This window comes from Silurus meridionalis, chromosome 14 (assembly GCF_014805685.1).
Source record: "Silurus meridionalis isolate SWU-2019-XX chromosome 14, ASM1480568v1, whole genome shotgun sequence".
Taxonomy (NCBI): Eukaryota; Metazoa; Chordata; class Actinopteri; order Siluriformes; family Siluridae; genus Silurus; species Silurus meridionalis.
This window is the reverse complement of record NC_060897.1, coordinates 14,443,513-14,567,351: the sequence shown is the minus strand read 5'-3', so window position 1 is coordinate 14,567,351 and position 123,839 is coordinate 14,443,513. Positions and strand designations below refer to the sequence as shown.

The window sequence follows — 123,839 nt, the reverse complement described above, 5'->3', positions numbered from 1 at the left end:
TTTATGAATTTTATTCATAGATTTTAAATTTGCATAAAAACCGATGAAAACCGATCAAAAAAACATTAGGAACATGAGGAACTTGACTATAACCTCATGTGCATTTTGCTCAGTTTTGTTAAGGTCATTCTCTGATGAAGAAGGAAGTGGCACAATGCGTCAATTCGGCCTTGTGATATTTGTATGTGTGACTGATGATCTCTTAAGGGGAGTTTAAACTAAAATAAGACATCGTTTTTACAGAGAGAGATGTCAGGCGAGGCACTGGCTGTGAATGATTCACCCTTAAAAAAAAAACAAGTAACCTGATCATTTTATTACCAGGACCCGATTGCTGTAATTACTGTAAGGAAGTAAATTTAACAGAATTGACTTGTGCAATAACTGTTCTGCAAAAACATTTCAGCACTGCATTTCTTCACTTTTTTGGATGGGGTTTTGATGGGGAATCTCAGAACACTGAGGATTTCCCCAGTTCTACATTTTGTATCCATGAAACAACCCATATCGTATGCATATTGTAATATGCACTTTAAAAGCCATACTTCTTTTATTTCATCATTCATTTCCTTGCTGTTTAAATCTATTGTGGTGCAGAGGTGTGGTTTTATAGGAATCTAACTAACACCGTATGAAATATTTAGATAAAACAGAGAAAACATTTTTAAATGATATCTGTGTGATGCCTGTGCTACATTTTGTAATCACATTATATACTGTATCATATATATAATCACATACTGAAAGGAAAAATCCAGGCACCTGATAAATGTTTCCATACTGCCACTCTGTGAAATAGATGGTCAACAGAGAATAAATGCTGACAGTAATCAGTATAATAATGGTTTGTCCTTTTAATTCACATCTCCAATTATAATATCACTTCTTAATCTCCCCCCATCCCCTTTCCTCCTCCCGCCCCCCCACCCACATGTGGCACTATATGGAAAAAATATGTCTTCTGTCCACATGTGGTTCTTCATTTAACTGTTACCAAGAAGCTGGAATAACACAGATGTATAGAAAGTCTTTGAATGCGGTGCCATTTTCCCCTCACTTATACTAGGAGACCCAAACCTGTTCTAGCATGGCAATGTGCACAAAGTAGGCTCTATGAAGATATGTTTGCAGTGAAGGAGTGGAATTTAAATGCTAACTGCACCCTAGACCTCCTCACCATACATCAGTTCCTCACTGTACTAATGCCCTTTTGGCTGAATGAGCACTTCACAAACATCTTCCACTACATTTCCTTTAAAAGACAATGTGTAATAGGATGTTCAGAGAGCACATACAAATCTAATAATATCCACAAACCTTTGTCCATATAGGGTTATCAGTATCAAACCTCATGACATCATTATCCAAAGCATCCTGAGTTTTTACACACTCTGTGTGTGTTCCCAGGCATTGCTTACACTGTCATGCTTAGGTGTCAATTTCTTTGGGTCACACCATCCCTGGGAGCACATGATTAGAGTTTGGTGTTCTTCACGTCCCACCGAAAAAGTTTTTTATGTTATGATTGTTATGATACACCACGTCTTCAGAGCATGCTAATCTTTCAGTGTCCCACTGGTCAAGTGAACATTGAGTTCTGTTACCTTGTTTGTTTTCTTCCTCAAAGCAACCATTTACCCTCTGGAAATGCTTGGAAGGCCTCCAAGTCTCCGGCCGATAACTCAGTGGAACAGAACAATATGTCCCAATGTTATTCTTCTCAAAACAGCTTAACCCCTGCAGGGCCCTTTATAAGAAAATTCTTTACTGTATTAACAACACTTCAGCAGTACTCTGGGTTCCAGCATTACTAAAGATTTATTTTTTTGGATAAAAAAAAATAAATACAACCGTTATTGTCTCCCCATATTGCTAACCAGACTCAGTCATACAGGTTCACCTTCGCATCAGGATGAGGATTTCTATCCCTTACAGTCATACTCACAGTATATTCATTCAGTGTCATTTCAAGACTGGACATTGCTTCCGTGCTCAAATATACTCTTGCAAGATATTGGTAATAAAGCTTCTTCGCTTCTTCTACATCATCCAATCGCTCTGTCGCCTCTACAGGCTTTTTTTATAGCTCTTCAGAACAGATTTACATCGCAATACTTTCCTGCGAATCCAAAAGCAAATGTAAATTCAGAAAGATAAAACCCCCTGTGGAAGTTTCGTATTGTAGGGCTATTTCTATTTTTTGTTTAGATTAAAATATTTCTAATAATACATTTTGATGTGTTAAAGCATGTTAGAACATAGCACCTTTTGTTTTTATTCAGCCAGTCAAAACTATTGGAACATGTAACTGACAAATGTTTCTTGTTGCCCAAGTTTGCTGTATTAAAATGGTTGTTTAAACAATTGATCATTCGAAATGTCCAGTCTTGGTATGAGCCTTGGGTTTCAAGTCTGAATTTGTTGTATAAAAAAAAAAAAAACCACACACATGAACACCAGAGAGCCTTTATGTTGGTTTTTAGTGTAGTTTATAGCAAAAACTAAAGAATTGGATTTGATATTAGAAATACCATTATTACACATTCTGATCTAAAATAGTTACTATTGATCAAAACTACAGAAAGAGCCATTAAGAAAAAATAAATATTTTTTATAAACCTAAGCCACTTATTGTTTCAATTCCATTTGCATTTTGTGCAAAAAAACAAAACTGCAAATACCAAATAACTGTATAGAGAATGTCAAATAATGTAGATATTGTATATGCACAGATAACATTTCTTTTAAAAATTCTTAAATTGATTGTCCAAAAATGTAGACAATATGGGCCAAAAAAAGGGCTATTAATAGGGACAATAAGACAAAAAAGAACCACAATTTCTTCTATTCTACACTCTGTTTAAACATTTTTTTAATAATCTGTTATTGGGGACATGAAGAAAAAAAAAAGAAAACAAAAAAGAAAATCTATATTAGTCAGAATATTAATGCTAGCAAATTAACACTCGGATTATATTGCATTACTTCAAAAGCTTTCTAAAAGAAGGAAACCTCCTGCGCAGATCTGAACTACTCATTAAGGCTGTATAATATAATAAACTTCATATGTGGTATTAAAGTTTATGGGCCTGCGACTGTTTTATTTCGCTTCCTGGAAAAATTGTATTCCTGAGCAGGACAATATTATTCCTGATAATGCTCTATGTATCTAGTACAGTATTATACAGCACTATGAACAATAGCTTGTGCTTTATGACATAATAAACAATTACTCTCTAAACAGATGCTTACTGCTTATATATATATATATATATATATATATATATATATATATATATATATATATATATATATATATATATATACACACAGGGAGTGCAGAATTATTAGGCAAGTTGTATTTTTGAGGATTAATTTTATTTGAGGATTTAATTTGAACAACAACCATGTTCTCAATGAACACAAAAAACTCATTAATATCAAAGCTGAATATTTTTGGAAGTAGTTTTTAGTTTTAGCTATTTTAGGGGGATATCTGTGTGTGCAGGTGACTATTACTGTGCATAATTATTAGGCAACAACAAAAACAAATTTATACCCATTTCAATTATTTATTTTTACCAGTGAAACCAATATAACATCTCAACATTCACAAATATACATTTCTGACATTCAAAACCAAACAAAAACAAATCAGTGACCAATATAGCCACCTTTCTTTGCAAGGACACTCAAAAGCCTGCCATCCATGGATTCTGTCAGTGTTTTGATCTGTTCACCATCAACATTGCGTGCAGCAGCAACCACAGCCTCCCAGACACTGTTCAGAGAGGTGTACTGTTTTCCTCCTTGTAAATCGCACATTTGATGATGGACCACAGGTTCTCAATGGGGTTCAGATCAGGTGAACAAGGAGGCCATATCATTAGATTTTCTTCTTTTATACCCTTTCTTGCCAGCCACGCTGTGGAGTACTTGGACGTGTGTGATGGAGCATTGTCCTGCATGAAAATCATGTTTTTCTTGAAGGATGCAGACTTCTTCCTGTACCACTGCTTGAAGAAGGTGTCTTCCAGAAACTGGCAGTAGGACTGGGAGTTCAGCTTGACTCCATCCTCAACCCGAAAAGGCCCCACAAGCTCATCTTTGATGATACCAGCCCAAACCAGTACTCCACCTCCACCTTGCTGGCGTCTGAGTCGGACTGGAGCTCTCTGCCCTTTACCAATCCAGCCACGGGCCCATCCATCTGGCCCATCAAGACTTCATCAGTCCATAAAACCTTAGAAAAATCAGTCTTGAGATATTTCTTGGCCCAGCCTTGACGTTTCAGCTTGTGTGTCTTGTTCAGTGGTGGTCGACTTTCTGCCTTTCTTACCTTGGCCATGTCTCTGAGTATTGCACACCTTGTGCTTTTGGGCACTCCAGTGATGTTGCAGCTCTGAAATATGGCCAAACTGGTGGCAAGTGGCATCTTGGCAGCTGCACGCTTGACTTTTCTCAGTTCACGGGCAGTTATTTTGCGCCTTGGTTTTTCCACACGCTTCTTGCGACCCTGTCGACTATTTTGAATGAAACGCTTGATTGTTCGATGATCACGCTTCAGAAGCTTGGCTATTTTAAGACTGCTGCATCCCTCTGCAATATATCTCACTATTTTTGACTTTTCTGAGCCTGTCAAGTCCTTCTTTTGACCCATTTTGCCAAAGGAAAGGAAGTTGCCTAATAATTATGCACACCTGATATAGGGTGTTGATGTCATTAGACCACACCCTTCTCATTACAGAGATGCACATCACCTAATATGCTTAATTGGTAGTAGGCTTTCCAGCCTATACAGCTTGGAGTAAGACAACATGCATAACGAGGATGATGTGGTCAAAATACTCATTGCCTAATAATTCTGCACTCCTGTATATATATATATATATATATATATATATATATATATATATATATATATATATATATACACACATACACACACACACTGTATATGGGGTAATGTGTATTTCCTAATTTGTTAGTGGAAGCCCAAAATAAATGTCCTCTTCTGTAACAACTATCCATTGAGTAAAATAAATGTACTACTGGTTACCAGTAATGTTTTACTGGTTCAACTCAGATGAGATTAAAGCTACATTATTGGAAAAGGAGTGTGGGTTTGTGTAATGTGTTTAGGTATTTCTTGTAAACTAAGAACATGTGCTCATGCCTCCAAAGGTGTTTCACCCTGCATTGTTTTAATGACTTTATTTTCGAAGCACATCCATCTAGAAGTGTTTTTTTATGTTAAAAAAAGGGTTTATTGTACTACTGCTTGCTGCATTTCTTGTAACCTAGAGAGCATATTAAAGTTCCACACGCTCCCCGTGTTTACATAGGTTTCCTCCCATGCCAGTAAATGGCTTGGCCTAAAGTAAATTACTCCTAGGTGGGAATGTGGATGTGGATGTGTGTGTGTGTGTGTGTGCGCACGCACGATGCCCTACTATGGAGTGTATACCCACCTCGCATCCAATGTTTCCACAGGATAGCATGCTGATCCAATATAACCAGGATATAACAGGATAAAACAGTAACTATGAGCGAGTAAAGAATGGTTTTTGTTTACGCTGGTGGCTCATGGCGCGAGAATCTTCACGTTGGCCCTGTGCTCCACAAGCCTAATATGAAACAGTTGTTTTGCTTATTTTTCTCTGAACTGCATCCGTTTGTGTGCGGCAATATTGCCTCCATTACAAAAATTTTACACAAGAATTGTGTAAACCTACCAGATCAGTTCCAGTGTAATTAAGCTACATTATAAGCGGGAAAAAAGGTGTTTGCTTTGCTTGTGCATGTTTATAGGAACTAAAAGTTGTCACGCCCTTCGTTTGTTCTCATCGTGATGACTCAGGGATGGGAGTATTTATTATTAATTTGATTGAATCATTATTGCTTTTTTTTTATTATTTTAATTGAAATATTACGTTTTTACACCGTTGCTAGCGTTTACTTTTGGAAAAGCTTAATATTTATATTTAAAAAGTGACATGTACTAATAGACTAAATGTTAAAAAAGTTTCCAGAGGTTTGCATACTATAGTAGAATAGAATAATATAATGGCCGTCATTTGTCACATATACATTACAGCACACTGAAATTCGTGTGAAACCCTTACAAAGGGTTAAGGGCCTTTCTCAAGGGCCCAAGAGTGGCAGCTTGGCGATACCAGGGTAAACATTTCACACACATTCCCACACTACGATGTAGTAGTGTGGGAATGTGTGTGCTGGTTTGCTAATGATCTTCATTTTCACAATTTGATTGTGTGGTAACAGTAGGCACATGATAGGCTTCACACACACACACACACACACACACACACACACACACACACACACACACACACATATATATACTTACACACTCATTCACACCTTAGGGCAATTCAGAGTAACCAATTTGAATCCTGAGATCGAATCAGGATCAGTGGGTACTATAACGATCAAAGTTGGAGTAGAAAAACAAACAGCTCTTGTGTGCAGTAGAACTGATCCACAGGTAAACATCAGGAAGACTAATCATATTCAAAAATCACTTCTTTTTTTTTTCTTTTCTCCCCCCAACCCCCTCCCCCAGTGTGGTTGACCAGAATGGAAATCAAGTCACTGTTTGCGCTACACTACATCGACCAAAAGTATTGGGACCCCCGACTTTTCCAACCATATGTGCACTTCCTTGTTGGAGGTACACAATTTCTATAGGGTGTCTTTCATGCAGGAGCATTAAAACCTGTTCTAGCATGACAATGGTTATGCAAAAACTGAGCTACGTGATGATATGCTGTACGAGTTGGAGTGGAAGATCTTGAGTTGCCTGCTATAGAGCTCTGACCTCAACTCTTTTGACCATCTTTGGGATGAACTGGAATGCTGCCTGCACTCCAGATTCTTGTGGAAGCTCCAGTGGAGGTTATTACAAGCGTAGATTAGATCTGAATGCGGAATGGGAATTGTAAAAAAAAAAAAAAAAACAGGCAGATCATAAGGTCGGGTGTCCACAAACCTTTGTCCATATAGGATTTGTGGGGGAATTGGTGTAATAGACGTTACAGTACAGTTGTAATAGACGTTCACCGACATCCTCTCTCTCATAGACATTAAAACAAACAGCACTGGATTAATAAGCGTGGGAGAGAACACTGGGGAAGATACTCTAATTTTAAAGCTGTACTTTAGCCGTGAGGTCGTCACATCTGTTAGAGTTCACTGGAAGCTGCATGTGTTCGTGCGGTCCTGATGTTCTGAGTAACAGAATGGATTACAATTAATGTAATACTGTAATAAAATGACCATCATATTCTGAAGTGTTAAAACTTTTTTTTTTTTTTTTGGTTCCCAAAAATCTTTGAACATACAGTACAGACCAAAAGTTTGGACACACCTTCTCATTCAAAGAGTTTTCTTTATTTTCATGACTATGAAAATTGTAGATTCACACTGAAGGCATCAAAACTATGAATTAACACATGTGGAATTATATATGGAATTATATACATAACAAAAAAGTGTGAAACAACTGAAAAATGTCATATTCTAGGTTCTTCAAAGTAGCCACCGTTTGCTTTGATTACTGCTTTGCACACTCTTGGCATTCTCTTGATGAGCTTCAAGAGGTAGTCACCTGAAATGGTCTTCCAACAGTCTTGAAGGAGTTCCCAGAGAGATGCTTGGCACTTGTTGGCCCTTTGCCTTCACTCTGCGGTCCAGCTCACCCCTAAACCATCTCGATTGGGTTCAGGTCCGGTGACTGTGGAGGCCAGGTCATCTGGCGCAGCACCCCATCACTCTCCTTCTTGGTCAAATAGCCCTTGATGCCTTCAGTGTGACTCTACAATTTTCATAGTCATGAAAATAAAGAAAACTCTTTGAATGAGAAGGTGTGTCCAAACTTTTGGTCTGTACTGTATATGCTAACACTAGCATGCAGTTTGTTAAAAACATCTCGGCAACGTGTATTCGGATACATGTCGTGAGCATATGAAGTTAAATATTCGAATATAATATAATGAATATTTCTGTGTCATTGACATTTTTGTCCACTTTTATGCACACTACACATCAAAAGGTTGTAACTACTACATCAACATCAAAAGTATTGGGACACAACTATTATTAATTAAATTTTGGAATTTTCCAGCATGACAGTGCAACTGCGCACAAAGCAAACTCCATGAACATATGGTTCGAATGGAAGATCTCGAGTGCTGACCTCATCCCTACTGAACACCTTTGGAATGAACTAGAACGCTGACTGCACCTCAGAGATCCTTACACTACATTAGTTCCTGAGTTTACTAACAACCTTGTGGCTAAATGAGCATAAATTTCCACAAGCACACTCTGAAATGTAAGATCAAAGGTTATTATAACAGCAAATGGGGTCTAAATGTGAAATGGGATGTTTAAAAAGTACATACAAATCTCATGGTGTCCAAAAACTGTGTGTATGTATTAAAGATATTTTAGGCTGGAATTTTATTGAATTTTTTATAAAAATGGTACATGGTGAGGTTTACACCCATGTCAAAACATCTATCTGAATAAAAAAACTGTAGTGATTATATATTAAAAAAGAAAGAAAGAAAAAAAAAAAAAAGCAGCTTGTAAAAGCTCCTAGTTGAAAACTGAGATGATGATTGGGGAAAAAATTGCTTTGTCTTATTTGAGTTTCTTTATTATAATAATAATAATAATAATAATAATAATTACTATTTTATAAATAGTAAAAATGAACAAAGCCCTTCACTGAGCATGTTTGAACAGACTTTTGACTTTGTGTACATGGGGACAAATTGTTCCTGATGTCCTGGACACACCCGTTGCAATTTTTCTTTTTGTACTTAAATCCCCTGAGAACAGTGGAAACAGCTGGCCCTGATGCAGTCAAATTACAAAAGCAACACAAAGTCATGCTTCCAGGCATTCGCCCTATGAAGCCAGTGAATTGAAACCCAAGCTTTGGTTTCTGGAAAACCATCCTATTGCCTGTATCATGCATAAACAAAGCAGCGGAAAGGCCCTAACCACCCCAGCTCTCTCCTTTATAACATAATGCTGAAAGCAAGGATTTCTGCAACTAAAAGCATCAGAACTAAACAGATAACAGAGATCAAATTAAAGGTTTCTTCAATGTCACCTTCCTCCTTATCAGATGGATAAAAGGAAATATGGCATGGGTTTTTTTTTTTACCTTTTGTAGTGCATGAGCATTTTTTCCCCCTCCAATTTGATTTCTTAGCAAATTGTCATTTTCTCTGGAAGAGGGACAAAGTTGACTGCAGGAGCAGTGTCAAATTAGTAGTAATTGAGTTTTGATCGTTTCGTTTTTGTGACCTGTGGTCAGTGTAATCAAGATCATGATAGGGAGATGATAAAAAAATAAAAAATAAAAAGAAATTAGCAGACAGGCAACAAAAGATGCTGAATTACAACATCTGCTAGATAACGAAAACTCCGTATCATGACCGTTTATTGGTGTGAAGGCGGTGAGACAGTGAGGCAATAAAATCAAGATCAGAGCTTGAATAAGAGCCAAATGATTTTACTAGGGAAAATTAAAGTGGCTTGTTTTTTTTTTTTATGAGTAAAGGGAATTGCCTTTCGAAACAGTTTTTTCTTTGTGCAGTGCCACTCTGTGCTCTAGGCTGAAACCGGATAGAGATTATTACAACACTGCCATCTACTGATCACCTTTTAACACTATATAATGCTTAGGAAATGTTTCTCGAACAGTCCAGAGAAATGTTGTACATTTCATCTCCTGAAATCATGAGAGTTTGAATGTTTGCAAGGCACAGTGTTTGGTGTTTAGATTTTATTTAGATTTTTGTTGTTTTTTTTTTTGTTTGTTTTTTTTTTTACAAAAAATGGCTGATCTCACACACACCTGGGAGGCCTAAGATACACTTTGAACATGAAAAAAATACAAATAAAAAATGGCACCCAGCTAATAATGTATTTGCTACACACACATTTATATAAAATGCAGAAAGATATTTACTATACACTGAAGTATATACATCCTTGATAAATAACCCAATACTCAATGCTCAGATGTATGACTTTGCTCAGAGATTGGAAACTGCTAGCTTAGAAAAACTTGTAAAAGAAGGAAACAGAAAGGAAAGAAAAATGAAGTTAAAGCATGCGCTCTGAATGTATTCCTGTCAATGAGCTTTTTAGAGCACACATTACTTCAGACATGAGAATTCAATAAAGGTGCAGCAAGTCCTACTGTATATCTGTGAGGACGTCAGATTGACTTGGGTTTCAACTCTGAACGTGACATCTATTCATAAATTTAAATATTAGACAGTCTGGGACTCTAAAACCTGCACTTTTTTGCAACGCGACACAGACACATTTATTCATCAGCAGCCCAAACGAGTAGAAGTGCCATTCCTAGAACAGTTTGGCCATTTAGCATACAGGAAGCTGGAGTAGCGCTCACACACACACGCACACACACACGCACACGCACACACGCACACAACCAACACCAGCGTTCCTAGCTTCAAGTACACCATGCGTCCAAAAGTATGTGGACACATTCTCACATTCTTCTGCTGAACATCCCAATCCAAATCCAAGGCCATTGAGGATTTATGCCCATTCAAATACAAGAGCAAGGGCACTAATGGTTCAGTCGACAAGCCCAGAGATTCTTTGTTCCAGTGAAGGGAAAATTTTACAGCAGACAGACATTCTAGACATTGGTGTGCTTACAAATGTGTGGTAACAGCTAGGGGAAAAACAATACTCATGTGGGTGTGATGGTCATGTTTCCACATACTTTTGTCCAGATAGTGTATCTGTAAATTAATCTCCCCCCCACATCATAAAATGCATACACTGAACACCTCCTCGTTCGTTTCTAATGAAAGCCATTTGGCGCCTTCCAATGATATTTATCAAATCGACAAAAGAAGAAAGAGAATATACAGAGGATATAGAAATGTAAAAAATACACTTATTGCCCTGTACATAACAAAGACAAGCGTACAAGGAAGGTCTTTCCTGCTTTTTGAAATCAAGGAGAGGCCTTTTTTGGTAACCCACATTCTGTCAGACCTGCTGATTAAACAAGTGTGTGTGTGTGTGTGTGTGTGTTTAAGACATGTTTTATGTGATATAAAGAGAGAAAGTGATATAAAGATTCAGGATAGAATGTAAATACAAACAGGGTAGAGAAAGTGTGCATTTTGGTTTAGCATTAGGACTGAGATTGATTCTTTGGGGATTTTCAAAAGAACAAACTGAAACAGAATGTCCTTCTCACACACACACACACACACACACACACACACACACACACACGGAGAGGTGAGGGAAGAGGAGTGGAGGCACAGTTCCTGCTGGGCACTACAGAACCTAGTCTTGGCTTTTTAGCCCTCATTCCCCATTCTGCCCAACATACAAAAAAAAAAGAAAAAAAGAAAAAAAAAAAAAAAAAAACACAAAGAGGAAGGGGGGTCAGACAATGGGAAGGAGACCAGTCTCATCCTCCCAATACAGGTGTCAGTTCTCTCCTAATAAGGGATCATTCACACAGCCCTAAATCACCCTGAGCAGATTTAGTGCCTTTTCATAGAGGAGACTTTCTTTTTCCTGGCAGCCAGCATTTCGTAGAACGGGTCTCGGCTGATCGCCGCTCTGAGGGAAAGAAACAAAACAAAACAAAAAGATCACAATGGGATCTAATTCTCTACAAAGAAGTAAAAATGGATTGTACATAAGAACAATATAAGGCTTATTAAAAATTTATTGCATTTACCAAGACCTGTGACTTATTGCACAATATACCAAAGGTAAATTCTTGATTCTGATTGGTTAGAAGGTGTGGTTGGTTAGAAAATGTTACAGTAACAGTGACTACTGTAAAGACTAATTTACAAAAGACTTGCGAGACTAATAAGTAATCAGTGGTGGATGAAGTACACAAACCATGTACTTGAGTTAAAGTAGAGATACACTCGGTAAAATATGACTTTTACTGGAGTCATATTTTACCGAGTGTATCTCTACTTTTAAACTTTCACTTGAGTAAAAGTACAAAAGTATTTGCCTTCAAATGTCCTTAAGTATCGATCATTTGTGTCAAAGACTTTTTGCTTAATCAACTGAGTTTATGTGAAAAGACTCTAATGTTACTCTTAGAAGACCATTATATTAACAGAATGATATTAATTAGAAGTCGACCAACTGATTTTTGCCATTTTTCAATTAATCCGCTTTGGCTGATTTGGGCTGCAAATAAAAAAAAAAAAACGATAATTTCTAACAGATTCGTGTTGCTTTTTTTTTTCCAAGAATAACAATGAGTGTTACGATTTATTTATTTTTTACGTGTGCTCATTTGCTAAGCCGAATTGCAAATCGGACTTTTTCTCGCCGTTCTTTATCTCCCGCCGCCGAATCGACATACAGAATTGCCTGAAAAACAGCTGACGCAGTGAACAGTGTGGAAAAGAAACGACGCTCAACACCCTCAGCATTTGCGGTGAGAATGAGAGCAAAATAGAACAGTATTGTTAGCGAGTCTTTAACCAGCTGTGGTTTAGGCTACAGGTGGGCACAAGGACCAAAACCTGCTAACAAGTGTTTCATTTAAGTGAGTTTCTGTATCAAATTTTATTAACTGTTGGATTTTATAAAATTAAAAGGAGAAAAAAAGAAAATCAGCATCGTATATCAGCCATCGGCTGCCCTGAATTATAAATATCGGCATTGGTCTATTAAAATGATCATGAGCCCAAAACCTTCTTTTCAACTACTACATAAAAAATTGCACAAGCCCATGGGTGTTGTGAAAAGTTAAATTCAGGACTCTCTTTTATCACTTATTCCCCTCAAACTGTTCTGCTTGCTGTTGAACCGATGCTGAACTGTATGTTCAGCGTACGTAGATGCCACCAAACCGGAATTAAAACGAGTTTAAAACAGAGCGCGTGCTCGACCCTGATTAGTGGCTTGCTGCGCGCTTGACGAGTTAAGTTTTTATCCACTCAAAAATAACAAACGAATTCTAGCGCAAAAATGTAGTTGAGGAAGAAGTACAATATTTGACCTTAAAATGTAATGACGATCTTCTGTCTTTCCTTTTTGTGACACCCTGTTCAAGAAAAATGTAGGCGAGTTTGGACAATGATCGAATTTAGTGTGAAGTTGGGGGTAAATGTGCATCAGAAACGTTGGAAATGGTGAGGAACGCTTAGGGAAAACGCTTATCATCTGCACAAGTGTGCCATGGCACGTCAAAGAAGGACGAGAAAATATTGAAGTTGAACAGGACGCTCTTCTTCGTTTGCCTTGTTGGCCCGTTTGGAAAAAGAGTCTAACATCACAACACTGAGTCACAGTATTTTGGCTGTCAGAGAGTTTTTGGCTAGAAATCACATCGAGTTGCTTCACCATCCTCCCTACAGCCCCGACTTGGCTCCTTGTGACTATTTTTATATAAGCAAAAATGAAGAATGGTTCAAAAGGACACCATTTTGGTAGTGTGGATAAGGTCCAAAGACTCACTACACAGGTTTTGAATGCCATCCCACTTGAAGACTTCCAGGGATGGTATGAAGAATAGAAAAATCGCTGGGAGCGTTGTGTACACTCAAGGGTTTTTTTTTGTTTGTTTTTTTTTTTGAAGGAGACAATATTTAATTGTGAAATTCTACAATAAAATAATTGGTTATATATCATCCTCATTACTTTCACACACCTCGTATGCTTCTATAGGAGAATCTTTAAAACTTAGTATACTTTTGGAAATACTTTGTGGGCTGAGAATGCAACACTGACACTCCTACCTTCCACAGAACTACAACACAGTACATTAAGTAAAAATAAAGTCCACAATGAAACACTGGGATGCTTTGACTAACCAGACCTGTATTCCACGGAAAACGTGGGATTATTTGGAACTGTAGATGAGAAACGTAACATAAGCTGTTTTTTTTTTTTTTTTAACTACTAAAGACATCGAAACACAGATGTCAGACGTGAGTGTGTAAATTGTTAAATTTCTTTTTCCTGTATGATTCATTGGGACACTCCCTTACTCACGCCAGCAATCTACAGAGTTATGTGGTCTCCGTGTTGGAGCGCATATAGTTTAGCTCCTGTCTCTCTTGACTTTTTGTCGGCGTCCCTGGACGCTGAAATAGAGTGTGTCTGGCTCCGCCCTCCAATCACGTAAACCGGCGCTTGTGCATTATGTACTAATCTTTTGTTTAATTATTAACAAATTATTATAATTACAGTACACTACTCCATACTGATCACATAATGATCACAGGTAGGCTGGGTCATGTCCCGACGAAATTTTCATGCAACGATGGTCTCATAACGCATCTCCATTCGTAAGTCGGTCAATTCTGGGGGTGGGGCACATCTGGAAAAGCAGTAGTGACCCCTAGCTCTTCACATCACTACATACATATTTTTTTTTTTTTTTTCCTGGACATGGAAAGATTTATTTTTCTCAAATCCAGGCCATCAGAAATCCACTCACTTGATGCTGTTCATCCACTCGTCCTTCTCCTCAGTGGTGGGAGCAGAGATGCGGTAAAATGTGTGGTTGCCCTCCACCACACGTCCATCTGCCTCTGTCTTACACGCCTTAATCACCTGATCCTTATTGTCTGGGATGAAGAGCTCAAAGCAGTTCTGAGGAACACAAATGGATATAATAGCCACACTTTTACAAACTGGACTGCCGTGTCTCTGTGTTTGTAAGAATGTGAGAATGACACATTTGTACATAAAATAAACATGTTCAATCAAGGACAGAAAATAGAAATGGATAAAAAGTCTTGTGTTTTATTGTAGAAAAAGTACGAGATGAAAGTATTGAATAGGTTACATTAACAAGCACAGATATCAAGCAGTTGGGTGCTACAGGAAACGGTTATCTATCATGGAACGGTTTGCCCAGTCACCAAACCTAAATCCAATTGAACTGCCCTGGATCAGGAAAAAATATCCAACTTCTGGAGAACACATTTCGGCAAGTTGTGAAAGAGGCATAAATTATTTTAGCGGCATGCTTGGAGAAACAAACTGTCCAGATGTTAAGAGCGTGTACAGCTGTTATTCATGATAAGTAAGGCTTTTCCAATGTAAATAGTGCAACATCTGCACTTTTATTTATTTGTTCGGTCAAAGTAAATCTTTATACCAATAAATTACCTAAATTGTTGCATATAAATATGATTTAAGACAAAAAAAAATTGATGTTTCCAAAGATTTGACAGGAACTGTATACTTCAGCTCTTTGTGACCGTAACCATTCATGAAATGACTTGAGAAGTGGTGTGAGGGCTCCCTCTAGTGGCGAACACTAAAACTACATGCATCTACTGTAGATGTGCAAATGTTTTCAAGCAGATTCGTACTGCACGGATGGATTAAGCATTCAACATCCTACCTATGCTCTTTTACTTGTATATAAATGCTGAGCAGACCCATTTGACCCATTTTGGTTCAATGTGGCAGAGGGGGAAGCAGATCTCTGTGTCAAAGGTTGTGGTTGAACGCACACATTCAGTGACCATAAAGCACTAGAGGGATATTATAGCTGGCATGAGTTCAGTGAAGCAAAAAACCACATGCGCTAGAGATACAGATATATATATATATATATATATATATATATATATATATATATATATATATATATATATATATATATATCTCAGCTATAAGTAAGCAGAGCTTGTAGGGTTAAGCACATTTCAAGCGCTTTGTGCTCATTATAGTGCTAGGTTTGATCTCGGATTGTCTTAGAGACCAAGCACAAGCACGGAATTTGTACATGGTATGACTTCTGCTCTTTGTTAATAGAAACAGAAAATAACCGTTTATCTATACCTGCCTAAGTTCGGACGACTTGAGTATAAATGCCGGACAGCTATACTTAGAAACCAAACCCAACTAAAAGACAATGAATAAACCTCACCGGTTTCTTGTCCTCCACTTCTCGGATACTCAGGTTTTCCAAAGGAATGATTCCTCTGGGTTCTTTGTCCTGTAAAGAAAAGAACATTGAACATTTATAAGGTTTGTGTGATTATACATATATTGTAAGCATATTAGTGATAATTATGATATAATAACATGGCAAAAAATAAAATGCACCAGCTGTAGGATTTTTGTCATCTATTTAATGCAAATTTGTATTTGTACACAGAGAAGCAAACAAACAAATGCCAAAGCTTAAAGAAGCTTGAATATAAAAAAAAAAAAAAACATGCCGTTGCATACATGTACCAGAATTTCCGGACTATTAAGCGCACCCAAATATAAGCCGCACACACTGAATTTGACAAAGATTTTTATTTTGAACATAAATAAGCCGGTGTCTACACTGAAACTAATGAACTTTACACAGGCTTTAATGAAAGACAGTGACTGTAACACTGCGTGTATCTAAACAGTAGCCTACCAAGAAAGTCATTGTTCACTGTCTTCCTCCTTTCTTTCACGACAATTTCTCTCGTGGGTTTTTCTTTTGGCATCGTCGTGCGTTTAAAAATCACCATCGGTGAAGCTTTTCTCCCGATGCCGTGCAGCTCAGAACACAGGTGAAGTGCGGTTTTTCATGCCCGGTTGTTTTCAGCGCATTTCGTGTTGACAGTCCGAGTGAGCGGCAGGTCAAACGTCAGAGGAACCTCATCCATATTTATGATGTGGTTCGGCCCGATTCAGTGGGAGCGCACCTGATTTACTATAAAGAATTTCATTGGTTCACCTGAACCCGTTCGGAAATTTCATTGGTCTAATGTTATGGGGCTCAGTTTTTTGTCTTGAAGTTTGTGAAACCGGGAAAAACCCAGAAAAAATCCATAAATTAGCCGCTTCGTTGTTTAAGCCGCAGGGTTCAAAGCATGGGAAAAAAGTAGCGGCTTATAGTCTGGAAAATACGGTATATAGATAAGATATGACACATTATGGTTTATATACTTTGATATAATTAGGCATTTGTTTTATAGCGCCATCCTAAGGATGATTGTAGAACATTCATTATTAAAACTTTTTGGAAAACTGTATAGAATGCAAACCAGCTGAAAACAGAGCTGGGGATGAAAAACACTAACACTGAAAGCCTTTTTCTTTATTAAATTACATTTTATTTGCTTAGTAATTTAATAAACATTTTTCAAAAAGACTGGCACATTCAAAATTCTGAGGTCCACGAGGTGTCGAAGGTGAAATATATTAAAACCAATCAGAAACAGTGTGATTTATGCACACAATGGTGTTTTAAAGAGATAATTAATATACCCTTCCCATTACAACACTAACTCACATAACCTTTAAGCTGTATAAAGACACGCTGGTCAGCTGGATGGAGTTTTCATAAATAAATGATAGCACAGATAAAGGAGCATTGAACAATGTATATCCTTTTAAAATGCACTTACTGTAGTGTACTCAAAGTAGTAAAGGCAATTGTCTGTGAGAATGAACCATCGTCTTTTCCAGGTTTTGACGCGTCCACCTACAGAATAGAAAGAGTTAGGGTAATTTTAATCACAGCACACAATTACAAAGGAACCTCAGATCACCCAGCAGTTTGAAGAGTGGAGCAGCCGGCAAGCAAGACAGACAAATGAGCAGGCAGACAATAAGAGCATTTCTATAAATATCCTCTATGCATTTCCCATTATCCCTCCTAAGGTACTGCATTCCTTCAAATCCATGTATTATGGGCCAAAATACTCTGTAGATATGTAGTTTTTTTTATTATTATATAAAAATGTCTGATTCAACCGATGAATGCAATTGGAAGACCAGATTCACGATTGAGCAGGACCTCATTAAACTGTCTCAGATTTTAAAATGCAGACATTCAGCTGTCCAGTGGACTAACGATCAATACTGGGTTAAGAAGTGGACCAGCCTTAACCTGAGAACATTTACATCACTATAATCTTAGATACTATGATCATCACTGGGCAGAATATACTGCTAATGAAGACATTTTTAGATTTCTTAACCAGCTGAATGCAAGAGACTCAAGGTTCAGGGATTATTAACACAGGAGTTCTAATCTCTCGGCTACTAAAAGGATTCAAAGGATCCGAAATCTTTTCTATCCATATCTACATAATACATTTATAATTATTTTTGCAAAAAAAAAAAAATACAAAAATAGAAACCCAAGTGCTGTACTTTCTTATAAAAAAAAAAAAAAAAGAAAAAAATCAAAGAAAAAAAGGAATAATCTTCTCCAGATTTTTCAGTTTTAAATGAAAATGTCTAAATCCAGCTACAAACAAAAACACAAAGACACACTAAAGCACCAGGGAGCACAGGTCCCAAAGCAAGCTGACTGGTTGATTGGCTGGTTGATTAGGATTAATAATCAATACAAAGCACTAATGAGAATAGTCATTTGGGAGGGAGGAATCTGTTTAAGGGTTAGGGGGCGTGTCCTGGACTGACTAGATGCTTGAGCCTGGATAAACAGGGATACAAGGAAGAGGATTGTAGCAGTGCACACAAGCATTGGTAGAATGTATGGACTGCTAAAATATGAAAAATACTCTTAACTAACCTGCCTCTCTCAGACACAATCGTGCCAAAGATGCCTTTATTTTTATCTGGTTTTGGAAAAGATTTTTTTTGTAGCTTTATTTTAAAATCAGTGTTTTAATGTATACATATAAAAATAAATCAGATATTGTAATAATTGTATTAGATGTCAAACTGCTGTGGTGGAGGAATAAAACACTTTGACGTGCTTGGAAAAATAATCCGCTTTGTGGCTCCACTTCACATGGAGCCTCAACCGGTCAATTTTCCCATTAAAGCACCTCTAGTTATGTGGTCTAGCAACAGATTGACCATGAATTCTGGAAAATAGACATTTATTTTAGTGATGCAGGAATAAATCAAAATTCATCGTGTATTTTGCTCAGAAATCCTTTTTGCAGTGCAGTTATTTGTTGATATATTACATCCCTTATGCACATTAATAAATGTTACAGTAATAAAGTTGATAAAACTGTAAGTAATGACACATGCCCGCTCTAAAACTCAAACAATATACACCCACACACACACACACTTTCTCTCACACATACACACTCGTACACTCCTGCATGCACACCCTCATCAACTGCAACAGGGCAGGCCACGCACGAACACACGCAGACACACACAGACGCACATCTGCTTCATTGACAGCATGGAGAACAGCAGCCCAAGCACTTTGATCCAGGTGCAGTATTTCCACTTAGTCTAGATAAAGCATGATCAACACAAGCTAACGATTGTTGTTCTTGTTAGAGTGCTAATAATAGTCATTCTGTATTGTGTAGTGTTTAGTTTTGAAAGTGCTTACTGCTAACCATGCAGACTGTTGATGCGTGGAAAATACTGCAGCTCTCAAAGTGTAAATAAAAATATTGAACACCACAGGAAACAGTGAGAACTCTTTACGACGGTGGTCACATGGAACCCAAACCGCAAGCACCCTGCTATCAACTGACATAGAGAGAGAAAGAGAGAAATGTAGAGTAGGCCACAGGGACAATCCACCAGCTTGATGGAAAAATAACAGACAGCAAAAAAAAATAATAATAATAATTTGACCAAAGAGATGAGGCTTAAATAAATAGGAGTCCTACACCAAATAGAGGAGAGAAAAAGAAAAGCATGGCAAACCACCAGAAGCACCTGAGAGCGAGGAGATGGACTAGTTTTTTTAAAAGGTAGGAGTAGGGGGGGAACAGGTGTACATACCTCCTGAGGGAAAAGACAACAGCCAAAATCATGGGAACAAACGAACACACGAGGAAGAAAAGAAAACAAACAAATCAAATTAAATCAAATTAAATGGTAATAAATTATATCCACCACATGCTGCTGATCAAAGGAAGTGCTTCTTTTTTTGTTTTTTGTTTTTTTACTCAAACAGCAAGCATGAGGGAAAAATAAAGCATAACAAATAAACCAGGCTAAATAGACAGCAAATTTGAATTGAGAAGAACTGTCCTGGGTGCGTGACCTATTCTGGCCACAAGGGGGCTCTGTAATTTTTACAACAAATGCTTCACTGGTGACGCTTGATATATTAGAAAGAGGACAGAAAGCCCAATTGCTTTGTCTTTTTTTTTTTTTTTTTTTTTTTTTTTATGTCTGCACTCCTCATCACAGCGGCAGCATATTCTGATCAACACCACGGGAGATTGACGGGATCTGTTTCTCTGGTCTGAGACCCTGACAAATCAGCACAACACTGAATCAATTGGTGAGGGATATGGTATCAACCTGACTTGAATCATTGGGGTTAACCAGAGGAACAGGACAGAGAGGACCAGTGAGATGTGCTTTGCTGTATGTCAGCGTAAAGACGCTCGCATATAGCAAAACACAGCCCTGAAGTTTAACAGGGGTCACCAAAGAGTATATGTGTGTATTTATGTTTGTGCGTGTATGTGTTTGTGTGTGCAAACAGCAAGAAAGACAGCACATGTCTGTATCGGTATATACAATATACAAATGCATACAAGTCAACAGTTTAGCTGGCGGGGTTCCAATATCACAGTTCATCAGATCTTCAACTCAGGGCTGCAAATAAAATCTTCTGCTCAGACACCCGCCACTGAGCACCTGCTGATCTAAAACTCTTCGAATTATAATGCAGATATACAGTGTGAATTATTAATGACTCTCTGGATGACCTCAAGGTCACATTAATAATGAATGTAAGGGAAGATTTTAGCGCCATGACTGTACACACTTCGTAAGAATACACACTTGTAAAAAAGGTTACACTACACATTATTATCCAGTCAGGTTTTTCATTCCAATACTGTTAACTATAGTGTGTTTGCAAAATTGTAGTCATTGCTAATATTGTTAGCATTGGTAGATTTTTTTATTTATTTATTTTTTTTAAGATAAGTATAAGAGCACAGTAATTCTTCTAAAACCTCTTGCGTTTCACTCACCCAGTTTCAGGAGCCAGCCTTCCCGATCAGGGTTGAAGAATGTGTGTGTGAGGTCATTGCCGTCATCCTCTGGGATTTTAAAAGGCTCGTTCTTGATGCTTTCATACAGGTTCTGAAGAGGGGCCGAAAAAAAAAAGCAAAACAAAGAAGACGGAAACAACGGTTTAAGCAAACCAATAAGAAGTTAACAAGCCATTTGGTGGAAAAAGTTTTTTTTTCCCCAACAAAACATTTGCATAGACATAAAAGAAAAATAGTGCTTCTGGAGAGGAACAGCATCTACATTAAATGGGAATTGATATGCTCATACCTGGAGCAAAATAAAATCGAAATCAGCTTCAACACACACGTTAAACCTCCGGCCCTCAGCAGAACATTTACTCTTGCGGCTTACGAATAATGCTGAGAATTATAACAGCAGCAGCCATAAGGTGAATAAAATCACTGAATGGCCTGTACTATTCATTTAAGAAATGCAACATGTTCATGCTCTTTGGTTCGACGCCAGACAGTAGTAGAGCGATGATGTCACGAATGTATTATTTCATCTCTTAATGCATGATCTACAGTCAAACAATCGATCCATATTAAAAACATGGCCATAAAATATCTTTGTGTGTTCTGTATTCAGAGCTAGCCTTTTTTTCCTCCTCTTATAGTACATATATTTTGCTTTGTTAGTATTCATCTCTATATTCAATGAGTAAAAAAAAGGGATCAAAAAGTAATTGAAAAAATGGGCTAAATCCTTTTTCTCACTATAGCGCCTCAATAATCTGTAACTGAGAACAAACTGTACTGATATTGAACGAAATATGCGTACTTACTGTTTAAAACAATGCTATTTGACATGTTGCGTTGTACACGCATCTTATAATAACCACCCAAAAATAAGCATTTGGATGGAGACAGATGACCACCTTGGCAGTGTCATTAAAAAAAAAAAAAAAAAGACTTTAATATTATATTATTAATATCATGCTATTTTTATTAAAGATGCCCCATGCTGAGCCCTGTGATATAATTATGCGATGTTGAAAAGAGTTTTATAATGAAAGCTTCAGACACTGAGGGAGGAGGGAAAAAAAGAAGAAGAAAAAACTGACTCGTAGCAGCTCCTCTGGTAGGTCACCACCGTCATTGATGCCTCTGTTCATGGAGATGAAGCGCTCCACGGTGGGCTTGTCTTTGACATTGGGGTTGTGAAGGCTGGTGTTCAGCATGATGATGGCGAAGGAGAGGATGTAGCACGTGTCTGAAAGTACAAACGTGAAACGTCTTTTCATCAAAGTCTAAAGTGCAGTATTGAAATGCAGTTAGTTCTAATAGACTACACGAATAAAGGGTTCAATAAAGAAAATCTACTTAATACTCGTTCAAGAATGTATTAATACAAATTATTTATTTATAACGTATTAGCTTTTCAGAAAACTAATGGATTTTTAATAGATTCCCAGTTCACTCAAAAATGCAAACGTCAATGCTAGCGGCAATATTAAGCTCACGTAAAATCATCGTTGTTCAATTTACAGCTAATCTGTAATTTATTAGTGCATTTCAGGCATTTGGCAGACGTTACTATCCAGAGTGTCTATCCAATTTTTGAAAACTGAGCAGTCAAGACTTTGCTCAAGGGCCCAGCAGTAAAGCTTGGTGGTGTTTATCCTCATGACCTTCAGATTTATTCACACCCATTTATCAGAATTCAGTGTTAGCCTTTATGTTTTAATTAGAACATTCATTAGAGAGCACATAAAAATCGAATAAGAAATAATTGCCATTTTTATGTGCGAGCAGAAAATAATTCGTCTTTTTCCCGTCTACTTGAAAAAAAGCAGTGATTTCCACATATAATTGACACGTTCATGCTGCATGGAGTATATTTCATCCTATTTTTGCGTTGACTTGATGTGCAGTTTATTATGCCTGTTAATTAAGATAAATGAACAGACTGAACACCAAAAAATCATAGAGAAATCTTGTCTATGTGAAAAGTAGGAAATGTCATGTTATATAATATTCAGGTTGACCAGTCTCTCCCTGTGTGTGTGTGTGTGTGTGTGTGTGTGTGTGTGTGTGTGTGTCAAGCTGACACAGCAGCACTTTATTTCATCTGTGCATCTCAGCAGAAAATGAGCACATGAATAATGTAGTTCAATCCGTCCCATAGTGAGACTGTCAGCCATGAACGCACTGCCACAATTAAACACACACACGAATGTAATACCACCTAACCACACACAAGAATCAGAATTGCACAGGAAAAGCTCTGCAGCAGAGGTGTGCTTCGAAACTGAGATCCTGTAAGACCCAACAAAAAACATCACAGGAAGCAATGTGGTTTTTCTTTTCAGTGAAGACGGGGACTTGCACGTTCACATTCACATTCGTTAACATGCGAGCAGACGACTGGTTCGCTTGAGTACAACTAGTTAAATGCGTTTAAGTCATTCTTCATAAAAAATAAGGACGCATTTGGGACGCCTCTGTAGGCATACAGCCAGACCCCAGCGCACACACACACACACACACACACACACACACACACACACACACACACACACACACACACACACCGGTGGACTGGAAGACTCCCGGGTTGCATTGGCAGTAGCGCTGGGCAAAAGCCTCCATCATCCGATCAATCTTCTGTGCCTCGCCTGGCAGTCTAAAGCTCCAAAGAAATTGCCTGCACACATCACATCATTCCCAGCAGTCAGTCACAGCAACGTGCTTCTAAAATAGTCATGCTGATAATATATCATCAGGAGAGTTGCTACTGAGCTAAAAAAAAATAATTATTATATATATACAGGGAGTGCAGAATTATTAGGCAAGTTGTATTTTTGAGGATTAATTTTATTTGAGGATTTAATTTGAACAACAACCATGTTCTCAATGAACACAAAAAACTCATTAATATCAAAGCTGAATATTTTTGGAAGTAGTTTTTAGTTTTAGCTATTTTAGGGGGATATCTGTGTGTGCAGGTGACTATTACTGTGCATAATTATTAGGCAACTTAACAAAAAACAAATTCATACCCATTTCAATTATTTATTTTTACCAGTGAAACCAATATAACATCTCAACATTCACAAATATACATTTCTGACATTCAAAACCAAACAAAACAAATCAGTGACCAATATAGCCACCTTTCTTTGCAAGGACACTCAAAAGCCTGCCATCCATGGATTCTGTCAGTGTTTTGATCTGTTCACCATCAACATTGCGTGCAGCAGCAACCACAGCCTCCCAGACACTGTTCAGAGAGGTGTACTGTTTTCCTCCTTGTAAATCGCACATTTGATGATGGACCACAGGTTCTCAATGGGGTTCAGATCAGGTGAACAAGGAGGCCATATCATTAGATTTTCTTCTTTTATACCCTTTCTTGCCAGCCACGCTGTGGAGTACTTGGACGTGTGTGATGGAGCATTGTCCTGCATGAAAATCATGTTTTTCTTGAAGGATGCAGACTTCTTCCTGTACCACTGCTTGAAGAAGGTGTCTTCCAGAAACTGGCAGTAGGACTGGGAGTTCAGCTTGACTCCATCCTCAACCCGAAAAGGCCCCACAAGCTCATCTTTGATGATACCAGCCCAAACCAGTACTCCACCTCCACCTTGCTGGCGCCTGAGTCGGACTGGAGCTCTCTGCCCTTTACCAATCCAGCCACGGGCCCATCCATCTGGCCCATCAAGACTCACTCTCATTTCATCAGTCCATAAAACCTTAGAAAATCAGTCTTGAGATATTTCTTGGCCCAGTCTTGACGCTTTCAGCTTGTGTGTCTTGTTCAGTGGTGGTCGACTTTCTGCCTTTCTTACCTTGGCCATGTCTCTGAGTATTGCACACCTTGTGCTTTTGGGCACTCCAGTGATGTTGCAGCTCTGAAATATGGCCAAACTGGTGGCAAGTGGCATCTTGGCAGCTGCACGCTTGACTTTTCTCAGTTCACGGGCAGTTATTTTGCGCCTTGGTTTTTCCACACGCTTCTTGCGACCCTGTCGACTATTTTGAATGAAACGCTTGATTGTTCGATGATCACGCTCAGAAGCTTGGCTATTTTAAGACTGCTGCATCCCTCTGCAATATATCTCACTATTTTTGACTTTTCTGAGCCTGTCAAGTCCTTCTTTTGACCCATTTTGCCAAAGGAAAGGAAGTTGCCTAATAATTATGCACACCTGATATAGGGTGTTGATGTCATTAGACCACACCCCTTCTCATTACAGAGATGCACATCACCTAATATGCTTAATTGGTAGTAGGCTTTCCAGCCTATACAGCTTGGAGTAAGACAACATGCATAACGAGGATGATGTGGTCAAAATACTCATTTGCCTAATAATTCTGCACTCCCTGTATATATATATATATATATATATATATATATATATATATATATATATATATATATATATATATATATATATTTAAGGGCAGGGTGTTTGCTTTACCTGAGAGCTTGAACAAGGTTCAGATCTGTGAACTCGTGCAACTCCACAAACGCATGCAGCACCTTGAGGTTCAACTCATCCCTGCAGATAAAAAAAAAAAAAAGTAGACACAAATTAGCACAACCTAAATACCAAGCTATATATACCAACCTATATTACCAAGCTACAGTATCAGAATTAAACACCAAAATTTATATTACCTACATTACCAATTATTCTTCAGCATGTCACATGACCATGCCACATTTCCTGCTTATCATTTACATCTGTTTTGTTTTGCCCCCAACCTTAAGGTCTAGAAGCTGAAAGCTGCTTTTTTCATCCTTGCTCATAGTCTGCTTTACCTTATATATCCATTGTGTATGCCTTAAGGTTTATAAACACAGCCATACCAAATTAAAGCAAAGCTATTAAAGAACAAATGGCATTCAATTAAATCTTTCCTTTTATTCTGGACTCGTTCCCAGGCACACAAGCTGACACGACCAGTCGCACAACAAAAGTAAATAAAACCGCTCCAGGCCTATGAATGTTTGTATATCAATAACACTAATAACCCTTTCCCTAGATTAATATGACAAATAAACCTAGATGGTTCAAGTTGGAGACGCTGAGGCAACTTAACTAGCTACTACAATCCTTCTTGTGTTATGACCTCAGAAGTGACATTCACTTGGGCCTCCAATTAGTCTTCAGTCTGGTAAAACCTCCACAAGCTTAAAGTCAATTCTCACCTTAACAGTGCTCCCGTAAAAAAACACTGCTATTCAAAATGCAACCAGGCAATTGCATGCACATGTTCCTTTTATCAAAAGCATGACATCACATTTGACCTGTGCTAATACTCAGGCAGTGATATCCCCCAAGGGATTTGTGGGAAGCCACAATAGAGCTTTCTCTGACCCTTCTGCCTTTCTTTTCACTAGAACCAATCTCAAATATTAAGTAATGCCACCCTCCCATCTCACCACCCATCCGTCCCTGATAGATTAGCTATGAAATGGAGATATCAGTGTGCTCTTTTACATACATCTCATTTAGACACACCCACACACTGTGGTCAGTAAAAGCAGCAGAGTCAGGCAAAAGAGAGAGATTAAAATGGAGGCGAGGAAGTGATAAACACACAGAGAGAGGAAGAGAGAACATGATAGAGTCTATAGTCAATACAGAATACTGCGTGTTGGCTTAAAGGAGATGGCTGGAAACTATGCGCCTACGCAGCATTCTGAGGTCATTTTTTTAAAACAAAGCAAAGTAAGAAAATAAAATCCAAATGTAGATGGGATTAATAGAGCAATCCACACCATCCGGTTCCCTCATTCTAAAATAAAGTATGAGAAATATACAGAAACACTCATTTGATCATGTGGAACTGAAACAACATTACACTTTAGCCAATTGCGGCCGGACCGAATGTTCAGGAACGTTAGGAATAGCATTTTAAACCATGTTTTTACTAACAAATTTGATAAAAATTTTTAAACATATTATTGTATTATTTATTTTAAGTGATAAATAAATGTCCATTATTTCACATTCTCTGTTGAGTGTGCATCAAAAAGGAACCAACTTACTGGCTGAGTTTTCCAACCAATCAGGAAGTGAGAAAGGCTGTTGACTCAAATACTGGTTAAATACTGTACACTATTACGTTTATAAAGTGACAATGTCTAGATAAGTTCGCTGAAGTAACATTCTAAGTATATAACAAAGAAATGAGAGAAAAAAGTTTTTTAATAATACATTTAAAAAAAAATTCAAGTTTCCAACATCTGATCAGTTTGGCATAATGTGAAAGCCAAGTTCTAAAAGCACCACTCAGGAAGTTTATCATAACGTAGTTCTATCATAATATTGAACTCATATCATTGCATTAGCCATTTAAAACTAAAAATATGTATAATAAATACAAGCATACACACCTCTCTCCGAGGTAGTCCCCAATTGCTGTCTTGTTCAGGCCCTCGCCCTTGTAGAGGAACTGAGCAATGTCATCGCTGGTGTTCTTCAAAAGATCATTTTCAATCAGGAACTGAATCCCCTAAAAACCGAAAATTTCTTCATCAATAAACTGCATGCCCTTCACATGCCAATAAATCCTTTAATGATTCTAATTCATCACCTTCTTAGGGTCCATGTTGAACTTCTTGCGGCCCATTGCCACCTGCTTGTTCCTCTGCATGTTTTTCCTAATGAATAAATTAAAACAAAAGCAGAAAAAAGCAGGTTTACTATCAAAACATGGTTTCAATGGTGTCAAAAACATATTCAAAATTTTAAAGATGAAGCAAAGTTTTTTTTTAATCGTCTTGTACAAAGCTCAATGTTTTCTGTATATAAACATGCTAATTAAGTGCACTGTAGAATGTTACCCTTACTATCCCAAAGATGATGATATATTCAGCGGTTAATGATTAGATTCAATGCTGTGGATTGTCCACAAAAGCAGATTTTCTGAAAAGCAGTCTATCCGGTGTAATTTCTTATCAAGAATCATTACCTGAAAACAGCTATACCTCGAAATGTTGCAAAGCCCTGACACTGGAGACTCCTTCCAAAATATGCAAAGTTAAATCCTCCACACACAAAACTTCACATCAATGATCACACTTGTTTACATTTTGAATTGAAGCAGAGTCCCTGACACACAAGTTCCTGTGTAAGTTGTTCATATAAAATGATTCCATATAAAGCACCATTTTGTACAAACATTCAGGCGGAGACAAAATCCACTTGTAGAGCATTAGATCTAAAAAGTAAAAAAGACTTCCCATTAGCTAAAATGGCCAACTAATGGATTCTGAATGTGCTCAAAATCCACTACAGTGCATGTAGAGCTTTTAAAAAAAACCATCAGAGCTTTGCAAATGGTTGTTTTGTGAAGTTAGAATCGCCCTGCACTCATGCTGTCCTCTGGAGATTCCCTATTGTCTGTTTGGTGTAAATTATTCAAGGGGTTCCCATCAAAAGAGTGAGCTGATAAAAGATTTACAGTGCCGTAGACTGTACGGGAATTTGCCAACTCTGGAACATGTATAGAGGGCCACGCACACAGATTATTATTTTGATATTTAATTTAGTGGACAAGAAGGACTAAAAGTTTTACCTCTCCTCAGTGGAGCCCAGGTTCTCAATCTCGCTGGTCACCTCGGCTATCTCATCCTTTAAACGCTGTGAGGAAGACAAAAAAAAAAAGAGGTAAGTAAACAAGAAAAGATTATTTTAATGCTGTGGGACATCCTCTTATCACTAATGTAGATACACACACATTATCTTTTTACCAAAAAAAAAAAAAAAAAAACTGCTGAAGGGAAAAAAAGAAAAAAAAATTACATTTAAATATCATCTAATTACACCTTTTAACGTGCAAGTGCCTATGAATTAGTAGTAGTTACTGTAGAAACAATGCATTAGAGCAAGTGCATTAAACTAAACTTGGGATATCCTAGAGTAGTTTCTGTCTACTGTGATATTACATTTATTAGCAAACTTTAATAATTTTGTAATAAAATATATAGAAATATTGATGGCAGAAGCCCAAACATCAGCTCATCAGCATTAATGAAGATTATAATGAAGAATGTGTGGAGTCCATGATCCCAAAAACAAGCCAGTGTTGATATTTCTGTTTTTTTGAGTTCCACTAAACACTCTTTATGTCATGACACTGTCCAATGAAATCACAGAATAGATTACAAAATCAGCCACAAACAAGATGTCTCTCTTGTGGGAGAAATAAAAAAAACCCAACTGTATTATGATTCTCATTGTTATTGTCCAATGGTGTGACACAACTCAACACATTGTTGATTTGATTTAGATGCAGATGATTTGATTCGATCAAATACACAAATCAGCAGTTTAATTCAGTGATGGTTTAAGGAACATAATAATGTGTTTAAAGGATCGGCGCACAGTAGTGACTCCAAGATTCCCTAAGCTACTTTAAGTTTTATATGTTTTCATCCTGTCTGAATTCCTCCTATGGTCTCCAACACCAGGTTCCAGGTTCATCAACAATCATTACACTCTTCCTCTTCTGCTCCTGTGCTCTCCATCCCAGCCAAACCAGATCTGACCCAAATCAATTATGAACAACTGAAGCCCTTTCTCTCTGTCCTGGGTCATCTCCTTCAGATATAAATTACATTAATGTAAGGACAAATGACCAAGGGCTCCAGTCTGATGGGGGAATTAGATTACTCTTTCTAAGAGCTTCTTCTCTGAGCTTTATCTCATGCCACATGTCCTGTGTTAGTCTTTTTGCATTTCACAAAAAGACCTCCCCACTGACTGTGACAACACATAGATGTCCACTTAGATTTAAACACAATAGGTTTCTTCATTTTTTTTTTTACTTTTCGTCCTGATATTCGAAGCTTCTCTCCTCCTTGAACTGAAATTCACGAGTCGGAAAGGAAATCGCTGTTTGATTCGGCTTCATGTTTCCCAGACGTTAGAAATCACAACAAATTCCTCGGATGCTTGTGTCTGCAAACAAAAGCGAAGTGTTTGTAATGCCAGACCTTGACCTGCAGCCGCGGGGAGGAGGAGGAGTAGGAGTAGGAGAAGAGGATGGTGCACAGAGAGAGGGTGACTGAAAGAAACAACCATATAACCTTCTCCAACAGATTAAAAATAGGCTGGTCGGGGTGGACAATTTAAACTTATTCATCACTGGAATTACATTAACTGTAGAACTGTGGGATGCACCTTCACTTAATTGTGTCTGATCAGAGCAACTTTGTGTAATCAGTCTCCTGGATTCTTGTTCCTGTTACACCGACTCACTTCCTTGACATTTTGAAAGCTGCATCTCTGCACTTTACTGTCATTACTGGCAAAACCGGTGTTAAGTAGCTGTTAGTAACTGGCAAGGCAGCTGGTTAAATCTAGTATGTTTGACAGCCTTCAAATGAATGTCTGACGTTTACATTACTAGCACAGTTACTAGTGACATTACTAACAAAACTACCAGCAAAAAAAAGGACGGGTTTTGCCATTTTCGCCTAACAACAGAGATTCTTTGCCCGGCTCACGATTTTTAAGGCGATCATCAATGTAATTTGAATAAAAAAAATCCAACATTTTAGACTCGAATGGCAAGCTATGGATTTCAAGCACGCCGCTGTGGCATTTTAAGGAAAATATAAGCTTTGTTTAAAATGTAAAAAAAAAATCTGGACAGATTAAAGGAATCATAGCGAAGAATTCCCAATGGTGATCAGCAAGTAGATAACTGGCATTCTGTCACCATTAAAATGAAAAAAAAAACGGTAGGATCATCTATACTGAACAAACATTCATTTTTAAACTACGAACTATTATATGCTGCATTCTAATAAACACATGTTCAGCGACTATATGTCATGGTTAATTTCGAATAAACTCTGGTACCTGAATGTCCTCCAGCAGCTCCTGCTTGCGCCGCCGGATGTTCTCCAGCTCCTGCTGCTCCTCAGGTGTGAGGTCGTCGGGCACTAAAAGAAAAAGGGAAAAAAATCAAGATCATCAATGCAAAAGCCAAATTAAGGCATATTGAGACATAACAGATCACCGATATCATGTTAGTATTGACTGGTGATAAAAGGCTGCTTGTTGTCAGCTGCTTTCCTACTCTATGGTAATGATCTTTCTTTTGCGAACTGGATTTAAAAATTCTATTAACTAACATTAAATCCAGTAATAATCAGTCCAGGATCCAGTAATCCTTTTCAAGCAAACTACCTAGTCTCCCTATTATAGGATACCGAGTGTAAGCAGTGCAGAGAATGACTGCAAATAATAACAATCATTTCACTTTGGAAAAGGTAAGATAAAAAAAATATATTATATAAAAAAAATATATATAATATATAAAATATAAGCAGTTCATTTTAACTCTTAATGGTGTACTGTATTGATTTGTTCACAACATGTCAGCAGTTTGCCTTTAGGCAAATCTCCAGCAGCTGGAATTTTATCCAACTTATGTACAAAAAAATGGCCCTGTGTAGTAAGAAACAGCAGATTAAATGTTTTTGTGTATCGGTTTTTCATTGAAATTTGCCTGGCAGATTAGGAAGTTGATATTATTGTCATCTGTGTTTGCAGTTTTCTCCCTACTGAAATTGAGTGCGATTAGTTTTTTGTGTGTTTTTTTTTCACATCTTATCAAATGCTGATCTTTGAACAATACTGTCAGAATAGTTTACATACACGTCTTCTCACGTTTAAACATTTCCTCACATCAAAATAAAGAAGCTACAGCTTTATATACAATAACACCATTAAAGTGAAAAAATAATAAACAATTTTTTGACGTTTTCAAACACTGTTTTCTACAAAATGCCGCACTTAAAGGGGTTTCCTACATTTTGTTATAATTAGTCCTACTTTTATAATTCGGTTACATTCATGATGTTATAATTTGTCCATCCTCCATGTGGACGTCATTTTAAACATTTTAAGATCACATTTTCAGGGTTGTTCCTTTTTCTTCTAATCTGGAAAGCTACATCGCTGCAAGATAGTCAAAAATAATAAGTAAACTCACATATTAGACGTCACAACAGACAAACAGGGTGAATATAGCCGTGCATAAAGTGAAAATATCTGTCTCAGCTACTATATTATATGAGTTGGCCCTTTCAGTGCCCCCTCACAGTCCACCATGACCCTATTTCCTCTCATCATAGTTACCCAAGGGGTCAAAGGTACATCCATGTGCTCAGGTCATGGCTTAGAGGAAATAACTGTGTAAGGATTGCTGAGAGTTGTGGGGGTGGAGGAGGACGATCTCCTTAATGTACTCATTCCCTAATATTTCATCTCTTACTCTCTGTCTCCCACAGGGAAGTTCTCTCACCCACCCACTCACTGAAACCCTCTCCACTATTCATAATTCATCATGTAACACGCTGCCTTGTTCCCACAGTCACTGTTCAGCTAGAAACGCATGTATGATGTATTGGAAAAGGGTCCTGGAAGCCATATTGCGTTCATGAGTTATATCTCAGTTGTGTAAAGACAGAAAAAAAGACATACTTCTGTCTTGTAACCTGATATGACTTGCTTAGTTCTATTCAACATTCATATAATTCCCTTCAAAAAAAACCCTTTTCCTGTTTCGTTAGTCATCCTTTCGGGAATTCTTAAACACTCCCTTTCTCGCTGTATGGCTTAAAAATGCACTTAAGATGTTTAGACATATTTTGATCACATTCTCAGACTTCCATCCATTTTGCTACGTGACGGTGATGTATAATTTTTGGCTCTGCGATTATTAACAGACAGGGTTGCAAGTGTGTCGCTTAAGGAATGGTGCAGTGAAATGTTTCTAAAACGCATTCTGTAAAAGAAAATGCAAGAAGACAATAGTACAAGAATATTTCAAGCAAGCACAGGCCTCAAGCAATAACTGCACTCATTTGTAACGTGGCTCTCCAGAACAATGGTACAATGTCCTCCGCACAGTGAAACAGATGGAGTTATTATGCTCTCTGATCAGCTGATCGCGACTTTCACCTGCTCCCCCCCACCAGACTCGATCGACATGGACCGTTCCAGAGCTGCCTGTCCAACTCCCACGCTCATCGCAGCACACAACTGCTCCCTTTTGCTCAGACTACTGAAATCTTATAGTAATCAGACTGCAAAATGTGTTGCACCAGTCAATAATCATTTAATACAAATCAGCAACAAAGAAAGGAAGAAATGCATAGAATAAGCAATATGCTTCTAGAATTACCAAATGAAGCTTTTTTTTTTTTATTTTTTTGCCAAACACACAAAGCCTAATGGAACAACCTAATGATATTCTACTATTGTCTACACAGTTTACAGCTGCAGATGAGTTTGCTTTTGGAAAACAGGAAGTAGTTGTGCCTCTCAGGAGGCGTGCACACCTTCTCAAACCACCACATATCCACCCACAGCATTCTTTAGATTCCACAGTGGCAGGGATGGCCCACAGGCTGGACCATGAATAAAGAAAGACGTCCTGTGGCTGGGCCCCTGCATATGCTCTTTTGGCGTCGTCGCCTACAGACATTCATGAGGAAATGGCACTCGTTTTGTTTATTCGGTCAGGCACAAGAGCTGCACATCAGATCGAACAACCAGTTTAAGATCATTTGTGGCTCAAATGAAGTTCTTAGGTAAATGATGACCAGCACGTTTCCAGAAAAGGTCAATGTTACCTCCTCATACATTTCAAGTACCAGGGATTCAAGAGAGATTATGAGTGGACACATCTGTAATCCAGAACAAGCAGATTTTGTGTCCAGGCTATTAGACTTGAACGAAAATAAAAATTTAAACCACTGCAAAATAAAAGGTGTCATTTGGTACATTTAAACATAACATACTTCATGGTGTTGTAACACACCTCAATGCTGTAGTTACCGCCCAGGCTTCTGAATCCTACACATAGTACAATATATGACTAAATCTGCTCTATAATGACTAGTGATCTGTTCAGAATCAGAAACATGGTGGTATTTTTATGGTTGATTACACAGTCACCCTCTCCCTGAGAATTTAGTTTGTTTCCATAGTCTTTATTAATGCACCACATTATCTACAATATCTAGTGTTTTTTCTTATTTTTGCCATTACATCATAAACTACCAATTTTAGCCTTATCATTTAGGTTTCCAGGCAACCAATCTATGAATTGTCCAGTGAGCCTGCTGATGAATTTATCCATCTCTTTATAAATGTATGCTGCATTGACTCCCAGGAATATTGTTGTTGTCAGAAATGTGAAAGCCATTTACTTTCTCAGTTTGATAATAATGCCCATAATTTCTTAGAAGTGATGAATTATGTTCATGTTTGATGGAAATCCCCAACAAATGGGACACTTTATCTTAAAAGACCTCTTTCTGTTTCAGTGTGCAACACTGACAGTTTCTGAACGCCATGTTGCTAACCACAAGCAACAAATTGTCGCATAGAACTGCAGATATAATCTGTGATTACAGACATAAACCTAAAAACGAACGCCTTTTTTCGATGCATTTTAGAAGCTTTTAAACCTTGTAAGTATGATTGACCTCAAACTCGCACTGCCCTACTGACCACAAAAGAAACTGAAGCAGACCTGAAACTGAGCATCAGACGTCATAGAGGGACTGCCCACAAATTTTCATGTAAAGCACCCAATTCTCAAAACATTGGGGTTTTTCCAAAAATCTTTTATTATACACACACACACACACACACACACACACACACACACACACACACACACACACACACACACAGAGCATGTGTAGGCTTTGCAACAGGCAAGCACATCCTTTCTGTCAGGCTGCTGCCTATCGGCGATCAATGATACCGTGATGTATAAAGCTTGACTTCCTAAATAGTAAAAGTAGACATCACAATTTTTTTTTATATAAATCTAAAGAAAAAAACAATGGTTTGAGGATCGGGTCACAAACGAAAAAAGGAAATTGGAGTACGTCCATTTTGGAGTAATGTTTTTGAAACCAGTTTAGTGACCAAAAATGTCAATAAGCTTTCAACTGTGTGATCATCCACTATCTCTTAGGCCAGTGACCAAGAGTTAACATCTCTGCTCCATCTCAGACATGACCATTATGGTTTAAGTGATATGGTGTCTTCTCTGAAGCTTCCCTTTCCCTAGAGATCCCACCGTTATTGAACGGTCTGAACAATGTGCACATTAAGGCCCTTGTCTGTATAGTACAGTATAGATTATTCACCCAGAGAAGACGCTTTAGCAGTATGGAGGAATATTATTCGATGCTTAGTCAGATCATTGTAGAAAGTGGTTGGTCCTGTGATGTCATTCATGGAATGCTGTATTGACAAGAAAGCCTAATATTAGGTTGGAACAAAGTTAATATTTTTTGAAAGGCGTTAATAATTTTTATTTATTTTTTAATACTTTAGCGATACACTAATCAAACGCTCCCTCCTAACATCTTATGACGGAAATGACCATTGAAATTTCAAGATACAGTTTAACCCGGGTGTACGAGTTCCTTGTAGTACGAGCGGAAATATCTTTGTAGGAGTACGAGAAGTTTTTGGGAAGACAAGCTTTTTTTTTTTTTTTTTTTTTTATGCGTTTGGTTTCAGTCATGGATTCTGTTCATCGCTCGTCACCTCCGTCTCCACGCTTCATGCTCAGTCACTTCATAGACATTGTTCTGAGTGCGTTCTCGTCGTTCTTTAGTGTAAATATTGTGCTTTTTGTCTGGTTTTCAGTGCATTTTACTTTAAGGATCTAAATAAAAAAAGACCTATTTATGATTTTCTTCTTGATCCATACAATCTAACCAGCCATCTGCCCATTCCGATATCCTCAGCTTCCGCCAAGTCTGACCCCTTCCACCTCCTCCTCTACTGATCTGACTGAAAGCTTCTAAATTTCAGCTCTCTACTTTGGAGAGGGCAAAATGCAGACACATCTGCCCAGCTAATGACATTTAAAACCAGCCTCATCCATCAATCCAACTTAAACCTCAGCCTTGGAGGAGCTGAAAGCTACTGGACTACAGTGAGATTTTTCTCAGCTTGTTGGCAAAGTCGTCTTTGTATTATCGGTTTCACACAGAGAAACAAAAAGACACATAATGAGCAGCTTTGAGATACCACGTTTTTACACTTTACCATAGCTTAAAAACTACTTTTTAATCAGCGGCATGAGTCCGCACCAGCATTGTATTTTGTACTCTGTAATACCTGAAACAGTGCTGCTTACTAAACCACCTTCTGCTATTACGTCCTTAGAAAATGGCAGCACAGTAACACATCATAAAGCCACACTATAATTATTTTTCATCCTTTTTTTTCATGTTCGGACAGATCGACACTACTCAGAAGATGCCTTCAACTTTTAAATGGTGAGAAGAGAGACCCCTGCATCAGTTACGTGGCGTAGTACTTTACACGATCCTCAACTACGACCTCTCGCACTTGCGCTGACCTGAGCGCCAAACACACAAATGGTGACGGTTCAGCAGAAAACAAGGCCGTTGGGGACTCACCGGAGCCTGCCACGGAAAACAGAGCACACTGTTCGAACAGGAGAGGTGTGGGCCACACTGGCAGAGGAACAAACAAGCAGTAGGCAGATCACAGATAAGATGCACCCACACAACCTCCACTAGCATTATTGAACTCGGTCAGTTCTGGGAAAGAATGAAGACGAGATTGTCTTGTCATTCCAGTGTCCTCATTCAACTCCCCCGGACAACACATCCTACACGAAATAAAGTGCGCTTTAAAAAAAGAAAAAAAAAAAAGAAAAGAAAAAAGAAACGCTGCTTTGAGGGTGGAAAAATCCAGATTAAACAAATGTTTTAGTAAATGTAGTCAAGACTAGTAGAAATTTCAATTATTTAAATCTTACATCTGGGATATGGAGTTTCATTATGGAATCATACAGAGGCTTAGAGCCAATGATCGTCATCCTCATCATACACAGCGAATGCCGAATGAAATTTCGCTCACTGATCCAAATTTCATCCACCTGCTTAGTGAAGGACTAGAAGTGATTAAGTACTTAACTCCAAACTCCAAACAACCCCAGAAATCTGGGTCTCTATGTAAATCTGTGTGAACCTAGTCCAGCTCACTGAGTCTGGCTACAGCTAGTCTCATTTTACAGGCCAGCTATAAACCTGAGCTTTATTACCCCAACTGGACCACATGGAATCAAAATCAATCGTGTGCACACACACACACACACACACACACACACACACACACACACACCCTTCACCTGAACCACTAAACCCTGTGTACATACTGAAATGCGGTATTGTTTCAGGGCTTAAGATTGTGATTCGGAAATATATGAAGGATAAACATGTGCTTCTCAACCTTGTGACCTTTCCCTAATTCAAAGAAAACTGCTGTCAGTATTAATGTTTCATCACTGGACACATTTTAGAAGAAATCAGGTGCTTCTACAACTATATTTGCTCCTAGATAGAACAATATGCTGGAAACTTTTCTGTAAAAAAAAAAAATAATAATAATAAAAAAATAAAAACCTTTGACCTTAAAAATCTAAAATCTTTTTACAGATACAACTAAGAAACACTATCGGTAGCTCTGCAAACATCTTGTATCAACTTTGCCTACAAGCTCTATTCACAACTCTGGTCACAAGTAAGACACTGTAATAAAGAAATCACAACGTTTCGTCTATTCTGGAATCAGTGGAAAACGCATGGACATCTCCATGCACAGCTTTCACTATCAATAATCTATCTAGCTAACTTTAGAGAATATTGGTGAATATCCCTCAAAACAGCTGTACTTCATAGATTATAGAAGTAATTATGGCTATATGTTGACTGATTTAAGGCAAATACTAACATACAGTACACGGTGTAATGCTTCATGCTGTGATCAGCAATGTTGAAATGACAACATGCGCTAAAATGGAAATGCCAGAGTTAGAATTATGAATTGTGCTAGTTTAGTTAGTTAGCTAGTTAGAAATCAGAAAGGCTGAGAGGTAAGCTTTAATTAAAAACAGCATTAGCCTTGCTTAGTAACTATTCTACGGGTTAACCCCGCCCAATGTAGGGCTTTTAGCGTGGAAGATATTTAACGTATTTTTGAAATAATAAAAGAATAAAAATAAAAATTGTTTTGCTCATTTGACTTGAGTGCTTCTTGAACATTAAATGAAGCACTTTGCCGATTCAGCTTGACCGCTGTCTACGAGGCAGTTTTATCTAGAAAAGTATGTACTGTTCTCAATGTGCTAACTCTAACATTTTCTATTTGCTCACACTATTGCCACTCATCAAGTCAACAACCTCGGAATCAATAATTGCCTGATTCTGTAAAAAAAAAATCAGTTCAGCAGTTCTGAACCAGCTGATGCCTTTATTGATCTCTACACGTGTTTCAGGTGAGGTGAACATCCAATCAGGACACAGGTCGTTTACACACAGGCGTCTTAAAGACACAGTAACCGATTCAGGACGTTTAGTTCGGAAGGATAACGAAAGGTTAGAAAACCGGTCTGGTACAAATTAATGGTGACAGTTTATGTACACAAAGCCATGTTGCAAGTGGACCATAAAAACAATGTACAATAGACGACCTTTAACAGAAGGTGCTTTTCCAATATATGAATATTTACAGCACTTTATATGTTGCCAGATATTCAAGAGAGAAATGCCATAAAACTGACCTGGGAATCCTGGGGAGAAAAAATATTTTCCCCACTGATCTTCAGTCAATCTTGAGGTACTGTGTAAATCTACTCGATTTTGGTCAGTGATGAGAAGTATAACTATATAAAACACAGATACATCCCTTCAATAGTCCATAGGACCAGCCGCAGTAAAAAAATTAATATCCTTTAGTAGCACGCTCGATCCAAAATTGATCAGAATTTATGGTAATAAAAAAAGGAGAAAGCGAGAGAGACGTAGAGCGAGGCTTATATCCAAACTGTCACTTATCAAGTATACTGCTGTAGTCCATCTGGACATCCCTCTCTCTGTTACTCTCCCTGCCTCGCTCTTCCTCCCTCCCTCCCTCCCTCCCTCCCTATCCATCGTTGAGACATGACAGTCACTAACACTGAAGCTCCACCCAGTGGACACTCTCTGCCCTTTTTCTCAACATCCACACTGGACTTCGATTTAAAAATGGAAATGTATAGTAGTGTGGTTTAGTTGCTGCCTCGTTATCATAATATTTGCTCATAAACGACAGCAAAACAACATATTCATTTAACAAAATGTCTACCAAAAATATTTGGATCAATAAAAAGCAAATATATAAGACTGAATACATACAAACCTAAAATACAAAAACTAACATTTGAAAGATTCAGTACAAAATTGTAACATTAAACCAGAAGCTTCTATTCAGTTTGTAATAAAAATAATAATAAAAAATTATAATAATAATAATACCTAAATATATCACAGTACAAAACAGTACAAATCTGAAGCTAAGAGGTTTCAGGAAAAAACTATTAACAAACTGCTAGTTCACTGCTGTAAAGGCTTCGCAGAAATAAGAGGAAAACCTGTGAGCTTTAATTGAGAACTGGGAAAGAAAACAAAAAACAAGAGAGAAAAGAGAGTGTTAAAGAGAAAATAAAGATTAGATAGTCGAAAGGGTCGCTTTACTTGTAGCAGCAATAGAGGAAATGGCTCACTCGGATTAGTGAGTCAGATTAGACATTCCTCAGCAATTTCCCTTGGGATTACAATTTAAAAAATTCTATTTGTCTGTCTGTCCATCCTTCCAGCCTGCCCTCTCTTCTCTTACACACGTGCATATACACGAAGTGACACTAGAATCCCTCAGGTGAATGAGGCATCCATCAGTTACTCATACAGAGTAAATAGTGACTCAGTGAGATCTGTGACAGACGTTACTTCACTGCGAGGTCAGCGAATCATCACGCAGTTCCAAAAGATGACAAAACTCTTATCCGTTCTCTTTAAGTGGCCTCAATTTATTCCTAGGGTATATGTAGAGTTTATAGTGAAGATATGTTGAGAGAGAGAGAGAGAGAGAGAGAGAGAGAGAGAGAGAGAGAGAAAGTTCCTGTTATCTCATACTCTAAAGCAGTGATAAACACTTCTTCCCCTCCCACCAGCATCAGGAGACTTTTTCCCTCTCTATCTCTTTGTAAAAAAAAAAACTAAACAAAAAATACAAATAAAAAGCATTTCATTTAACAGAGAAGGAGGAAACGGTAAAAATCCTTTGTCCTGAAAAAGTTCCCATGCTGGGAAACTCTAGGTTTGTTTAGAGTTACAATAACGTAGTATAACGTTCATGAAACAAGTTGGTTCCTGTTATCAGTTAAAAACAGTCGCTCCCCAACCACACTCTCATTTCTCCTGAAGATAAAAACCCCCCATCATGTTCCTGAGAAACTGCAACGCAGCCCATACTGAAAACCTTCTCCTTTTACAAAACAAAGATTTTTTAAAAAGCTTCCAGAAATGTGTAATAAAAGTGTCCTATTATAAAATTTCATTTTATCAATGTTTACATCACAAGTCCACCTGTAAGCCATTGGTACAGAAATGATGACGTATTCAAACACTAGTCAAGTCAAGTTTATTTCTATAGCGCTTTTCACAACCGACTTTGTCTCAAAGCAGCTTTACAGAAATCAACAGTTAAGCTGAATGGTGTGTATTTATCCCTGATGAGCAGCCGTGGTGACTGTGGCAAGAAAAAACTCCCTCAGATGTTATGAAGAAGAAACCTTGAGAGGACCCAGATTTAAAAGAGGAACCATCCTCATTTGGGTGACATCAAGAGTGTGATCATAACCACAAACACTACACTATTAACAATTTCTGAATTTTTGAGAATTGATAGAAACTGCATTACATATATTACTTTGTTAAGATTAGAGGGAGAATTTGTGCTTCTGTAATAAATTAAAAAGAATAAAAAGAAATTGTTTGTGGAAATTATTTTAGCCAAAACTGTGTTATAATTTGAAGAAATACAGCGTTACACTATTACAATTCGGAAGAATATTTACCAATAATCTGATTGTGTCCTAAAATAAAAAGTTGAACCATTGCTGTGATATGAAGTTTGATCAGTGTGTGAAAGGAGGTTGGACAGACTGGGCTTCTCTAAAGCAAACAGATCGAGATTTGCAGCGTAAACATCCTGCAACGTGTGAGCAGAGGAAAGCCCTGGAAAGAATCAATCAAACCAGACAGTACATCTAAAGAACCAGAGCAGAGCTATGCTCTATGAATCAAACGTTGTTCCCGAGTTGCAGGTGCATGGTCTCTACTGTTTTTTCAGTCAGATGTTGGAAATTTCAAGTATATTTGGAAGCAGCATTAATCAGGAAGCTTCGCTGCAGGGAGGTGGGTCTACCTGCCTGTCAATTATTCGAAGAGGTCTAATTCCCCCCATATCACTTATAGCAGGATTTTCTTTTTCATAGCTTATCACTGTTTTAAAAGCAGACACAATTAACCGCAAATTTCAGTGTCTGAACACTGCTTATTGACTACCGTTACACACCCCTAGTGGAGACATAAAGAGATTACACACTGCGTAAAAAATGTATTATAACACTTTCAGAATTATAAAGAAGTACGCAGAATCTTGATAAAATGCTGACACCTAAGCATAAAAGTGGAATTAGCCTGTACATTCCTTTAACACACTAAACCTCTATACATTCAGCTAGACCTCCCTTACCATACTGTACTTAGGCTTGATGGAAAAACCCTACACACATCCGCTACACATCCGATTAACCACCGGAAGCCACAGGCTCAGGTCATGTGACCAAGCCAGACACAGTAGGCTGTAAACATCTCAAACACATAAACAAACCTCAAACCCACACCCCTTTTTTTGTTTTTTCCACGCCTGGCATCAAAACTGCTGCCAACCCCCATGATCGCTTCACACAGTAGATTCTCTGCTGCCAGTTCCTGACCAGCTCAGAGCTCCATTCTGTGAGAGTTTAAAGTCCACACCCTGCCTGGGTGAAAGTCAGGTCTTGCAACATCCTGCTTAATTTTCAGTTTATAGTCTTCCTAGCCAGGGCTTTGGAGAAAGCGTTGTGATGAAAAACTTGTAACACTAAAGATTTATCACTTAATAAGTATAAAAGAATAAGCATTAACTAATAAGTGTAAGTACACAAATTAAACTAATTAGTACTTAAGTACATTCACAAACAAAATTATTCAGCATTAACAACAAAGTGCAATTAAAAATCTATTTTTGCAAGTTTGGCATTACAACAGTATTTGTGTGTCACATTGCAAAATGGATGGGGAAGGTTTTTCAAAAATAAAAAGAAACAAAAAATATATAAATAATTTAAAATAATTGTATTTCATTTGTATTTCATTTCAATATAATCTTTTGACGGGATAATAGCTATAGAGTTAAAACCTGAATATACAGTGGAACCTCGGGTTACGAACGCCCCGGCATACGTATAATTCAGGTTACGAATCGCAGTTCATAAAAAATGTTGCCTCTAGTTACGAGAAATTTTTAGGATACGAGCGCGCACGGAAAAATCGCAGGCAGGTTAGTTTTTACGTATCGCCACGTGCTCTCGCTGCGCCTCGCAGCACATACACATCCGCCGTCGCTCTAACAGTGTGGAATTACTGAACTTTAAATACTGTACGTATTCCTATCACCATGCCGCCAACAAAGTAGCCTGATGGAAAATCTCCTTCCAAACAATAACTCTCCCTCCTCCCGCTTCTACGGACGTCGTCTCCATCATGCATGCAGCGAGACTTCTTAAAGGTAAGGTACCATTTAAAGATTTATTTTTTATATGTTTATATGTTTTTATATGATACGATTTCAATATAACATGTTAAAAGTAAATAATATTAGTGAATATTGCCGTTATTTTTTTTTAGAAACACTTTTTGGGTGTCCAGAACGAATTACCGAAGTTTCTATTCATTCTTATGGGAAAATTTGTATCGGGATATGAGCTTTTCAGGTTAAGAGTAAAGTGATGGAACCAATTAAACTCGTAACCCGAGGTTCCACTGTACTTTAGAGTGCAATGTGCAGCGTGTAGAACAGTAGAGATTTACTGTCCTCTGAAAATAACTAAACAAACAGACATTATTGTCAAAATACCTCGCAACAAAAGTGAGCACACCCAAAGTGAACATGTCAAAACTGTGTCCAAAGTGTCAATATTTTACGTGAGCACCATTATTATCCAGCACTGTCTTAATTCAGGAGAACATGGAATTCACCAGAGCTGCACAGGTTGTTGCTGGGATCCTCTTTCCCTCCACACTTCCACACAGATAATGTGTGTGTATGAGTATATGGTAAGTTGCTTTGAATAAGGGTATCTGCCAAAATGCCATAAACGTAAATAAATTAGACTTCGAATTTTGGTTCTATTTTGATAGAAATATTGGTATTAAATTTGACTTTCATTAAAAAAAATATACATAAATTGTATTTAAAGTTTTTTAGTCTCTTTGCTATAATAACAATAAAAGTAATTTAAACTATTACAATGTCCACAACATCTCTAAAAATTGGGTATTGTCACATAATCTATCAACAATATTAACATTATATGGTCATACTGCTAAAACCTATTTGAAGTAAAGAAAGGTAGCTGTATGTAAGACATGACACTGTCTCATACTCTCTACTTCTTTTACCTTGTAGATCTATTAAATTCAAACCAAAAAAATAATCTAATATCCTACTTAAGTATAACTAAACATCTCAACTGCAAGTCAACAGTGCAGTTACAGACTCACTAGTAACTACATGGATAACCTAAAGATTTACACTCCTCAAACACCTGCAGCCCAACAACAAACCTCACACTGCATATTTGTAACCCTGTAATATCTAAAGTTAAACTGTTGCACAAATAGAACTGAACTGAAATGAACTAAATAGTAGAAGCTAATGATACAAATAAATCGATGACTACAAAAAAAAAATAAATCACACCCTGAAAATGCATCATTTCTCTCCTGTTCCCTTCTATCTCATGGTAATGACAGCTGGCCTGCTCAATCCTCCATAATCCTCAACCATCAGCACTCAACCTCCATCACACACACACACACACACACACACACACACACACACACACACACACACACACACACACACACACACACACCTGCTCTATAATGCTCCCATAATCTCATTCTACCCCTCCAGAAATGCTCTCAGATTCCCTCAGATATTCTGCCATTCATCACATACAGTAATAACATTTCCAAACTACAGGAAGTGTTAAGACAAAAGAACTAGAGATTAACGTGGAATTTAGCTGCTTTTGACTCCCTACATTCTCATGCAAATAAAAGAAAATAATGTTGGAAATTGCGCTGCGGTTTTGTGTCTTTATCAATGGGACCATTAACAAACATCGAGTCAGAGTCGGGTGCAACCTGTTGATTTGCATCTCGTCTGGAAGTGGGGATAAGTTAAGACTTGCAGCTGCCTGTTGTAGTGTAAGAAAATGCACAAAACTGGTTGGTGATAGAACAGAATATAAATACAGAGCCAGAGAAAGAGTGAGAGAATTACAGAGAGAGCGAGCGAGAAAGAGAACATTCCTATAGAAAATCTGGAAGCTTTCTAACAAAACTGGCACTTCTCACACTTACAGTGTAATATTACTAAATCCAGAGATTCTCATGAAAAGAATAGAAAAATTCAACATCACGTCATGCGACAGCTTGCTTTCAATGTTTTTTTTTTAATGTTTTATCATTTAAATGCGCGTCTGGCTCAGGCAGTTTCTAAATCTGACCAAATTCCAGACTGTTGATTTAAAACATCCAATTTCATATCTAGTGTAGCGATGATAAGCATTTGTGGAAAACTGATCATTTACAGATCTTAAGTTTTGTTTCTGATTCTATTGTTCAGAATTACAGCTCAATGTGCAGTGTGTCCAGGACATATATTATAGATGGCATCATGACACTATATAAATATAAAAAAAACAAATAATATGTTTATGTCCAATGTCATCTGGCTGGCTATGAATTTGCACTGGAGGAGTCGGATCCTATGGTGATTAACACAGTGTGACCATGTGACAAGAATAAAAACAAAGCAGAGTACTGGAACCACGCATTAATGGCAATAAAGTTCTACTTTTTGTTACATAACACTTTTTTTTCTTTTTTTTGGCAAATTGTGCAACATATTCTGTGTAACTACCTAGGAATGAAATGTTACTATAGAAACAACACTGTATTACAAGGATTTATCATCAACTATCAGCCCCTGTGCAAAAAAAAAAAAGGGTTTATTATTTTTCTATAACAGCAGCTCTGACAGTGGTATCAGCTACTTTATTGATTGTATGGTCACATTTAACACTTTTAAACGGTCTGATCCTAAAGTGGTTATTTTAAGACAGCTGCAACATTAATGTCACAAACTCAATATTGAGATAAAAATATGAACTGCACAAAATTATTTGGATTATATAAGATGCACTATATGGACCATAAGATTCCCATGTGCTTATTGAACCTCCTATTCCACATTTAGTCCCTTGTTTGCTATTATAAATTGCCTCCACACTTCTGGGAAGATGTTTCACTAGATTTTTGAATGTGGTTGTGGAGATTTGTGTTCATTCAGCCACAAAGACATAAGTAAAGTCAGGTACTGATGTAGGGTGAGAAGGCCTGGGGTGCAGTCAGTGTTCCAGTTCATCCTAAAGGTGTTCAATAGGGTTGAGTTCAGAGCTCTAGCTGGCCTATTGCAAAGGGTCATTGTCATGCTGGAACAGTTTCGGGTCTCCTGGTTCAAGGGGAAGGGACATTTCATTGCTAACGCATTTAAAGACATACTCTACAATCGTGTGCCTCCAACTTTGTGCTAACAATATGGGGAAGAACCATGTATGACTGGAAAGGTAGTATATTAATTGAGAACACTTTATTGTGCTGCAGTATTTATGCATTAAAGACACACAGTCAGATCCTGAGCCTCTGATCTACAATGCTCGATAAGTATTAAATAAAATGTTATATATATTTCTTAGATTTATTCCATGCCACTCAGACATCCCATGTTGACAGATGTAAAGGAGTGGCACAGGACAGCACTACACACTACACACTACACAACAACACTGCAGAGACGGGAAATTTCAATATTGGTTGATTGGTTGTCAGTAATGCTTTATTATTAGTATTATATGGAAAATTAGCAGCTGCTTCGAGACATCACTGTTCAGGCAGCAATTTTTCGATGACAGTATGATCACGGGATTGTGGATTTTGTTTAGAAATTATTTGGGCGAATTGAACAAGAATGTAAGCACACAGAGGAAAGCGAACCTATATTTCAGTGTGGTTGACAGATAGGTGTAGAACACGTTGCATAACAAAATACCAAGCCAGCTATTTAGAGGACAAGCCATGCCTTGTCTCAGCAGACAAGTTGAGCTGACTACAGCGTTGTGCAGCTGCTAATTTTGCAGGCTGCCAGGAGGTTTGTTATGAGTGGTTTTTTTTTTAGACTAAAGATATGACTAAGATTACGTTTGGGTGTAGGCTGCATGATTCATTCTGTTAAACTGCCACTGACTGTCTCTGTTGGCCAAGTATTCGGACTGCGACAGGTCTGATGTTCAGAGGTCAAACACTCTCAGGCCAGACCTGTCTCACTGTTCATTCACCTTACTGCATTTTAATTCTTTAGCTGCTAAGTATATGTCTAATACCTTTTTAAAAAGTAAAACTCGACCCACGCAATGTTGAAGGCATCACCAACAAGATTAAGGATGTTGAAATGACACAGTGGTTCAGTTTCTTTTCGAACGCACGTAGGGTTTCGGTTATCAACTAAACACCTGTGTATGTTTCCAGTGTGTTGTTTTTCTTGGTTAAATGTTAAGGTGTGTTAAAGTGTTTTCAAAGCTTTTGGTGCAAAAGAAAACTGCAAAACATTCAACAAATCATTCCAAACAACAAAAATACATTTCTCTTTTAAATACTTTTATCCTCAATTATGTTTTCAAAATCGTCTCGATATCAGGTCTAGGATCCCTTGACTTAAAGCTGAAACACAATCCAATCACACAGATCCACAGATCCGTTTTATTTAGCAGGGTTTTTCCGATTCGGGATAAAGCCGAACCTTGAAATACAGTAGAAATGAGACGAAAGGACCTTTTCACTGCCCAACATTAAAGACAACGCAATCAATGATGCAATCGAGCTCGCAGTTACGTCACACACCGGCTTGCGAAACAATATGGTACTGTTACCAGTGGCATTTATTAATGCAGGCTGAGATACAAATACAGCAGCCTTTTCATAATCTCCGATTAATGATATGGAAATTTAATTGGATTAAGATTACGTATTTGATTTCGACATAAACAAAGGAACATTTTCCCATATCACATCCACTAGTTTTCCACATTTTAACATGATTTACAGCAAAATAGCCAATATTTGTGATTTGTACCTAAAAACAAATGCATTGTTGTTTTAATTCACCACTTGGAAATGGTTCCTAATATTGCTGTTTTTCTATTCGTAAAAAATAGATAAATCTGTTGTTATTTATATTGCTGAATACACAGGAAGCTACTGTGAGTTTAAGACACACAGTCAAAACAATAAAAGAATAAGAACAGTAATTAAATAAATAGGGGACAGAAGTATAAAGAGCCTGAAATAAAAATATATTTTAAAGTTAAAGAAAGAGGATTTTTACTTCACACATGTAGTTTACAGCAGTGAAAATCTTTCTTCACATACCCCAGCGATGATAGGAAGATGGGGTCAGGGCACAGGGTCAGCCATGATAAAGGGCCCCTGGGGCACAGAGGATTAAGGGCCTTGCTCAAGGGCCCGAGAGTGGCAGCTTAGCAATACTTGGGCCCTAAACTTCCGAACATCAATCAGTAACCCAAAACCCTAACCAACATGTTTAGTGTGTGTGTGTGTGTGTGTGTGTGTGTGTGTGTGTGTATATATACATAACACTTCAATAACGTTACTAACAACACTAACACTATCCCCTCACACATAAATATACATATACACATACACATACACATACACACACTCACACTCTCTCTCTCTCTCTCTCACACACACACACACACCCAAAGCTAACTCACACTTGTTGAACGTGTGTTAGCTTTGAGTGCTAACTGACTGTTCTCTCTGACAGGCAACTAACTTACCGACACCGTCCTCTGATTTCAGCACCATGGCGTCTTCTTTTTTCTGTAACGTCTTCTTCTTCTTAATATTTGTAAACGCTCACAAGCGGAAGCCAAACTCTCGGTTTATACTCGTGCCAAACTTTGAAACACCTCTAAAATAATAAAAATAAGAACAACCCGCCTTCCGCCAGTAATACACACGACTCCGGAGAGCAGCTGCTACCGAACTGAGGGATTTTCCACCGCGTGCACGAGGAACGGCTTTAGTTCTAACCCTCGAAAGTTTGTGGTATCCTTGTTTTTTATTTTTGTTTATAAATATTTAATATATTACAAACGCGGACTAAACCGTTTCTATGTGTCTATCTGTTGTCGGTGAGAAAGATATGAGGAAGTGTGGATTTGGGTGGAACTGCTCTGCCCACTGACGTGTTTCACAGCGGGCACGTAAAAGCCTGTGTAAGTCCGCCCTCAACCACGCGCCCGCGCACACGCAGGCGCACATGCACGCGCTTAATACTTAGTGTACTAATAAAATAGTCCCCAACCTTTTTATTTCTGCACCACCACGGACACAACGACACGCAGAGTAACGTGCATACTATATTAATATAATGCATATTAAATTATTACATTATTCATTTAATTATTACACAATTATTTTATTAAATGATACTGCCAGTAATCTTCATGCAGTTCAGCTCCAATCTGTACAGAGCCAATCTGTATCCTCTGGATAATTATACATGTATATAATTGTAATTCATTTTATATCCTAGATTTCTTCATATCTCTGTTTCATCTGTATATACAGTACAGACCAAAAGTTTGGACACACCTTCTCATTCAAAAAATTTCTTTATTTTCATGACTATGAAAATTGTAGATTCACACTGAAGGCATCAAAACTATGAATTAACACGTGGAATTATATATGGAATTATATACATAACAAAAAAGTGTGAAACAACTGAAAAATGTCATATTCTAGGTTCTTCAAAGTAGCCACCTTTTGCTTTGATTACTGCTTTGCACACTCTTGGCATTCTCTTGATGAGCTTCAAGAGGTAGTCACCTGAAATGGTCTTCCAACAGTCTTGAAGGAGTTCCCCGAGAGATGCTTGGCACTTGTTGGCCCTTTTGCCTTCACTCTGCGGTCCAGCTCACCCCTAAACCATCTCGATTGGGTTCAGATCCGGTGACTGTGGAGGCCAGGTCATCTGGCGCAGCACCCCATCACTCTCCTTCTTGGTCAAATAGCCCTTGATGCCTTCAGTGTGACTCTACAATTTTCATAGTCATGAAAATAAAGAAAACTCTTTGAATAAGAAGGTGTGTCCAAACTTTTGGTCTGTACTGTACATTGTGTATAACACTAGGCAAAGTTGCACATATTCCATATGGTAAATGTGTACGTATATCCCGCATTCTTTACACATGCATGCCTTGCTTCAATCTTATTTCATATATGTATATACTTGCTTATCAGCTTCTACACATTATTTCACTGCCCAGAGACTTTATTTTCATTTTCTGTACATATATTTATATATTTGTCTGCACTTATCATGCTAAACTGCATTTCATTGCTGTTCCTGTACTTCGCAATGACAACAATGTATGTACGTCTGTACGTCTGTACGTATCTATCTATCTATCTATCTATCTATCTATCTATCTATCTATCTATCTATCTATCTATCTATCTATCTATCTATTCAGATATCTAGCTATACAGTATAATAAAAATATAACTCAGCATAATGCAGAATCAGTGGCAGTTTGATTGCAAAGAAAAAAACTGCGACCTTCACAAGTAAAGGAAATGATCATAGAAATGGTTTTTAAATATGCAAAAGTAAACAAATAAATAAAATAATACCTTTCTGTGTGGCCTCGTACCAAATGATTCAACAGTACCAGTACCGGCCCGGCGGTTGGGGTCCTCTGTTTCTATTTATACTTGATTTCAGAGTTCATTTTTTCCTGCAACAAACCCTTAACACTATGAACAAAGCGGCTCTAAATACAGTTGAATACGTCCATGCTGGAAAAATAACACTACAGAAACCCTCATAGAATTTGTAATGTCTTTAATGGTTTTAATAGGTATTTTATTTGTTTTAATGGAAACTATAATGTAATTTGTTGGCCATTGTTAGGGGTATCTTATGTCTAGAGGATACCATTCAGAACCAGTAGAACACCTTTGGTGACTTTTAGATCGCTTGTTGGTATTTGTGTATATAACCTGTGTGTATATATATATATATATATATATATATATATATATATATATATATATATATATATATATATAGTAGACTGTTTATTCGACTTGCTAATTACTCTTCAATGCCATAGCCTTAAGAACCATTCCTGTACTTCCTTATGATGTCCACACATCTCTGCACTGTTACTGCCTTATATTTATTCACTCTACATATGCTTCATATTTCTATATATAGTCGACTGGTTATTTAGCTGCTAATTCTAAAATGCCATAATTTAACCTCCACTTCTGCACATTACTCTTTAATGCCATAGCCTCAGAACCATTTCTGTACTCTAAATTGATGTCCACACATCTCTGCACTGTTACTGACTTTATATTTATTCACTTTATATATGTTTATATATTTATCACTTGCTGTAAATATGCCATATTTATCCGCACTTTTGCACGACTGCTACATTTTGCATTCTGCTACATCTATCTATCTATCTATCTATCTATCTATCTATCTATCTATCTATCTATCTATCTATCTATCTATCTATCTCTCTATCTACTGGTCATGATTGGTACCTTAGGACATCATTGAACATCCAAAACTCCAAAAAATATCTACAATGGATTTATTGTTTTGATAATGGTTTAATGATGCACATAAACACAGCAAATAATGAAAAACATTTGATAATGGCTTTAAGGGTCAACAGCTGGTGTTTTTGGTGTTTTTGTGATCGTTTCTATTTTTGTTTGGGTTTTTTTTCCAGCAGGGCCTATATTTCCAGTGGTGAGCAATACCTCATTCAGTGTGCTAGATTTTTCTTCATATGTAGTAATAGATGTAATGCAGCTGTTTAAAGTTTGATTAAGATTAGTGTCTATTTCAATAAACCTTCAGCTGTTACATGTTAAAAATAAGAAACTGAAAAAACATTACATTTTTCAGTTTGTTAACCATTACATTGTTTTCAGTACAGCAAGAAGTTCTTTCAACTTTTTAAGACTACCTGGTTTGCAAAATTGGACACTCTAAACTCTATTCCTCTATCGCAAAAAAAAAAAAAAAAAGAAAACTACAATACTATTAAGCTGGTAAGGGATGTGACAGGGAGAAAATGATTTCATTCTTTATTCTCATAACGTAATATTAATATTCCCTCTGTATCAGTTGCCCTTGCCACTTAGAGATTTGTAGTGTCCACAGGGTACATTGTACACATGCCTCTGCTTGCAGATGAACTAAGGTTGCAAAAATGGCGTGTATGTTGTGGATGTTTAAACTAGGTTTGGTTAGACAAGCTGGTTTTAGCTGGTGATTTAACAAGGAAATCATAGGCAGTGTGGTTATATATAATAATAGATAATAACCTGATTGCTGTACCAGATATGATCTCAGAATCTATTACTATAAACATTATAACACATTAGATAAATACTATAAAAAGTATTTAAATAATAATAAAATAAAGTGGGTTACATGGGTACAATGGGTACACTGGGGATATGGTACTTTTATATTCTGAAACTATTCAGGTATTATTACTAAAAGGAACTACTAAATATTTCACAAAACTTAACTCGTATATAGCAAATGCAATATGCATTTAAATTTGCTTACTATATACATTATCCCACAAGATAAATACCCTAATGAATAAGGTCATTATTCAATTTAACAGTTTGCAGCCTACACCTGACAAAAGCAAAACTAGCAAAACTTGTGTGATGGGTGTGGAGTCATGATAGCAAACCATACGTTTTTAATCATGTTCCAAGCGTAACTTCTGCCATGTAATATAGATTTTTTTTGTCAGGATCCCTGCATGCATCTGTTGCTTGTATATCTAATACAATTGTTGTTTTTTCAATTGTATTAGATATAATGATATTAAAACTACTTTGATCAAAAAGAAAAAACATAGCAGTATATAAAAATAGGCCATTATATAGGTCATTTGTAGGTCGTAAATAGGTCATTATATAGGTCATTAATCAGAACAGGGCATAAGTGTGGTTAATGGTCATCTCACACACACAGACACACTTTCACTCTCTTTCAGCCTGTCTGGAAAATATAAATATACATTGTCTACCGCAGTAACAGACATCAAGAAAAAAAAGTAAATATTTCTCTAAGACTCAAAAGATTGCGCTTTTTAATTTTACAAATGTGATAAGACTAGCTCCATCAGTCCACTTTTAAGTAAATAATGCTTGATCCAGACTGTAGCCTAGCCAGAGAAAGAGGCCTGTGGGAAAGAATTCCTATAATAACAGAGGCTATTCTCCACTGTAGTGACTTTAACAAATAGGATCTCTGGAGAGTCAGTCAGGAAGCAGATAAGTCACACTTTGATGAGCCTAGCAGACATGCTGGTCTCGCTCACAAAAGCCACTGTTGTGCTCTCACAAAGACAAAGTCCGGGACAATGTAGCTTCTGTCAAGGAGTACCCGCACAAAAACAGCCTTCTTTCTTTCCATGCAATACACTCAGCGACCTGAATAAGTATATATGTAAAATACACAAGACAATCCTTACAATTTGATCTAAGGTTACATGCTCGTCATCGCACCCATTCCCGTGGAGTATGTAAATCTGACACTGAAAAGAGTACAAATGTGCTTAGGGTAATGTCATGTAAATAAAAAAGGATGACGTAAAAGTCATAAACAAGCTCTATTCTCATTTGTACTGTGTATTATGAAGGTGCATGTATTTCTGTTCAAAATACACCACATGTTACTGCTGGTAAACCTGCAAACAACCTACTTTATGTGTGAAAAGTTATTCGACGTTTCATAGGTTTTACATTTACAGCATTTGGCAGACGTTCTTATCAAGATCGAATTACAATATTCATTAATACAACTGAGCAGTTGAGGGTCAGCAGTGGCAGATTGGAGTGCTTGGATTTGAACTCACAACCTTCTGATCAGAAGTCCACCATCTTAAATACTGAGCTTTTCCTTCTTGCACAAACACAACACAAACATCCCAAACAATGATATACAAAAATACTAACATGGCTTGCCTACACATTCTCACTACCGACTCGCCACTTATGGACGGGTTCATCGTGATCTCTAGGCGTAATCTTTTTTGAAGCCCTGGATACTCCTTTAGTTTCATTTTTCAAAATCAAAAATCAGTTGGAGAGCCAGATAAATGTGATCTCGGGGCAGTCTGCTGACTCAACACGTCAAATTTCAACACCACAGGCTCTGGTTCAAAGTTCTATGGAAATCCCGACACATTAAAAAACTACGCCAATGAGGTTCCCAGTGCGTCAAAAAGTGATGGGTCCTGACAAATGCGTCCATATGTGACGAGTTGGGAGTGAGAATATACTCGGCTTGCAAGATCTTATTTTTACCAAATGTATGAGAATGATAATGCAATTAAGAGCTCTTCAGACCTCCCACACAGTGCACTTTGCCGTGCCATTGTCAAAATACACACATGGCTATTTGAGGAATGTCTTTTCCCCCTCTATTGTTCCTCAAGGCTGTGACACTTCTTATTATATTCAGGAATGTGTCCATCACAATGTAATTGCTATACCACTAAAATATAGTGAGATATCATTTCCATGTCTTAAAATTGCATGGCAATAGAATGTGTCAGAACAAGGCCAGGTTTACAGGCCAAGATTTAGAAATTGCTAAATGCAGATTCATAATAAACATTACAATTTCCAATTATTTATATTGTACGTGATCATAGCTTTACACTTTACACTATATGGGCCATTTAATGTAGCACAATAAGAAACCTGTGAGTTCTGCAGCTACCATTACCTCAGAGTATGAACTGAGCTTTTAGACCGGCAGGATTGTGTTTCTGTGTCGATCTCAGTTATCAGATTTGTCCTCTGAATGTACTCATTGAACAGAAGGTGAAGAAAGGAATAAAAAATGCTGAACCCACCAAGTTATTTTTGATATCTTGCAAATCATTAGCCCTAGGTGAATATATGTAAATGTGTCACACAGTACCCTGTGATGCAATAGCATTCCACCCAGGCTGCGTTTCTGCCTCACTCTCAGGAATAAATGAGAGCACATAGAGCTCTGTTTCTCAGAATCAACTAACCATATGTATGCTTAGTCTGGATTCTGACTCTTAAACAACAGAATGATACCCTGCCAAAGCTTTAAATAAAAATGCTTCTCATGTCTGTTAGAGTGTCACAAATTCAGTGTAATATGTAGGCTAAGATCATGAAAAGGTCACAATTTGGCCATGCAACACAACCTTAGGCTTTAATTGTATCGCCCCCTAAAGGTTACAGTGCAGAATTGCCAAAATAACCTCGCTTGTGACAATAATTTTTATTTTTATATTTTTTTACATACTGTGTATTATAAATTAGCAAGCAAAGCCAGATAGTGTGTCTGATTCCTAAGTATCACAGAAATGGTGCATCATATGCATTATACTTGTCTCCCATTCAATCCAGAAATTACAGTATATGTCATATAAGTCACATAAATGATGCAAATGAAATTTTAAAAACAAAAAGACCATTTTAAGTAGATCCTTAAGCACATATATTACTTGTACTATGGTTCATACTGAAAAAACAGCCAAAGACCCCAGAACAATGTCATTAAGCATTATAAAATAGGACATAAACTTATGAGGCAGTGAGACAATAAAAGCTTAAAACTAAATATTCAGAGTGATTGCCTAAAGTCATGCAGGGTTCAGAAAAATGACTCATTATCATGCATTAGATTCAAATCATGTCTTGTTTTTGGCTTTATTTCTTAGTTTGTGGTGTCAAGCAGAGGCGTGGTGACAAATCAGAATATTTAAAAAATCAATTCCACTGAGATTTGTACAAAAGCAATTTAATTTGTTTGCCTTAATCATGTCTTTATTGTAAAAGTCATTTGGGTAAAGCCTGACACATTGCTGGGAATAAGAGACGTAGGAGAGACTGGGTAAATAATATCGTGTGCTAGTTTTACACCACATTTAATGACCTGCTTGGGGAAAACCCTCACAATCCTTGTATTTCTCTACACGTTGCTAATAAGTTACAGGAACTGTCACAGAATGTGGGATTTATAGGACGAAGGGAGAGCTCAGCGGTATCATTTATGACCTTCCTGTAATGCTTTACTTACTCAACATCTGTTTATATGACATAAATAACAAACAGTAAATTGTTCTTCTGACTAAGCATCATTTTAACCATTACTATAACAAGACAGCAAGTTGTAACAGCTAGAAATAAAACATGATTCGACTTTTCTTTTTTTTTCCTAATTAAAGCTTTTTTATTGCATATATTATCCTGAACACTCAATGACCATACTGGGCTAAAGTATCATCTGAACCAACACGACACATCCTCATTATCCTTGACATTTCACTGAACACTACCACATTGCTCAACAGCCTCACAGAACTAAAGGGTGTGAATTGATTTACAAATGCCAATGATAATTGAAAGTCTGAACCTATACACAAAGATATAACACTAAAGGTGCACATTGTTGGGAATAAGGATGTGAGAGTAATTACATAACATTGTGATAGAGGCAGTTTTTTTTTACCACCACAAGATGGTGGAGTCTGAGTCTTTTCGCCTGTGGTTGTCCTACTGTCCATTGAACAAGATCAAGAAAAAATCAGGGTCATATGTCTGAAATAAGTTTTCTTCAGTAGTTTCCTTAATGAATGAAGTATATTGTAGGGATATTTCAAGCATACAGAATATGTCTTTACCATTTTATATGTAAATTATTATAAGTATATATATAATGGTAAACACATACACTGTATGTGTGTGTGTGTGTGTGTGTGTGTGTGTGTGTGTGTGTGTGTGTGTGTGGACAAAAGTATATAGACACCTGACTTGTTCCCAAAATTGATACCAAAGCACGCAAGTGTAAAAGATGTCATTGGATGCGATAGCATTACATTACCCCTCACTTGAGGCCAAAACCTGTTTCAGCATGACAATGATTCTGTGCACAAAGCCAGCTTTTTGAAAATATGGTTTATATGTGTTGAAGTAGAAGATCTTCAGTGGCCAACTATAAAGCTCTGAACTCTGAACCCTATTGAAGACTTTTTTGATTTAATGCAACACTGACTGCACTCCAGTTCTTCTCACCCTACATCACTACCTGACTAACAACCTGAATAAGCACAAATCTCTACAACCACAATCTAAAATATCTTCCCAGAACATTGGTTAATTATTATAACAGTAAATGTGAAATAAATGTGGTATTAGATGTATAGAAATCATGTACAAATCTTATGGTCACGAGTCCACAAACTTTTGTTCATGTAGTGTAGGTATATGGACAGCTGAGTGCAAACCTGCATATGTTTAGAATTTAAAGTTTCACAGATGTCTGTTTATTCTCATAAGTAATATTTCATTACTAACACTGATTTTTATCAAGTGGCTATTCTCTAACTTGTATGTCAATGCTTTGACTTTAAAACCGCCTTCATATTTATATATATTTAGCAAATTTTATATTTAGCTGCAAAAAAATCATCCTGATATCTCAGTTCCAACTCAACCGGCTGTCATACCTGCACCTGTAAATCAGGTCTGGTTACATCAGTGCTTTTTAGTGTTTCTGTTTAAACAATTTCTCTAAAAAACTGAAAAAAGGGAAAAACCTGGACCATACCCATGTAAACATGAAAATGTCTGATTAAACCAGAGGCCCCTGCAATGTCACACATTTTTCTTGAAATGTAGTTTTTTGGAAATGCATACATTACATAGAATGATGTATTCTCCTACAGATAATAGTGATATATAAATGTATACTAATAAGTATCTTGGCATTCAAATAAAATTAGAAAGAGGTTTCCTTTTTTTGTTCTAACTGCTAAATTGTTATCTTTGATAGAAACAATCATTTGGTACACTTCACTAGAAGACTGGGTTGCTTATCCTGAAGCAGCTAATGCATGCTTTCATGGGTGCATGTTATCTAATGAATCAAGCTTTTATGTCCGGAGTGTGAAATAATTTGCTGAAGCCAATCCCAAAATCCACATAAATGTGCTTAACAAACACGCTCCGTTCATGTCGTGTTTCATACAATGCTAAAGTTCAGGCACCGAGGTGGTGGAATGAACTTCCCCTAGCAGAGTCCCTGATTATCTTCAAACGACGACTGAAAACCTACCTCTTCCTGAAATACCTAAATTAGCACTTTCCAAGTTTGTAGAATTCGAGTTATATTTATATTGAGTTTGTAATCTTGCGTACCAGTGTAGATTTATTCATTACTAGAGACTCAAAGCACTTTTGTACGTCGCTCTGGATAAGGGCGTCTGCTAAATGCCACAAATGTAAATGTAAATGTAAATGCAATAACGCCTTCCAATATCTAATATTGGATATAAACCGCTGCAACAAATTCTATAAAAAAATAAAATGTATTTTTAGAACAGGGAATAATGCGCATAAAAAGAAAAGTTCTTTGAATTGATTTTTATTCTATTCATAATTTAATTTTTCTTTCTTTTATTTTTGGTCATATTTGCAGTGTAAATGCTTTATGTGTGAGAAAGTTTAAGTGCAAAATATTTCAGTTAAAAAGAAAATCTAAGCTTTAAGAAAATACAATATTAGTATTGGTATTGACTGATACTCCAGGTTTCATTATTGACATTGAAAAAGGTGGTCTCTGTAGTTAAATGATCACCAAGGCTGAAGAGAACTCCAAAGAAAAATCCAACAACACAGCAAGAGTTCAAACGTTTCATCAGTCAGTAATAACTCGGCTCAGATCTTATTCAGGCACAGGTAATGTCAAGACTTCTCAATTACTGCATACACAGACTGTGCTGAAGGGGAAATTCCCACACTACTATTAATAAGATGTACTGTATGGCCAAAAGCATGTGGACACCTAACTGTCACACCCATATGTGCTGATTCCAAAACTTTGGGTATTAACCTAGAGATGGTTGTTTTTGCTATTACATCCATTCTTCTGGAAATGCTTCCCACTCTATTTTAATGTGTGGCAGCAGGGATATGTGCTCATCCATAAGAGCATTAGTATGCTCAGATACTGATGTTGGGTGCATATCAGATGTTGGGAGCATATCAGACTGTGTTCTAGTGAACTACAGGTCAGTTTTCTGGCCCATTCTTGTGTTCAAGTCGTACATATTGACTTTTGGCATAATCAAATTTGTTTAGGGGAAAAAGTTCTTGAAAAAGGTCTCCGATATATGTCCTAATTTATGTAGAACAGCACTAAGTACAAAATGCTGCCACTAATTAGCCTTTAGGTGGCTACATCTGGCTCATTATAGACAGAGATACTCAATTTTTTGTCACCCCCCAGCACCTAGGAATTATGTATACTTAAATCACCTTTAGATAAAGTATGTCCTTTTGATATAAATGAGCAAACTGAACAGCAAATGAGAGGTCTCTGGATCATTGTTTCACTCTAAAATAATTTAAATAAAAAAATAAAAAAGAATAGAAGTAAACTATCTACAACTATCTGTACAGGGCGAGACAGTGTTATATTCTCCAGTCGATCAGAGTGCTACTAATTAATCTGAGCTCATGTATGTTGTAGAGGAAGCATTGGTTAACAGGTGTTTATTGCTTAGTGAAATGGTAGAGCTGTCAGCTGGGTGGAAACTGGCACATGACCAAATTGGGGACAAACTGTGGAAAGAACCCTTTTACAGAAAAATATTAGATTAGACATATTTGACCTCAGCCCATAAAAGCCTCCAGTAGTCCAATCATATTTTCCCATCCGAGTGGCAAAAATCACAGCTCGGCTTCTGTGTAGCAGCTCATTATGTTCCTGTAACACACAGCCCCCTAAGCCATGTCCACCCTCGATGAAAGCATAGCTATCAGACAGCCTCAAATTACCGCTCTCTAAAGAACAGTGCCTTCCTGCTACACAAACATACGCTGCCACAAACCTAACCACTATCTAGTGCGATTTTCCATTTCTCTTATTGTCCTCGACCAGCCATGCTGTCAGTAAACTTTTAATTTGTCTTTCTGAACACAGACAGCAAGAAGCAACAATCAGTTCGCAAGAACAAATGTAATGTCCTGTTTTTGTTTGTGGACTGCTTCCTGCATTATTTCAAAGTAGAAAGCAACCATTTAAAGCTCGGGTGGCCAAATGATGGGCAGTAAACAGCCCCTATGCCTTTTGTGCAGCTGAAATGCAGAGCCAGTGATTAAAGGTGACAAGGTCTTCCAAACATGTGCATCTGATGAGCATAGGAAAACAAAGCTGCTTGCTTCTAGCATTTCTTGGAGGCAGCCAAAACCAGAAACATAATCTTAAGAGATCTAGGCTTATCAGGCAAGTTCAATTTAAGGACTTAATATCTCTGTTCTCTTTACCTTTCTGCAGAACGAAGGCTTACCAAATTGAAACGATGATCATTTCGAGATGTTTTGAAATAGAAAAGCCTCCAAAATACATCCGAGAAAATGTGTTTTAGGATGCGCAAAAACAGAATATTTCACTTGGAAACACTAACGTTTATATTTAAATCCATTTGCAAAGCGCTTCTGGTGCTAATTTGCTTGTCGTTGCTGCACTTTCATTATTCTATTATTATGTTTTATTATTGGAATCAAAAGATGTTTTTAACAATTTCAAACAAATGATAAATGTCACACTGCCTTTCCCAGAGTTCAATCCAGCTATATAATAGAGTTGCATTGAATTAGGGTGCATGGCCAGCATCTGGCTTGGATAGTTAGCGACCTAGTGAATGATAAGAAATAGCTTTGACTGAAGATGTTGGTATTAGTGTTAATGTTGAAGTAACGCATGAGGACATGGAGCAAGACTAAATAGAAGATTAGAGCTCTGCTTCATCGTTAATCATGCTTTTTTTTTTTACTAGAATACGAAGCAAGGGCTAATTCCCAATTACAGCGATATTAGTTAGTAGGTGAATGACATTGTGCGTTATGAAACAGTTAACTGAAGTAAAAAAATTACATTTCAGTTTAAAATTAATTTTGGAGACTGTTAAGGATTGTATCTCTACTATATTGTGTGACAGGGTGGCTTTTTTACAGTTTTAAATATTCACAGTTAAACTTGTCTCACACTTTCCTGTTGCACTTGTTGACTTGTGAAAAGTTTCAAATCTTCAGAGGGTGCAATCTTATTGGTTCTCTACATTTCCATGTATGTTCAGATCTATATCTTGGGGTGAAAAGCGGATTGTGTCAAAGTCTTCAAAAAAGATTTTCCTGTCAGAAACCAGTGCATTTAGTAGCTTATACATAAAAAAAAATGTATGCAGGAAGCACATATGCATGAAAGATTCCTACACATGGACACATTTCCTGTATGTGCACTTTAATGTATATGCACTTCTATATGCCTTTTGAATGAAACAGTAAAAAAATTTACAGGTTAAATTATTTAAGACAGAAATACTTATGTCTAAAATCAATCTCTGATATGTCCTTGTTTTTGCCTTTGCTTAATGGTTTTCAAGTGTCACTGTATATCAGTTCAAATAATTTTCCAAATATTCAAGAGTCAACAGAAATATTTATTTAGTTTTTTTTGTTTGTTTGTTATTTTGTCACTAGTTTAAAAAACCTTTATCAATAAACTGCATATACCACACGAATATATACCACACCTCCATCCATCAGCTTTAACATGATTTAACATGTTTTTCATTGTTTGGCTTTCCAAAGCCCACAGAAACTTTACAACGATACACACTATATAGATAGTAAAAAGGTAGAGGCAGAAAGTATGCTGTAAGCTGATAAGAGCTGTAGAATAAACACTTAGAATACTAAGAATAAACATTGGCACTTTCTCTGCCATCTCTATTCCTCCATGTCTTACCTGGAGATGGGATCGCCACTGGCGGATACATGAAAGCCTGTAGGCTGGACACACACAGTTCACCTACTGTCCCCATTACTTTGCTTTATGAAAGTGATTAGTTTTTTTGCCACCACAATAAATTCGTCCTCACTCTCGCCTCTCCTGTGACGTCCTCTTTCTCGTCTCCAATTTTAAACTGTCAGAAGATAAGTGTGTGTGAAATACAGTTCAGTGGGCATTGTCGAGGACTTTCAGCTGGTTACTCCATGGTTGCTCATGTCCTCTTGTGTAAGTCTTAGTGAATGTTGTGAGACAGCGAGTGTGTGGAAATCCTTGTACAGATCTCTGCAATCGCAGCCTTCCTCTCTATCTGTACAGGGTTTTAAACCGAGTGCTCTTTCTGCCTCCTCTTCTGTTGCGCTCTCTCTCTCTCTCTCTCTCTCTCTCTCTCTCTCTGCCTCGATTCTCTTCTGATTTGCTAAATGACTACATAAAATATGCAGTGTACTATAAGATCAACACATACCTTGTCAAAAAAACATACACGTCATTGTGGTTGTGCTACAGTCAGCATACTATTTTACACAATGTGGCACAACCCACTCAACATTTTCTGTCTTCACTAGAAATTACACAACACGCACACACAAAGATAAAGAAAAGAGTCCCACTCATTTATCAGAACAAGGAAAAATGTGGTAAGAAGTATCTTACGGAAACCCAATTAGAATTTTTTTTTTTATTATTGTGGTCTTTAATTCAATGCTTAAATGACGTGTCTCATTTCTCACTATGCTTCACAGTTGATTCATCTTTCAGGGTCTTTTTTCCACCAGCTCTTTCAGCAGTTAAGACTAATAAAAAAAATAAGGCATTAATAAAGATGGTGTTGTTGCTTGGCAACAGGTGGCATAGGCAATTTGCTCATATTTTAGAAATAAATGTTCAAGATCCAGGGTGTATGGTGGCACATGGACACTGAGGTGAAAACATTAGTCTACGCTGAACACACAAACCTGAAAACCTACACACAATGATTAGTTTTGATATAAATAATGCAGTTTCCTTCCCAGTGGATCGTTCATGAAGGTCTTAGTCATCACTCCACATACCCATCCCTTCACATTTTATATCACTTTCTAAGCTTTTAAGCCTTTTGATGAAGCCTCAAAACGCTTTGATGCCTTTAAGGACCCTTCAGAACTGTTTTATAATAGAGCAGCTTATGGACACTTTACTACTGGGATTTGGTCATTATTATTTGGTTTTGACTCTGAATATAATTGTAGCTCATGCTCAAGCATTATTATATTATTATAAAACAATATTATAACAAAAATAACTAAATATATATATATATATATATATATATATATATATATATATATATATATATATATATATATATATACAGTGAGGAAAATAAGTATTTGAACACCCTGCTATTTTGCAAGTTCTCCCACTTAAAAATCATGGAGGGGTCTAAAATTGTCATCGTAGGTGCATGTCCACTGTGAGAGACATAATCTAAAAAAAAAAAAAAAATCCAGAAATCACAATGTATGATTTTTTTAACTATTTATTTGAATTATTTTACAAATAAGTATTTGAACACCTGAGAAAGTCAATGTTAATATTTGGTACAGTAGCCTTTGTTTGCAATTACAGAGGTCAAACGTTTCCTGTAGTTTTCACCAGGTTTGCACACACTGCAGGAGGGATTTTGGCCCACCTCCACACAGATCTACTCTAGATCAGTCAGGTTTCTGGCCTGTCGCTAAGAAAAACGGAGTTTGAGCTCCCTCCAAAGATTCTCTATTGGGTTTAGGTCTGGAGACTGGCTAGGCCACACCAGAACCTTGATATGCTTCTTACAGAGCCACTCCTTGGGTATCCTGGCTGTGTGCTTTGGGTCATTGTCATGTTGGAAGACCCAGCCTCGACCCATCTTTAATGCTCTAACTGAGGGAAGGAGGTTGTTCCCCAAAATCTCGCAATACATGGCCCCGGTCATCCTCTCCTTAATACAGTGCAGTCGCCTGTCCCATGTGCAGAAAAACACCCCAAAGCATGATGCTACCACCCCATGCTTCACAGTAGGGATGGTGTTCTTGGATGGTACTCATCATTCTTCTTCCTCCAAACACGTTTAGTGGAATTATGACCCAAAAGTTCTATTTTGGTCTCATCTGACCACATGACTTTCTCCCATGACTCCTCTGGATCATCCAAATGGTCATTGGCAAACTTAAGACGTGCCTGGACATGTGCTGGTTTAAGCAGGGGAACCTTCCGTGCCATGCATGATTTCAAACCATGACGCCTTAGTGTATTACCAACAGTAACCTTGGAAACGGTGGTCCCAGCTCTTTTCAGGTCATTGACCAGCTCCTCCCTGATTTCTCACCTTCCTTAGGATCATTGAGACCCCACGAGGTGAGATCTTGCATGGAGCCCCAGTCCGAGGGAGATTGACAGTCATGTTTAGCTTCTTCCATTTTCAAATGATTGCTCCAACAGTGGACCTTTTTTCACCAAGCTGCTTGGCAATTTCCCCATAGCCCTTTCCAGCCTTGTGGAGGTGTACAATTTTGTCTCTAGTGTCTTTGGACAGCTCTTTGGTCTTGGCCATGTTAGTAGTTGGATTCTTACTGATTGTATGGGGTGGACAGGTGTCTTTATGCAGCTAACGACCTCAAACAGGTGCATCTAATTTAGGATAATAAATGTAGTGGAGGTGGACATTTTAAAGGCAGACTAACAGGTCTTTGAGGGTCAGAATTCTAGCTGATAGACAGGTGTTCAAATGCTTATTTGCAGCTGTATCATACAAAAAATAGTTTAAAAATCATATATTGTGATTTCTGGATTTTTTTTTTTAGATTATGTCTCTCACAGTGCACCTACGATGACAATTTCAGACTCCTCCATGATTTCTGAATGGGAGAACTTGCAAAATAGCAGGGTGTTCAAATACTTATTTTCCGCACTATATATATATATATATATATATATATATATATATATATATATATATATATATATATATATATATAAAATCTCTAACCTTTTTATTTATACAAAATCTGTTTTCAGTAATTTTATACTTACTTTATTTTTCATATATGTGTATATTAATTAAACTTTAAATAAGGTCAACACCAAAAAAGAAAATATAGAAAAAAGGTATGAAAGGTCATCTGGATCCAATCTCATTCTTGCCATGACATGTCTTTAGCTAGGCTACAATGTAAAATAATAGTTTGCTTATAATAATTTGCTTTTTCTCATTACTTTAAAATGCAAATTTGAATAGCTTTACAATTATAATTTTATTATAAATATCTCACATAAACACACTGACTAAATCACCCAGGACTTTCAGTAATTTGTTCAGTAATTTATTTACAGTAACACACTTTCCCACTATTTGGATAATGAACATTTTTGCCTACCCTGTACAGTAAAATGGGTTAAAATATAATTTTCATCTAGCATCAGCGATTGCTGTTTTTCTTTACAGAATTTGACCTTGTGTTTAGTGTTTTAGTCACCGCTCTCACTATTTTGAATAAACAGGCTGCAAATAATAATTCATCTCTAAATTGCGTTGATGCAAATCGGCAGAATAAAGCTCCATTTTTTTTAATACTTTAAAATCCAAAATACATGATGACATCTTACATAGCTGCATCACAGGCTGCGTTTTTATTGCGTGCCTGTTTAGCTTCTCGCTTAGCAACCTCAGAGGAATGCATTCGTTTCAGCGCCACCCAAATGCATTCACACGGTGGAAACTATATAATAAACTGTGATAATAACTGGTTCCACTTTAGATAAGTAACAGTTGTTTATATTCAACAGTGGGGAACAGTAACAAAGTAAATGTAATTCGTTATTGTACTTAAGTAGCTTTGTCGCATATCTGTACTTTACCCTTTACTTTACTTAATATAGTACTTTGGATACTGAAGTACATTTAAAGGCAAAAACAATTTTACTTTTACTCACTAATATATTACCTATATATTATTATATATATACCTGTATCTCTACTTTTAGATCCTTGTCTTATGCTGTCCATCTTGATTGGTGAACTAGTGTACAGTACAGGTTTGTTACAGTTATGGAGGCCCCTCATCCAAGCAGGAGGCCCTAAGCAATTGCCTGTTCTTCCTTTAGTTCCAGCTCTATCATAAGATTATAAACATTACAAAATAAGGTTCACGTGTATTTGTTTAGCATTAAATCAGAGTTAGATCAGTTTTACTGGTTGCATTCTAGTAAAAACGTAATGATATTTTGAAGTCATATACTGTGAATGTGCATTATGCTCAGAGTTCTTGTGATAAAGTATTGAAACAGTGAACTGCTGGGATTGTGGGAAAGACCTTGGTGAACAGAAATATACAGAAAATCTGATAACTGCTGGTAGACACTGAGAAACATAGAGAGACAGAATGTTATGACAAAAACATTTGTTTTTTTATGTTGAAGGATAAATAAAAGAAAGACACACAAGATGGGAGAGAAAGAGAGACTGTAAAAAAGAACTAAAGATAAAATCGTGAGGTCATGATGTTGGACCACATCAAAGGAGAAGAAAAGACAATGTCCATTTCCCTCTGACTCGGCCAGTGTTTCACGCTTCACATTTGTTTTTGCACTTCTACTTTTCAAAAACAATGAAACCCATGAGAATGTTGAATAATGCATTGATCCTGTTTTTATTCCATGTCCCTTCAACTAGAAATACTTAATCAGGAATTTAGATAATGAATTCCATGAACCTGTATAGATTTATTAAATTGTGTAATATACTAGTTATAATAGGCTAGTTATAATAGTCATATTGCTTTGTATTAGTAAATTTTTTTACTAATCTAATACATTAGACCCAATTTGTCATAATTTATACCACAGTTTGTTTTTGAGGTATAGTGGTTTGGATTCCAAGGTTCTAAATCTGCCTGAAGGCTCTACCCCTAAAATTCTTGACACTTTGTTTGAAACAACGCTAAAATGTTTCCCCCTGGTGGCCATTCAATGTACTACTATTACGAAGAGCTCTATACTGTCGTCTTTCAAGCATTTCTCAATTTAGTATTCAGACCAACAATGTACTTAAATTAAAGGTTAAAAATTCGATTGAACTGTTTGAAAACTTTTTTTTGCTCCAAATGTAAAATAGTGAAAATTACACCTAATTTATAGATCAAGCTATCTTTTTTTTTAAACTTGTGAATCATTTGGTTGTGTGGCACTCTTAAACAACCCGAATATGAAATAACTGATCAACCATCACCATGTAATCCATCACTGGCTTCATCCGACATTTTGGCTTCAGTTTATATGTTAATAAAGTAATACATTTAATTAGTAAAAAAAAGTTAGAAATATATGAGAAAGAACGTGCTTTTCAAAAGCAATAAGAGAGGGACGGAAAATAGAAAAGTCCTCATGTAGTCCTCATGTTGTTATGCTGCACACAATATTTGTGGACACTGTTCTACTAGTTTGTCTGCCATCTCTGAATATGTGGCTTCATTTTGTATCATATTTTTTTATGTGCATAGATAAAATTCATGTCTTACTTCCAGTTTGGCATTGTTAGATTATTAATATTGTGCATTTTAGAGCATCATATTTGGTACTGTAAGAGATTGATGACTACACTACTGTGTGATTAAATTAATATAGAAATATAGACAGGTTTCGCTCTTGATAAAAACCCATTTTCTCCTTCCTCTGCTTTCCATATCGAATATACATTTTGTTTTTCAACTGCGAATTGCGAAAAGAAATACAATGTTACCTTATGAAATTCAATGAATGTCATGTTTTTGTGTAAAAAGTTCATTTTATTACTGTATTTGTTTTGTTTTCAACAAAATGAGTGCTGTATTGCCTAAAAAATTATGAATTCTCTGTACGTATGCTGACCACACAACTAATATTTGATTATTATTTATTAGAAATGGTTCCAGGAATGGGCTCTGGACCTACTACAAACCTGATCAGGATTAAAGGCTTATGGATAATGATTAAAGAAGGTAACTGTGTTATCCAGACATGCTCCATCCTGGTGCTTTACTACTGGTTGGAGTTCTCATTATTTAAAAAAACTTGCTGCTGCTGAAGATAGCCCACATGGACAACCTTAAAATAAAGTCTTATGTCTCCATCAGTGAACAGTTGACAGTTATACAGTAGAAGTCTCAGTGTTAAAGTGGAGGCTGTAAACATATTTATTTAGTCAAGTCTTTTATCAGTATATTTTTCTTAGGTAAAGGAGCAGATCTGGAGGGATCATGGATGTAGAGTGTTTAGTGAACTGGGTTCTCCCTTTTAGTGATGCTGCTATAGCAAGTCTTCCACAGTGTCCCTAACTTTTATACAACAATAAGGATACTTAATAATCCATATTTCTCTCTCTCTCTCTCTCTCTCTCAGTCGAGTTGAACATGCTCCTAAGGTATCAGTGTCCAGTGTTTCTGCTTCTCGTTTTTCCTCTCCTCTCCTCTCCTCTCCTCTCCTCGGATCTGTGCAGCCAGTGGATCCATGAAATTACGGAGTAACACATGAGCTTTGAGGATGGATTTGGACTGTACTTCATGTGAACAGTCTGCTGCAATGTAGCTGTAATAAATGGACATTCTGTGCCACCTAGTTGAGGACAGGTTCCTCTTGATTCTGGTTCCTCTTAAGGTTTCTTCCTTATGCCATCTCGGGAGTTTTATCCTTGCAACAGTCACCACAGGCTCATCAGGGACAAACGTACTTATAAAGAACATCTTATTAATTCTTTATCACCACATTATCTGTGTAAAACTGCTTTGAGACAACGGCCATTTTTTTACTAAACGTCCATGTTTTACTAAATAGAAGGGAGTTTTATTATTTACGACTGCAAAATCATGCAGATGAGTCCAGTTCCTCTCAAGGTCCTTCCTCAAAGCTTACACATACCATTTTAGGAAGTTGCCGTTGCCTTTGGCCTGAACATTAGAGATACACTTATACATTTGAAATGTACATCCTGAATTCATATATATTTTTAAAGCTGCTTTGTGACAATCTGTTTTACTAAAAGTGCTATACTTCTTTGCATGCAAAGGAGATGCTTCATTTTATACAAGTTTTGCTAACACTAGCAAATTAAAACATTTGAGTGAGCCGAGGCCAGGTAGCTATAACACTAACATCACTGTGTAGTATAGGTTGTTCAGTATAGACAGAAAAGCACAATTTTTAACATAATTTTTATTTACATTTTTTATTTTTTTTTTACCATAACTGGATGCTAATCTCTGCTATTTGATTCTATGTTGCGTATAGTCCTTGATATCTGTTTAGTGAAGTCTAGTTTAAAAATGTCATCCTTTGAAAAGTTTTCCTTGAAAATTTGTATTCATTTTCAATAATACTGACGTAAACTATACATTCACAAAAAAGAAAATAGACCAATACCTTTGTATAGTAAGAAAGTGAAATTACTTAACAAAAGAAAGGAAAAAGTATTTTTTAATCCAAAACTTCCCTGTCAAAGTTTCAGAAAATGTAAAGACAAGCTGTTTGATTACTGTCTTATCATGTCATTTGATTATAGATGACACTTCTGTATAAGATTCTTAAGAATTTATTTGAGAAATTAGACCCTTCAGAAGCAGAAATTACCCGGAAGGCAGTGCAATCTGATACAGTTTCCTTAGTGAAACAGCAGAATCATGCTAAACAAAGCTTTAGCTTAAGCTAATTTGCTAATTTGCCACAGCTAACTACAACATTTATTCATGTCAAATAAAATAGATTGCTGCTTTACTTTAGTGTCAAACCTGTAAGTCTCGGTTTGTCTAGAAAATTCTTTGTGCTGTATTAATCTTTTATGTCTTTTACAGAAAGAAACCAGGAAGTGTTTCATTTGATTTGATGTGCCTACTGCATGAAAAAGCATAGCATTTGTATTGCTATCAAGGTGAAAAGTACTACTGCAATATACATCATCACTGATGCTCTCCTTTCTGAAGCAAGTGGAAATGTATGTAATGTAAATGTACACTTCTGACTTGAGTCAATAATTACTGAAAGATAGCTGAAAAGGAAAAACAGAGTCTACACACCCACACAACTTCACTAGCATGGGGTGTGTGTGTATGTGTGGGTTGCGGGAAACACTGTTGTTTTGCCTTCAAGTGTGTGGTCTCATGGAAAATTATTAAGAAGTTCTTTGCAGATATTCACTACTTTTGTTCTTTGTATAAACACTACCCTGGTGAGAGAGGTCTCTGCTAGGATGACCTAGTAATAGCCCTTTCAGTAAAGCATGTGGTATGCCCTTCACAATCTCCAAATCTATTTGAACACCTATGAGAGATGTGGAGCAACAGTGTCCACCATCCTCATAAAAAAAAAAAAAACACACACTAGAAGATCTTCAGTAAGAATGGTGTTCATTTTTCACTACACTTGCTGAGACTTGTAGATATCACTGACCAATGAAATCTTGGTTGCTCAATACAATAGTAAGACACTTTATGCTGTTCTTAATCTTTTCGTCACTCATTTATATATAATGGCTATGCACACGTTTATAGAATATTGCTTACCTCATATGTCTGCACATAGATGAAGTTTAGAAGCTAAATGTAATCCCTTAGCAATGGCTAAAATGATTTGAAAATGCAGATGCACAAAATGGTAATAATGGACAAAAACAAGCAGGTTACATCCCGTTGATGGAACCTGTTCCATCAAAACAGTATGATAATGGTTAGGCTATGGAAGCAAGACAGCCAGAGGAGAGCATGCTGGATATCGAGTAAAACTGATTAGAGCTTGAGTTTCAAGGCGTAAGGTCAATTATAGGATTACAGAATGTTGTAATGGAGAGCAGTGAGTGGGACAGAGAGAGAGACGACTGCATAACATTTGAGGGGTAAAACAGACACAGGAAGTCAAAGATTTGAGGATAAACAGTGCTTTTGCTCACTGTAAGGTTCACAATGAATTAGAGGATTATTAGCATGAATTGCACATGAATTTCTCTTCTAGCGAATGGTATTGGAGAGTGGGTTGTGTATTTTGGTGAGTCAAAAGGTCCAAACTGTTGATTATTCTCTTGTAATAGGCAAGAAGTTATATAATTATTTATACACAAAACAACCTGGAACATGTAAATCCTATGTAAATCCACAAATGCATCAATTATATCAGAATCATGTGTTTCTGCTAATAGGTTGAATTGCGTTTTTCTTATGAAATATTCACTCCCTAGCCACTACTAGGATCGAAAGGTTCTATTAATGCTCATGTCACATGCCAGAATTGGAGTGCCATAAATGGTGGTTCTAGGAGGGCAGGTTTGATTATTTCAGAATTAGTGGACAGTAACGAAGTATTTCCATTTGGGGAGATTTTTACTTTAACTTTACAACATTTCAAAGTGAAATATCTTACATTTTACTCCACTACATTTTGCAAAATCAGTTGTTCCTTCTAAGTTGTAGGCTGAATTATCTTAAGTTGTAATCTTGCGTACCAGTGTACATTTATTCATTGCTAGAGACTCAAAGCACTTTTGTACGTCACTCTGGAGAAAGGCGTCTGCATGTGAATGTAAATTTATGAGTGGATACAAACTTAACTGGTCAAGCACGCAGCAAGACACCAATCAGGGTTGAGCACACACTCTGTTTTTAACTTGTTTTGATTGCCACTCGGTGGTATCTACTTGCCCCCCCAAAAAACACACAGTTCAGCAGCAAACAGAACATTTTGAGAGGAATAAATGATTTCTGACTCTAACAAAAGCCTTATTTGCACGACTTTTCTAAAATAGTTAAAAAGGTTTTGGGCCTAATGATCATTTTAATAGATATTAATCAGTATTTGACTAATTTATATCATTCCGTTAATAGATTGGTGTGCTAAGAGTAACAGAGTCTTTTCACATGAACTGCAGTGATTAAGTACGAGTCTTGTGACAGAAATGATAATAGGAACATTATAGCCATAATCAATCATAGTACTTTGAAAACTTAAGCACATTTGAAAGTTTAAAGGGAGCATGTATACTTTAACTGCAGTAATATTTTACAGAGTGTATCTCTACTTTAACTCAAGTACATGGATTGTGCACTTTGTCTGCCACTGTTACACATTATGGTGCAAAAAACATCCAGTGAGTGGTAGTTTTGCAGATGGAAAGTCCTTGGTGGAAAAAGATGTCAGAGAAGAGTGGCCAGATTGGTTCAATCTGGCAGAAAGGTTACAAAACTTGTAAACTGAGCCAAGCACAGGATTCTAAAGCCTGACATTTGCAAATGCTCAATCTCATTTTCAGCTGCAACATGCAAGATGGAAGGGTCAGAATTAGGTGGACTATAGCTTCAATATGCCTTGTGCCCAAAAGTCCTGCTTGTTGAGAAGAATGGTTTCACAGTACACACTGTGCCTTTTAATACCAACTGAGCATGAAATGTACAGCATGGACCAGAAGTTTTCCAACACCTTCTAGAATGCATGCCATGAAGGACAGACTCTTTCTTTGGTCAAACTGGGATCTTGCCAAGTATAACTATGTTGTTCCTGATAAAGTAGCTGATAAATTGCTGTTGTGTTCAATGCTCTCTGAAAACATTGAAGCCTGTTTTAGCCACAAGATACCAATAAATTCAACTAAAAGCATTAAAAAAAAATGCTTTCACTTAAACCAATAAATACTTTTACATTAAAACTTTCATTTATTCATTTGATCAACTCTTGTTCCAAACAATTGTAGTCGTTCATATGTAATTACCACCAAATAACAAATCAAATCCAGGGGCTATTAACATGCAGAAATCAATGATAGTGGATCTCCTGCAACAGATCACTGCAAACCACAGACTATTCTGAGATGTGCTATTCCTAGATGCTTCGTGCACTCAGCAAGCTGACCAATGAATAATTAAGATCTTTCCATCTTTGATGGAGCAGAGCAATAAAGTATGGCCATTATGACCATAAAATGATCATACTGTAAACCACTGTGGATTATACAGTAAAACATTAGAGCAGGAGTGCCTGGAGTGCCAGTTTGTGGCATCGGCTGTAAACAACTCTGCATCGCATATGAGGAGTTACACAAAGTTCTAGGCCACAGGTTTTCAGAGCTGGTCCTAGAGCACCCTGTGTTGCATGTTATTGTCTTCCATGGAAGACAACTCAGGATGTGCTGTTAATTAGTGGATAAGTTGAATGAGGTATATTAGGAGCAGGACAAGCACTGAATATTAAATCTGCAAGACGGGTAAACTCCAGAACCAGAGTTGTAAACCCTAAAAAAACAACTATCCTGGTTATTAAATGTGATTATAAAAAAGGACCTGGGTTGAGCACTGTACAGAAATAAAATGATGCAGAATCAGATAATTTAATAAATCACACCTCCTGCCTTATCTAGCATTTGTTAATAGATGAGATGATTTCTATCCTCCAAAACTTGGCATGCACCTCAAGCTATTTCTCATTTAGAAAAGCAAAGAAATGACCCCCCAGGAACAAAAAATGACGCTACGTGCTTCTAGAAGAGACGATTCTATCAGTCACGACTCTGCATCACGAAGAACCATGAATGTGCTATAAAGGATGCGCTCTTACCGTGGCTTTCCGCCTCCATGCCGGTGCTGTGGGAGAGTATGAGAGTGGGAGGCGCTGCTGGCGCAGTGCTGATCTCTGCTAAGTGCCGTCTTTCTCTCTCGCTCTTTCTCTCCCACTCCCCTTTCTCTCTTTCTCTCTCTGCAACGTTCTTGCACACCATCCTGCGCCACCTCTTGATACGCTTTTATACTTGCATGATTTATTTTCTATCTCTAGGACCCCTCCTTTTTAGCATGATGTCATGCCATGAGTAATTTGCTATGCATTAAGCCTACATTACACAATGTAGGGAACATGATACAGGAGGACCCTTCAGGGGTAATGGGAATGCCATGGTACTGTGTCTACTTACTCTGTATGTTCTTTCAGGATTTTTACATTAGTTTACAAGGTCCAGAGCTGATACAACTAGTACAACTGTTCTTCTAAGCAAGGAGCAATAAGAGGAATTCCTCAACCCAGTGGGCATACACTACTTTTAACCTCTACCTGATGGTATAAGAACCCAAACCCCAACAGCTTTGAGATCTAATGTATTTTGAAGTTTGAAAGGTGTTCACCATGGAATTGCTTGGTTAGCATGTTTGATAGTAGATAGTAAAGACAGTGTAAGGTCTTTTAGTGGTAATTTGTTTATAGGTTCTATTTTTCCTCTTTAGGTTAAGTCCTTGACTTTGTGAAAGAGCAAGTGTATTTATTTAACTAGAACAAACATTTTATGCTAATGGAAAACCAGCCTGATTTGTATATATGATGGAAAGGCCTATGATATGGTTGAATTATTTACAGCTGACTCTACATGCACACAATGGTACATTTAGAATCAGAATCAGAAATAGCTTTATTACCAAGTATGTATACAAAACATAAGTAAAACAGACAATTAAATAAAGCACTATATACCGAAGTAGAAATATTGTTTATGAATATGTTATTTACAAGTGTCAAGTTTACAAATGTACCACTTGGATTTTATGTATAAATGTGTCAATTATAATATATGTAGTTATGAATATTTGAATTGTTCAGGTTGAGTATTGCCTGTGGGGGAAAAAAAAATTTGTGCCTGGCTGTTCTGGTGGAGGGTGTTCAGTAGCGCCGACCAGAAGGCAATCGTTTAAAGAGATTGGGGTGTGTGGGGTCTAAGGTGATTATCTTAGCCCTTTTCCTTACTCTGGAGTTGTGAAGATCTTGAAGGATGGGCAGTGGGGCACCAATAATCCTCTCAACAGTCTTGACCGTCCGCTGTAGCCTCTTGATGTCTGATTTGGTAGCTGAACCAACCAGACAGTTATGGATGTACACAGTACAGACTCAGTGATGGCTGAGTAGAACTGTTTCAGCAACTCCTTTTTAGCAAGAGCAGTGGGGAGAGAATGCAACCCTGGGGAGCACCAGTGCTGATAGTGAAGAGATCTGGATGTGAGTTTGCCCAGCCTCACTATCTGCTGCCTGTCTGTCAGGAAGCTGGTGATCCACTGACAGATGGGTGGGCACTAAAAGCCGGGCAAGTTTGGCTTAGAGAAGGTCAGGAATTATGGTATTAAAGGCCGAAGTAAAGATTATAAACAAGATCCTTACGTAGGTCCCAGGTTTATCAAGATGTTGCAAAATATAATGCAGTTTGCTCAGTAGGCAAACTGAAGAGTATCCAGCAAGGGTTCAGTGATGTCCTTCAGGTAGGCCAGGAGCAGTCTTTCAAATTACTTCATGATTACAGTCATGAGAGCAACAGGCATCATTAAGACCAGTGATTTGGGGTGTTTTGGGGACTGGAATGATATTAGAGCATTTGAATCAGCAGGGAACTAAACACAGCTACAGTGATCTGTTGAAGATCTGAGTGAAGATGAGGGCCAGTTAGTCAGCACAGACTTTTAGACAAGGCAGGTGAACTACCATCTGGGCCTGAAGCTTTCCTAGTCACCTGTCTTTTGAAGACTCGTTTCACCTCCTCTACACATACACAAAGAGGGGTTGCAGGGGGGTAGGTGACTGTGTAAAGTGCAGATTAGAGAGGGGGTGGGTGGTGATAGACTGGGCTTTTCAACTCGGAAGTAAAACATTCAGATTTTCAGCCAGTTGTTGATTCTTTACAGACCGTGGGGGTGGTGTCTTGTACTTGGTGATGTTCCTCAGACCAGTCCATAATGACGCTGGGTCTTTGGCTAATAACAGTTTTTTTGCCAATCTAATCTCCTTTGTTCCTTGCCTGGTTATTGAAGATTTTATCCCCACTTCTGTAAGCATCCTCTTTGGCATGACAAAGCTGTTTGAGTTCCCCCAGTAAACAACAGTTTATCATTATTGAATGAAAAGAATGACCTGGTAGGGATGCACATATTGTCACAGAAACTGATATATGAAGTTACAGTCTCCGTGAGCTCATCCAGATCACTCCAATCAGTGCAGTTGAAGCAGGCTTGTAAATTCTGCTCTGATTTATTAGTCCATCTTTTAACAGTCGTTAGTACAGGTTTAGCTGATTTCAGTTTCTGCATGTAGGTTGTTCAGACATCCCTAAAGCTGCTTGTGGGACAGAGTGATATGCATCCTTTATTGGGGTGTAATAGTGATCCAATATATTACTGTCTCTGGTAGGACATGTAAAGTGCTGCCTGTATTTTGGCAGTTTACGGGAAAAGTTTGCTTTGTTAAAAGTCTCCGACAAAAATGTCCAACAAAATGTCTGAATAATCAAAAACCGCAAAAATGGACAATGACTAAACACAGAACAAACAGACGAAAAGCGAAGAATGGCAGAGCTTAGCGCTGCAATCATAACGCCATCAAAGATGACAAACAAAAATCCTAACCTTGTGTTGTCTCTCTTCTACTTTAGATTTCCCACCGGAACTGAGCGGTAAAGCGATGAAGAGATGATACCTCCTAATTACTCTAAAGTGTTCTTGAAAAACTTCAATGCTCATGTGGGAAATGGTGAAAATATAGGAGGGGTGTGATGGGTGGATAGAAATGTCCATTTTATCAGTTTGTCAATAACAAACACTGATGTGAACTTGAAACTAGAACACCATGGTCAATGATCAATAATTGTTGTAAATCCACGTTGTGATTCCACATTGATTATAATACAGCTGCTATTATAAGGTATTGAACCGCAGTATACATTTAATGGGTGCTCTGTGAAATTTCCGACATTGCTCTCTGACAAAACATCAGGGTTTCTCAGAAGACAAAACGTATTTCAATTAATTATTAATTTAAAAAATACAATTATTGTTTTGTTACAACTGTTGTAAAAACTACCAGATTAAGGCAGAACTTATCAAAATTATAAAATTAATTAAACAAGATGAATTGCCCAGATTTACATTTATGGCATTTGGCAGACGTCCTTATCCAGACCGAATTACAACTGAACAGGGAAGGGTTTAAAGCCTTGCAGTGGCAGCATGGTGGTGGAGGGATTTGAACCTGTGACCTTACAATCCAAAGCCCAATGCCCAACCACTGAGCTACCACCTACATAGTAAACCAAGAAGATCCATGCTGCTTAAGAGCATTTCAGTGGAAGATTGACCATAATCACTATTATAAAATAACTTCTCTCATTTATTGATGGCGGTATGGAGCTTTGGACTATGTTTAAGTCCTGATGGAAAAAAAGGCTTTTAAGGCTTTCCTAGTACAGATGAAAGGTAAAGGCAAGGTAGAAGGGCTGCAGTTCCAAAAGCAGAGGTATGAAGAGAGTGTATTGGAGCCATAGAAAACTACTTGGCCCCAAACCCCCGAAACTCCAAAGATGTTCTGCAATGGTGCAGTCAAGATCACACACACAAGTTCATCTCTAGGACAGTTTTCATGGCAAGGCTGCAGATGTGGATGAGACTGGGCTGACATTATTAGTCACCCGAAAAGGTTAGTTGTTGTGTATATCTCCAAACAAGTGGTCTCCATTTTTAGACTTTCATGACCTTTATTATGTTTTTGGTTGTCTATGTATGCACTCACCTGAACCTCCATTCAAGAACGTGTTATCTTAGAAATTAGTGGTCGAATGACATTTTAGGATTAATATGTAATTATTACTGTGAAAAGCCCATAATATTGAAAAGATTATAAAATGGTGTTAAACACCACCAAGGTCAAGGTCCAATATGTTTTTTCTTTTATTGCTTCCTTTCGGTTTTAATTATATAGTAAGAGCATACAAATTAGTAACAAGAAGATCTAGACTTGGTGCTGAAGGCTTCCTTGTTAACACAGTTGAGTTCTACTTGTTTAAAAAGTGGACTAAATTTAGAGAAATCATATTCCATAGAAAGTATTACAATGCAGGAATTTAAATTTGCAACATCCATGATCGAGTAGCCAAGTCAAAATCCGGACTTAATGGCTATGGCATAACCTTAAATAGGCTGTTCATGCTTGAAAACCCTCCAATGTGGCTTTTAAAGAAGAGTGGGCCAAAATTCTTTCCTAGAGATGTAGAAGAATCATTGCCAGTTATCCCAAACGTCTGGTTGCAGTTGTTGTCGCCAAGGGTGGCACAACCAGTTATTAGGTCTATGGAAACACTATTTCACATAGGACCAGGCAGATTTGGTCCGCTTTTTTCTTATAGATGAAATAATTTAAAAGCTGCAGTTTGTATTTACTTGGTTTATCCTTGTGTAATATTAAAATTAGCTTGAAGATCTGAATCATTCAAGTGTGTTAAATAGGCAAAAACAATAATAAAAAAAACAGAAAGGGAGCAAATACTTTTTCCAAGCACTGTACTTATATGCAGATGTTTATGCATGTCATTAATAATCTGAACTTGGATACTGTGATAGATATGTGTAATGTGGAAGTAATTTTGAGCAAAAATGTTATGGCTTAAATTTCAACAAAATCCTTGACAAAAGTTTTTTATTCTTAAAATAAGCTGAGTCAGTTGTGTCAGGAAAACGTATTTAACTGAATACGAGTCAGCGCTCAATTTCATTTTAGTGCTGGAAACTACAGTGATTAGGATTTCCATGATATTTATTACAACTTGCATTTCACACTGCTGCAACCAAGTGTTGAGCTGTTTTGAATTTAACCACTAACAGTTTAGTTTTTGCATGTCTGATTTATAGTTACATTACAAATACAACTATTACCAATGTATTTAGTTCACCTGAACTGTTACAGCGCATCCGGAAATATTCCCAGCGCATCGCTTTTTCTACATTTTATGTTAGCAGCCTTATTCCAAAATGGATTAAATTCATTAATTTGCCTCAAAATTCTACAACAAATATCCCATAATGACAATGTGTAAGAAGTTTGTTTTCAATCTTGGCAAATTTAGTCACAGCTTTTGCTCAATACTTTGTTAAAACAACATCGGCACCAATAGTTTTGTTGCAAAACCTTAATCAGGTTCAAGTCTGGGTTCTCTTTTCACATTCACATACTTGTCCAGTAGCCACTCCTTTATCATCTCGGCTGTGAGCTTCTCCAGATCTGTGCTTTGATACGATCCTGTCTCTGAGGTCTACAGACAATTTCTTGGAATTCATGGCTTGGTTTGTGCTCTGACATGCAGTGTTAACTGTGGGACCGTATATAGACAGGTGTGTGCCTTTCCAATGTCCAATCAAATTAATTTACCAGAGATGGACTCCAATCAAGTTGTAGAAACATCTCAATGATGATCAGTGAAAACGAGATGCACCTGAGCTCGATTTTGATTTTATTAAAATTGCAAAGCTAAATTCTTACTATTATGAATCATTATGTATAGTAATCCTATTTAACATGTTTGTAGTCACAAATGACTGATTCACTGAAGTTTTTTTTTTACCTCAAAATTACTTGTACTTAATTGTATATGTTCCAAGTATGTAAATCCATTCTTAAATATACAGCACCAGTCAAAAAAAATACTGACTGCATTCGAACTATGAAAGAAAATGTATGGAATTATGTAAAAAATCAATTTCCCAAAACTGTTTTATATTTCAGATTGTCTGAATTAGACACATTTAGCTTTGATCACAACTTGGCAACTCATGACATTCTCTCAGCAGATTTACAAGGTAGTCAACAAGATTTTAAACAAACTACTTTCACGTCGTCAGTATGGGGTATTGTTTGTAAAATCTTGAGGAAAAGAATGAATTAAATCCGTTTTGGAATAAGGCTGTAACGTAGCAAAATGTGGAAAAACTGAAGCACCGTGAATACATTCCAGATGCACTGCATATAAGCCCAAACACAGAAAATAACTAATGTTAACAAACAGTCATATTTTACACAAATAGATTAGTATGAGTTTCCTGAAAATCAAGGCCAAAGGAACTTTTTTTTTTTTCACAAAAAAAATAAAATAAAAATCACAACTTTATTGCACCTGTATATTTATATTCATATAGTCTCAATATTGAACATTTCTTCTTAGTCTTGAAAGGGCATCATAAAGGTACAGAACCTGTGGTGTAAATGATAATGAATTTAAGATCAGTGTATTCTTCAGTATTGGCTCTACTGAAAAGATCAGAGTAACATTTTCTAACACTAACACATTCAACAGTGCTCACAGTTCTTATGTTCCTCCAGACGGGTGGTTCTGAGCAGCACTCGCACGTCTGTCCGCTGAGAAAATTCTACAGTTACAGTCCAAAAAAACCCTTTAATATATTAGGCTTCATTTGTGAAATACATGCGCATATAAATATGCGTCTCACTTAAATGATAAAGTAGATCTCTTTCAGGATCGTCTATTAGTTTCTTTTTTATTATTAATTCAAGGCAACCTTTTTCTAAAATGGAAGTATCTGGGGGAATTAATTCTCGACTACAAGGACGTTTAAGGAAGTCACAAAGAGCACAAGTGGGACTGTACACAATGTTCTAATCGAGAAAGCTTCACATCTTCCTCGCTATTAATCTGTGGCTAGGGCTCTGGAGTAAAATAAATCTATTTTGTTCTAAAGCATTATAGTACAATTCCAGAGAAATTTCACTCTGGATTTCGATTGATCAGTGAAAATGAGGAGATGAAAGGGATATGTTTATACTGTAGGACAGGAATAGAAAGAAACATTTTTTTAAGACCTGTCTTGACTTGCATAGAGAGTAGAAACAGTGACATTGGCATGTAAAATGTGAAACACACTAGAACCTTCCCTGCGGATTTCTTCGAGAAGGGGCACTGTTGACACAGCGTCTTCAGCGATGAAATGGATGGATATGTTTTTGTTTTTTTTTTATATGAAAGCAGCCTGGCTTTTATGTTATACATGGACAGATTATTAATTCCATCTACGGGTAAAACATTAACGGTGCATCAAGCGTGTCATTTTTCTTTACACTAGGTAATAGATATGGGTTAAAATAAAATGAGGCAACCACGGTTTCAACAATATTTGATGCGACAAGCGGGATTCAGAGGGGACTCGATGAGGCAAATTTTATAACAATAATAAAAATAATAATTAAACAAGCTGGCCTTAGAATGCTAACATGAGGCAGATTTACTTAACTGGCCATTGGGATTACTTAATATATCATATCTGATAAATATTTTGTAAGATGGGAGGATAAATTCATTCTAAGAAAATGTTTTTCTCATCAATAATATAGGCAGTAGTGTATTCCCAATTTCAATACCCCAATAATAACAGCACCATTGACCATCACGCCATCAGTTTCCAAGGAATATTTACCTCCTTTCCTGGACACAGCAAGATACAGTACAGCATTTCATCATGGACTCCAGTTATATTTGGCTAAAACAGTTTATTATGGCGGTTTGAACCTGACGCCACGCCCTGCTCAAAACCAGAACCAATTTACTGGACTGCAGCCCATGCAGATGGCTTTGGTCTCTTAGCTTTATTCACTTCCCACGTGAGCCTTGTGCATTTCTGGACCGTTCACAGAGAGAACACGCAGCTTTTTCTTTTCCAATGAGGCGGTTTGACTCTGAACAGGATCCTTATCTCAAATCTGTAACAGACAGAGACAAAGCCGGTTATAAATATATCAAAGCCTTAAATGTTCTATTCTCAGATATGCCCTGATTGGGAAATACAGTGGGACCTTAATACTCGCGACCTTGACACTCGCGACCTCGATAGTTTCGAAAATTTGACAGTTCGCGAGAAGCTGCGAGTGGCTCGAAAAGTTCGGAGTAACATTTCAAAACAAAGTTTGTACTAATAAATTAGAAAGCAGGTGCAAATGATAATCAATTTCATATGTAACCTTAAGAATAAGAAACCAGTGAGATCCATGTATAACCATCTACTGTCTGGGGAGGTCTGGTCAGAAGTGGTCTTCATGGAGGAATTGCTGCCAAAAAGCCATACTCCCGACGTGGAAAAAGGCTAAATAAAAACATAGGAATTGCGGCTGGTGCACTGGAGTGAAATAAATGGATGTAGCAGGAGGCAAACTGTTTGTCAAAGGATTGGAGACTGGTACAATGATAAGTGTCTGCAACAGTGAAGCATGGTGGAGGTTTCCTGCAAGTTTGGAGCTGTATTTCTGCAAATGAATTTGGGAGCTTTGGTCAGGATTAATGGTGTCCTCAATGCTGAGAAATACAGGCAGATACTTATCCATCATGCAATACCATCACGGAGGCGTCTTTATGTTATTTACCCCCAAATTTATTCTGCAACAGGACAACCACCCCAAGCATACAGCCAATGACATTAAGCCCTGATCTCGACATTGTGTCTGTCTGAGATTACATGAAGAGACTAGGGGTGTAGCGCACACATATTCGTATCAAACTTTTCAGTTCGGTTCAGATGCGATCCTTTTGAACATAGTAAAAATCGAAGTTCCCACAGGAACGTATTAAGTGGTAGACCGCAAGATTTAGTCTTCGTCTCGCACTTTAAGCACATTTTTTATTATTAAACTTTAAAACAAACAATGTAAAGGGTATAAAAAATATATATAAATAAATAAAGAAAGAAACTAGAGTAGCGCAGTGTCACTGTGGCTACTCACTCCGACCGTAAATACAAATTGTAGTGCGGTTGTTTTGCGCATGTGCGAATTCGCGGTCTCACGATATGGATTCTTTAGCGTTTGCTTCGGACGAAAATCCAGACAATTCCACATATCGAGGGAGTAAATAATTGAAGGATGGAAGTAATAAAGACAATTTGTTGAAGTATGCTGGAATTGAACATATCTTTACGAAATAAAATTTATAATGTAAAACACGCAGTATGAGCACAAATAAGCACACTATAAAAAAATATAGTGGAAGAGCTTTCCAGAAATTGGAGGGAATTATAAGAGCAAATTGGGACTAAATGCGGAATGCAATGTTCAAAAATCACACACCATACTTATGACCAGTGTAGCTAAAAATAAATAAACACTTTCACAAAAAGAGAGATTTGGGGATTTGTTTCACTTGCTCTGAAATACATTAAGTTTTGCGGCCCGGTAACAAACACTGAGTAAAACGCACGCTTGCTAGGCCAGGTCTGGACTCCACAACACTCACTCAAGTTTGTCAGTAGCGATGGCTCAAACTGTTCCTTCTTCCTCCCGGTGTGACGGACCACATGCTGCGCCGATCCTGGATCTTCTGGAAGACGTTATAACTTCTTCTCCTCTCTTTTTTAAACTTCTTTATCTTCTTTACCTATTCATTTGAAACATATCAAAATAGGTTGTCACTTTCAAAACGACTGATCAAGCTGTCTGTAGATAAACTACGAGTAAAAAGCTCACCTTTCCACTGTCAAACTCTTCATCCCATTCGTCAATTACTGTGTCGTGTTTGGCATCACGTGCATCCTGCATGGCATCTCTACTGATGACCGAGCGCTCTCCATCCCAACCGAAGACTGAACACAAGCAGCAACGTCTCGTGAAATCTGTGCAGCTGAAAGGGGCAGTGCTACACAACGCAGCTATGTTTCTTGGATTTACGGTAAAAACTCATCCTTGCGCTGTAGATTTAGCATTATTTTTAAACGTGTTTTTTTTTTCCAGGATATGAGAGTGAGGATGGGCATCTACCACACACAGCACAGCATTTAAAATATATATTACTTTTTTTTTTTTTTTATATATATATTTTTGATAATGTGATCAATGGTTGGGTTGATTTTTTATAATTTTTTATAATTTAAAGCCTTTAGCTATGAATTTTTAAAGGCTCTGGCAGGGAGGAGTTGTGTTGGATCTATGATGATCTAAAATGTTGAACTATTCTATAAGTTGTTCAAGAGCTCCTGGTTCCTGACTGTTTAAGACTGTAGAAAGGACATGGTGGTTCTCGATCTCTGGTGTTTTGTATTGGTTTAATTATTTATAATCAGACGCTTGATGTCACCCAAATGAGGATAGGTTCCTCTTTTGAGTCTGGTTCCTCTCAAGGTTTCTTCCTCATTTATCTAAGGGGTTTTTCCTTGCCACAGTCTAGGAACCTATCTACCTAATGCAATCTATCAGAAGCTAACAAGCTGAGCGGAATTCGTTGCTGCATTGCAATCGGGAACTTAATGTTACCAGTTCATATTACTGATCGACGTTTGAGTTGACTTTTTGTTCATGGTTCTAAAGTGCACTGAGGTGAATAGCATATTAATGCCAAAAGTAAGAGGTTTTTAATTTCTGAGGCAATGTTCCTCATTCAAGTTCCAATTACATTTCTGGAACCTGTATAGCAAGTAAGACGTTTTACAAAAATAACCCGAGCACTTAACATGGCTGAGGGTTGACCTCACCTTCGGTTCCGTACGCTTTATCGGCGGCGTTCTTGAGCAGTTCCTCCACAACACTTGAGCTCTTCTTGCCGTCCCAGGCTGCAGAAGAAGGACGAGACTCTTTCCCAGACTCCTGCTCTGAAACAGCAGTGTCTCTACTGCGCTTATAACCGTCCTGTACATGGCTGTCCCACACCACCACTGCAGCTGGAACAAGAGAACAGGAACATGTAGCATTGGACTACTACCAAATACAAAAGTAACTATTCAAGAGATGCACACTTAATACACTTAATACTTCATTTAACATTCTCAGTTCAAATAAAACATCAATCGCCTCTTCATGTTAGATGCCAACATAAAATAAAGCACTGGCTATGAAATATGCATTAGGTGTGGCAAGCACACAAAATGTATGAACCAGATTATTATTATTATTTTTTTTTTAAGGCCATTCAACTAGATATTACTAGCATGTCGAAACGATTCATTACAGTAATGGACGAAGGTTTATTCACATCAGCGAGTGCCCAACTCATATGACACAATAGAAAATGCAGGTTGTTTACCACTTTAGTGCTTTATGATAATATACAAACAAAAACCTCTTGCTAACATTTTCCAGCCTTCACAGGACCATTGTTCATCTTAGTACTATTAAAGCAAACAGACATGCTTTTTGAAAGTTGCCCCAGTATACAGGGGCTTAATGTTCAATCATGATTGCTTTCAAAGCACCTTCGAATATTTAATTCTTTCACCAATGTTCCTTTGGGTAAACACAAATTTCTGTAAAGCAGCTTTGAAACAATGTCTGTTGTGAAAGGCGCTATAGAAATAAACTTGACAAATTTAACAAATTGGTCTGTGGCACATTTCTCAGAAGAAATATTTCTTTGACAAATATCTTTTTCACCGCGTTGCACAATGCAGGCCTGTAGCTGTCTGTATGAGCTAACGAAACAGGACAACAGCACCTACGGGAAGTTACTTGGTGCCATTAATTGGTGATCAATTATAATGTTTATTGTGTGTTTGGCTAGAGGACAATAAGATAAGATCATAATAAGATAAAATCAGTAATTAGTTTATATTTCCTCCCCCAATGTGACTCATCACGACCAAAACCCTCATGTAGACTGCATGTTTCGCACTTTACAGGAAATGGTCCTCACTGGGGCTGTAACGATTCATGGGGTTCTTAGCAATACTGATGCTATATTATCGGTACCTGTGCTGGGCTTGCAGGTCTTCTCCAGCACCGCATGGTCGGTCTGACTGAGTGGTTCATCTCCAGCATTGTCTCCATTAGCATCCTCAGCCGCTCTCTGGTGTGCTTCTCTTTTGCTCTTCTTGGCTTTTTTCTTTGAGACAATCACATCCAGTGTCTCTGTGTGTAGGTGAGTCATCTTAGTCTTTCTATAAAGGGGAGAGGAGAAAGAAAGCGTTGTATCATGCCTGGATATTGAAAATCTGCTGGTTAGAGAAATAAATGGGAATTACTGTGATGAAACTGGAAAACCACGAACCTTTCAGACACCTCATGCTTGATGCTTATGTCCAGCTTTTCTTTGTGCTTTTTCTTCTTCTTCTTCTTTTTAACAGTGTGGTCAGGATGGCTTTCCGGAGTCTCACACGACACTGGCTGAATTTGTTCTTGGGGTTGAGGTGGTTTCGGCTCTGGCGTCACTTGCTGTTTTGGCCTTTTTGAACTTCCGTCTGCGTTTATTCTCCACGTCTCTCCGAGGCTCCAGTCTTCATCCGGACCTGATGGCTCCAGGTGGGACCGCACGCCTTCTTTTTGAACTGTTGCGCTCTGGGTCTCCTCCTCTCGTTTTCTTTTCTTGCGCTTTTTTACCTTTTTCGTTTCAGCTGTGAGCTCTGGTACGACCTGCTGCGTTTTGGCAGGAAGCTCAGCAGTGGGCTTTTCCATTTCCGAAAGGCGCCGCTTCTTTTTCTTCTTCTTTAAGGATGGACTGGGGAATCCATCGGCAAGTCCTGTAGCCGATTCTGTGGTTTTCTGGCTTTGGGTTGGTCCGCATTTGCTGGCAGGGCAGGACAGAAGCTTGCTGACAGGTGAAGAAAGTGTGGGATTTGTCAAGGGGGAGCAGGAGGAGGAAAAGGAGGAGGAGGAAGGCTCCTTAAGCAAACTTGCATTTTTAAAGAGATGAGGTACATGCTGAGGCTGCGTGGCAGAGTGGAATGAAATCCTGGGAGAAGACAAAAAAAGAATAATTGTGCAATAACACGGTGAGAAAATGCACCACCTTCATCAAAACCGCAAATTCAAATATTAGATCATATTTAACTTTGTCATTGTGCAATGTACATGTACACAGCCAATGAAATGCAGTGGCCTATTTCCAATAAATAGCAGTAAATATGCTATAGAATCCAGCACAACACACAGCCTTATACACTTCCTCCAAACACCACTGAATGATGAAGTAGCGTAGATGAATATAAATGGCAGAATAATAATACCTGTGGTTTTGGGAAGGTAAGGTGGGGGTCAGAGGGTGAAGTAGAGCTGAATGCGAAGGGTCACGGGACTGATGATGCAATGAAGAGGACGAAGCCTCAGTGCTGCGACTGCTGTTGTTGTTGCTGCTGCTGCTGCTGCTCGGGCTCCGGCTGGGGCTGGGACTGGGACTGGGACTGGCCTGCAGTTATTGACATAAATAAAAACTTGGTGGTGGAAAAAAAAGAAACAAATTAAAGAAAATAAATAAAAAAAATGAACCATAGCCAAACAAATGTGACGAAGATAAAAGGTATAAAAAACCATGGACGAAAAATCAGAAGCAAAACACAAACAAAAATTGGAAAGGGGGGAGGGGGGTTGGAAAGAGGGAGCGATGGCAGAGAAGAATTACAAATGGTTAGAAAGAAAGAATCTGAAATCAAAGGAAGACAACAAAATTCTAAAATGGACAGTAGTGCCAACCTTGGACAACGAGTATCAACACAAGAGAAGACACTTAAAAGAGATTTACTGCTGCACAGCAACGCAACCAAACAGAAGAACTCGGTCACAAATATATGCTGGAAAAGAATGAAGGGGCAGGCAGCAGGCACAAAACAAATACAAATACAGAACACATCCTAGGATATAGTGTGATCGTAAACACCGTCACCATACGACTCCCAATCTACATAAATGAAATTCTTTATTCATGAATTACTCGCATTTGTTCACCCTTACACTTATGTGCGGTTTTTCCCCAACTGCTGCGTAATGTTTTTGTGAATATATTTTTGCTTATCTTTTTCAGATCGACGGAAATTAATCCATTGGTTCTGGGGAGCCCCGGTGGAGTAAGTATTACTCTCTGGCAGCATTGAACTGCTTTACAAAATGCTTTTGTAATGCCTCATGCTAACGATGTGTAGATATTCAGTCAAGATTTTATTCTAGCGAAAAAAAAACAAACAAAAAACACTATACGTTTCTATAGAACACATTTGTGTTTTATTCGAAATGCTTAAATTGGATTTTGATAGTATTAGCTTAGTACATGCATGCTGGCATATCTCTGATTGTTTATTAAAAACTGCTAGTTGTATTATATGGATTTATCAAAAGAGAAAAACGCTACTAAGATACCAAAATTCACCAGGCTTGATAACAGGAATACGTGCCTCCATACTGTATAAGTTTTGGCCATTAATCATTTTTCGGACCACATCGCTCAGCCGGGGCCAATTCCCCAACTATTCCAAACATCTAACTGTGGGAGAGAAATGAGAACTGGAATTCACCTTCTTGGCAGACAGTGCCAGTCTCTTGGCAGGAGGGGGCGACATGGTGCTGGTTTGTTCGGATGCAATATTGCTGAGGGCGGGAGGTTTCAGCTTGGACGACTTCTGATCCTCAGCAGCGAGCCGCTCTGCGCTTTTAGCCGGAGACGATGTTCTGTTTACGATGCTCTTGGCGGCAGTGGCCATGTCTCCCGCGGGAGCACTTCTGGTGCCAATCGAATCCTGACGATCAGACTTGAGGAGTAAAGTTTGGGTAAATAAATATATAAATGAATAAATGCTGTGCTGCTGCCAATTAGAGATCACAGCTGCCAAAGCAACATGCCCCTATAATAATACAATTCAAAAACCTTTCCTTCTGCAATCCACATCACAATATGTGAAATTAGCATATATTAAAGAAACATTTAAGATGAAATGAAAACGAAATAATAGGTATTCCAAAAGCTTATTTAAATGAACACAAATTATAAAAAACAAAAAACAAACAACAAAATCTATTCTCCCCAGTTTTTCAGGATCCCACATACCCGCAGTTTTATTCTCTCCTGGTTAAAAATATCATGTTTGCACCTTTGACAAGAACAGTTGCACATCTTTCAGCTTCGAGTTGTGGCGTTCTCTCCTCGCAAGTGAAGCTGGAGTCATGCTGGCATCATCGTTTTCACTTAACGGCTGTTTAAATGTAAGCGGCTAGCACCGCACTGTGTGCTGTGTTCATATTCCCGATTGTCTAGCCACCGCGCGAGCCGATTAATACATCTAGTATACAAAGCTCCTACTGATCGCCAGATGTCCTTGGTTCATGTTTGTCATGCAGCAGGTGGCAGAATTCAGAAACGAGTTTTAACACAGAACTGAGATGCTTCTCGAGTGAGAGAGCCATATGAACCGATAGGAGTGAGTTGTGTTTATAAAAAAAAAAAAATCAAAATCTGCTTGTCAATAATGAGGAACTGGGAACTGCATTGATGACAAAGTCAAACCATGCAGCTCCAGAAACCATCCAAACAAGTCAGTGGGTATGCGTGAGCAACAATATCACAAAGTAGAAACAGCAAAATGCAAGTCAATGCAATCAGTTCTAATCCTAACATCTTGAACAAGAAAGAGATGGAAATACCTTGGACTCGGATGAAGTGTCCGCTGACGAGGACTCTGACGCGAGGGACTTGAGTGAGGTAGACACTGCCAGGCTCCGCCCCTCGCCGCTGCTCCCTTTTTCCTGGTCAGACTTGGTGACCCCATTGGACGGAGGAGAAAGGTTAGTGCGGCTTTGTGGCTGAGCAGGAGGCTTTTTCAGCTTCTTGATGGGCTCTTCAATGAGCGATGGGCCACCTGGGACTCTTGGTGTACCGTTAGCCAGTTTGGGTGACTGGATGCCCGAGCCGTTTCGGGAGACTGGGATACCCAGTCCTCCGTCCACAGACTGGATCTTCCTCAGCTGAGCGGTGTCCACCTTCTGCAGACAGCAGACGGAAGAAAATCTAAATTAATTTGACCAGGTATTGATAAGAAAGCTGCTGCTGATTCCACCTCCTGCCTTTTAATCAATGGCACTGTCTTTACGCCATACAACAGTGGGTAGAGTAGGTAAGGAGGTAATATGGTCTTATACATTACATACTGTATAGTGCAATATCCTACTGGTCATGACTGTGTACCTTGGTGATCTGTGGAGAGGACAAAGGCCCATTGAGTGGGATTTTCTTCAGCTGCTCAGGGGTCATGTTACTCCTTCCAGAATGCAGCAAGTTCTGCTTTAAACTTAAACTGTCTGTGTTCTTCTTTTCAGGAATCCTAAAGCACAGGGATTCTTGGTTAAACATCGCTTCTACAGTCAGCACACGACCGAAGACGAACTTTATTCCGTTTTGTTGTTTTACCTCAAGTAAAAGAGGACGTAAGCCTGCTGATTAAGCACAACCTTGATGTTACTGGAATGTACCATTGAATCGTTCATCTGGTACCACTGCCCGTTGCTGGCCTATGGAAAATGAATGGAAGAAGGTTAGTCAAAATGACTTTGAAAGTATGATAGATAGTGACAGAAAAGACAAAGAATGGTGACCTATTACTCGCCTGAAAAGACACATATACACAAAAGTATTGGCACACCAGACTGTTCCCACAGTTGGAAGCACACGATTGTATAGGGTCTTTGCCTGTGGCAGAATAACGTTTTTCCCTTCACTTAAACTTTAAAAATCCAACCCTGTTTCAGCATGATGAATGGGTTACATAGGTAACTCATCAGCATGACTCCTCACCCTAAATGAGTACCTGACATTACTAACACCTTTGTGGCTGAATCTTCCCAGATGAGTAGAGTTTATTCCTACAGTATAAAGGCACTAAATGTGGAATGAGATGTTCAAAAAGCTACAAACATTTTCTCAAATAATGTACATCTCACAAAATGATTCATATGATGACTTAATTTAAAAGCTAGTAAATTGGCTTTCAGTAGCGCTGAGAAGAGACTGCAGCTTATGTATTTACAAATCCATAAGATACTTACCTTTACATAACAATAATAGTGACCAGCATGACAGCTGTACCCAGAGTGCACCAGGACTGCATAAAGGCCATACATCACAGGGTCTCCTGAGTTTTGAGACATGTATGGACGAATGTTCAGGAACTCTGGGTAACCGACATCCTGAGGGGTGAAAATGATCGGTTAAAATCGCCAACCACAGACACGACCAACGAAATCTGTTTGGAGAACGCTGTTTACCTTGGTAATCTTTCCTCCGCTGAAGTTGGCGAATCGCTTGAGGGAAAGCGTGAGTACATTTGATGTCCGATGAACCGTGAACCGTTTTGTTGCCGGCACTTTCTTCTTACACCTAGAAAATCACCAAATGCCAATTAAAAAAGGAATTTCTTTTTGATACATATATACATAAAAAATCTATATAAAATATTCGGAACAGACGACTCACTTGGCACACATGTAGGCGTTCTCACCACTCAAAACATCCGGCTTCACAAACAGCTCCAGCGCACGAACGATATTGGCTGCTTGCTGTTGGTAAAAAGATGCACAAAAAAATTTGAATTGAGCTTCGAACCAGAATTCATAACCGCATTATTACACACGTACAAACGCGCATGTACAGGGAACTCACCCGAATCTCAACAGCTATGTCCAGGTAAGGGTCATAGGTGTCTGATACACTTTTACAAATGGAACACTTCACTAAAAAGATCAAATGATAGAGATAAAGGGAAAATGGGAGGGGGAGAAAAAGGAAAAAACGCATTCATTAATTCATCGTTTTGAAGTATTTAATAAAATATACGAGGTAAGATTGCATGCAATTACCACACGATAACATTGGATACAGCTAGGATTAAAATCTGGTTTCCTCATGAAGGAAAAATTAACAACGCATTAACACATTCTGCGTCAGTGCAGCTTCAAATGCATGCATCTGAACAATTTAATCACATGTCCCTGTTTAATTTTAAATTTTATATATACACATTCTGAAAAATTGCCCGCATTACAAATGTAAATATCCCCAAGTAAATAATATATATAATATTTTATATATATATATATATATATATATATATATATATATATATATATATATATATATATATATATACACATATACACATATACATACATACATACATAGAGTGTGTGCCAACAGTGCAATTTAACTCCATGCTGGTGCATGCTAGTGGATCGGACACCTTGATATATAAATGCGAAACATATACAGACTGAACTGATATTTAAAATAGTTACATTCATAAGAAAGCTGTGGTGCGTCGAGACCACTGTCCCGCTTCTGCTTGTCTATTGGCTCAAGTTTGCAGATTCACAAGTCAAATAGACGTCATAATATCTGCGTGACCAGTACGAGAAATCATAATGTACAAATAATTCATACCGAGCACACACACGCATCTTTCGCATCACTTATCTTTAATTACTTTCAGTGTAATGGTATTTTATGGATTTTGTTTACATTTAGGCAGACTTCTGTTTTGGACTCGCTGTAACAAAAGCTCAGAATTCAGATACGATAAAGCTGAGTGGTCTTAAATATCTTTGACTATTTAAGTATTGTATAGAAATTATAAGTATAGCAAAAAATATTTTTTCAAAAGTTATCCTGACCTCAGGTTTTTGTATTAACACAATAATTTGAAAGTACTTTCGGAATGAAACTGAGTTTTAAAAGTCAACATGATTCACGGTGTTAATGTTTGCATGAGTCTTGTCTTCCAGCATGCGGATGCCAATCAGGCAGTCCTGTTACCGGTAAAAACAGGAATTTTCCGCTTCTAGTGAGAGTTCCACTCGGGGGAAGCAATATTTCATCACAACACAATTAGTCAATTGAACAGGGTGGGGATAAGAGTGTTTTGTCACTACACTTTTAGGCAGCATGAAGCATTAAAGGCTGATTTCCTCTATAATAATAGTAATTACAGTTCAAACACAATGGATTTGTTATATGATCGTTAAGCGAAAATACAGACTATAATTTTGAGGACATCGAGATGTAAAGATGAGCCTTTACAGAATCATATATTAAAATAATTCCACAGATGGTGACTTTTGAATAGAAAGGATCTTATACTGGTTCATCGTTGAATGGATATGATTTCGCGACGTTCGTTGTTTACTTCCGCCGAATGCACTTCGAACGGATCAGATGCTACTCCACTATATTTATCAGCATCGCCTTATGATCACACTGGAAATAATTGTGAGTGTGGTTGGTCAGGTTTTACCTCTTGACCTCAGGTAACCCCCAAAGATCTGGTGAACCAGTGTGGTGGCCTGCGTCTGCCTGTCCAACCTGACAAGCAACGAACACCAAGTTCACTGCTGTGCATGAACAAATGAACTGATTTGATTTTTTTTTTTTTTTAATGGTAGGATCAAGTGAGAGGACATTGATTGGTGTGGATCTTACTTTGGGTAACCGTTAAGGCAGGCTTTCTGCATGGCATCGATGGTGTAGCGCAAAAACTCATGGGCGTCCTCCTGGCTGCCAAACCGGAAGTGACGAGCAATTTCTTCAAGAAAATGCACATTGCACAAATAAACAATCGGGTTCACGAAATAGCAATAAAAAAAATAAAAGGCTCTATGGCTTTAAAAAAAAAATTATATATTACCAAAGCATTTATCTCTTTAAAGCTGCATGAGACAATGTCCATTAGTAAAAGCGCTATACAAATAAAACTGAATTGAATTAAAGGCTTTTAAAGAAGAAAGATTCTTGCATAACATTAGTCAATGCTCTGAGCGAGAGTGAAAGAGAGCCGGAACAATCCAGACTTTCTCACCAAACCGTAATATCTCAGAAAGGAGCTCAAGCTAATGACTAAACCCTTAGTCAGTGAGAACTGTCCGACTTCTGCGTGCAAGTGCACACACGTTCTTGATACAGCTGAGTCACTAAGGTGAATCATTTTTGGGGGTTTTTTTGCAACCCAAGTGCAACATCAGCTTACAGCGCATGCCCCTGTCACACGTCTTACTTTTCAAGTCACGGATAAATGATACAGGCTTGATGGCGTTGCCGGTGTTGGCGAAGGCTTGGATGATATGATTCTGCATGATGCAGATCATGCAGAAACCTGTCTGGTGACCTGGTGAAGAAATAAAGAGAAAGATAAACACCTAGACAACAATTAGAATTCTTGGGTTTTTTTTTTTTTATATATATATTAAGAGTAAATAGAATCATGCCCAAATCAACCACAAGACGCATCAGTTAGGAATAGAATAAAAAAAAAAAAAAAAAAGTCTATAAAACTATGTGGTCAGTTTATTATTGTATCTATCTATCTAGCGTGCATGTCCAATCCATTATGTAGAATAAATTACTTTGATAATCGGATTGTTGCTAGGCACATACATATACAAATGACTTTAATATAAATCTCTAATTTACAGATTGGGTTCATCGCACCCAATAAAATGAATGGCTTTGTATTGTCCTGTACTTACAGGAGCGGCTGTGTTCTTTGGACAGCAGGTAGTTGGCGAGTGGTGGTGTGTATGTGAGACACTGCACGGTGGAGTTCAGAAAGCATGTGTTGCCCAGGTTGTGGAGGCCCGCTCCTACCCGGTACACTCGTTCCCATTTCATGGAGAGTTTGTTCCCTGGAAAGAGCAGTTTCTGAGGTGCTGGGATGCCATCACCTTGACCTCCACTGAGGCTTTCAGAGCCTGCGGAAACACCCAACACACAAGAGCATGCTGTTTCTAGAAACAAAAATACTGTACGACGGCAGTTCTCTGACACGGTGGCAGTATATTCAAGATCTACATGAGCATACATGCAGGATATTGCTGCATACGGAAATATGTTTTAATTGACTGAATTTTGCTGGTCCAAGTTACAGCTGGAGTGCACACACTGATCATGTTAAACGGTGAACTGTGAACGGGGCGTGATCTCACCTTGCCTCTTGATTGGCATGGGCTCGGCCGATCTCTGCACGCCGCCATCGGTTTTAGGGTTCAGAATCACATACTTGGTCTTGAGCGACTCCAGCTGGTAGCTGAAGCCTTTAGAAGCTGGCTCGAACTCGATCTTCTGCAGCAGCACCTTCTTGGCTGAGGAGGAGAGCAGCTTGTTCAGGTCTCCCTCGTCGGCAGAGTCCTTGCGGCCCGGCTTCAGGGCCTCCTTCAGTTTGTCCACTATGGGCATCGCGCATCACTGAAAGATCACACGCTCACAGGTTAATTTCTCATTTCCAATTTTATGACTAATAAAATACCTCTAATGCCTTTCATTTAATCACTAATAATTAAGACTGGGCCTTGTAATTTGGATGACCTCATTCCCGTTTGACGCAAGTGGTGTCCTTGGTGATAATTCTGGGGTTCAGCAGTCGACTCCAACGCTCATAAAATGCAAGCGGTAAAGTCAGACTATGCCTTCACCAGTGGGTATCCTCCATGATAGCAATGAGCTGAATCAGAACTAACATGAACCTAGTTATAGAGTTTAATGTGATGCGTGTGATCTGTCGTGAGTCGCCCTGACCACTCTAACGGTAATTCGTTGACGGTTAAGAAGTCACGATATCTGCATGTATACATCATTTTATTGTTTTATCTTTGTGAAAGCACAGCGACGGACAGGAGCCACAGCCAAACATAACAAATGAAGGACAGTAGTATCGAGCTAAAATATTGAGAAAGAAAAATAAGCTTGATAAAAAAAATTATAAACAATCTACAATATTCAACGAAATGATTCTAAATCTGACTCATCCATGTGCACATTTTTAGAAACGCACGACTCTGCCGACCAGTCAGCGTTCACATCAAGAATAGATAACGCAGAGGCTGAGTGGCTTGTGCTTTTTAGAAATGCGTAATGCAGTCAAATCAGAAAGCGATCTATTGTGTCTGCATGCCACGTTTACCTATAATCCTCTGCTTTATGAAACCAAAAGCTTCCAATAGTATAAACCAGCAATAAGGCATTTTCCAATTTAGTGGAAGGCGAGAAAGAATAACTAATTTATCCTTGTTTCTGGATGTTGCATCACTGCCATTGTTCTAGTTAACTTGTTCGAGATAGTTAGTAACAGAAAAGGTGCTACAAATCAAACGTTTTGGATCGGTGTCGCACAAAGCACGCAGGAAGTGTGGTCAGCACGTGATGAGATAAGCGCAATAAGATTACGTCAGAGCACCCAGGTGGTGCATTTTTCGATAGCTATCGATCAGGAATAGAAGACAGTCGTCTCATAGTTGATAGGACTAATAAGAAAAATCTGATTAAATCAGGCTTTACATTCAACCTGTCGGCCGGCACTCTCTCTCTGCATTATGCGTGTTTCGAAAGCACTTTAGATTAGTTAGTCCTCTCGAACGACACGGAACAAGTTGAAAGTCTTGCGGGGACAGAGGGGTGATCTGCAGTGTGCTAGAAAACACAGGCTTACTCATCATCAGCTGTGCTGCTGACGCACACAAGCAGGCCGCACATGCATCAAAGCGCACAAGGACAGCCTAACCTTCACATACTCCTCCAGATGCATGGTTTTGCTGCACACGACCACAAGTCAGTGCCATTTTCTTGTCTTTGTCAGCATTTGGCTTCAGCTGATGAGCTCAAATACAAATCAAGGCTGAACCAGAACACTTTAAATCCAAACAGGGTGCAAATCAGGACCCGGGGAGGAAAAAAAAAAAAGAGAGAGACCTCGATGTTTGACTATTGAAAGCTGAATTTCCACTATGATCACAGAAGAGTGTTGTAGAGTATATAGAAGTAAAGTATATATATTTTTCATTATATAGAAAACCGGAAAACGGAGCTCGGTTTAGGTAAACCCGTCTCCAGTGTAGCTGCCGATTCTTGTTCTTTGCAGGCAGGAGAGAAAGCAGAGGTGCCCCAAGGGTTGATAACTTGTGCTTTTCTGCACAACATGGTTGAAAAGAGTGGCTATTTGAGTTACCGCAGCCTTGCTTTCACCTCAAACCGGTCTTTCCATGGCCACAGACCTGCTCAGTGGATCGTTTCTGCACCATTCGGTCAACAACTACTTGCTGTGTGTGGAAATACAAGCAGCTTCTCTAATAATGAAACAAGCCAATCTGGTACCACAAAACCCTATTTCCCCAATTACAAATGACATGAAACTGAACTTCCCGAGCCATATCCGTATGGTTTTATGCACTATCCAGCTGCCACATGATTGAATCACTGGTTGCATAGATTCATAAATTAATGTACTTTGTGATAATATGCATTTCAACAGCTTTCAACAGAAAAAGGCTATTTTTACATTCTCACACAAGACATTATATATGAAAAACGATATCTTGGTTTATAGTACTTTTGAAATGCACCAAATTCCAACAGTTAAAGTAGATTGCAGAAATAAAACGCTGTATGTGACTGAGACATGTTTACAAAAGTATTTGTGTTTGATTTGCGGCAGCATTTGCTTGAAATGTGACTCACTTCGCTTCCCCCCACAAAAAAAAATGACATACTTTCTGTCTCATTTCTAAACTGTGTGAATTTGTGTAAGCTACTTGGCGAACTTGACATGAACAAAAAAATTATACGCTGCTTGAAGCAAATGATGTTTTTTTTTTTAATGCAATGCTGCTTCTTTCCCCATTCAGGTTAATTGGCTTTTTCACCGGCGAGTCTGTTCACGTTCAGGCTGAATGCTCCTGGTGTACGAGTCGCCTGTTGCAAGAGAAATCAATCCTCATTCCTTGTGTTCATTAAAACAACAAACTTAACAGTGTGTAATGGATTTATTTGTTTAGAGATGATGGAATTTGACCGACCGCCCGCAATTGTGTGAGTGGAAACAAACAACTGACGTTTGAAGTATTTTAATATCTGCTTCGAGTTCAGAGAGAACAGAATGCTGACTGGTTTGGGGGCTTTTTTCGGATTATTACATTCTTCCAATACATTTTTTATTGGCACGGTTACACTAAATGGCTTCAAATTCGTTCTTTTTTTTGTTAACCACTACCTCGAGTGAAATTGAATATATTACAGTGTCAACCAACTGAGACTCAATTCTCTTCAGTTTGTCAGCAGACTTGCCAGAAATAAATAACCACAATGTCCCAGTATTTTTCACGTTACTTGACTAAAAGCAGCCTCTTCTTTTTAAAAATGTATACATTTTAAATGTATGACTTTAGGGGGTTCATGGCTTGCTGTGGCTTTTGGTATAGTACAGCTGAGCCCAGCTTCATATATTCACTGTATGGCTCATCTGCCACGTTCCGCTTCAAGCTAAACTTTTCTTTGCCACCCTTTGCATATTATGTTGTTTTGAACAGTGCTTGCTTCTTTTTTCCCCTCCTCAAAGCATGCACACACAGTAGTTCTAGGTGGATAACTCTCATCTTGTCAACAATAAAAGCAGATTATTTGGGGTTGTGGTAAATCTGAATGTTAAAGGCTGATTTCGAACAAGAGCCGAAATGATTCCTTGAGTGATTGGAACCGATACCATAAGTGACTAATTGCCGGCCTCAAAATATAAGAATTAAAAACAATATTATTTAAAAAATAGAATTCATATCTTAATACCTTTGTATAAAACTAACAAAAAACTACAAGGAACATGTTACATTTTGATATGAGGGGAAAAAGTATATAGATTACTGAAATAATACAATGAAAATACTAAAATCTTATCTTTTAAATGAAAACAGAATTTCTCAAAATGTAACAAAAAAATCTGCCAGGAACATGGGTTACATTTTTAACGGCTTCGTGGCAATTTGGGAAGCAACGAGGTGAATTTGGGCACAGCAGCATATGAAATAAATTCAGCAAAATTATGATATCGTTCCTTTGAAATATAATGTATAACGGTATTTTTTTAGTACAGGTGTACCGCGCTTGCCTTTTCAGAACATTACAAAACCTCATGCTTTAATGGTAAACAGACCTCAACACACAAACGACTGAGTTTAGGTTCATTCTGTTTACCGGCTTTTACATTTTTTGCCAACTTTTGGCTACGGGGTTCAAAATCATCAGTCCGTATTAAACAAATAAGGTAAAACAGATTTTTCCGCTATTTTGAATCTGAACTTTTTTTCTACTGTTCTACTGTACTTTGACGAAAAGTACAACAAAATACAGCAAAATCAATGACGTTTTTTAATAACTTAGATAATACCATTTCTGTGTTCCAGTATGCTGATTTTCTATCTATCTATCTATCTATCTATCTATCTATCTATCTATCTATCTATCTATCTATATACACACACACACAATTACGTGAATGCTGCAAATTCTTAAAGACAAAAAAAAATAAATTATATATATATATATATATATATATATATATATATACCAGTGGTTCTTAACCTTGATGGAGGTACTGACCCCCACCAGTTTCATATGCGCATCCACCGAACCCTTCTTAAGCGGGGCGTGTCATCACGAATCATATGAGTCGGGTGTGTGTCTTGACCTCCGCCGAACCCCTGAGACTGACTCACCGAACCCCTGGGATTCGATCGAACCCAGGTTGAGAACCACTGATATAGACATTTAACTTAAGTAGCACTTACACACCTAAATAAGTTCTGTCCCAGAATCTACACTAATGACTTGAACTATAAACACACCCACAAGCATAAAAGTCATTCCGCTGCTAAGCAAGTAAAAGCGTTTGTGCGCCATTAGTATTACTTTTGAATGTTGACATTTCGTTTATTGCAGCCATGCAATGATGAACATCCACATTTTCATGTAAATTCAGCCAGCACCAAAACGTAATTCTACTGAAAACATGTCTGCTCAACTCTCCAACAACTGCCTTAAGCACAGACCATTATCATGAACGAACTTCTTGATGAAAAGCTGGGAGGTGTACAATTTTCCTCCATGAGCCCTGCTTACCCATGATCACTTTCTATGTGAGGTATAAACCAGAAGTTAGAAATCAGCCTCAAGACATTCATGTCTGAAAAGGTTTGTAACAGCTGTAGTTTGGAATTCCCAGTTTATCAGCACGTACTTATTAAACATTTACAAGATGGACGGTGGTGTATATCTGCTGTGTGCCAGAGTTTCTATGATAGGCCCTGGAAACTCAGCTAGTGAAAAGATAATCCCATAGCTGAACAATAAAGAGCGCTTGGGTGCAAAAAGAATTTGTACATTTTGTATGCCTGCAGATTCAAGTCCTTAAGTTTAGGTGCTTCCATCGTTGCAAATATTAGCATAATACACGTACACTAATATAAGAAAAAAGCGAACCCGAGCTAAAACTACAGGAATTTCTTTTAAACGTTAAATCGACTCCTCTGTGAAGGATAACTCCTAATACTTTCCATAAGTACCAAGTACTTTCCTCCAATTTTCTCCCTTATTTTAGTCTTCACGAATTCACACCCACCATTATGTGCTTCCTCCTCTGAGCTATTCAAAGCCAGCTTTCCACCGCAGACCAGCATAACACACAGAAAAAAAGCACTTTGTCCACCTATTGCATGCACAACCCCATAAATGCCCACTATCTCTAATGCCACTGTGATCAATTGTGGAGAGAATATGCCATCCCATTCACCCAGACAGCACTGCCAAATTAGCTCTCTTGGAAACCCCCCCAGCTTCTGGAATTCAACCTCAATCTTGCACGCCTCAAACGCATTTATTACATTTTAAAGGATTTCAAAATAATGTTATGGTTAACAGTGAATAATTTATGCACCAAGAATCCATTTATTTGTTGGAAAAAATTAAGCTAATGGGCCTGTCGCTGCTTCTCCTATTACACCCAAACGCTCAAAGTACAACTTATAGACAGGATGCTACGCCACATGAGCGACGAAAATGATTCTACGCCACATAAGAAGTGGTTTCGCTTTTCAGTGTGTCATTTCCGAGTGCCATCATGAGCCATGTTTTTACGTCTTCGCTCCTGTAATTGCTTTATGACTTGGCAATGTAAATAATGGACAACCGAGTTGAGTTTTTTTCACCAGTGTGTTCCTATCGCACACGGATGGATATCAGCCTTGAAATGAGCTTACGCTCGTAGGGCAGATTCACATCACAATTTGACCTGATTACAAATCTAAGGAGAGAAGACAAGTCTGTGTGTAGATTACAAAACGACTAAGAGCTGGACATGACGATAATTCTACCGCAACATATCAACGGTTGCGTGGCTATTATTGTAAAATGGCGAATTACTTTGGTTCCACCTTTTCCAAGTCTGCTTACTAATAACCGTGTGAGAAGACACATCCAGGGGGACATTCATCCTAGACAGCCTTTACTGAATGACACGTGTCTGCCACTCTTCGTTTACTCTCAAACTTTTCATAGCGTTGAGCTCACTGCAAATGTTTTCCCTAAATAAAACTGCAGTGTTCAATAAGTGTTTCTTTCCCAAAGACGACAACACGTAAAGAGGAAGGGGAAGTTGTGTAGTATGATCTTGGTGTTTTAATAAACAACTAAAGGCACATGGATGGATGGATGGATCTCCATCTTCTCATGAAATGGCCCAGATCTAATCATCAATGTCCTTCATTTATATCTATAGTCAATCCTCAATGCTTTTTCTCTCCTTAAACAGTCCAATACACGAAAATGAAAGATTTTTCAATTCAGATTAATGATGTAATGCAGATTTAAATCGATTTTTTTTGTCAGCTTCACTGCCGACACCATAGTTACTGTATGAAGAGCACGTGTGAGGAAAAACACAACCGTGAAGAGCTGGGATCTTTATACAATCTCTAAAATGAGATTTGGAGCAAAACTTGGAAAGAATGAAAGAAAGAAAGAACATTTTAAGTCGTTGTGTAGCTGAAGGTCGAGTTTGGCCACGTAGAGACAGAACCGTGTGTGTGTGTGTGTGTGTGTGTGTGTGTGTGTGTGTGGCTCTGCTAGCATTCAATCATGTCTGCCTCCAATACTACACAGTTCGAGCAAAACAACTAGATACCAAAAAAACCCTAATACTTTACGTCATTTTATGTCAAAAATTGTTTAATAATTTGGTATTTATGTCTATTTGGGATCACACACACACACACACACACGTGAAACATGTGCTGCTACATAACACTCAGCTCTGGTTAGCTTTTTATTCATAGCTATCATAATGTGAATATTAATACACGATTGCTTAAGATAAATAGAACATTTTATTAAGAAATAAACAGATAAACATGAAAACAGTGTAACGTATACACGACGTTTGCAGGCTGACTAGCGGGCACGTTAGTCACGCAGTATGCCACGCGCTAAGCTAACCGGCTAACACGAGATAGCAGATTAAGCACATGGCAATGTTGATGTTGGTTGTTCGGGTTTTTTTGTTGTTGTTTTTTTAAGAAACAAAAAAGGTCTGAAGATGTAAAAGAAAGCGCGATTTCATCCAGCATGCAGATTGAGTAAAGTATGTATCGCTAATTATGGTTAAGTGCTCGGTGCAGCTCGTTGACGCGGGCTAAGGGACACGCCGACGGGGTTCGGACATGGCACCAACGCGAGCCGGATCGGATTTATAAACCCCCAGAAAGGACCGATTCGCTTTTTCTTTTTTAAATTCGCTACATTGATGATTGCGGCACCGACACAATGCGACGGTGTAGAAGTTCAGGAGCTCACTCTTTCCCAATTCTCCTTCTCACTGGCCTGCTACCTCACTGGAAATCAGGCGCTGCGCTGCGCTTCACCCCGCTGCAGCACCATCACCGCCCTGAGCTCTACTCCTCTGATTCACACACAATCCGCACACGACACTACTCAGATCCAACCTCATACGATACAGAAACATGTACCACACATACCCGTGCGTGACTGTCTGCAGCCTGCGATCTAGTTCTCTACTGAGGTGCCTCGGTTACCGCGCAGTCCTTCATTTTGTTCCGTTCTCTCTCCCCGTGCTGCATTACTGGAAGGCGTGGCTACGGGTAATAGACAGGAACCGAGAGCCAATCAGAAACAAGAGAACCATTGACGACACGTTTCATTCACACGGTAAGCGACCAATCAAGACGCAGGAGAAAGGTTTCTTTCTACCAAGCGCTTTAATCGCGTTATGTTGTTTACTATGGCTGAAAGAAACTGCCATGTTTGAGACTGAGCATGTCAATGCAGTGTTGGGATTAAAGCAAAGGGAAATGAAACAGAAATGTGAAGAGATACTTATAAAAACTTAAAGATGAGTATGAATAGATCAGTGAAGGGTTCTTTGGATGGGGAGAAACCTATTAGGAGAGGCGGGGGCTTAAATGATCTATGAAGAACCCTACAACATGGAGGGGCTTTTATTCTTGTCACATATACATTACAGCACAGTGAAATTCTTTCCTTTGCATATCCCAACTATGTTAGGAAGCTGGGAGAGCGCAGTCAGAGCTGATACATCACCCCTGGATTACACAGGGTTAAGGCCTTGCTTAAGGGTCCAATAGTGGCAGTTTGGCAATACTGGGCTTAAACCTCTGATCTTCTGATCAGTGATGATTCTAATAGTTTCACAGCAGTTTGACACAATTACAAATTTGATGAGAGAAGACTGTGTGTAGATTAAGTAATGACAACGCTAGACATAAGAATGTTCATTGTACCGTAATCTATCATTAGATGGCTAGTATTTGAAAATGGCAAATTACTCATGACATATCCAGAAGACTGATTCAAGAAACATCCACCCTAGACAGCCTTTACTAAATCAACCTAAAATTTCCTACTCTTTAAACAAAATCCAAACTCCACACAGGCAAATATGTTCCCAACTTTTAAAGAAAAATGAAAGTTGTGTAATATGATCTCAGTGCTTTATTAAACAACAGAAGGCAGAACAAACCCTTTGTATAAAATATATTCCTCCTGAGCAATGGCATTATATAGAATTGTTCAGCTCTCATACTAGTTGGTGAATATTTCATGCAGCAGGTCCTCCAGCAGGAAAGGAAAAAAAAAAGATTAAAGCCCAGTGTACAATGAGTTAAATCAGGTCGGTGCTTTTTCTTTTCTTTTATTCATGAATATGGAACTGTTACACCAAAGATGAATAACAGGACTATGAAAAGCATGCACACGGTAGCTCGCTCAGTCTTCCCAAGTGGTTCCAGCACCGGAAATCTCACACTACCTCTTCTCCTTGCAATATATATATATAAAAAAAAAGGACATTGAAGAATAAAAAAAAGAAACACAAACATATGGAAATGTATATATAAAAAAAATTTGAATACCATGATATACAAAATAACTGAATTAGGCTTCGTGACCTTTCATAAACCTTTTTTGGTTGAATAACTGGAATACTGGATTCATTTATATACTGGAAACTTGTACATGTACAAAAATGGCACCATCCTAAACCTGCTTAAAATTCCTTGCGGCAAAGTTGAACAAAAAAAAAAAATAAAAATAAAAAAAAAGCCTTATCGTTTTATGTTAACCAAAATTAAGGTTTAGACATAAATTAGACATGTATATATTACAACATACATAAATTATTACAAGATGCCTTTTGTGCATAGTATAGTAAGCAGTTTATTTTACATCTATTGTACTGTAGAAGTCCATGTTGTACACAAGTCCAATCACTTTGGTTATTTCTAATAAGTAACTTTGCACTGTACCTATATTTAATGGAATTTCAGAGAAACCACAAAGGCATGGGGTAGATAAAAATCACTTATGCTATAACAAATTAGTTTTTTTAATTTTTAAATCATTTATGTACTTTAATAATATATCAACATATTGTTCTATATTTTAGTCATCTAAATTCCACCCAAAAAAATTTAAACAGTGGTAAGAAAAGCAAGTAAACTTTTTTTCCTAAACAGCATGGTTGCATCTTGGTGCTATTGGGGACTCAAAGTGCTTTACAAAAACCAGAGAACCTCATCTCTGCCATATTCTATTTCATTTTCATGTCACCAGAACCATGTTATAAAAGTACAGAATGTAAGTACATAACGGAGTGATTATTTTATTAAAAAAAAAAAAAAAAAAAAAAAAAAAAAGTCCATAGCAGGGTTAGAGAGATTTTTCTAAAAGGGGCTATAAAAGTCAGAAGACTGCAGGTTTATGGATCTTCGATGTCCAGGAACTCTTTCTTTGGTGCCGCGGCTCCACGGTACCAGGCGCAGGAATCGTCATTCCTCTTTATGCAGGTGTAGTGCCGACCTTGGGGACCCTGCACGGAGTTCTCCATAAGCCAGTCAGTCCATAGACATTCAGCAGGATCACTAATTGCACAAGGAACGCTGGCACAGTAGGTGATCTGTGCAAATCAAAAATACGAGAGAGAGAGAACAAAATTAACCAGGGTATCATCAACTACTCGGGTAACAAGATTGCTAAAGCTAGGGCCCTATTCAAACCATGGATGATTTTTAGCTTAGAGGGATGAGTAATATATTAATAGAATACCATTATAACAACTGTCTAACGATTTGATACATACCCTGCACTGACAACCCATCTCGTAGCGCGAGTCCATGCCCTTTCGCTGAGCAAGGGTCAGGGACTCCCATGGCTGGATGAAGTCGCACAGTGTCATATGCATCGTGCCATCAGACTCCAGTTTACCTGCATAGAGAGAGACAAGAAAATATAAATAAATAAAAATTCAAAAGCTCTGCTGCACAGAGTTGACCTGCGAGGCTTATCAGGGCCAGTGTGCACTACCTGTAATCAGGTATTCCTTTTTGTCATTGATGTCCAGGTTCACGCCACACACAGCAGACGTTGGGCCAGTGAAGATAGCGTCAATCTCACGGTCAGGTCCTTTGAACATCTAATGGATGGATAATGAAGTGGAAGGTTATGTTATGAGTCATGTTCACATTGGATATATACATCAATTAAAAGTTTGCTAATATGTATAGATTAGTCATAATATCTGCAGTGAACTCGCATTGCCTTTTTTTTTTTAAACCAATCATATCGAAGTGTCCATTCTGACTGATCATATACATTTTCATTAACCGTATCTGAATAGAAACGCAATTAACCAGAATTATGCCGTTTTCTTTATAAAATTCTATGTGAGGATGTGACCCTGATTTTACCACTATATTGGTTCAATCTGTATCCTTACCAAACAATACCATATACCAAGTATATTCTGTGAATGCATACAAATTCCCATTAGCACCAGTGCAAAGCAGAGATTCACTTTTTTAAAATAGTAAAGACTGAAATTACAATGCCAAATGATTATGAATTAAATATAAATTGTTCTATAGTTCAGACTTATGCTGAGAAATGTGGCCCTTTCAAAAAATTAAATCCATAAATATGCACTGCATATTGAGGGGGTGATTAAAAGCATACCATTGGTTGCTGAAATGCATTCAAACAGACAAACCGTCATTTAACTATTTGTCTTATGAACTGAGAAATGTCGACATATACCTTCATCTGTTTAACGTCATACTGGATCCTCTTGATTGGAGAGCCGTAGAGGTCATTGCCTGTGACAATCACTTGCCGTCCAACCACTTTGGCTCGGAGGACTAGAGGGAAAACAAAAGGAAAAGCAACTGAGCAGACCAGAGAGAGAGAGAGAGAGAGAGAGAGAGAGAGAGAGAGAGAGAGAGAGAGAGAGAGAGAGAGATCGATCGACTGAAAGTAACCGCCGTAGTCCTGCGTTCAATAAATCTCACTACTAGATTAGTGTTGAGGGAGGAATGCGCTGGGCCTGGTGCAAAAAAAAAAAATTTTATATATATCACACACACACACACACACACACACACACACACACACACACACACACACACACACACACACACACACACACACACACACACACACACACACACACACACACACACACACACACACACACACACACACACACACACACACACACACACACACACACACACACACACACACACACAGAGAGTTGGCTAGTGGTTTCGCCACAGCATGCTGTTCACTAATCGTTTTGGCGTTTAATCTCCTAGACGTCATCTCACACTTTGACTTAAACTCTGCCTTGTTAAAGGTCTTGATTGTTTTGTTTTTTGAGCAGTCATAACACTGGAGTTTCAGACTGCACCCTTAGCAATGCTGCACAGCTCCACCTCATTCATTAACCTATAAGCCCCAGGTTAATATAGCCATTCTATTATGATTTATTCGCCAGCAGTATGAAAAAGGAAAATGAGGAATGTTATATTGGACCTGCTGATAGCATTAGAGAGTTTAATGGGTTAAAGCTGGGTGGGTTTTATAAAAGGCAGCGGCTTGTCAGCATTTTCACTGCAAGTTCAGTTCGGCTTGCAGGGAGAAAAAGGGGCTCTAAAAACAACAAACTGGTTCCTTTAAAAGAGGAAAGAGACATGCACCAAGGAAGAACACACATTGTCTTGCTTTCAACCAAAAATAGACCCAAGTGTGCTCAAGTGCATACGGCTACAGTTCTTGATTTCTGGCACAAGCTCAATAAGGCAAGTCAATGATTACTATATGAATTTAGCACTCTTATCTGAAGACTACCACCACCACTACTAAAAATGTTTAAGCTTCCTGCATCCAAAATGTAACATATTCCACATTCCCACAGAGTGAATCCCGATGGCCTTCAGTGGCCTCTCTGTCTTTACAGCACACATGTCCGAGTGTGTTCTTCAAGAGGCCACACATACCCTCCCCTATACCAGCTCCCGAACACAGAGCTGCTTTTCTTTGGGCCACACACAAGCACGGGATGCCAGTTACACCCACAGGAGGTTCGCATTTGGCAAGCCAAACTCGGTACTTTCATCAATGACTGAACGCATACAGGGCTGCAATGTTTCATCCAGGTTCAGGCACAGGTCCTCTATTCTGCTCGATCATTCCATTCCTCTTTCGGCTCCGTGTTTACTGGAAGTGGGAACATTTGACATTCTTTAATTTCAAGGAGGATTGGATTTAGCAGAATATACTTTGCTGGCTTCTTCATGGAGATCCTGTGGTGCCAGAAATACATATTTGTGAGAATTTGCATGGCTCAAGTTCTGAGACGAGTGACGAGTGGTTAAATTTAACTGGCACCGTTAGCTCGCCGTCACCGGATGAGTCGCATCGGTTTTGTGTACTTTGTGGGTGCTACGCTGCACATTTGTCTAAAGGGAAAACCCAAACGTTTGAGTCTATTCTCTGTGTGCAGCTAAGCAAAAAAATGCTCTAGACTTCGAGATGGAACAGAAAGAACTCTGGACCAGATTGAGAAACCAATCCAGATTCCTGAACTGAGGTGAATATATTTATTACAGGCATTTCCTATTCCCATTGTAAAACAGGATATCAGAAGAATCATGGAAAGAATTCTCTCAAATCTAAGGCTGGAATGAAGCTTTAGCTCAATGCACCAAGCAGATCTATAAAGATATGATGTTGCTGAATGAGTTTCTCCCCTTGATTAAGATTTGCTGTATAGGAACCAGAAACTGGTGAAATAATTTATGTAATAAATAGTAAATTAATCAATGATTACCATAGCAACAGCAAGGAGTTACAGTTACCATCCTTGTTTATTTCTATCCCAAAAGGAGCATGTCCCAATGTCTTGTTTCCTCTTTATATTTTCTATAAAAACAATGTTATAATTTGTTACAAATTATATTAAATGTTAATGGAACAGTCATGTTCCTGTTATAGAAGCTAGTTGTAAGAATTGTAAGGTACCAAAACAAATGCCTTGCTACGGTATCAGGTTTTCCCCAGCCACAGCTACATGGCCTATGGAAGATGGTTTTATCCTCAAAAGTCCAGCCATTGTGACTAAATCGGACAGAATGCAGGTGGGCGCATGGAGACTGCGGCAGACCCCTTCCACCAGTACCATTACACGCTGTGGTGCACGAACGCTAGAACAGGAAAACCGCATGACGTGGCATGGCCAGATGGTCGGGTGGAGGTTCCAGTGGAATGCAGCAATGTTTTCCCATCTCTGGAACTTCAATAAGCAGAGAGTCTGGGCGAATGACAATGACAAGCAGCTTTCAAAGTGGTAGCGATCACGTAGCGCCTCGTCACTGCAGGGACAGCGGATGCGGGAGCCCGAGTGTGCGTAGGTTTAGAAGTGCATTTAGCATGGTCAAAAAAATAAAGACTCACTGCTGAAATGAGACCACCTCATCCTGCTTTTAGTCATGTGGCTGGCTGCTCTCATCACACAAACCTCAGAGGCATGTGTGTCAGGGAAGATCATTTTAAATCTCATCTCTTTCCTTAAAATAACCTCAGTGGTCAGTTTGTTAGACAAACTTCCTTGATGATCAAGCTTTTCAGATGGTGAGTAGTTCTAAAAGGCTGGGGGGATAATTTAACCAGGCAACTGATTGACAGAATGGGGAGAAAGGGAAAAAAGAAAAAGGGGGTTGAACACATGATTGAGACGATGCAGTTTTATAATACTGTTCGAGTTGTTTGAAGGACGCAAGATAGAACACCCAGTGGTATTAAAGCAAGGCTTTAGAGTTGCACAACAAATATTTTAATATGCTACAAAAGTATAACCACCGTAAGTTACAAAAACTCTTCCTTGCATTTCCCTGTTGATGTTTTTTTACTTTGTGCACAATTAATGTGCAACATGGTAATTTCTGAAGTTTTACAATCCTAATTAGCATCACAAACCTCAAACTGTAAAATCATCAGAACCAGGTACCTGTGCTGACTTGATCCACCAAAGCATGATACAAATTATTTCAACAGCAAAAACACAAATGAGAGCATCAACACCAAGATTGTACAGCTTTTAAAGAAGCATTTTAATACTGAAGTCATCCAAACTACTATGCAGGGATTTTCCTTTGGTTTAGAAAGAACGACTTCGAGTCAGGATTCATCCAAATTCCTCTTCAGGATATTAATGCTGTAAATGATGTGTTCAAGTGTTGATTTGAAATCAGTGTTGCATTTAAATGTTACTGTTTAGCAGCACAGATTTAAGCACTTTACTTAATAGGACCATTATTTCATAATTGCAGAAGAAGAATTTGAGAAACTGCAATGTTGTAGTTGGAAATTAAATGGTCGAGTAGCACAACAAGTGTGAAACAGGATATTTCGTATACCGGTTGTGCAAAGTTTTCCGATAAAGAAGCCAAAAAACAAATTGGCATTCGACAACAAATGCCCTGCTACAGTATCAATGTTTTATCAGACATCGATATGGCATGCGGAAAGTCCAGTTATTTTAAAAGTACTGTCATTAAAAAGTAGTTCACAAGAATAAATCAAGTCTTACAAAACCAGTGAAAAATCAGTACTCATTTTCACTGGCATTTTAATTTGCAAATAAATAAAATAATTCGTTTTGATTTTTTTGCCCATTTCATTAATCATAATATTCGATGATGGCCAGGATAGTCAGGATACATTTTTTGTTTAAAAATAAGTTAAACATGGCCAGAGAAATTTTTCTTTTTCAAAATACTATGGAATTTCATAGTTAATGGTGGATCACATCCCTATTTGTAACAAGAATTATGTGGGATGAATAAAGTGATCGACTTTATTTAAAGAAGGAATCCTGATTGTCATCAAGATACATGCATCGAGTATAGAGTTACTGTGTGTGTGCGTGTGTGTGTGTGTGTGTGTGTGTGTCTCTCCACACAGTATTTGTTTTTTAGTGCATTTTCTGTTAAACACTACCCTACAACTCTTACCGAATGTGTGAACTTGAACGCTGCACAGGGTCACTCATAGCTGTTAGGCCCAAAAGTGACCAGCAGAAAACTTCTAGAAAGAAGATGCAGTGTGTCGCATCTAATAAACCCCCAGTCAGACTGGGATACAGAAAAGTTGGTTGAAATGCGTAAAAACTAAAAGTAATAAGAGCAATAATTTTGCAAGCTTCTTCTCTGAACCTGAGCGACCGGCTGGACCAGAGAGGAGATGTTTACACGAGTTGTAAACAAGCTCACTAGAAATACAAACATTCCTTAACAAGAGAAAAGCGACACGTTCCCGTAACAAGTTTTAGCATACAGAGAGAGAAACAATATTATTAAAAATCATCTTACCGACATCGGAGCTGCAGAAAGCTTGTTGCGGATGTTTAGGAGAACAGCTGCAGGCTTCCGCCAGCTCCCCTGCGCGCCACACCAGGAACAGCAGCAGCGGGGCGCAGAAACTTCTCGGCTTGGTCATTTTCGCAGTTGAAAACGATGTAAGGCTAAAAAAAATAATTCAAATTGTAAAAAAGGAAAACCGAAAGACAATATGAATGTTGAACCCGGTCAAGTTAGGACAGGGCACACGCTCTAGAATACTGAGTGAAAGAACGCGCCCCACCACAGCACACAGTGTGAGTCCAGAGTCTTCCCCTGAAGCAGTGCAGATCTCGCGGCAACTCTCGGGAACGCGCTTCCTCCACAGCCTCAGCGCCTCCCTTTTATACTCTCAGACCCTCCCCCAGGTGACCGGCGCGCCGCTGGGAAATGTCGCAGCCACGCCCCTTTGCGGGAAAACCCGCGTAGGCGCGCAACCGGGCAAAACTCATTAGTTGTAATACTCAATTAATTAGCGCGATGCAATTTCCCGCCCGGAAGTAACGTCACAGTGGTCGCTTCTTCTTCAGCCTGCAGCCCACCGCCACATGCCTCACATACTACATGTTTTTCCTCCCACTATGAGTCATTCTTTGAGTGTAACTGTAAAATGTGGATAGCAGATGTGTCTGACTGAAGGAGTGCATTTCCCTGTTTCTGAATCACAAAACTATGATTATGCAATGATTATGCGTGAGACTCACGTTAGGGTCCTATAGTGTGACTATTTTTGTTGTTTTCAAATTCACAAACATCAGATACGATCAGGAAATAAAGTCAATTTTATGTTAAGCATGTCATTGTCATGAAATATGAAAGCAAACATTGTCAATAAAATACGCAGTCATTGCCAGAAGTAGCCCAGACTCTGCAGCCAGATCTGGGCGAGGAACGTGGATCCAGACTTAGCCCGGTGCTTTACAGCCGTAACAAATATACCCGTGCCAGATCTGTGGCTCAGACTCCGTATTGCCATGTATCACCCAGGCCGGGTCTGAGCCGCAGGCGCTGTGGGGTTGCCGAGCTCGGGTTTAGTACTGCATACTATCTGGACATTTGACAAAATTTTAATTGTTTAAATAAACCGATACTTTAATTACTTATTTCATAAACTGAAAAGTCAATTACATTGCACGTTCAGTCTTAACTGGTTTTGCCAACTTCAATATTAAGATACTTAAAATGTTGTAATTTACACTGCTGAAGGTCTTAGAACGTCTCTCAGATAACACTGCAAACTGAATATTTGGATTCTAAGAAAAAAATGCTAAAGTGGAGTAAAACATAAAAGATGATCTGATAAAAAAAACAACATACAATACAATCTAAACATGTTTCTACTAAAATTATTTAGGTTCTGTGCATGGAACATGCTAAAAAGAAACTAAATGCAGTGTTTAAATAGTTAACATCAAAATCTTTGTTCATGCATGTAAGAGATAGAACATTTTTTATTATAATTTTTTAGAAAGACCAGGTATAAAGTGTTTAATTACATGATGTTGGTGGAGAATACTATCACGTATGTTTTGTCATTATCAGAGTTATAAGCTTAATTCAGTGGTTTCGTGAAACAAAGGGGTTAAGTGAAAACAAATTCCAGTGTTATCAACTTTGATAATTGATACTAAACTGTTCCATAATAGACATAAAACATATTATATATAATTGTGTTAGCAATGTGCCATTCAACATAACACATCTTCATGGCATTAAATATATGGAATTGACTAGAAAATGTGTCAGTCTGAACCAAGACCAATCCAGGATTTAAGACCAGTACCGGATTACTACTGAAATGCTGTATTATTTAAATGGTACATCTCTATAATAATTAAAAACTATTAATAACTATTATTATTATTATTATTATTATTATTATTATTATTATTATTATTATTATTATTATCCACAGATCCATGAGAAAATCATACTGGACTATTAAGTTTGTTGTAAATCAAAATCAAATCAAATCAAATAAAATTTTATTTGTCACATACACATACATACAGGGTACGACATGCAAATGAAATGCTTTTAACGACGGTCCGGCATGAGGGAATAAAATAGGGTAAAAAGGAGAATAAAAATATAAATATAATAACAAAATTTAAGAAAAATATAATAACAAGAAAAAGAAGGCAGATAAATAAAGATATAAAGATCTATAAATATATATGTATATATACATACATATACATATATACGTATATATACACATACACAGAAAATGTACACAGAAAATGTTTATGGCAGTGTGCAGTTAAACAGTAAACAACAGTAAACAAGTTAGGCATGGTTTTTGATTGTCCATGAGTGTCCGTGTGCAGTAAGGTGTGGTGTAAAGTGTCCTTGTGCGGAATGGTGTGGTATAAAAATAAGAATATAAAATATGAAATAAATATGAAAAAGAAAATATGAAATGTAAAGTGCACTGTGCTGTGCAAGTCCAGTGTATAATGTGCCGTAGCACGAAAAGTGTGATTGTGCAGGGGAAAAAGGGTGATGATGGAGAGTGGGCCAGTTTTAGATCCTGGGTGTTTCCTGGTTTAAACACCGAATGGCCTGCGGGAAGAAGCTCCTCCTCATTCTCTCTGTGTTCGCCTTCAGGGAGCGGAAGCGTTTCCCCGAACGCAACAGAGAAAAGAGTCCATTGTTGGGATGGCTGAGGTCCTTCACAATCTTCCTGGCTCTGGTCCTGCACCGCGTGCCGTAGATGTCCTGCAGGTCAGGGAGCTCGGTGTGGATGGTATGTTCAGCTGAACGCACCACCCTCTGGAGGGCTCGTCTGTCCTGCATGGTGCTGTTTCCAAACCAGGAAGTGATGCTACCCGTCAGAACACTCTCAATGGTGCAAGTGTAAAAAGTCTTAAGCACCTGAGAGGGTAGTTTAAAGTCCCTTAAGCGTCTCAGATGGTACAGACGCTGCCGGGCCTTCTTCACCAGGGTGTTGATGTGACAGGACCAAGACAGGTCCTGTGTGATGTGAACACCCAGGTACCAGAAACTGTTCACTCTTTCCACTGGAGTCCCGCAGATGTTTAGCGATTGGTATGACTGCTCCTGCTTCGTGCTGAAGTCCATGATCAACTCCTTAGTCTTGCTGACGTTCAGGAGAAGGTTGTTCTCCTGGCACCATCTCTCCAGGTTTTTAACCTCCTGTAGGTAGGCCATCTCGTCGTTGTTGGAGATCAGGCCCACCACAACGGTGTCATCAGCAAACTTGATGATGGTTGTGGAGTTGGAAGTGGCCACACAGTCATATGTGTACAGTGAGTACAGCAGGGGGCTCAGAACACAACCCTGGGGAGCTCCAGTGCTGAGGGTGAGGGTGGATGAGGTGTGTTTTCCCACCCGTACAGCTTGTGGTCTGTCCGTCAGGAAGTTTGAGATCCATTGACACAGCGGCAGGCTGAGTCCCAGGACCTGCAACTTAGAGGTGAGTGTGGAGGGAATTATGGTGTTAAACGCTGAACTGTAGTCCACGAACAACATCTTTGTGTAATTCCCGTTTCTTTGGTCCAGGTGGCTGATTGTAGTGTGGAGAAGATGTGCAATTGCATCCTCAGTCGAACGGGTCTGATGGTACGCAAACTGTAGTGGGTCCAGTGTGTTCGGTAGTGAGGCAGTGATGAAGTCTCTGACCAGTCTCTCAAAGCACTTCATCACTACTGAGGTCAGAGCTACAGGGCGGTAGTCATTGAGGCAGGCGGGCTGGGGTTTCTTCGGGACCGGGACAATGGTGGACTGTTTGAAGCATGAGGGGACAACAGACTGTTCCAGAGAGAGGTTGAATATCTCAGTGAACACCGGTGCTAGCTGGTCAGCGCAGGCTTTCAGAACCCGACCTGTGATTCCATCTGGTCCTGCTGCCTTCCTGGTATTCACTCTCTTGAATGCCCTCCTCACGTCATGCTCCGAGATGGTGAATGTGTTTACCTCTCTGGCTCTCTCAGCGTGCATGCTGGTTGTGCCACTAGCGCCGCTAGCGTGGTTAGCTGCAGCCTCGAAACGAGCGTAAAAGGTGTGTTTAGCTCATCTGCCAGAGAAGCGTCCGCATTCACCATTCTGGAAGATGGTGCTTTATAGTCCGTTATTGTCCTTAGTCCCTGCCACAGGCTCCTGGAGCCACCTTGTTGGAATTGTGACTATTATTAACAATAGCAACAATCATAATGCACTTTTCATACAGGTAATACTAAATGGAGTGTGTTGGATATATGTGACAAGCACACTGAGTTAAATAAGTAATTAAAATTGTGTTTGGAGTTAAAATTAAGGTACAGATTTTTTTTAAGTAGGTAACAAAAGAAAACTACATAAACCATATAAGAACAGAGCACATAACAAATTGGCACATACAATACAGCAGGCATTTGCTATGTTGTTGATATAGTCATGTGTTCTATATGGAAATTTAGACTATATTTAGGAGATAATAGACAATCATCAGAAAACCCGAAGCGAGATAACCACTGTATATTACAATGGCCAGACAGATTTTATCGCATGGAAAATTCTGAAACTAATTCTCATCAATGTTAAAAATGTAAACTTAAAGATGAATGTAACAGGCTCAGATTTCTTTGACAAAGGTTTTGATTCTACTTGTCATGACATTATACTTCCTATTCCAGAGGATTCTGGAGAGTTTAGCTTACTCCCACATCATCATCATGTGATGCAGACTTCCTGGCAGAGAGATGTTGCAGGAATTCTCAGAATGTTTCGGGATGAAAGTGAAAAAAAAAAATCAACAAAAAAACCCCGCCCATTCCGCTCATACAAAAATGGTGATGAAACAAAGATTATTCTGTCATGAAGACATGATATTATTTTGAAACCTTAAGACATACAGTATCTCGTCTATATATGCATTTCTTACTTTATAGATTGTTTACATAACATAACTCCATGAACAAGTAAACAATAATTTGGCATCCCGGAATTTTAAGACTTCCCATTCAAGTGCTGACGTGCATCTGAGACTCTTTAATGAGCCATTCTTTAATTACTAGTGATGACAAAGTGGAACAGAGGATATTTTTATACAAATCCACCCCTCATTTTAATTGTTTTCCCAGCTTTATTTGGGCTTTTCCTGCTATGTCCCACCCATATAATTCCAAAAGTTTTAGGATACAGCTTGGACTTTTCACAAAAAACAAATAAGCAATAAAGCATTTTCTGGAAAAAGCATTGTCTGAGCTAAAAGAACTGTCTGACGACATGACTTATTCATTGTCATGGTTGTGTATAGTAAAAGCAGGACTAATTCCACAATGTTTTCCTCAGGAAAACATTATCTTGTAGGTGACACATTACTTTTGAATCCTGATCGACCTCATGTAAAAGGGTAAAAGGGCAGCAAAAGAGCAGCTGAATTTTTTCCATGAAGGAGAAAACATGCTTGTGCAATCATGGTATGTATCTTCTTAGTGATGAATGACTTCACCACAGATTTTACATGACCACAATGAGACATCAGGCAAGTCAAGACAAAAAAAGGAGATGGTAAGTGTGTGTGTGTGTGTGTGTGTGTGTGTGTGTGTGTGTGTGTGTGTGTGTGTGTGTGTGTGTGTGTGTGTGTATAATATAAAAAAATAATTGTTTCTTTTTTATTCCACTCAGTTCTTCTACTTTTTGGAAAAAGTTATTTTGTTATTTTTACCTTTTTAATTCACAAACAGATGGTGTTTCAGTGGCTGCAGTCATAATCCATAGTGAGTTTAACTACTTCCTCAATGTTATTCAGGTCACATTGAATTTCTTCAAGCCACCGATGAAGCAAAAGAGATGTGGACCATATGTGGACAGACATCAAGCGGATATTAAGCAAGGCCACCTGCTTAATACTTTGACCTTACATTTTGCATCAGTAATTGTGAAACCCATACAATCAGATAAGCTGGCCACATAAACACTTCCACATGGCCACATTACTTTCTCATTCTGAAAGCGATATTGTGGCACGTTTTAGTTGTAAAATATACAACTATAATCTTATAATCTACAAGTCTTAATACATTTTAATATTTAAAGGTTCTAAAAAAATTTTTTAATTAGTATTAAATGTGACCTATACTGTATATTACAGTGATCATAAGGCAACTATCAAAGAATTTTGTGTTAGACAAAAAGAAACACTATTACTCATTTCCATTTCAAACCTTTAATAATTGACCAAACATTTCTTTCACTGTCTATAAAAGGCAAAAAGTAAAAAAGGAAATGACAGGGCTTTCTTTTTGTTGTAGGAGAGGTTAATCATGAGTCAGAGAAGTCTCTAGCTCCCTTCCATATTCAGGAGACATAATGTATGGTGAAGACATACAGTGCCTGTCAAAATTCTTTTACACAAGATTTGTGGACAGATGGGTCAAAATTGGACATTTTTGGTTTTACATAAGAAGACAATGATCAAGAGAGAAGATGCCACAATCAAAGCGGAGACAGAAACATAATGGTTTTGGATTGTTTTGGGAAGGTTTTAGACTTATAATTGGAAAAAGAATACTGACATTCCATACATCAATGCGATGCGATTCCATCTGGACTGCAACTAATTGGAACCAACTTCACTATACAACAAAACGATGACCCCAAAGCATACGTCCAAGTTCTCTAAGCGTTATCTAGAGAGCAAACGGTCAGCGGGAGTGTCTATCACAGAATGGCCTGCTCAGTCAGTGGACCTAATTCATATTAAAATTCCCTGGAATGAAATGAATTGCAACTTCAGAAAGAAATCCAAATCCAAATAATGAAGAACACGTATGGCAAGTTTTAAAAGAAACAATGCAAAGTATTTAAGCATAATATTTGGTGAAACAAAATGTTCGGATACCAAGAGTGTGTAAATCTGTTCATTCTAAGTACATTTATTTGTCTGTTTGGTCAAAGTAAAATTCTTACCGTTAAATTGCATATAAAAAAACAAAGCAAACCGAATATGAGACATACTCATCACTCAACTAGATTAATAATAATCAACAATAAATAAATCAATAAAAAAAATTTCTAACATTTTAGACTGTCTCTAAAAAAGGAGTACTGTATTAAAAAGAAATCTAAGGTCAACAAAAGCAAAAACTGGATTAAACTGTTTTTGTTTTTGTTTTTTTAAACATTTGGCTTTAAAAAGCTGTGATAGTCCATAGAACAATATAGTCCATAAATATCTGGACAGTGACCCAATTTCCACATTGTGTGTGAAATAAAGCATTCAACATGTGATAGAAATGCAAACTTTCAGTATTTATTTAAAGTGTTTAGAAAAAACGTTGCATTATCTATTTAGTAATTATACTCTTTTATTACATAATGCATCACATTTTCACAGACCCAACAGTAATACAGAGTAAAAAACAAGAACACCTGATGCACATAAAACACATATGAGGTTAAAGTTGTTTGAATGCTTCTAACAGCTCATGTTCGGAAAGTCTACTTTCATATTTGGGTGTGAAAATTAGACTGTTGCTGAAAGGAATTGCCACATTGAGAAAGAGAGAGAGGGAGAGAGAGAGAGAGAGAGAGAGAGACAGAGAGAGAGAGAGAGAGAGAGAGGGGGTCAATTCAAGGTGAGTGTGTGTGAGAGAGTCACAACTAAACAATAATTCAAATGTGTTTATCCAGACTGTGATTGTATGGCATTTCATAGTTATTTGCTAAATACTCAAAATTCAAATAAGCACAAAATACCACAGAAATTTTCAGCATACAAGTTTAATAATATTACATTTAATTACATTCAATTTGTATTTGTAATCATAATTTAAACAAAAGAAGACGATTTAGTACATGCACATGTATTGTGTTATCATTTAAACAAACTTTACTTACACTCATGAACAGAAAGGAAAAATTATACTTTGCTAGAAAATGAATGGAAAAGCCTGCCCAGTTCTGAAATAGGATTCTTTCAACAAAACAAAAAACAAGTTTAGCTTACACCAGAATAATGGGAATAGTATGGAAAAGGTAAAGTAAAGGACTCATGACACAAAGCACAACACATTTTTTGCAAGTGGAACTGAAGGTGGTCCATATATTTCCTCCTCCTCTTCTTCTTCTTCTTCCTCTTCTTTACACATTTACAGATGCTCAGGCTGCAAAACATTAAATTAAACAGTAAATGCTAATCCTACTTATTGAACTTGTTTACAAGATTTGGCAAAGCATCTTCCAATGTTATCAAGTACTTTAAAATGTTAAAAGCTGATTGTACACAAAACAATCCATTTAACATAATAGATTCCATTTAAACATAATTGCAGACTTGTGTGCTAGTAAAGACAGTTGCATGCCCAGATGCACATGTAGGATGTAGTTTGTCTAAAACAGAGGTTTGCCCGAGGTATACAGTCCTGTGCAAAGGTTTTAGGAAGTTGTGAAAAAATGCTGTAAAGTGAGAAAGCTTGTTTAAAAAGTCTTCTTTTTTTTCACACTTTGTACAGTCAGGTGTATGATTAACCAATTATACCAAGCAGGTGCTAATGATCATCGATTGCATATGTAGGTTGAACTACAGTCAATGACTGAAACAGAAACATCTGTGATGGAGGCTTGGAACAGGGTAAGGAACAGCCAAACTCCTACCAAGGTGAGGTTGTTGAAGACAGTTTCATGTGACAGTTCATACACCATGGCAAGTCTGAGAACAACAACAAGACACACGGTGGATATACTGCATTAGCAAAGAGTCTTCCCAGGCAAAGATTTCAAAGCAGACTGGGATTTCAATATGCGCCATTCAAGCTATTTTGAAAAATGACAAAAAAAATAGGCAATATTAGGGTGTTTGCTTTCCTTCTGGAAGAACTGATGGAAACCAGTGTCCCCAGGTACATCAATTTACTGTCTGGAGAATTCTGTCCAGAAGTGGTGAATTTCAGCGAAAAAGCCATTCCTCTGACATGGAAGCAAGGCTATTCATAAAAACATGGGAAATTGGGTGCAGGAAAATGGAAGCAAATGCTTGGACTGATCATTCAATATCTGAAATGGCTGTATCAGAAAGCAAGTTGTATTTGCAGAATGGCTTAAGAGTGGTAGAATAATGAATGTTTGCAGGTGACAGTGAAGCATGGTGGAGGTTCCTTGCAGGTATGTGGCTGCATTTCTTTAAATAAAATTGGAGATTTGGTCAGGATTAATTGTGTTCTCAATGCTGTACCATCAGGGAAGTGTCTGATTGGTGTCTGATTCAATAATTAAGAACCTTCTCAGCATAGAGATGAACAAGGAGTCCTGGAAATAATAGTTTTGATCCCCACAGAGTGCTGATCTCAATGTCAAGCCTGTATGGGATTACATGAAGAGACAGAAGGATCTTCGGCAGCCTTCATCCACAGAAGATTGGTGGTTAGTTCTCCAAGATGTTTGGGATAACACACCTGAATTTTGAATTTCTTCAAAAACTTTCCACAAGTGTAACTAGAAGGATTGATGCTGTTTTGCAGGCAAAGGGTGGTCACACCAAATAATGATTTAATTGGGATTTTTTTCCATTCGTTTATTTATTAGTTTATTCAATTTTTCTAAATAATGAAACAGTACCAATGTTATATTTGAAAGCATTTGTAATTTACAGCATTTTTTTCACAATTGGATAAAACGTTTACCTAGTAATGTATATGATTCTGTCCTTTGATCTAATTTGATTAAATTGATGAAAATCATACTGTCAAATTCCACGAATTTTTTTCTTCCATGTAAATCATTAAAATAATCTTCAGTCATGAATATACCACTGGCCAATGATCGACTGAGCCCCAAAACAACAAAAGAGGGTGGTGAAGGAGAAGCCAGAATGGAGTTTTACAGTTTTCTCGATTCTTTTGGAGGAGTGTTCTCTGGTCGGTTGAAACAAAAATGCAACTGTTTGGCCATAATCAATAACTCCAAATAGAGGAAAAGGAGCAAAGCTTTTAAATTGGAGGAGACCATTGACATTGTGAAGCATGAGGATTGCATCATGCTGCTATTGAGTATTCTGGAAAAGGGACTGGTGCACTTCAGAAAAAAGATGACAGTCTAAGGAAGATAGTATATAATATGGATTATCCAGAACCACCCCCAAACATTAGCCAAGGCATTAAAACTGGGTCTTTCATCGGGACAATGGCCCTAACCAGCTCCAAAATTACAATAAAATGTCTTCATAGCAACAAAGCAAAAAGTAATGACACCCTCAATACAAAGCCCTGACCTAAATCTTATAGAACGTGTCAAAAAAGCAGGTCCAAGCTTTTCCAGGAGGTCCACATACCAGAGTGAGTTACACTTGGCCTGTCAAAATTATTAGACAGTAATGATGGGAACATATTGTGAGAAACTTGTGAAAGGCTACATCCAGCATTTGACTCATGTTCAAGCAAGTTCAAACAAGTTCAAGGCCTGCCCATACAACTTTTGACCAACCAAATACATGATGTCTCTTAGCTATCATTTTGAAATAAAGAAGATACCCTCATTTGGAAAACACAAGAAAGGCATAGCAACGTGGCATGTGGAGCTGTGAAAAACTTTAGGGATGTATAAACTTTTGGCCGTAACATACTCAAACTGTTATTGTGCAAGAAAAAATGAATGCAAGTTATCTGAGGTCTGAAATCTGATGTGTGCAACTTCAGAATTAACTTCTCACTACACAACTCCGACCTCGCCCAAAGTGAGCTGTGACCCAGCAACATGTTTAGAGGTTGATCCTTAAATAATAAGCACTTTTCCTGTAGAGTACAGTGCATCAGGTTGACAATTAAAACAAATGAATTATTTATGAGCAATTATAAAAACATATGATTTGATTTTGATTTTATTATGACTTCTGCTACTAAATTGTCTTAGGGGGAACTAAAACTGTGTGCATAATTACAGAAATAAAGAAATAGTTTTATGTCTAAAAGTGTGCTGGCTCAAGTTATACTACTGAGTGTTACTGAATAATAAATGTTAAAGTCAAATTGTCAATTAAAAACAAATTATTTGTTTAATTGATTAATTTTAGAGAGTAGTCTGATTCTGAAAGTAAAATACGGGTACAATATACAGTAAGTTTAGCTAACGGCACACAGAAGGATGCAACTCCGTATTGCTCCAGTAGAGGGCCAAGCAATCTCACAGATAAGTCCTGCTTCATTTATTGTAGCAACAAGCAGTAGCAATAACAAAGAGACATGCAATTTTGTATTATAACAATTGCTGCAATATCACAGAGGGCAACCTATAATTTTGACGCATGCAAAACTTAGTGTTTATTCCCCTCCGGACGTGTGAAACATTTCTGACAGATGATACACGACCTCAGTATCGTGTCTCAGTCGTATCTCAACAGTCTCTCTGGGTCTTTCATTATGTCATTAACCCTGACCATGCTGAGTTCAAAAAATAGTGATCTGAATAAAATAGCACAGTGGAATTTTTTTTTTTGTTAAGAAATCTGAATGAATATGTTTCTATTACTTATAATTGACTTTGAATATATAAAATAGAAACAGCTCATGGAAACAGCTCTGCTCTTAGAAATTATATGCAAAAACTCTATGAAAATGTTTACCTAAAATATAGGTTTTTATTAGTTCATGTGAACAGAAGATTCAGTCATACAAAATACTATACAAAATGCTGTATTTATTTGTGTCTAAAGTTTGTACTGCATTCTAAAAAATGAACATGGATGTAATATCATTTACAGAATGGTAAATTCATTGTCATGTTTTGGTTTATATTATATAGAACTGTACAATATTATGTACTATGACTGTTTTATGAACAGCTGGAACCAAATTCCTTGTGTGTGTCAACACACTTGTCCAATAAACCTGATTCTGATTCTAATTTCACCAATCAGTCATAACATTATGACATTATAACATTATGAACGGTGAAGCGAATAACAATGATTATCTCCTTACACTGTTCTATCTAGTGGGTGGGATATATTAGGCAGCAAATTAACATTTTGTCCTTAAAGTTGATGTGTTAGAAGCAGGAAAACTGGACATCCCCGACAACTCGTTCTCGGTCTGCAGCGGTCAGTATCTATCAAAAGGGGTACAAGGAAGGAGCAGTGATAAACCGGCAACAGGGTCATGGACAGCAAAGGCTCATTGATGCAGGTGGGGAGCTAAGGCTGGCCCGTGTGGTCCGATCCAACAGACGAGTTACTGTAGCTCAAACTGCTGAAAAAATTAATGCTTTTCATGCTCTATGGGTTAAGACTGTTTTTTGGCAGCAAAAGTGGAACCAACACAATATTAGACAAGTGGTCATAAAGTTACACCTGATCACTGGCCATAAAGTTGTGCCTAATTGGTGTAGATCTGTACTACTTACTATGATTTCTTTAGGATTCTTCAGAATAATTTTTTTAACCCAGAAAGATAAAGTGAATTGGAATGAATTGTGCCAAGGTTAGCAGGTACAGTGTTTTTGTACACAATGTTCTAATTGTATAAAAAAATATATATATGTTTTACTATATTTATAGACAAAATAATTGCATAGCCTAGTGTTTTACAGTGACAATATGCACACGGATGAGGCGTAACATTAAACCTATTAACAGGTAGAGTGAATAACTGAATTGACTATTTTATTAAAATGGCATTCAATGAGTGGTATAAATTAGGCAGCAAGTGAACAGTAGATAGAGTACACATCCCTTGATGCCAATTTTATTTCCCAATGTCGCTATGACTACAGTACAAAAATTGTTCAGGGATGGTTTGAGGAAATCGACAGAATGAACCGTTCATGATGTTGACTTGATCTCTAAATTTCCCAGATCTGAATCCAAACCAGCTACAAGAAACTAGACCACATAGGAAATGTTTAATGTTTATATAGTATATAGTATACTGTTTGAAAGACTGGAGCTATTGGGCTTTCATAGAATAAATAACAGCTTGTATGTTGTTTTGCACTGTTTCTTTGAAATGCTGAATCATGTAAAACAGGAGTCAGACAGAGGAAACGATTCTCAAACTAAGCGATTTTCAAAACAAGGAACAAAAACCTGCTCACAAAATAGTCTAGACAGTAAGAAAAAATAAAGACTAATTCTAAAATACATTAGCAGAGGAAAGAACATTACATTCTTTAAATTATATTGCAGACACACATTATATCCTGTGTTTAATACTTGTTTAAGGAATGCAGGAACCACTGTGTGTGTACGAGCAAAGTAACAAATGCCACAAAAGGATAGTTCAGGGTGTGCTCAACAGAAGCATACAAAAAGGTTATTCTAGAAGCATACAACAAAATTACTATAATGGCAACAAGATACATATTACCATACTGTAAGAACAACAAAACGCATGTTATCCATACCAAAAGGCGACAGTTTGGGTTTTCTCACAGTGAAGCTTAGGAAAAAAGGATAAAGACAAGAACTGAGTGTTCTGGGTCAACCTAATCTAGGACTAGTGATCAAGGATATCTTACAGTATGTATCTGAAGATGAGACCCTAATGTTCAGAGCAAAGGTTGTATCCATATATGTACATGGATTATTCCCACAATTCCCCTCTTTTATCCATGATAAACTATTAATGGATAAATCACAATTTAAAACAAACATGTCGCATGGGAATAGGATAATAATTAGGTACACGGGGGACAGATTGATAACCGAAAAGCATACGGGTAAATGATGCTGGATACATTGAACAATACATGGTCCAAATAAGCAGGAAAACAAATACAATCGGGATTATCAAGGAAATGTATGTCGCCCAATGACCGAAAAGAGTATATAACCAGAAGGTGTTGTCTTGTGGATGAGCCTTGGCGGGAACCCCTGGGTCTGAGGAGCCGTTCCTGGGTTGCAGTACACGTTGATAGAAGGAAACAGGAACCTGTAGATGTCTCCTAAGGAACTCATGAGGAGGTCGAAAGAGGCTATGCTTCTGCAACATAAAGAAAAATAGTGATATGCAAGGAATGCAAATTCATTCTTTTGAAACAGGGTCACCTCCCATGGGACATTTCTTGATTCTGGTAGCGTGGATCTACTGTGGAAAAGATCAGT

General features: G+C 37.9%; 3 protein-coding genes across 8 annotated transcripts; all 3 read right to left on the bottom strand.

The window, feature by feature from the left end:
* Positions 1–9,854: 9,854 nt before the first annotated feature.
* On the bottom strand, positions 9,855–72,933 carry cyth1a (cytohesin 1a). Of its 4 annotated transcripts, none has more exons than XM_046865782.1 (13): positions 72,821–72,933; positions 30,833–30,915; positions 28,542–28,606; positions 27,558–27,624; positions 27,358–27,476; positions 25,433–25,513; positions 23,543–23,655; positions 22,073–22,221; positions 20,966–21,078; positions 17,430–17,508; positions 15,965–16,033; positions 14,519–14,673; positions 9,855–11,661 (listed from the first exon to the last, which is right to left on the bottom strand). In XM_046865782.1, the coding sequence occupies exons 1-13, from the start codon at positions 72,837–72,839 to the stop codon at positions 11,583–11,585; spliced, it is 1,191 nt and encodes a 396-aa protein (XP_046721738.1). In that variant the 5' UTR covers positions 72,840–72,933; the 3' UTR covers positions 9,855–11,582. The 4 variants fall into 4 exon arrangements, with proteins under 4 accessions (XP_046721738.1, XP_046721736.1, XP_046721737.1 ...); XM_046865780.1 differs by lacking the exon at positions 72,821–72,933 and adding an exon at positions 61,199–61,494 and having other exon boundaries at positions 17,430–17,506; positions 20,967–21,078; XM_046865781.1 differs by lacking the exon at positions 72,821–72,933 and adding an exon at positions 48,117–48,531.
* A 7,529-nt stretch (positions 72,934–80,462) lies between these two features.
* usp36 (ubiquitin specific peptidase 36) lies at positions 80,463–101,705 on the bottom strand. 3 transcript variants are annotated; one of them, XM_046866009.1, is made up of 21 exons: positions 101,570–101,705; positions 93,707–93,965; positions 93,251–93,472; positions 92,779–92,889; positions 92,208–92,310; positions 92,023–92,090; positions 90,396–90,466; positions 90,210–90,292; positions 90,002–90,113; positions 89,783–89,923; positions 89,148–89,248; positions 88,926–89,061; positions 88,385–88,723; positions 87,261–87,495; positions 85,984–86,155; positions 85,029–85,709; positions 84,731–84,918; positions 83,521–83,706; positions 82,520–82,635; positions 82,290–82,430; positions 80,463–80,767 (listed from the first exon to the last, which is right to left on the bottom strand). In XM_046866009.1, the coding sequence occupies exons 2-20, from the start codon at positions 93,954–93,956 to the stop codon at positions 82,299–82,301; spliced, it is 3,447 nt and encodes a 1,148-aa protein (XP_046721965.1). In that variant the 5' UTR covers positions 93,957–93,965; positions 101,570–101,705; the 3' UTR covers positions 80,463–80,767; positions 82,290–82,298. The 3 variants fall into 3 exon arrangements, with proteins under 3 accessions (XP_046721965.1, XP_046721966.1, XP_046721964.1); XM_046866010.1 differs by having other exon boundaries at positions 85,984–86,149; XM_046866008.1 differs by having other exon boundaries at positions 85,984–86,162; positions 87,262–87,495.
* Positions 101,706–103,437: 1,732 nt separating this feature from the next.
* Positions 103,438–110,199, bottom strand: LOC124397092 (metalloproteinase inhibitor 2-like). The gene is made up of 6 exons (XM_046866568.1): positions 110,046–110,199; positions 109,775–109,926; positions 105,162–105,262; positions 104,433–104,541; positions 104,209–104,333; positions 103,438–104,025 (listed from the first exon to the last, which is right to left on the bottom strand). Exons 2-6 carry the CDS (start codon positions 109,899–109,901, stop codon positions 103,828–103,830), a joined length of 660 nt encoding a protein of 219 aa, XP_046722524.1. The 5' UTR covers positions 109,902–109,926; positions 110,046–110,199; the 3' UTR covers positions 103,438–103,827.
* Positions 110,200–123,839: the final 13,640 nt, after the last annotated feature.

Bases quoted from the DNA above. Each gene is read 5' to 3' on its own strand.
- cyth1a (XM_046865780.1), bottom strand. From the start codon at position 61,274: ATGGGGACAGTAGGTGAACTGTGTGTGTCCAGCCTACAGGCTTTCATG. The intron at 17,507-20,966 runs GTGAGTGAAACG...TCTATTCTGTAG, and splicing joins AGGCTGGCTCCTGAAACTGG to GTGGACGCGTCAAAACCTGG. The intron at 16,034-17,429 runs GTAAGTGCATTT...TTTTCTTTACAG, and splicing joins ACTACTTTGAGTACACTACA to GACAAAGAACCCAGAGGAAT.
- usp36 (XM_046866008.1), bottom strand. From the start codon at position 93,956: ATGCCCATAGTGGACAAACTGAAGGAGGCCCTGAAGCCGGGCCGCAAG. The intron at 92,091-92,207 runs GTAAGATCCACA...GTTGCTTGTCAG, and splicing joins TGCCTTAACGGTTACCCAAA to GTTGGACAGGCAGACGCAGG. The intron at 84,919-85,028 runs GTTCGTGGTTTT...TCCCCTTTATAG, and splicing joins AAGCATGAGGTGTCTGAAAG to AAAGACTAAGATGACTCACC.
- LOC124397092 (XM_046866568.1), bottom strand. From the start codon at position 109,901: ATGACCAAGCCGAGAAGTTTCTGCGCCCCGCTGCTGCTGTTCCTGGTG. The intron at 104,334-104,432 runs GTAGTGCACACT...CTCTCTATGCAG, and splicing joins AAAGGAATACCTGATTACAG to GTAAACTGGAGTCTGATGGC. The intron at 104,026-104,208 runs GTATGTATCAAA...TGATTTGCACAG, and splicing joins AGATGGGTTGTCAGTGCAGG to ATCACCTACTGTGCCAGCGT.